The 144,179-nt window shown below is 36.2% G+C and overlaps 2 protein-coding genes across 6 annotated transcripts; both read right to left on the reverse strand.

The window, feature by feature from the left end:
* Window positions 1–13,563: 13,563 nt before the first annotated feature.
* On the reverse strand, window positions 13,564–70,246 carry SLC9B1 (solute carrier family 9 member B1). The gene is made up of 11 exons (XM_047091425.1): window positions 70,178–70,246; window positions 67,989–68,127; window positions 52,815–52,985; window positions 51,467–51,609; window positions 47,796–47,923; window positions 27,420–27,595; window positions 22,840–22,946; window positions 21,854–22,003; window positions 16,204–16,312; window positions 15,495–15,631; window positions 13,564–13,845 (listed from the first exon to the last, which is right to left on the reverse strand). Exons 1-11 carry the CDS (start codon window positions 70,244–70,246, stop codon window positions 13,633–13,635), a joined length of 1,542 nt encoding a protein of 513 aa, XP_046947381.1. The 3' UTR covers window positions 13,564–13,632.
* Window positions 70,247–103,665: 33,419 nt separating this feature from the next.
* On the reverse strand, window positions 103,666–139,688 carry SLC9B2 (solute carrier family 9 member B2). 5 transcript variants are annotated; one of them, XM_047092197.1, is made up of 11 exons: window positions 139,570–139,688; window positions 138,471–138,651; window positions 132,537–132,707; window positions 128,458–128,600; window positions 127,245–127,372; window positions 125,379–125,554; window positions 121,346–121,452; window positions 118,081–118,230; window positions 110,233–110,341; window positions 106,638–106,774; window positions 103,666–103,925 (listed from the first exon to the last, which is right to left on the reverse strand). In XM_047092197.1, the coding sequence occupies exons 1-11, from the start codon at window positions 139,657–139,659 to the stop codon at window positions 103,704–103,706; spliced, it is 1,614 nt and encodes a 537-aa protein (XP_046948153.1). In that variant the 5' UTR covers window positions 139,660–139,688; the 3' UTR covers window positions 103,666–103,703. The 5 variants fall into 5 exon arrangements, with proteins under 5 accessions (XP_046948153.1, XP_046948154.1, XP_046948155.1 ...); XM_047092198.1 differs by lacking the exon at window positions 132,537–132,707; XM_047092199.1 differs by lacking the exon at window positions 127,245–127,372 and having other exon boundaries at window positions 125,379–125,496.
* Between the last annotated feature and the right edge of the window lie 4,491 nt (window positions 139,689–144,179).

A 144,179-nucleotide genomic window follows, 5' to 3' on the forward strand; every position in this document is an offset into this window, starting at 1 on the left:
CAGGTGTGTAATACAGCTGAAGCAGTACTTTAAGGGAAATTTACCAGAAGCAATTCACATGCATGAGAAGGACGAGAACATACATTTACAGTCTTGCCTGAAGTCTATGGTTAGCTTTTCTACCCTCTGTCATAATACAATCCAAAAAGACCTGGGCTGTCTGGACATTCTGTAAGAATATCACATTTTTCCATTATATTGATCAGTTAAAACAGACTGGGGGGATAAGAAGTGGCAAGTATGCTGGACATCTGGGACACATGCATCCCTGAGAGTAAGAGAAAACCCTTTGAAGGTTAAGGGACCTACCACATCAATGGAGATTTTCAGGGCCCATTGGTCTGAGGTAGGTTTAAAATACAGGACAAACTATTGCATCTTATATTCCTACCATGAAGAAGGAAGCGCAATGCCTCATAGACCTCTTTGAGTTCTGGAGGTACCATATTCCAAACTTAGGAATACTGCTCTGACATATTTGCTGAGTGACACAGAAGGCTGCCAGCTTTGACAGGAACTTAGAATAGGTTCAAGCAGCCCTACCAGTTGGGTCATACAACCAGCAGATTCTGGCATTAAAGATATATGCAGTGATGGGGGAGGGCGCCTGGGTGGCTCAGTTGGTTGAGCATCTGATTTCGGCTGAGGTCATGATCTCACCGTTCATGAGTTCCAGCCCCGCATCAGGCTCTCTGCTGACAGCACAGAGCCTGCTTGGAATTCCACCTCGCCTCTTTCCCCTCCCCCTACTTGTGCTTCTCTCTCTCTCTCAAAAATAAATAAACATTAAAAAGATATATATGTATGCAGTGGGAAACAGGATCATATATGCTTAAAAAAAGATCACATGTCAAAAACTGGATAAAAGGAACATACGGTATTCTGACAGCTATTAGCCTCTTCATATCTCTTTACATAGTTCAGGTAAATGTTGTAGTATCTCAGAGAATAGCTATTTAGCCTTTTGTATTTAGATAGTTGCTTCTAGCCTGATCGTTCTTAGTAGCTTACTACTGGGTGATACAATTTTGAGTTTTGCCAAATTTCTAATTAAAGGGGCTGTAGTGCCACTATGTTCTTGGGAACCGATCTAGTTGTCTGCCACAAATAAAAAGCATTTAGTATCTCTAGTCTCTGAAGCTGAAAGAAAGGAACTCAGTCTTTGTTTAATCACAGCTATGAACAGAAACCAGTTATTTTTTTTTTTCTTGCTGTAAAATACAATTTTTATATACTGGCCTGATCAATTTCTTGGTAGATACATTACACAGCAATACCTTGTGTGCCTTATTTGTGCTCAATCTGTGTATGTTTACCAACTGTTTAATTATATATGTGCTACACTTGCAAGATAAGACTCTAAAATTTTGGTGATCAGTATGGGTAGGAACCACCTGTGTTACAGCAATGTTATTTTAATGAGGAAGAATATTAAAAGTGAAGAAAATGGGCTTTTGGCAACCCAGTATTAACCATATTTTATTATAGAATTGAGTTTAAATTCTCTACAATAGTGATGCTTAATATTTTACTGTATCTCAACACTATACAAACAACAGAGAAAAAAAGATATATACAGTGGGAAAGACACCATGTGAAGAAACCACAAGAAGAGGAATCACAACATAGTCCTATGGGGTTCTCTAGCAAGGCCATGCTGTCTGCTGATAATTATACATCATATTGAATAGCATAATTATACACCTTAATAATACTGGATTCACCTGGCAGTGGGTATTGAGTTACCATGTGACTAGAACTTCCCATTATGAACTTGGTTTTGTTAGACCTACCGAGTCATAAGGGCAACTTGGTCCAACAGTAGCCCATCACAAGATGGAAGTAGCACATTAAAGATCAGGCATAAGAAGCACTACAGGTCACAAATAAACAGTATAAGCAGGAGGTTCAGGTTCCCATGTCATCAAAAACTGTTCCACTAGTTTCTCTCCCTCAGCTTGCAACTATGGTTGTGTGGGCATTCCCATGTTGCTTGGGGAGGAAAAAGGTTAAATTTGGTTTATTGAAGGTTTAGCTCAAGATGTGGCTGGAAGCCAAAATTATATGGCTGCTTACTTTAGCTCTGGAAAGATAACAAAAAGACAAAATCCTCCCAGTAGTCAGAACTCTGGACTGGTTCATTCATTTCACATGTATAGAGAGGTGGCCCAAGGTAAGAATGTATTCAGATTCATGGCCAAATGGTTTGGTTGGTAGGTAAGGAGCTGGAGGAGAAGGCATGGAAGACTGAAGACAAAGAAATCTGAGAAAGAGGCATATGGATGAACCTATGGGAATAGATACAAGATATGAAGATCTTTATATCACAGTTAATTCTTACAGAGGGTATCTACCAACAACCAAGGTGACAAAATGATTCAACCAATTGATGTCAGCCAGCCTCTTCCATTGGCCACCTAAGTACTGCCACAATTGGTGCATAAATGTAGTGGCAGCTATAAAGAGGCCCAAACAGTAGAAGTTCTTACTGCTGCTGCTGAATGTCCAACTTGCTGGTAACAGCATAGAACAACACTGAGACCTCAATATGGCACCATCCTTCAATGAGACTGTATAGTAACATAGTGGCAAGTTGAAGACATTGAATCCCTCCCATTTAGGTAAGAGAACAATTAATCTTGATTGGAACTGAGACTTATTCTGAGTATCAGTCTGTCTTTCCTGCTCATATGGCCTCAACCAGCACCACTACCCAAGGGCTAACAGAATATTTGATAACAAACAAGGAATCCTGGTCATCATTACATTGGAGCAAGGAATACACTTTATAGCACAGTAGTTGGAGCAGTGGACACATGACAATGTGCATCAGTAATCCCATCAAAAATCATATAAGCACAGCAATCAGAACCTGCCAAACTGATGAGAATGATAGAAAAAGCTTTAGAAGACTTTTGAAGCTACAAGGATGGGGCGCCAGAATACACTCTAGATCAATGACCATTACATGGTCCCATGTCTCTAGCAGACAGAAGATCAAGGGTGGAGAAAGAGTAGCACATTTACCATCATTCACAGTGACCTGTTTGGGAAATTTTTGCTTCTAATCTCTCAGTGGTGTTACAAAATGGAAGGAGAGAGGAATGTGGTTGGCACATTCCAAGTGATCCACTGGGGGATCTGTATGTAACAGATATGTAATAAGGAAATCTCTTATTCAATTTTGATGGCTCAATTTAAGTAGACAAGTGTAGTACCATGGCTGAGCGTGGCATTCTATGTTCAGTAGAAGACAAATGATGACCTGGGCTCAAGCACCTCAGGATGATGATTTGGGTCACCTGCCAGGTAAGTGACAGAGACCAGTACAGGTACTAGTTGAGGGTGAGAGAAGTGTAGAACAGATAGTGTGTGGATAGTAGGTGAGAGCGATGATCAGTTGAGGGTGCAAGACCAGCTGCGGAGGTAAGGGGCTATAGTTCATTCCACTAATGTTCCTTTCATAAATTTCCCCAAGAAAAGAAACCAACCAGAATCCTGGAGGAGTTTTTTCCCAGATGGGAGTGAAATTATATGAAGCAATAGAGCCAAAGATCCAAATGGCACAAGGGGTGGTGATGTGTAGCCAATATCCCTCTTTCAGGACTGAGGCACTCATTCCCCTGCCTGCCTTGAGTGTTGTCTGTTGAGGGATCACAACTAAGACCCTCCTTAAGAATTGCCCTCATATAGGGGCGCCTGGGTGGCTCAATTGGTTAAATGTTCTAATTCTGCTCTGGTCATGATCTCATAGTTTGTTAGTTTGAGCTCCATGTTGGGCTCTATGCTGACAGCTCAGAGCCTGGAGCCTTCTTCAGATTCTGTGTCTTCCTCCCCTCTTTCTGTGCCTCCTTTGCTTGTGTGCGTGCTCTCTCTCTCAAAAATAAATAAACATCAAAAAAGAAGAGAGAGAGAATTGCCCTCAGACAAAAGGATCTATATAGCAGGGCGCCTAGTGGCTCAGTTGGTTAAGTGTCCGACTTTGGCTCCGCTCTTGATCTCACGGTTTGTGGGTTTGAGCCCACACAGGGCTCTCTGCTGTCAATGTAGAGCCTGCTTTGGATCCTCTGTTTCCGTCTCTCTCTGCCCCTCACCTGCATTGTCTTTCACTCTCTCTCAAAAAGAAATAAACATTAACAACAACACCAAAAAGGAACTACGTAGCCCAATTACACTACCTCCCTGGGGGCAGTACACATCCAATGACTACTTCATTACTTCATCAGAATCATATTAATTATTGCCAGCAATATTTTAAGTAATATGTTGTCAGTGAAAGAAAAAATAAAACTTGAGATGAGCTGAAATGGAGTGGAACTATTAGAAGACTGTTAGTAAGACCAGAGGAAATAATGACGATGTGGCCAGTGTGGGCCACTGATGTTCAGAGGTTTAGCTGAGCAGAAAGCAATGGAGAAAAGGGAGATTTGAGGCCCAGACTTGGACACTGAGCAGTAATAATAAATCTGGGTTTCAGTTTTCTCATCTAGAAGATGAGGAAGGTGGGGCGCCTGGGTGGTTCAGTTGGTTAAGCTTCTGACTTCACAGCTCAGGCATGATCTCATGGTTCATGAGTTCAAGCCCTGCATCAGGCTCTGGGCTGTTAGCGTGGAGCCCGCTTCACATCTCTCTCTCTCTCTCTCTCTCTGCTACTCCTTTGCTTGCTCTCTGTCTCTCAAAAATAAATTTAAAAATTTCTCTCAAAAATTTAATCTCTCAAAAATTTAAAAAATTTTTTAAAATAAAAGATGAGGGAGGTTAGATTAAATGATCACCAAGTGTCTTCCTGCTCCTGTATTCTGTAATTCTAAACTTCTCTGCCTGACATACAAACAAACAGCACTGGGGGACAATACTTTAAACCTATAACTATCTTACTAATAGAAGATTAATCTTTAATACAAATAACAAATGGTTATCGAAAACCTAGAGATTCCTACACCATGAAGTAATTCTTATGTGTACATTCCAATTGACAATAACTTCTATAAATTCCAATTGACAATAACTCCTATAAATAAGCACAACAAAAATATTGTTTTTATTAAAAAATAATATGGCATTAAGAATACTCTCACCAAGGGAGTATAATGTACAGTAGAAGTTAATGTAGTATCTAGGGCATTAAATACAACAGTCATTCCTTTCCTTAAACAAATGAAAACCACTTAGACATAGTCTATTCAGTTCTTTCATGAAAAGCATTTATGTTCTCTGATCCACACCCTCCTTCTATGTCTCTCCTTGTGCTGTGAATGTTGGATTGAAAACTTTACCACACATTGCTATACTGTTCTCGAGATGTAGGCAGAGTAATATGCAAGAATTATGTTCTGTATTTACATAGTCATCTTAAAGTTCATAAGGAAAATTTTTAAAAAAGCAAGGAAAGTCCTAGGGAAAAAGGAGCAATTAAGGGTAACTAGCTCTACCAGATATTAAAACATAATATAAAGCTTCTAAAATTAAAATATTCTGGTATTAGAAGGTGAATTGATAAATCAGTGGAATAGGATAAAACTCCAGAAATAGACTCAAATATATATGGAAAATTTTTTTTTCAACGTTTATTTATTTTTTTTGGGACAGAGAGAGACAGAGCATGAACGGGGGAGGGGCAGAGAGAGGGAGACACAGAATCGGAAACAGGCTCCAGGCTCTGAGCCATCAGCCCAGAGCCTGACGCGGGGCTTGAACTCCCGGACCGCGAGATAGTGACCTGGCTGAAGTCGGACGCTTAACCGACTGCGCCACCCAGGCGCCCCTGGAAATTTAATGTACAATAAAGACATCTTGAATCACAGAAGGAAAACGATAGTTATTTTAATAAATGGTACTTATTACGGGTTGTGTTCCCCCAAAAGATATGCTGAAGTCCTGAACCTTAGTACTTCAGAATTATTTGGAAATAGGGTCACTGCAGATGGAATTAGTTAAGGTGAGGTCATACTAGAGCAGGCTGAGCCCCTAATCCAATATGACTGACACCCTAAGAATAGGAAATTTGGACACAGAAACAGACATGCACAAAGGAAGGATGATGCAGAGACACATCAGGAAAATGCCATCTAAAGGCAGAGTAAGAGACTGGAGTGATGCATTTACAAGCCAAGGAACTACCACCAGCTGGAAGAGGCCAGGAAAAATCCTCCCTGGGAGGCTTTGGAGGGAACATGGCTCTGTTGACACCTTCATTTTGGACTTCTAGTCTTCAGAACTATGAGAAAATAAGTTTGTTGCTTAAAACTACTCAGTTTGTGGCAATTTGTTTTGGCAGCTCTAACAAACTAATTCAGGGTCAGATAACTGGAAAACCATTTGGCAAAAGATAACATTCAATCCATACCGCACACCATGTAACAGAATAAATTCCAAATGCATCAGAGAAGTAACAGTGAAAAATGAAACTATACAAGTGGTAAGGGAAAAATGAGTGAATTCCTTTCTAACTGTGTATCTAATAGCATAAAGAAAAAGATTCATATATTCAACTATATGAACAGAAAACTCTTTTACTTAAGGAAAGAAGTACCACTAGCAAAATCAAAAGAAAAATTGGAGAAAAGATCTGTAATTTACATCACAGACAATTGGCTAGTCTCTCCTATGTAAAGATCTTTTTAAAATAGAAAAGAGAAATACCAAAAATCTGATAGACAAAGGACATGAACAGATAGTTTGCAGAAAAAGGCAGGCAAATGGCCTTTATTATTTTTTTCTTTTTTTTATATATATATGAAATTTATTGACAAATTGGTTTCCATACAACACCCAGTGCTCATCCCAAAAGGTGCCCTCCTCAATACCCATCACCCACCCTCCCCTCCCTCCCACCCCACATCAACCCTCAGTTTGTTCTCAGTTTTTTTAAAAAAAAAATTTTTTTTTTCAACGTTTATTTATTTTGGGGACAGAGAGAGACAGAGCATGAACGGGGGGGGGGGGGCAGAGAGAGAGGGAGACACAGAATCGGAAGCAGGCTCCAGGCTCCGAGCCATCAGCCCAGAGCCTGACACGGGGCTCGAACTCACGGACTGCGAGATCGTGACCTGGCTGAAGTCGGACGCTTAACCGACTGCGCCACCCAGGCGCCCTGTTCTCAGTTTTTAACAGTCTCTTATGCTTTGGCTCTCTCCCACTCTAACCTCTCTTTTTTTTTTTTTTTTCCCTTCCCCTCCCCCATGGGTTCCTGTTAAGTTTCTCAGGATCCACATAAGAGTGAAACCATATGGTATCTGTCTTTCTCTGTATGGCTTATTTCACTTAGCATCACACTCTCCAGTTCCATCCACGTTGCTACAAAAGGCCATATTTCATTTTTTCTCATTGCCACGTAGTACTCCATTGTGTATATAAACCATAATTTCTTTATCCATTCATCAGTTGATGGACATTTAGGCTCTTTCCATAATTTGGCTATTGTTGAGAGTGCTGCTATGAACATTGGGGTACAAGTGCCCCTATGCATCAGTACTCCTGTATCCCTTGGATAAATTCCTAGCAGTGCTATTGCTGGGTCATAGGGTAGGTCTATTTTTAATTTTCTGAGGAACCTCCACACTGCTTTCCAGAGCGGCTGCACCAATTTGCATTCCCACCAACAGTGCAAGAGGGTTCCCGTTTCTCCACATCCTCTCCAGCATCTATAGTCTCCTGATTTTGTTCATTTTGGCCACTCTGACTGGCGTGAGGTGATACCTGAGTGTGGTTTTGATTTGTATTTCCCTGATAAGGAGTGACGCTGAACATCTTTTAAATGGCCTTTATTTTTTATTTATTTATTTTTTTTTTAATTTTTTTTCAACGTTTTTATTTATTTCTGGGACAGAGAGAGACAGAGCATGAACAGGGGAGGGGCAGAGAGAGAGGGAGACACAGAATCGGAAACAGGCTCCAGGCTCTGAGCCATCAGCCCAGAGCCTGACGCGAGGCTCGAACTCCCAGACCGCGAGATCGTGACCTGGCTGAAGTCGGACGCTTAACCGACTGCGCCACCCAGGCGCCCCTTAAATGGCCTTTAAATCAATGGAAAAGATGCCCACTCATTCATAATCAAAGAAACTTAAAATTACACTGAAATTCTATCTCTCATTTATCAGACTGGAATAATCCTGAGGTTTGAAAATATATGCTCTTGGTGGGATCCTAGAAAAGACTCTGCCCAAGCACACACACGTGCACACACACACACATAATCACACACAAAATACAACTCCATGTGTTCGTTCATTGTGGGATTATTTATAACATCAAAAGATTGGAAAGAACTTTCGTCAATAGAGGAATTCTCAAACTAATGGGACATGGCCATAATATAGTACTATTCAGTGGTTAACAGGAACAAGGACAATTTCTACGCACTGACACTGGACAAAAAAGTGTACAAATTATGCTCTATTTGTGTAATCGGAGAGGAATAATTTTCAACAATAAATATCCATTTGCTTATATTTACTAAAATATATTTTTTAAAAAAGGAGAAGCCAGAAATTAAATAAAAGAAAAAGAAAATGGGCTCAATTGTTAAGGGACAGGAAAAGAAGCAAGAGTTTCCAAAAATACCTTTTCATATAGTCTTGACTTTTAAACTATATAAATGTTTTATATATTCCAAAATTATATGTAAATCTTATTTAAAGGCAAATCTTGGAACTAAAAGAAAATAGAAGTAAATGAATCTGTATATCAAAGTATATATATTATATAACTATATATATAATTATATATATAATTTTAAGGATTATTTCAAGAAGCTGTAGAATTTAGTACTTTTAGTGGACGTCTTTGGTGAGACATAGTCTAAGGACAAAAGAACTGCAAAATATCTTAAACTTAGGGGCACATGGGTGGCTCAGTCAGTTGGGCAACTGGCTCTTGATTTGGGCTCAGGTCATGATCTCATGGTTCATGAGCCAAGTGTGGAGACTGCTTGGGATTCTCTCTCCCCCTTTCTCTGTCCTTGCCCCTCTTGCGTTCTCTCTCTCAAAATATATACATGGATGTTAAAGAAAAAATCTTAGGACTCAGTTAAGCCTCCAACTCTTGATTTTGGCTCAGGTCATGACTTCACAGTTCATGAGTTTGAGCACCACATTGGGCTCTGCGCTGAGAGTACGGAGCCTACTTGGGATTCTCTTTCTCACTCTCTTTTTCTCTCTCAAAAATAAATAAACATTAAAAAAAATCTTAAACTTAATTCAGTAGTTTCTTGTAAGTAATAATATTGGTATTGCTCTCTTGAAATTTTTGAATATTGGAAAATAAAGTTAATAAATACTATGCTAAATATTAAAAATAAATAATACGTTAATAATATTAGGAACCAAGATATTAAGTGTAAGTGAAAGAAGACAGAAGTTAGGTAAAATCCCTATAATAGTTATATTTGATTTAGAAATAGCAACTGATCTCATGTTTTTTATAGTTTTATTTTTTAAATGATTCAAAAACTGTGATAACTTAGGAAACTTTATTTCAAATATTTAGTTATCTTATAGAACTTATGTCCTATAATTACATTGTTTTATATAGCATTTACTTTTTCTCCTCATTAATCAGCACTGAAGCAATTTTGACTACATATAATCTATGCTATGAATTGTATTCTAAAATCACCAATAATAGTAAAAACAACACTGTTTTTACTTTAAAACATGTACTTCCTGATTTCTAAAACTTGTATTTTTTAGCAATGCTTACTGAAAAGGTCTAGAAGCAGTGATACTCCAGTTATAGTTAGCATTCCTAACCCTTCAGATTTTGGTTTTAATATGCCCATTTTCATGGAAAGATACCAGTGTCTTGTGGAGAATAGCTGCTTCCAGGTCTGGAGTAGGAAAAATGTATATTAATCTGGGACAGCTTGTTAGTCCTGCAAGGAAGAAAGCATTCAAACACTATGGCATCATGTCCAGAGAGTACAGAAACGATCGTGAAGGGTACCCAAGGGCCATATTTGGGACAATTTGAGAATCGAAAAACAAATTTAAAAAAACCCTAAATTGACATAAAAAGAACACAGGAGGCTTCTGGCTCTGGGGACAATACAACAGCTAGTATTGTACTTCATCACCAGCTGCAAACAACTACAGTACCTGGATCCACCTCCTTCAGGTCACTTCACGGCAGCTACCCTGTAGACTCAGAACCATGCTGCATACCATCCTCTTCACCAAATTGCTCGACTAAGACCAAGTCCTCACTGGACTGCTCAGGGTTCCAGACCTCATCCATTCCAAAATATGCCTGGTGCTATCTGCCCAGCTGTTCCTAGACTACCATTTAATATTGAGCCTAGCTCCTTTACAGGTTCCACAAGTCATGTCAATGGTGTGTTGGTAACAGCACAGACAGTGGGCCCAACAACCTCAGCAGCTGCTGCTCTAGCTATTCCTGCTGTCAGTACTCTTCCACAGTACAAATGTGCTGGGGAGTTTGCTATCCTCAACATCTTAATGTAAAGCCACAAGTTACCATGTAGCAGCCTGCTGTTAATGTACAAGGTCAGGAGCCTTTGACTACTTCCATGCTGGCATCTGCACCACCTCAAGTGCAAAAGCAAATTGGGTTGAATGGCTGATTCCTTTTATTCAAGCCATGCACCCTACTGTTGCTGATAAAAATCACTGATGTGTTGTTGGAGACTGATAATTCAGAACCTCTTCATAGCCTTGAATCTCCAGAGTCTCTCTGTTCTAAGGTTGGTAAAGTGTTGCTGTACCACAAGCCTACCAAGCTAAAAAGGCTGCCCAGGAAGCAATTAACAATGTCATTGTAGTCCCAACTCTTTAAAATTGATCAGGGACCATGAAGAGAAACTCATGTTTCACCAAAGAAAATTATCTAAGCACCAAAAAGCTTAACTATCATGGGGAAAAAACTGCTAAATGTAAAATAAATGCAAAAGAGGAAAAGAAACTATGAGCCTTATGTACTGATCAAATGCCAGGTGTAGCAAACATAATGCTGGTTCTAGATTACTTCCTGATTCAAACACACACACACACACATGCAATCTAAAAACTGGTGTTTTACAGATCCTGGGAAAAACAGTTTTCAGCAAAGTACAAAAATTTAAAGCATTTCTTTAATTTTATAATTCTTTACTTTGGAATAGCTCAGAATGTCATTTCAGTTTTAAATAAGAGAAATAATATCTGAACAAGGAAATGTACTTTGGATTACAAAACTCTTCCTTTAATAAAAATTTCTTGGGGCGCCTGGGTGGCGCAGTCGGTTAAGCGTCCGACTTCAGCCAGGTCACGATCTCGCGGTCCGTGAGTTCGAGCCCCGCGTCGGGCTCTGGGCTGATGGCTCAGAGCCTGGAGCCTGTTTCCGATTCTGTGTCTCCCTCTCTCTCTGCCCCTCCCCCGTTCATGCTCTGTCTCTCTCTGTCCCAAAAATAAATAAACGTTGAAAAAAAAAAAAATTAAAAAAAAAAAATAAAATGACATTAATGAAGTTAGTTTTTACACACAGAAACTTTTAAATTCAAATTAAGTCTGAATGCCTGCAATACTACCTTAAAATGTAGAATGTTTTGGTCTAATGGACATATAAATATTAAATTTAATACTTAAGAAAAAAAATCTATAAATCACAAAAATGATAGTTTTCTTAGTTAAAAAAACCCCATAGTTCCTCATTCTGAAAATTATTTATTGTACCTTTCTCTTTTATTAAGATCAACTTCCTATTTTAAAATCTAATTATCTTATAAATGTAAAATACTATCTTGTGAATATAAATATATTTTCATTTACTTACTAGTAAAATGATATGTCCTTATGATTTAAACATTAGTGATAACATTGCAGAAGTTTAGAATTTTAAATTTTTAGAATTTTAGTATTGGAATTTAGTTGAAAATGAGGCACAAAGTCTATGCTGAGTTGTAAAAATGTACAAGAAAATGCTACTAGAACAGTAGTTATTTTATCTCCTCCCAGAGTTATCTAGGTGTGTTTGAAATTTTGACAGTTTTAGTGTTCCATTTTGTGAAAGGTCCCAGTTTTTATTTTTTTTTTTAAGTAATTGCTACACTTCACGTTGGGCTGTACCTCATGTCCCTGAGATCAAGAGTTACATATTCCTCTTCCTTTCCGCACCCCAAAGGTCCCAGTCTTAATAGGAATAAATGCATAGTTTTGGTTGCCTTATAGTTGCTTCACTTTGCAAATTTATGTGTAAATTTCACATTCTGTGCTATTTTAATACCTTACTTATTATATAGAAGAGGGAAGAGAGAAACCAAGTAATGACTAGTTCCTGCATTTGGTTTTTGCCAAAGAAGTCTGAATGATTTCTAAGAAGGCTCCACTAAGGCTATTTGAGAAGATTTTATATGACCCTTCCAACTTTAAAATAAAGAAACTTGAAATAAACTGAAACTGCATTTTGCTTGTGATGGGTTCTATATAAGCATAGCTGACTTCATCAGACAGAATTGAAAGGAGATTCTGTATTACTAAGGAAAAGAAAATCTCACATGGACAAGTCTATCAGTCTTTCATTTCTGTAGGCTGACTTTAATCCTTATTTTATTCTAGTTGAAAAATCATGGTTTATCTCCATTTGTGATTTAATTTTATACCTGTAAATAAATACTACAATATTTCATTTAAAAACTATTAAGAGGTGCCTGGGTGGCTCAGTCGGTTAGGCGTCCGACTCCCGCTCAGGTCATGATCTCACAGTTTGTGGCTTGAGCCCCGCGTCGGGCTCTGTGCTGACAGCTTGGAGCCTGGAGCCTGCTTCGAATACTGTGTCTTCCTCTCTCTCTGCTCCTCCCCCACTCATGCTCTGTCTCTCTTTCTCCTTCAAAAATAAACAAAAACATTACAAAAATTTAAAACCAATTAAACTTGCAGGGCGCTTGGGTGGCTCAGTTAGTTAAGTGCCTGACTCTTGATTTCAGCTCAGGTCAGGATCTCACAGTTTGTGGGTTGCATGGGGCTCTGCCCTGACAGTGAAGAGGCTGCTTGAGATTCTCTCTCTTCTCTCTCTGCACCCCCTCTCTCAAAATAAATAAACTTAAAAAAAGAAAAAATATTAAAAAAAAACTATTAAACTTGTCATTTTAAGGATACTGCAGAAGTAATATAAATTTATTATTTTTTTTTTTACTTAATATATCACTTATTCAGATAGTCACTAAAAACAGAATATAGAATACATATTGTTGACCCACTTAAAGTTGGTAGATTTATTCCTGGCATTTTCCTTTTCTGGTGATCTTTTTAGTGAATGAATTACTAAACTGATGATAAGTTCTACTTCTGTTTGGAAGCTTAGATTCTTACCTTTCTGTCATTAGGTTCATTTAATTTTTTATTGTATTTAGTTTGTAATATAACAGCAGATTCAGCCTGATGGATTGCTTTAAATTTTCCTAGAGTATTTACAGATTTATTTTGTTCTTGAAATATATAAATACTAAGAGGTCATTCATTTACATTGCTTTTATTAAATTAATCTTGGAATAAAAAATCATAGGAAAGCTCTGTAATGAAATTACACATTTATTAAATCCTTGGTTCTATGTACAATCTCCACACACTTGTATGTTTTAACTTTTCTCTCATGTAAGATAATTTATTAAAAGAAGCAGGCAGGTGATGGCAAATAAACTTTTTAATGAAGATCTAATTTTGTCAATTTCACATTGATTTTGCTTGGATCATGGCGTGCAAGTACTTTGGGACCCAGTATGCCAATAATTAAAGCTCCATTTGGAGCTGTGATCAAGATGGCTAAAAATGCTATTGTCATCACATCCCTTGAATATGGTTCCAAGTGGGGTGCGCTGATGCTTGCTGTTTCTAGAGCCAGGGGACCTAATACAGCCTGCATTTAGAGGGCAAAAAGATGAGGCATAAAGAAAAATGTTAAAACAGTTATTATATGATAAAAGTTAATGGTTCTGTTAAGCAAAACCTAGTGGTAGGCTATCAGAAAAGAGATGAGCCTTAAAGTGCTGAGGAATTTTCATGAATTACTCATCAATTTTATGTTCTCCCTAGTAAATATATCTGGACGAAAAGTGAAATAGTGACAAATCAGCGTGCAGACATTTGGGGGCTGGTTTCGTATTCTTATTATCTCAGCTTTCCCATTTAAGTATCTTTTTTGAGTGCTCACATTACTCGCAGAACCTCAGGAGTTTTAAACGAAGCAGGGTTTTGTTTATTTGCCTTTATCATGGATGATTAGTTTCTTGGCTGTAACAAGACAACACAAAATACTAAAGTTTCTTATGGTTCTCTAGGATTTTGTTGCTTGTCTTCTTCTTGTTCTTCCTACTTGGGAGGCAGTGTGTATTGTAAAACTGACAAGAGGTGTGGAATCTACAAAGTGGGCACTGAGAGATTAGGAAGTAAATTGCCTAATGTTATAGACAAGTAACATGGTATTCAAAACAGCCAGTCTTGCCCCATGGACCTGCTTTTTTAATCATGACACAGAAAATTTTGTTGTATGAAAATTCACAACCTTCTGTGGTGGGGTAACAATGGAAAAAAGAATCTCTGGAAATCAAGACATTATGCTGTCACGTTAAAAAGTCTATGGGGCGCCTGGGTGGCGCAGTCGGTTAAGCGTCCGACTTCAGCCAGGTCACGATCTCGCGGTCCGTGAGTTCGAGCCCCGCGTCGGGCTCTGGGCTGATGGCTCAGAGCCTGGAGCCTGTTTCTGATTCTGTGTCTCCCTCTCTCTCTGCCCCTCCCCCGTTCATGCTCTGTCTCTCTCTGTCCCCCAAAAAAAAAAAAAAAAAAAAAAAAGGTCTAACAATAAGTAGCAACACCTTTGAGTAGGAACAGAATATCATTAAATCAGAGGGCAAAACTACAAGGTCTCCCTTTTCATTCATTCATTCACTCCTTCATTCATTCACTCACTCATCATTCATTCTTGTAGATAAGTAATGCTTACTGTATACCTCCTGCATGCCAGGCACTGTGTTAAGGGCTGGGGAAAATATAATGGAAGGAAACCAGACACTATTCCTTGTCTTTCCCAGATAGTCTGGTGGGGAGATTTAGTCATTAATTAAAACCATACAAATTAAATGCATAATTAAAAATAATATATGTGCATCCATGTATGGTGGAGTGGGTGGCAGGGGTAGGAAAGATATATTTTTAAAAGAATGTGTTTCTACTTTAAAGTTGTAACAGTTAGCTCTACAATATTCAGCAAAATGTAAACATTCCAGTATTCAGATATATTCTTAGTTTATATTTTGGGAACATAGGGACAAAATGTTTCAGAAGTTTAGGAAGTATTTGTCATTAAAAGTACACTTTTTAACTTCAGAAGAATTGCATTTAAAACAGATTTTAAAATATTACATCATTTTCAACAAGTAGTTGTGATCAATGAAGCTTTTTAAAAGTAAGGCTAGTAGCCCACATTTTGTGATTAAAGTAACATTATTCATTTAGGATTAAAAAGTCATAAACATTAAAAATTATTAAAATGGCTTAATATGTTCTTACCTGGACTGTAGCTTTGGGGATCCACGATAAAGCAATAAATATTTTCTCCTTAAAACTAAAACCAGCAAAACACATCAATAAAAAAGTACAAGAAATTCGAACCAATAATGCCAAACTCATGGTAACAACACAAATGCCTACAACAAATAAAAACAAACATAAATAATAAAATATTTGGGAAGAAATGGTTCTTTATACCTAGAGATGTGATTTGCAGAAGTACTGAAAGCATTTTAAGACTATTGCCTCTTTATGTCTTCATTTTATTAAGTTAAAATAATAATCATAAAAAATAAAAATATGATTGAAGCTTCTATGTAAAGTGCAAGAGATGATCTTGCACTTTAGAGGTACCATGAAAGATAAGATAGACTACATTTATTTAATTCTGAGTTAATAGACTTTGAACTTTCACTATAAAATAAAGTATTCAAAAGGTGCTGATGGTATATAATATTTTTTGTCAGAAATGAATTCCAGCCTGCATTTCCTCAGGTCACTCAGGAAAAGATATTCAGGGCTGTCTTTGGTAGCAAAGAGCACACAGGGTAACATAAGAGCAAATATATGTTATTAACTGTGTCAGTATGAGTTTCTGAAGAAGGTTCTCATAGCATTCAAAGACATATTGTAAACAAAATAAAAATCGTTCATAATTTTCTTAAATATTTTCAAATCTTATATTTTTTGTGCCTCTAATTATTCTTACCAATAGCATTTGATTTAAGAGATGTAACAGATACTTCTGATCCAACCAAACCAAAAAGAAGGGGTTGAAAAATACACCATACAGTTTTAATAACTCTTTGGACTCTAATCTGTAGAAAAGAACAATATATTTTTAGTTATTGTAACACATGAAAATGATTACATTTTAGAAATTAAAGTCTTAATATTTATTGAACTTAAGATATCTTATTTGTAGATGAAATGTTAAAGTTTAATAAAAATTGAGTAGGTGAATTGTTTTAGTCAAACACTTAAGTAGAATTTGGTTAAAAAATCTACAAAGCTGATAGCAACATTATTTACAATAGCCAAGTTATGGAAGCAGACCAAGTGTCCCATCGATTGATGAATGGATAAAGAAGATGTGGTACGTATACACACACGCACGCATGCACACGCGTGCGCGCGCACACACACACACACACACACACACTGGAATAGTATTCAGCCATAAAAAAGAATGAAATCTTGCCATTTGCAACGACATGGATGAAGCTAGAGAGCATAATGCTAAGTGAAATAAGTCAGAGAAAGACAAATACTGTATAATTTCACTTGTGTGGAATTTAAGAAACAAAGCAAATGAGCAAAGAGAAAAAAGAGAGAGAGAGAGAGACAAAGAAACAGACTCTGAATTATAGAGAACAAAGTGATGGTTATCAGAGGGGAGGGGAGTGGGGGGTGGGTGAAATAGGTAATGCGGATTGAGGAGTATACTTGTGATGAACGTTGAGTGATATATGGAGTTGTTGAAACAATATATTGTACAACCTGAAACTAATATAACAACTGTATGCTAACTAACTGGAATTAAAATAAAAACTTTAAAAAAAGAAGTAAAATAGAAATAAATGTTCCTTGAAACTGGAAAAAAAATCTACAAAGTTACTCAATAAAAATATTTGGTAATCTTGTCATGAAACAAATAAGGTTTTGGAGTTCCAGACATGTTCTGATGTTTCAGTAAGAACCCTAGCTTTTGTTTGTAAGGTAACGGAACAAATACAGAACTAGCACTACCTCATGCCTGGTAAGAACGTACTCAAGATTATGCAAACATTTCAGCTCTCAAAAGGGAGTTTATAAGGCCTCCACTAACAATTATCTTGGGACCCAGGCCCATGAAAGTGAATCTTGATATGTTCTAAGCTACTAGGCAAAAAATGTCAGTAATCTGTCAGGCCTGCTTCCAAAGGACACATGTTGAAAACTTCAAAGTTATTTTTTCCTGAAAACAAAACCAAACCCATATAATACAGACTCTTATTTGGTTGCCTGCCTGACTTTCCTTTCTGAGAATGAACCCTTCCCAGGGCTACTTCTCCAGTTATGTGGTTACAACAAAGTCCCCTACTGATGCAACAGTACCCTGGCTCGTTTCAAGGAATCTGGATGAAGAGATTTTAGTTTCAGTCTGGGCTTATCTTTTTTTAAAGACACATAAAACCTTCATATCCTTTGTATTGGGTATAAACTATATTCCTAACTATTCCCCTTATGACTGGGCTTTCTGATTTATAAAAGTAAAGTTTAAAAAAGGAAAAAAAGAAAAACAATTTTACTCTTTCTTTTTGGTGGCACATTATCCTAGTTGTTACTTTTAATTTTTAAAACATATTCTTTACTTTTTGATTTCTTTTATCATATAAAAAAGAATTTTAGTAATTTTCATTTTATTTATTTAATTGTAACTTATTATTAACCATTTAATTTATTTTACAGTTATGATACTATTGCAATACTAAACAAAATGTTAATATAATTTTGGGGTCAGGAACTTCTCAAGCTGATTCTAAAGTTTATCTAAGAAAGAATTTGTGTAAGAGCAGTCAAGAAATACTTTAATCCCATTTACAGTTGCACCAAAAACCATAAAATACCTAGGAATAAGTCTAACCAAAGAGGTGAAAAATCTATACGCTGAAAACTATAGAAAGCTTGTGAAAGAAATTGAAGAAGACACAAAAAAAATGGAAAAAATTTCCATGCTCCTGGATAAGAAAAAAAATATTATTAAAATCTCAATACTACCCAAAGTAATCTACATATTCAATGCAATCTCTATCAAAATAACACCAGCATTCTTTACAGAGCTAGAACAAATAATCCTAAAATTTCTATGGAACCAGAAAAGACCCCGAATAGCCAAAGCAATCTTAAAGTTTTAAGAAAACCAAAGTAGGAGGCATCACAATCCCAGACTTCAAGCTATACTACAAAGCTGTAATCATCAAGACAGTATGGTACTGGCACAAGAACAGACACTCAGATCAATGGAACAGAATAGAGAACCCAGAAATGGACCCTCAAACGTATGGCCAACTAATCTTTGACAAAACAGGAAAGAATATCCAATGGAATAAAGACAGTCTCTTCAGCAAGTGGTGCTGGGAAAACGGGACAGCGACATGCAGAAGAATGAATCCGAACCACTTTCTTTTTTTTAAATTTTTTTTTTTCAACGTTTATTTATTTTTCGGACAGGGAGAGACAGAGCATGAACGGGTGAGGGGCAGAGAGAGAGGGAGACACAGAATCGGAAACAGGCTCCAGGCTCCGAGCCATCAGCCCAGAGCCCGACGCGGGGCTCGAACTCACGGACCGCGAGATCGTGACCTGGCTGAAGTCGGACGCTTAACCGACTGCGCCACCCAGGCGCCCCCCGAACCACTTTCTTATACCATAAGCAAAAATAAACTCAAAATGCACGAAAGACCTAAATGTGAGACAGGAAGCCATCAAAATCCTCAAGAAGAAAGCAGGCAAAAACCTCTTTGATCTTGGCCCCATCAACTTCTTATTCAACATGTCTCCAGAGGCAAGGGAAACAAAAGCAAAAATGAACTACTGGGACCTCATCAAAATAAAAAGCTTCTGCACAGCGAAGGAAATAATCAGCAAAACTAAAAGGCAACTGACAGAATGGGAGAAGGTATTTGCAAATGACATATCAGATAAATGGTTAGTATCCAAAATCTATAAAGAACTTATCAAACTCAACACCTAAAAAACAAACAATCCAGTGAAGAAATGGGCCAAAGACATGAATAGACACTTCTCCAAAGAAGACATCCAGATGGCCAATCGACACATGAAAAAAATGCTCCACATCACTCATCATCTGGGAAATACAAATCAAAACCACAATGAGATACCACCTCACACCTGTCAGAATGGCTAACATTAATAACTCAGGCAACAACAGATGTTGGCGAGGATGTGGAGAAAGAGGATCTCTTTTGCATTGTTGGTGGCAATGCAAGCTGGTGCAGCCACTCTGGAAAACAGTATGGAGGTTCCTCAAAAAACTAAAAATAGAACTACCCTATGACCCAGCAATTGCACTACTAGTCATTTATCCAAGAGATACAGGTGTGCTGTTTCGAAGGGACACATGCACTCCCATGTTTATAGCAGCACTATCAACAATAGCCAAAGTATGGAAAGAGCCCAATGTCCATTGATGGAAGAATGGATAAAGAAGATGTGGTATATATATACAATGGAGTATTACTCAGCAATCAAAAAGAATGAAATCTTGCCATTTGCAACTACGTGGATGGAACTGGAGGGTATTATGCTAAGTGAAATTAGTCAGAGAAAGACAAAAATCAGATGACTTCACTCACATGAGGACTTTAAGAGACAAAGCAGATGAACATAGGGAAGGGAAACAAAAAATAATATAAAAACAGGGAGGGGGACAAAACAGAAGAGACTCATAAATATTTAGAACAAACTGAGGGTTACTGTAGGGGTTGTGGCAGGAGGGGATGGGTTAAATGGGTAAGGGGCACTAAGGAATCTACTCCTGAAATCATTGTTGCACTATATCCTAACTAATTTGGATGTTAATTTTAAAAAATAAAAAAATTTTTTAAAATTAAAAAAAAAAGAAATACTTTAAAAATAAGTACAATGGGGGCGCCTGGGTGGCTCAGTCGGTTAAGCGTCCAACTTCAGCTCAGGTCACGATCTCGCGGTTCGTGAGTTCGAGCCCCGCGTCGGGCTCTGGGCTGATGGCTTGGAGCCTGGAGCCTGCTTCCGATTCTGTGTCTCCCTCTCTCTCTGCCCCTCCCCCGTTCATGCTCTGTCTCTCTCTGTCTCAAAAATAAATAAACGTTAAAAAAGTTAAAAAAAAAAAGTACAATGAGAGGGAATCTTCCATATTAGATTTTGAGACATAAAACTATAGTGATTTAAAATAGAGTGGTACTGGCAGAGAACTAGATAAATAGGATTGAATAGATTCCAGAAATGAACTTGTATGTGTGTGTGTGTATAACGTGAGAGTTTAGCTCATGGTAAAAGAGGCACTTAAAAATTATTGAATAATTAATGGATCAGTCAGTACATAATTTAGCAAAAAATGCCTGTCCAGTTTGTGTGCATATATATGTGTCCGTAGATATATAGTATATGCATATGTATACATATTTATAAACACACACACATATATCCTTAACAGCATTTAAAAAAATAAATTCCAGATGAATTAAAGAACCAAATGCAAAAATAAAACAAATAAAAACTAACAAAATATTAGATGATAATATGGAAGATATTGTGTATACAATCTTATAATCTTGGGTGAAGATATCCTTCTTAAACAAGATATAGCATCCAAAACAAAAAAGAAAAATGGACAGGTCTGACTATACAAAAGACGTAACAAAGTTGAAAATAAGCAAAAATTATATGCAATATATGCGTAACAAAGGATTAGCAGCATTAAGATATAAAGAAACTATAAATTAGGAACAAAAGGCAAATAAATCAATTAAAAATGGTCAAAGAAGATGAATAGGTAGTTAAAAAAGAATATATAAAGAGAAGTTTACTGCACTACTAATGTGAAAAATGTAAACAAAGAATAAGAATGTTATATCATTTCTTACCCATCAGATTGTTTAAATTCTTTGAAGGAATATTTTGCACTACCCATCAAAATAGAAATGTTCCATTTCTAAATTCTGCAATTATGTTTCTAGGAATCTATTTTTATGGAAGTGCTTGCGTATTTGCAAAAGGACACATGAACAGGATTGTTTATGGCAGCACTGTTTATAATAACAAAATGGAAATGATCTAAATGTACAAATAGAGAACAGATTAAAGGAAATGATTAAATCTGGGAAGAGGAGTATGATATTTGGGAGTGGTAGGGGAAAAGGAGTCTTATATTTTATTATATGTGTGGGCCTTTTGCATTGTTTTAATCTTTTACAAGCATTTTTCATGTATTAACTGTATAAAATTTTAATGAATAAATAATAAAATAAAATAATTAAATACATAAATAAAATAATAACACTAAATTAAGTAATTTAAATAATTTAAATTTAATTAAAGAAAAGAAATTAAATAAATAAAAGTTATTTAATCATATCGCATAAAACTTGGGTAAAAGAAAGCAGCCTGATGTGATAGCTCAACTTATGACTTCATTTTACTGTATTTCCAGGTCCCTTTCCTAAATATTTTATTTCCTTGATTGATTTATACACTTTCTTGAAGACACAAACTTCTGGAACATCTTCCAACTAGAACAAAGAGATTTTCTAAATGTCTATTATGATGTAAAAAAAACCCAGTTAATTTATCTTAAAAAATGTGTTAAAAATATTCACCTTTTCCGTGGACCAATTTACCCCAGCAACAAAAGACAACGCTAGTGTGAATAATCCTCCAGCTGCATGTAAACCAATATGATGGCTGCCCAAGACAGCGGAAACACACATACTCAAAATAAGGAATGCTCTCTTCACTGAAAGTTTTGTCTAGAATTAGATATTTAGAAATTAATTTACATTTAATACATAATACAATATTTACATCTTCTATCATTGATTATTGATCTTTTGATATCATGTCTCTATATGTTATATTAAATAATATCTAAAATTTTTACATTCTTCACCACCAAATATTTTAGCAGATTTGGTACCAAGTGAAAAAATTTGTAATTATTACATTTTATCCTCTGCCACATCTCTGATACTAATGTCAGTAAAATGGCTATAATACTTCAGCTGTAAGTGAAGAAGAAAGGAAAGAGACCCTTATGTAGTTCTATATATTTTAATATCTCTTTAGCTAAGACAATTGTTAAGGGGAAATTAAGATGGAAGTTACAGAAATACAAGAGTAATGGCATATCCTTTGGCGGAGGAAAGGGTTGAGTTTAATAGAGTTGCCTTAGCCAAAGGAAGTGGGAGTGAATTTAAGTTAGAAAACATGCAGAGATAAATGGCAATCTATTTCCCCAAAAATGTTCAATGGAAAATTGGAGGGAAAAATCATTAGGGAAAATTGTCAGGGGTCAACAGGCAATTCAATGAATAAAGGGGTGGTGGAATTGAAAAGGTACTCTGGGTTAAGTACACTTTTCTGATATTCTTATTTGCCAAATTAGGAAGCAGAGACTCTAGTCAAGACCATTGACTTGTATCAATCACAGCTGTGCTCCATTTTAAGCAGAGAGTAGGCATTGGAGGCTATTTTGGGGAAAGGAGAATTAAATCTTACATTTAACTGTTTATGGCTCTTCCAAAAGTTCAAATTTTTAAAAGAAATATCTAATAGTATACTTCTAAAAAATAAACTTTTTATTTACCTGATCTTCACTTGGAAAATATCGAACAAAAATTCCCAAAATAGCTCCTGCCAGCACACCAATAAGTATGTCCCGGAAAGAGGCGAGGATATTTTTAAGTACACTGCCTGTAAGGACACACAATAAAGGAAACATTTCATACAGAAATATTTTCACATACTTCACATATCAGAGGATCAAATCTAGGTGGTTTCATAAAGAAAGGCACATATTTTCCAGAACAAATATACAAAAATGGTCCTTTAATATTCACATACTTGAAAATATATGATTTGTTTGATAAATTATATATTGTCAAATAATTTAATAAATACACACAATTCAGAAATGTTCATTGAAAATATAGGCCAGAAAACAAAGAAGTAATAAGCCATAATGTGGCTCACCTACACATACAACCTGAAAGACCAAGTGAAGTGGAAGAATGGACAGAAATGGACAAAGGAACACTTCTGGCACCTAGTACATGTTTCTTCTCCAATATACTATTATGACAAAGAAACAAATGACTTAAAAATGAGGGGCGCCTGGGTGGCGCAGTCGGTTAAGCGTCCGACTTCAGCCAGGTCACGATCTCGCGGTCCGGGAGTTCGAGCCCCACATCAGGCTCTGGGCTGATGGCTCGGAGCCTGGAGCCTGTTTCCGATTCTGTGTCTCCCTCTCTCTCTGCCCCTCCCCCGTTCATGCTCTGTCTCTCTCTGTCCCAAAAATAAATAAACGTTGAAAAAAAAAAAAGAAATCTAAAAATGAAAAGAAAAATTTAACAACAACAGAAGATTTATTACAGGATCAATCCTAGGAATATTCGAGTCAGGAGTCAATTGAGTTTCTAATATACTTTATGTACCCATATCTGCAGTTTAGAGTAATAAGTTTTAAAAAAGATCCTGAGTCACAAAAAAGTTGTTATGCTATGTGTATTTAGCTCAATAAGGTGTGTGTGTGTGTGTGTATATATATATGTGTGTGTGTGTGTGTGCATTTAGAAATGTTCTTTATTAAAAAATTATAGAAATGCAGGGTGACAACAATAAGATAGTAGATTGGGAAGCCCCAGAACCTTGTTCCCTCACAGAGGCATCAAGTTAACAACATACAGTCCAAAAGCCTTAATGGAACTCCACAGACCAATTAAGAAGTTGCAGTAAGAGAAAAGTGACTGATCATGTAGAAGGAAGCTCCTGGAAGATTATCAGAGGATTTCAGAGTGGAAACCTTAAAACGACCAGAAGAGGGTGGGATGATAAATTCAAAGTGCTGAAAGAAAAAAAAAAACTGCCAATCAAGAATATTATTCTACAAAATTACCTTTCAAAATGAATAAAAAATTAAGACTTAGATAAACAAAAGTTGAAGGAGTTCATCACCACTACACCTGACTTACAAGAAATGTTAGAGGGAATCTTCAAGTGGAAGTAAAAGGATTTATCAATACAAAAGCACACAAATATAAATCTTTGGTAAAGGTAAATACCATAGATGAATTCAGAATCCTGTAATACTGTAACAGTGGTGAGTTAATCACTTTCAGTTCTGTTACAGAATTTAAGATAAAGACATGAATATAACCGTAAGACTGTTAATGGATATACAACATAAAAAGATTTAATTTGTGACATGGATTACACAGTGAAGAGGGTGAGATGTAAAGGATTAGAATTTTCATATGTGATTGAAATTAAGTTATCACTTTGAGTTTTTATAAGGATAGAAAAAGATATTCCATGCAAATGGTAACCAAAAGACAGCAGGGTGGTTATACTTATATCAAACAAAATAAAATTTAAGTCAAATACAAAAAAGTCACAAGAGATAAAGAAGAACATTATATAATGATAAAAAGGCCAACTGACCCAGACCTAATAAGATGAGGTCTCCATATCTACGATATTCCAAAATATAGATGTATTGAAGATCTAACGTATAAATAAAATCCTGAAAGTCCTTAACATTTTAAGTGACAGTTTATACAGTCATGAGTCAAGAGAAGATTTTCTAAGCATGTAACTGCTTGGTTATTCACTTTTTCTGTCCTCCTCAAATTAGGTGTGATCTCCTGTAGCATGCTGTGTAGCACCGCATACTATCTACTATTTATCACATTTTGTAATTTTTTGTTTAACACAAACTCCTTGAGAACATGAGCCACATGGGCTTCTCTGCTGTGTCAAATAGTATAGAATAGTACTTAAAAGTGTGGGTATGGGGTTGCATCCCAGTGAAAACTGGGTTTCCAGTTTTGGGTCTGTGACTTTGACCAAGTTACTTAACCTCTGTTCCTTGGTTTCCTATTCTGTAAAATGAACATAGTACCATTGTGACTATTAAATGAGTGAAAATATCTATGGAACTTGGAGCAAGTATCAAAGCAATTACTCAACAAAAGTTAATATTGTCGTTCAGTGTTTATCCTCAGTATTTGGCACAGCTGTTGGCACAATGGAAGAGGAGCACAAAAAATATTTTTTGAAACAATTACTGATACTTGTCATGAAGGTAAAGATTTCCAGATTTGACAATAAAAATTTTAAAATTCTGAATTGCAAACAAAAAAAAGATAAAGTTTAAGTAAAATTACAAATGTCGATAACTATAGAGTATAGGTTATCATTCCTAATTTTATGCAGAATCTTGACAAATCAAAAACAACGAAAGATGAACACACCTGTAAGACAAAAGCAAAGGATTTCAAGAAAAGCAATTTATAAAACATTCCAAGATGCCAATGGCCAATAAACTTGAATATTTTAAAATACCACTAGTATTCAAAGCACTCCATTTAAAGAAGCCTCGCTTTTCACCTATCAAATTAACAAAGGTATAAAAAGCTAGTAATACCTAGTTTTGAAGAAGGTGAAGAGAAAGTAGCAAGGTTTTTTACCCTGCTAGGACATGACATTGTGGTAATATATGTCAGAAAGCTTATAACTATATATACTTTTATCTCAACAATTCCACTTTTGAGATTATGAAAATATTAAGATTAGGTACAACTATTTAGCTATAAGACATTCAACCATGCATTATTTTAACAGTAAATATTGGAGTCAACTTCAATTTTCAACAGGTTAAGTATGATACAGCCAAAAGAAAATTACACAACCATTTAAAAGGTCATGGAGGGGCGCCTGGGTGGCGCAGTCGGTTAGGCGTCCGACTTCAGCCAGGTCACGATCTCGCGGTCCGTGAGTTCGAGCCCCGCGTCAGGCTCTGGGCTGATGGCTCGGAGCCTGGAGCCTGTTTCCGATTCTGTGTCTCCCTCTCTCTCTGCCCCTCCCCCGTTCATGCTCTGTCTCTCTCTGTCCCAAAAATAAATAAACGTTGAAAAAAAAAAAAAAAAAGGTCATGGAAATATACTTACTGAAAAGAAACTTGTTAGTGATATACAGCAAAGGGCAAAACAACTCAGGTTACAAGAAAGTATGGCCAATTCTTATAATTTTATAGGAATATTGGGATGGAAGACAGAGAGAGAAAGAGATAGAGAAAGGGAGAAAGAGAAGTCTGGGTGGATTTATATCAAAAGAGTTATTGTAAGTCAGTCAGAGAAAGACAAATATATGATTTCACTCAGGTAGAATGTAAGAAACACAACAGATGAACATAGGGGAAAGGAAGGAAAAATGAGAGAAAAACAGAGACAGAGGCAAACCATACGAGACTCTTAAATACAGAGAACAAACAGGGTTGCTGGAGGGAAAGTGGGTGGGGGGGATGGACTAAATGGGTGATGGGCATTAAGGAGGGCACTAGTTGGGATGAACACTGGGTGTCATATGTAAGTAAGGAAATACTGGGTTCTCCTCCTGAAACCAATACTACACTGTATGTTAACTAACTTGAATTTAAATAAATTAATTTTTTAAAAAGAGTTATTATTCCTGAGGATATGCTGCAGAGTTTATCTTTTCCTTTTTTTCCCTTCTTATTTATTTAGGTCTTGATTTTAAGATAAACTGTACATATTACTTTTCAACTTAAATATTTTGGTGCTTCAATAAAACAGAAGACTGAATTTCAAACATTGCGAATAACTAAAGCATTACTAAACGTGGAAACATTTACTTTCACAATTTGTGCAGAGTGACATTCAAGATCAAATATTACCTTGGGATTCAGAGGTGCTGCAGATCTTGTCCTACCACTACCAAAAAGGCACACAGTTGTCCATACTCTATATATTTAAGATGTCTTAGTAATAGAGCAACCAGCTATTTATAATGATGGCCCAAAAGGTACACTTGAGAAATATATATTAAATATATTAGCAGTACTAATAATATTGCTGCTTAAAAATTTCTATTGAAAACTGATAAAATTTCCAAAGCAACATGAACGGAAATATGATAATATGGGTTGTCAGATTAATTTAAATCTATGGTTATTAAATAGTGTTTGTATTAAATAGTGGTTTCTCAGTCCATTGAAGTTTCTTCCCTGCTCTAGAATGAACTTTCTATGAAGAACAAAAAGACGATACATGTAAAAATAAATAAATTTTAATAAGGAGGAAAGCCAGAAGTCTTGTTTAAAAGAACCAGAAAAGGCTGTGAATGATGTGGCAGTTGTATTTTGTTTACCTGAGGAGAAGGCTATGCTCAAGCACGCACTGAATCCAGTGATTGCGATGATGTCATCCAAACTGCTAGCAGCTATTAGTAAGGTTGGAATGCCTTTCTTAATACCATATCCATTTTCTTGCAAAAGTAGCATGGAAGGGACAACAACAGCAGGAGAGACAGCGCCTACTACAAAACTAATAGAAAGACTTTGAAAATCAATTTTAAAACATCATTTTAACAAAAGTGGTTTATATTAAATTTTACAACAAATATATTAGCCTTTACAGATTTACAATAACTTCAAAAGTAAAAATTCTGCTTTTGGGGCAACGTCATTTAATAGTGGTAAAAATTTTTCACACATTTTTTAGTGCTGCCTAGAAGTTTATAGAGATTTCATTCAAGATGTTGGTTTGGGCACAAATTGTCTCTACCTTCATCCCTAAATCCTTTGAGATGAAGATGTAAAAATAATAGGAAAACTCATAACCTAACTAGAAAGAAAAAAAAAAAAAAAGGAGGAGAATCCTCAATGGACAAGGAAATACATATAGCCCAGGAAGATAAAAGACAGTTTAAGATTGAAGAAAGAAATTATAAGCCAAGTGTGTGTGAGTAAACATTGCTACAAAAGATATGGTATACTTGAAAAAATTGTTTTAATGCTTACTTATTTTTGAGACAGAGAGAGAGACAGAGCAGGAGCAAGGGAGGGGCAGAGAGAGAGGGAGACACAGAATCTGAAGCAGGCTCCAGGCTCTGAGCTGTCAGCACAGAGCCCGACACAGGGCTCAAACTCACAAACTGTGAGATCATGACCTGATCCGAAGTTGGATGCTTAACTGACTGAGCCACCCAGGCACCCCGATATGGTATACATCTAAAAATGCTCCAAGCCCAGAAACGGCAGATGCTAGGAGCAGGAGGGATCTCTGAAGAAATCCAACAGGTGATTATTTGGAATGGCACTGTAACAATGGCCAGACAAATGTACTCTCCATCCTACTTCTAATTCTTGAGCAAGTCAATAAAGAACAGAGATGCCTGCCCCAAAGAAGGAACAATGAGTGTGGATGATAACTTGCATGAGGAATGGGAAAACTCCTGCTCAGAACATCTTTGTTGGTATATCCTATTTAGTACTTTACCTCATCTCTGCCACATTAACTTTATAAGGACTGAAATATATACCTTGTGTAGAGATGTTCTTGGTGCCCCAGCAGAAACCGTTTACCAGGCCAGTGCACACATCCCCCAGCTGCTGCTGTTGGCTGCTAACCCCCAACACCTGCAGCTTTCTAGCAGCCTTCCCCTGCTTAGAAGAGCTTACTTGGGGGTGCTAAGGAGGTTTACCTCCCACTCCTTCTTCCAAACAGCTCCTGTCAATTACTGACTGATGTGAGGGTCTGACAGTTTAGTGCCTTTGCCTCTGACTGTACAGTCTTTCCGAATGAGAGAGCCTAGAATTCTCTGAAAACTTATTTGCCTAGTTCAGTTGTTTCTGAACTTTCCCGCACATTTGAATCACCTGGTATATTATTTATCTGTAGCTGCTCAACAAATTATCCCCAAGTTTCATTGCTTAAAACAACAAACACTTATTATCACACTTCTGTGGGTCAGGAATCTGGGTGTGGCTTAGCTGGATGCCTCTGCATCAAGGTCCTCATGAAATGTGTAGAAGATCTGCTTCCAATTTTACTCGCATGGCTGTTGGCAGGCTTTCAATCTTTTGTTATGGGAGCTTCTTAACAGGCCACTCACAGTACGGCAGCTGGTTTCCCCCACGATAAGCAATTAAAAGAGAATGGAAGAGAAAACATGCAAAGTAGAAGCCATGGTCTTCGCATGACCTAATTTTAGAATTGACATCCTATCATTTCCATTGTATTTTGTCCATTAGAAGCAAGTCAGGTAAGTCCAGCCCATATTCAAGAAGAGGGTATTACACAAAGGTGTAAAATGTTAGATAGCAGGGATTACTGGGAATAATCTTAGAAGTTGCCTACTATGTACTTGGGTACTTTTATTTATTTATTTTTTTTTAATTTTTTTTTTCAACGTTTATTTATTTTTGGGACAGAGAGAGACAGAGCATGAACGGGGGAGGGGCAGAGAGAGAGGGAGACACAGAATCAGAAACAGGCTCCAGGCTCTGAGCCATCAGCCCAGAGCCCGACGCGGGGCTCGAACTCACGGACCGCGAGATCGTGACCTGGCTGAAGTCGGACGCTTAACCGACTGCGCCACCCAGGCGCCCCTACTTGGGTACTTTTAGAAACACTGATGCCTGGCTCTCATTTTTTTTTCTTTGTTTATTTTGAGAGAGGTTGCACAGGTGAGCCGGCTGGGGGGCAGAGAGAGGAGAAAGAGAATTCGTGCTGTCTGCACAAGCCTGATGAAATGATTCACGTGGGGCTTGATCCCATGAACTGTGTGATCATGACCTGAGGCAAAATCAAGAAGTGGCAATTAACTGACTGAGCCACCCAGGTGCCCCTGCCTGGATCCCATTCTAAGACATACTGATCTAAGATCAGTCTTTGACCTAGTACTAGGATTAAAAAAATGTTTTTAATTGTGGCAAGAAACACATAAAATTTACCCTCTAAACTATTTTTAAGGCATAGTTCAGTACTGTTAACTATATTCACATTGTTGTATAACGGATCTCCAGAACTTTTTTGTCTTACAAAACTAAAACTTTATATCCATTAAATAACTCCCCTTCCTTTCTCCCTCACCCAAGCCCCCGGCAACCATCATACTACTATCTGTTACCAGGATTTTGACTACTCTAAACAGATCAGTGGAATCATACAGCATTTGTCCTGGCTTATTTATCTCAGCATAATGTCCTCAAGGTTCATCTATGATGTAGAATGTGACAGGATTTCTATCTATATTTTACAGGTAAATAATATTCCATTTTAGGTATATACCACATTTTCTTCATCCATTCATCTGTCAGTGTGGGCTGCTTCCACTTCTTGACTTTGTGAATAATGTTCCAATAAACATGGATGTGGAAATATCTCTAAGATCTTGCTTTCAATTCTTTTGTATATATACCCAAAAGTGGATTACTGGATTAGATGGTAATTCTATTTTTGTTTTTTTTTTTAAGGAACTTCCAACCTGTTTTCCACAGCAACTGCTTGTTTTATATTTCCAACAACAGAGCACAATGGTTCTCATTTTTCCACATCTGTGCCAATCTTTATTTTGTGTTATTTTCTGTTTTTTTTTTTTTTTAAGATTTTAAGTAATCTCTACACCCATTATGGGGTTCGAACTTACATCACCAAGATAAGGGTTGCATGCTCTTCTGACTGAGCCAGCCAGGTGCCCCTATTTTGTTTTTGTTTTTTGATAATGATCATCCTAATAGGTGTGAGCTTATATCTCATTGTGGTTTTGATTTGCATTTCTCTAATGATTACAGATATTGAGTACTTTCATATGCTTGTTGGCTATTTGTATATTTTCTTTGGAGAAATTTCTATTCAAGTCCATTGCCCACTATTAAGTCCATTATTATTGTTGAGTTGTAGGAGTTGTTTATATATTCTGAACATTGACCTTTTCAGATATAGTTTGCAATTATTTTCTCCCATTCCGTGTACTCTTTCCATTTTGTTTCCTTTGCTGTGTTGAAATTCTTAAGTTTCATGCAGTCTCATCTATTTTCATATTTGTTGCCTGTGCTTTTTGTGTCATATTCAGAAATAATTGCCAAATTTAATATCATAAAAGTTTTACATGTGGTTTGCTGAATATAGTATTCTTGATTGGCAGGTTTTTTCTTTCAGCATTTTGAATATATCATCTCATTCTCTTCTGGTATAAAAGGTTTCTGCTGAGAAATCTTATTTTATGGGTGATCTTGCTTTTCTCTTGACACTTTAAGATTCTCTGTCTTTTTTCCCCTTTATGTATTTTTTGACAGCTTGAGTATGTGTCTCAGTGTGGGTTTCTTTAGTCTTATTCTAGTGGAAATTCTTTGAGCTTCTTGAATTTGTATATCTATTTCCTTACTCAAATTTGGAAGTTTTGGCAATTATTTCTTTAAGTAGGTTTTCTGAACATCTCTCTCTCTCTTCTCCTGGAGCTCTCATAATGTGTAGATTAGTCCATTTAATAGTATCCCTTAAATCTCTTAGGATCTCTTCACTTCTCTTTTGCTTTTTGCTTCTCTGACTTGTAATTTCAAGTGACCAATCTTTTAGTTCACAGGCTCTTTCTTCTGCTTGATACAGTGTGATTTTGATCCTCTCTAGTAAAATTTTCAATTTAGTTATGTATTCTACAGCTCCAGAATTTTTATTTTTGTTTGCTTTTTACAGATTCTTCATCTTTGTTGGTATTCTCATTTTGTTTATGCATCATTTACCTGATTTATTTTAGATTTTCTGTGTTCTCTTTTAACTCATTAAGCATCTTTATGATGGTTATTTTGAATTATTTGTTGGGTAATTCATACATTTCCATTTGTTTAGGGTTGATTTCTGGAGTTTCATTTCATTCCTTTGTTGGAGCCATCATTTGGATACTTGAAAAAACAGTCACTTCTTCCTGTCTTTATGAACTGTTTTCACTAGAGAAAGTTCTTCACAAATCAGCTCGGCTAGAGATTCTAGGGGTCTCTCAAACATTTCTGGGATGCATCTTCTCAGGGTTGGGTACATTATTGCCAGCCTTTTTCTGCTCCAGAACACCCCTAATGTCTGTCTGCAGTACTGCAATATCTCAGGAGCTAGAGCAACCCACAGGACTCACCTTTGTTTTCAATGTGCCTCAGTATCCAAAGTGTGCCACTCTTTTTCTGCCAGCACTCTGAGTTAGGTGAGACAGAAACCTGTCCCTTGACTCAAAATGCCAGAATGTAGACACATGTCCCAGCTTCTTTCTTTCCTTCCTGATGGATAAGCCAGGGGTTGGGAGTTTTCTCTTGATTTCCTCTGCTGTGCAGGAGGGGATGAGGTATGGTGGGTAAATACAATGAAATGTCTTAACTACTCCAATGTGTCTCTTCTTGACCTTGCACTTGGACAGGATGGTGCAACCTCTCAAGTGGTTTCTGGAGTTCTCACAAAGGTAATTTGGTTCTTATGTTTTTAAGTCAATAAGTGGGAGAAGAAGAGCCTGGGGCTTCGTATTCTGCTATCTTGCTGACATTACTCTTCTGATTGTTGGGATTTTCAAAAGCTCCCAAGGTGATTTTAATGTACAGCAAAGTTCAGGAACCACTGATTTACCCCATAGTCTATCTGGCTTTCTTCACTCAGAAGTTTCAACTGAGACCTCCCTCAGTACATTACTGCATAAGAATCTTAATCTCAGCCTGAGCTTCTAGACACCTTGCTTGGTAACATTATTGGGCTATTCCCTGCAAGAAGGCAAAAGCCAATAGATAAAGCAATAACAAGTTAATAGGAAGTGTAAAACACAAAAATGAGCCCCCATTAAAGTATTACAAAATATTTGGGGAATCTATCACTTTGAATTGAGGAACCACGTTCATTAAGTGGAAAAAAAAATTATACCTGAGAAAAGAGATATACTAGGAAGAAAGCAACCAAAACATGATGTCAGAATAACTATAAATATCCTCTGAATCATGAAAGTATATTGCATCTATCCATAAAGTTTTGATGATAGTTCCTAGAAATTAACAATATATTCTCCAAATTAAAAAAACATAGGTATAAACATAGCTAAAGAGTGACTTAATAAGCTATAGAACTGTGCAGAGAAAAATTTTCCAGTGTGTACTGCAAAAAGGTAAGCATATAAAAAGTATAAAGAAGGCTTAATAGGTATGGAGGAGGGAGTTACAAAAGGACATAATACAAGAGAACTGAGGAAAGATAAAAGATACAATCAAGACCTGGAAAAAAATAGATACATATTCCTCTGATTGAAACATCACACCAAATATTGAGTAGAACATGTTAAGACTCATCTGATTACATTAAGGGATTGTTGTTAATTTAGTTAGAAAAATGCTGTTAACTTTTAGAAATGCATTCTATAGGATATAGGGGTGAAATACCATTATGCATGTAATTTACTTTAGGATTCCTTAGGGGCTATTAAGTTTAAATTAAGGATATTTGGACGTTTGTTATTTTGTTATTATTCTCTCTACTCTTGTACATATTTGAAAAATTTCACTAAGGAAAAAAGACTTATCTGAGACTGTTCTTTTAAAACTTTAATATGAAAACAAATAACATAAGAATCTCATTAAAATGCAGATTAATTTCAAAAGGCCTGGGATAAGGCCCAGGAGTCTACATTTCTAACAAGCTTTTAGGTGATACTAATGTTGCTGTCCAAGGAATGTACTTTGTATAGCAAGAAGATTTTAATTGGAAAAATTCAGGAAACCAAGCCTCCAAAGGAAAAAAAAAATGATTGGGTTAGATTACCTAGGAAAGAAATTAATAATTAGCTTGATAAAATATTCCTCATGGGCAAAACTAATACAAAGAGATAACACTGATCTCTTTAAAGTACTGAGGGAAAATAATTTTGAATCTAAAATTCAATACTGAGTCACACAGAAGTTATTTTCAGACATTCCAGGATTCAGTTTATCATCCACTGATCAGTTTGAAAAGAACTAGAAGATCAACTCATCAGGAAAAATATTTAGTACAAAATAAAGGGGTTTAAAAAAAATAAAAGAGTATAGGCAGCATAGTGTAGACATTAAGAATAAAGGCTCAAAAAAAAGACTCTTAATAAAAAAGGAGGGTACACCTGAGGTGGCTCAGTTTGGTTGAATGTCTAACTCTTGATTTTGGCTCAGGTCATGATCTCATGGCTCATGGGATCTAGCCTTGCATCAGGCTCTGGCCTGATTGCATGGAGCCTGCTTGGGATTCTCTCTCTCTCTCTCTCTCTCTCTCTCTCTCTCTCTCTCACTCTCTCTTTTTCTGCCCTTCCCCTGCTTATGCTCTCTCTCTCAAAATAAATAAAAATAAACATTTAGAAAAGTTGCTTAAAAAAATAAATTCTCTAGACATAGTAAAAGTTCTGGATCTATCTATTTAGTCATCTGATGTTAGGAAAACCATGTAACATCTCTTTGTCTCAGTTTGTATGCAAAACAAAAAAATGGTAATAATAATAATACCTATTTCCAGGACTATGTGAAGATTAAATTATTAATTATCAAATACTACACAAAGTGCCTGACACATGGCAAGCACTATATAAATGTTTGCTATTATAATTATATTAATTATTATTATTATATTATTATAATTATAATCACAAGACATAATGATGAGCAGTGAAAGTCATTGTTAAATCTATAGAAGTACTGATTGTAAAGAAAACTTATAAATAATCTTAGACGAAAATTCTAGATTATATCAACTGGTGGGGAAATATATGAGGGAGTGGAGAAAACTGAAAACATGCTACAATTTTAAGTATGCTTTTTACAAAATTATAGGTAATCACTAGGAGAATGAGTTTGTAATTTCTAAATATTAAAGGAATAAATGAAAGTGTAACAAAGAAAATGCTGGTAATCCAACAAAAAGTAGGAAAAGTGAAAAAAGAGTAAAACTTACAGGAATGTGTAATATTTTAAAAGGTGAAATAAAAGCAAGGTTAAGTCAAAATTGACCTACAAAGAATCGGTTGGACGGACCTGTTAAGACATAGCTTTTCTGACTGAATTTTAAAAATTTAGTTCTGGGATGCCTGGGTGGCTCAGTCAGTTAGGTGTCCAACTTCAGCTCAGGTCATGATCTCGCAGTTCACAAGTTTGGGTCCTGCATGGGGCTCTGTGCTGACAGCTCAGCCTGGAGCCTGCTTCTGATTCTGTCTCCCTCTCTCTCTGCCCCTCCCCCACTTGTGCTCTGTCTCTCTCTCAAAAATAAAGAAAAACATTTTTAAAAAAATTAAAAAAAAAATAAAAATTTATTTCTGAGTTGTTAGTAAGAAATATACCTAAGACAAATGGTACAAAAAAGTTGAAAATTATAAGTATGATGAATAAATTGAATCAATTTCATAAATGAAAATTTGGTTTACATTAGAAAATTAATCAACATAATTCACTAGAATAGAATTAACAATTCATAGTATTTCAATAGAAGCAAAACAATTATTTGATAAAATTTGACACCCAATTACAATAAAAACTTAGCAAACTAAGAATGTAGGGAAACTTCATTAATCTAATTAAGGGTAGCTACAAAACACTTATGACAAATACAGAATCAAGACAAAGATGTCTACTATCACCACTTCTAATCATCATTATATTGAACAGCCTAATAAATACCATAAAGAAAGAAAAATAAATGGTATACTTATTGGAAAGAAAGAAGTACAACTGTCATTATTCACAGATGACACAGCTGTACATGCAGAAAAACCAAGGCAACCTATAGATAAATTTGAATTGATGAGCACAGCAAGGTTGCTAGAGACAAAAGCAATATGGAAAATAAATAATATTTCTAAATATCAGTAACAAATATTATTAAAAATGTAAAAGTACTATTTATAATTATATCAAAAACCATCAAATGCCTAGGAATAAATCTAATTAAATATATACAGGACCTCTATGTAGGAAATAAAAACACCTTGATTAAGAAAAATCAGGGGTGCCTCAGTGACTCAGTTGGTTGGGCATCTGACTTCAGCTCAGGTCATGATCTCTCAGTTCGTGAGTTTGAGCCCCTGGCCGTGCTCTGTGCTGACAGCTCAGGATGTGGAGCCTGCTTCGAATTCTGTGTCTCCCTCTCTCTCTCTGCCCCTCCCCTGCTCACGCTCCTGAGAAACTTAACAGAAGACCATGCGGGAGGGGAAGGGGAAAAATAAAAAGTTAGAGAGGGAGGGAGGCAAACCATGAGACTCTTAAAAACTGAGAATAAACTGAGGGTTGATGGGGGGTGTGAGGGAGGGGAAAGTGGGTGATAGGCATTGAGGAGGGCACCTGTTGGGATGAGCACTGGGTATTGTATGGAAACCAATTTGACAATAAATTTCATATTAAAAAAATAAACATCAAAAAATTAAAAAGAAAAGTTAGAGAATACCTAAATAAATGGAGGGGAAGACCATGAGCATGAATCGAATAACTCAATATTATAAAGGTATCAGTCATCTCCTAATTGATAGAACAATACAATTTCAATCAGAATTTTTTGGTAAAAATTGACAAACTGGTTCTAAATTTGTATGGAAATATGAAGTGTTATGAATCATAAAAGTGATTTGGAGATCACAAAAGTGAGAGTTTTGTTCTACAAGATATAAAGACTTATTATAAAACCATAGTAATTAACACAGAAGATAGACCATTGGTTAAGAATAGAGAGTCCAGAAACAGAGCCATACTTATCTGGACACATTATTTATGACACAGGTTACACTATAGAGCAATGTGACTGGAAGAAGAGGCTTTTTAAATCCATTGTGCTGGGTCATTTGGATATCCCTAAGTTGACTGCAGACAAGCGGGGAGAAAGAAGAAACCTGACCCTATCTCATACTAGACATAAAAATCAATTTAAGGTAGATTATGGATTTAAATGTGAAAGGTAAAATAGTAAAATTACTAGAAAATAATATACAGAATATCTTTATGACTTTGAATATGGAATGACTTCTTAAACAAAAAGTACTAAGAATGAAGAAAAAGAATGACAGATTGGGCTACATTAAAATGAAGAATTTCTACCATTAAAAGAGAGAATGGGTAGTTGATGAATGAAAAAAAAATATTTGTAACATATTTAACACAGGACTAGTATCAGAATATGTTGAACTCTTACCAATAAATCAGAAAAAAACAACCACCAAAGACCCATTAGAAATATGGGAAATAACAGGTACTCTTCAGCCTTATTAGAAATCAGGGTAATAGAAATAAAAATCCCAATGAGATATCACAACATACCCATATGAATGCTTCAAATAAAAAAGACTGATGATTCCAAATGTTGGCAGGGTTTGGAATAAGAGGAACTCTTACATACTACTGGTAGAAATGTAAATTAGGAATTCTCAAAAAATATCTTGACATAATCCAAAGTTTTAAACATATAGTTACCCCATGAACCTACAATTCAACTCATAGTTAAGCACCTTTAGAAAACCGTGTACCAAGAGTTATTTACAAAAATGTAAGAGCATTAGTAATAATAACCCCAAGTAGGAACAATGCAAATTCCCACTGATAATAGAATGCACAAATAAACTAGTATATTCATACAATGATATACTATACAAAAAAGAAAGTAAACTATGTTCACACACAATAACATGGACGAATCTCAAATATAATGTTGAGTTAAAGAGCAGACACAAAAGAATATATACTATATGGTTTCATTTACATAAAGTACAACTACATGCAAATCAAATTATAGTGTAAGAAATTAGTATAGTGGTTATCTGTGGAGAGGATGGAGAGAAGTGATTAGGAGAGAGCATAAGGACACTTCTGGGGTATTGGCAGTGCTATACTTCTTTACTTGGGTGATGGTTACATGAATATTCACTTTTTAAGTATTCAAGGAACTGTACATTCATGTACTTTACACTTTCTGTATCTGAGTTAGACTTCAATAAAAAGTTTAACAATTCAAGGATGGAGAAATTCATTCCAAATAGGGTACCCACAACAAAGTAGGAAGAGAAATATTAATATCTGACAAAGTAGAATTCAAGATAGATAAGGATTACAATGAGTGAGAAGGATATGCTGAGTGTAGAGATTACTTAAAAATAAAATCTTAAAAAAAAGAATAGCACTAGATGTGCCATTATATAAATGATAAATATATGAAATTAGAAAAGATGGCATACTCAAAAAAATAATGAAAGTAAAGTTCCCTTAATTAAAGGCAAATGACCTTAAATCTAAATAAAAGGTCACACAAGAAACAGAATAACCCATATCTAAATAATTTATAGTAATATTTAAGAAAATTAAAACAGGAAATTCTAAAAACATCCAGCGAGAAAGGTTATCAACAAAAGAATAAGAATTAGTTTGACACCAGACTTTTCTTTTTTTTTTTTTTAATTTTTTTTTTTCAACGTTTATTTATTTTTGGGACAGAGAGAGACAGAGCATGAACGGGGGAGGGGCAGAGAGAGAGGGAGACACAGCATCGGAAACAGGCTCCAGGCTCTGAGCCATCAGCCCAGAGCCCGACGCGGGGCTCGAACTCACGGACCGCGAGATCGTGACCTGGCTGAAGTCGGACACTTAACCGACTGCGCCACCCAGGCGCCCCAACACCAGACTTTTCAATAGCAAGGTTAGATACAAGGAAAAAGCAGAACAGTTTTTTAAAGTTCAAGGAAAATAATTTTGAATATTTACTTATTTATTCATTCATTTATTTATTTAAGATTTTTTTTTTTAACAGTAATCTCTATGCCAAACATGGGGCCTGAACTCATGACACCAAGATCAAGAGTCACATGCTCTGCTAACTAAACTGACCAGCCAGTCCAGATGCCCCCATTTTGGACATTTTAAGATCAGTCCAATAGTCATTCAAATATGAAGGTTTTATAATACTGTGAAATATTCACAAGCATACAAAGCTTCAAAAGATTTGTCACACAAAGACCCACGTTCACAATCATTTTGGTGAAAGTACTCAAATGGGAGGAAAAATGAATCCAGAAGTTGTTGCAACAGAAATACAAATTAAGGATATTCACATATCTTAGTAACTTCTACACTTATCTTTATTTTAAAAGGAAAAAAAAAACTAAGATGAAAGAAAAGAAAATTTATAGTGATTATTTAACTTGCATTAAAATGCTAGGTATCAACATGAAGGGATTTGAGGCAGTCATAGCAAAATAATAACATGATCATAAATAAGGCAAAGATAGGTAGGGGTTGGGGGTAGAAAAAATAGAAATAAGGCAAAGATAGCATAAGAAAATAAGCCACAGTTCAGTTTCACTTATGATCCTAAATAGGAGCAAACTGAATACATCAGTTTATTAAAAGAATAAAAATGCTGACCAAGTCTGTAAATGTATGGATGGTTCTGCATTAAGAAACTCCACCAGTATAATTCATAACGTCAGATTGAAGGGAAAAAAAATGATAGTATTTTTTTTTTTATTAAGAGGCAACCTCTTGACAAGCAAGATTCAGGAAACTTTCCTTAACCTAATAAACCGCATCTACTAACACCCTACAGTAAACATCATATTAATAACAAAGCATTAGAATTCTCATTAAAATTATTTTAAAAATAGAAATATCTATTTTTTTCCGTTACTAATATTCACATTGATGGGATATTCAATTGAACACAGTAAAATAGAGATAACAGTATAAACACTGGTAAAGGAAGTGACAGAAGTTTAATTATTTGAAGACAGGAAGTTTATATAAGAACTAAAAGTACCGATATGAACATTCATCAGGATAGTCATATATAAAATCAACCTTTAAAAATCAGAAGAAAGACATCTGCTTACAGCTCTAAAAGAATATAGGTTCTGCAATTACCCTCCTGCTGAAAGCACCTGGAAAACCAGACAAAAAATTTCAGACACTGAACAACAGACAGTACAGAACTGTTACAAATGAGGGAAACAAATGAATTAAACTTCACCATTGCCCAGGTTTTCTGCTTGGGAACAATTTCAAGGCTATGGTGAAGAGAAACCAAACAAAGCCCAACAAATTTGCTGAGTTGAGGAGAAAAAAGTCTAGGGAAGCCAAGGCAGCTAAAATTTTCAGAGCAGAGTACCTGAGGGAAGGAAAGACATAAAGAAATTTCCAGAAATTGGCATGAAGGGTTCCCTGTCTTTGGTTGAATACTACTGAGAGCAGGCATAGAGTAAAACCCCACAAATGTGGACAAGTACAACTCATAAAGAAAGATTACTGACCATCAGTAAGATGAATAATTTCTAGAGCTCACAGAAGACTGGGAAAACCTTTGGGTTCCCACCAACTAGAGTGGAGATACCTCATCAAACACATAGGGCATTCAGTAGACTCAGAAGGGCCACATCTTAGAAGCCCTACAGTAAGGCTACTCTAGATAATCCCTAAAAGATCTTAAAAACAAGACTTGAAAGCATCAACTAACTCACAAATAATTTAATGCTGCCTTCTAGGACAAAGTCTAACACTCTAAAGAAAAATTACAAAATCCAGATTTCAACAATGTAAAACCTACAAAACCCAGCATCTGATCACTATGAATCAGATGAATAGGTAGGATCACATGAATAGGTAGGATAATGTAACCTACAACAGGGGGAAAAATCAGTTAATACATATAGATCCACAAATGACAGCAACGAGGGAACTGGTAGATTAATATATTGTCACAGTTGTTATAAATATGTTACATATGGAACGTATAAATATGTTCCTTAAGAATCTAAAGGAAAACATGAACATAATGGGCGGGGGGGGGGGGCGGGAAGCAGCAGACAGAATAAAGAACCAAATGGAACTTTTGGAAATAAAAAATGTAGTATCTGATGGAAACAACCTAAGTTTCTGTCAATGGATGCATGAATAAAGATGTGGTATGTATATGTGTGTGTGTATGTGTGTATGGTATATATATGTGTGCAATATATATCCAATGGACAAGTATTCAGCCATGAGAAAGAAAGAAATCCTGCCATTTACAATATGGATGGACCTTGAGGACATTATGCTGAGTGAAATAAGTCAGACAGAGAAAGACAAATACTGCATGATCTCACTTATGTGTGGAATTTAAAAAAGCTGAACTCATAGAAATAGAGTAAAATGGTGGTTACTAGGGTCTGGTACATGGGGGAAATGGGGAAATTTTGGTCAAAAGAGTATAAACTTGCAATTATAAGATAAGTAAGTTTTGGGGATCTAATGTACAGCATGGTGATTACAATTAATAATACTGTATTATATACTTGAAAGTTGCTAAGAGAGATGATCTTAAAAGTTCTCATCACACACACAGAAAAAGGCAAGTATGTGATAAGATGGAGGTGTTAACTAATGCTATGTTGGTAATCATTTTGCAATATATAAGTGTATCAAATCAACACGTTGTATACCTTAAACTTACAAAATGTTATATGTGAATCATTATCTCAATAAAGCTGGAAAGAAATGTAAGATGGCTTATGACCAAAGAAATGCAATATATGAAATATTAAAAAATTATTAAATTATTAAAAAAATTCACTGGATAGGATTGATAGAAGGTTAAACACTGCAGAAGAAAAGATCAATGAACTTGAAGACACAGCAGTGGAATATATCCAAAATGAAGTATAAGCAGTCCAAATGTCCATCATTAGATGAATGGAGAAAGATGTGATATATATACATATACACATAAATGTATATATGTGATATATATACATATATATGTGTATGTGTACATATACACATGAAATATTGTTCAGCCATAAAAAAAGAATGAAATCTTGCCATTTGGAACAACATGGATAGAGCTAGAGAGTACAGTGCTAAGCAAAATAACTCAGCCAGTGAAAGACAATACCATGTGATCTCACTCATATGTGGAATTTAAGAAACAAACAAACAAAAAATGAGCAAAGAAGAGAGAGAGAGAGAGAGACAAACCAAGAAACAGACTCTTAACAGAGAGCAAACTGATGGATTATCAGAGGGGAGGTGGGAAGGGGGGCTGGGTGAAATAGGTGATGGGGACTAAAGAATACACTTAACATGATGAAAACAAAACAACAAAAACAAACAGAAAAGGGCAAATATGGAAACAACAGACAGGGAGCAAAACATGAGTTAGGTCCAGGGTAATGCTCTTTCTCTTTTGGGGGGTGGTGGTGGCGGAGGGGTGATTTAGAATGGTAATTTTTAATGCTTTTTGATGATTCAACATTTGAAACCCCAAATTATATATACAAAAAAGCAAATCATCTATGGCACCATCATTGAAAAGCCATTAGGTACAAAAAAGAAAATGCAATATGCTCAAAATATACTTCCTAACAGGGACATAAAGCACTCTAGTAGTAACCTATTAAAAGCCACCTTCTCTTAAACAAATAGTGCTCTGATAAAATCAGATACTGTTATCTTATGTAATTTCATATGTTTGCCTATTTAAAGAATAAAAGAACTCATATTTTTATACAGAGTCCAATATACTTAGGTCTATAAACAAAATGCTAATAAAGATGTATTCTGAGGAAAAAGACGCAAAATTAAGTACAGAGAGTAACATGAGTAAAAAAAGTTAATAGAGTACCAGGGACCTACATAATAATATCAAGCAGTCTAACACATGTGTAGTTGTAGTTCTAGAATAAGAAAGAGGGGCAAAATACTTAAGAAATAACGGCTGAAAAATTCCAAATTTGATGAAAAACTATAAAACCACAACTTTATTGTTTTTCTCAAGTTTTTATTAAGATTCCAGTTGGTTAACATACAGTGAATATTAGTTTCAGGTGTAGAATTTAATAGTTCATGACTTACATACAGCGCTCTGTGCTTATCACTACCAGTACACCCTCCATAACCCATCATGCATTTAACCCACCCCCTTACCTACTCCCCCCTTCATCAATCCTCAGTTTGTTCTCTATAGTTAACAGTCTCTTTTATGGTTTGTCTCTTTTTTTCCCCCATGTTCACGTGTTTTGTTTTTTAAGTTCCACATGAGTGAAATCATATGGTATCTGTTTTTCTCTGACTTATTTTAATTAACATTAATACTCTCTAGCTCCATCCATGTCATTGCACATGGCAAGATTTCATTCTTTTTTTATGGCTCATATTCCATTGTATATGTGTATGTGTGTGTGTGCCCCATACTGTTTTCCACAGTAGTTGTACCAGTTTTCATTCCCACTAACAGTGCACGAGGATTCTTTTTTCTCTGTATCCTTGCCAACACCTATTGTTTCTTGTGTTGTTGATTTTAGCTATTCTGATGGGTGTGAGGTGATAACTCACTGTAGTTTTGATTTGTATTTCCCTGATGATGAGTGACAGTAAGCATCTTTTCATTGGTCTTTTAGCCATTTTTGGAAAAAGTCTATTCATGTCTTCTGCCCATTTTTTAACTGGATTATTTGTTTTTTGGGTGTTGAGTTTTATATGTTCTTTATATATTTTGGATACAAACCCTTTATCAGATATGTCATTTGCAAATATATTCTCCCATTCCAAAGGTTGCCTTTTAGTTTTGTTGATTGTTTCCTTTGCTGTGCAGAAGCTTTTTTATCTTGATGAAGTCCCAATTGTTTATTTTTGCTTCTGTTTCCCTTGCCTAAAACTATAACTTTGTACCACTACACATACAACTAAAAAATCTTCAATTAAGGAGACACTATGAAGTATTGGAGAGGATGTGGATGGCCTAGAATTTTATACATTATTGGTGGGAATGTAAAATACTACAATACTTAGGAAAATTTTTTGGCACTGTTTATTTATTTACTTATTTTTAAGTAATCTTTACACTCAACATGGGCTCAAATTCACAACCCTGAGATCAAGAGTAGCATGCTCTACTGACTGAGCCAGCTAGGCACCCCATTTCTTTTTTTTTTTTTTTTTAATTTTTTTTTTCAACGTTTTATTTATTTTTGGGACAGAGAGAGACAGAGCATGAACGGGGGAGGGTCAGAGAGAGAGGGAGACACAGAATGGGAAACAGGCTCCAGGCTCTGAGCCATCAGCCCAGAGCCCGACGCAGGGCTCGAACTCACGGACCGCGAGATCGTGACCTGGCTGAAGTCGGACGCTTAACCGACTGTGCCACCCAGGCGCCCCGGCACCCCATTTCTAAAATAAAATTAAATAATATCTTACCATATGATCTAGCAAATCTACTCTTAGGCATTTCTCTAACAAATGAAAACAAATGTCTTCATGAAGACTTGAATGCAAAAGTTCATAGCAGCTTTGTTTGTAACAACTAAATTGGAAATAATCTAAATATCCATCAAGTGAATGAATAAAATGGGTGGTATATTTCATACAATGAAATAATATTCTGCAATAAAATGGAATGAATAATATGGATGCATCTCAAAAACAACTTGCTGACCATATGAAACCAGAAATAAGAGAGTACATACTATATAATTATAAAACTCATTATAAAAAAACTCATTGAGATGTTCACTAAAAATGAGTGCTTATTCTATGTGAACTATACCTCAATAAAATGTATTTTTAAAAATCAGTAGTTTTCTTATACATCTGCAAAAACTAATTCGAAAATGTTATGAAAAATCTATTAATAACATCAATAAAAAACATAAAACACCTAAGAACAAAACTATGAAGATAGACCCAGATCTCTCTAAAAATTATAAACATAGAACTTAATATAACACCTAAATAATGGAGAGATATGGCATATTTATGGATAAAAACTCTTCAATATTATAAATGTGTCATCTCTCCTCCAAATTAATTTATTAATTTGTTGCTATGCCAATTAAAATATTCTCAGGATTCTTCATTGAACTCGACTAGCTGATTCTAAAATTCATTTGGGAGAATAAGAGCTTAGAATGAAAAACCAAGTCGATGTAAAAATGAAGATACTGTTTTAGTAAAGGCAAGATAGTTAAAACTATGTAATAATGACAAAGAAATAGACAAAATGGATTGGAAGAAAAACAGAACACAAGTATAAAAACAAATCTCTGTGGTGTCTGGGTGTCTCAGTCGGTTAAGTGTCCCACTTAGGCTTAGGTCACAATCTTGCAGTTCTGTGCTGTCAGCTCAGAGCCTGGAGCCTTCTTCAGATTCTGTGTCTCCCTCTCTCTCTGCCCCTCCCCAGCTCACACTCTTGTCCTCTCTCTCTCAAAAAAATAAACATTAAAAAAATTATAAAAAAACACAAATCTCTGGGGTTTGTTACATGACAAAATCAACATTTCTTTTTTTTTTTTATATATATGAAATTTATTGACAAATTGGTTTCCATACAACACCCAGTGCTCATCCCAAAAGGTGCCCTCCTCAATACCCATCACCCACCCTCCCCTCCCTCCCACCCCCCATCAACCCTCAGTTTGTTCTCAGTTTTTAACAGTCTCTTATGCTTTGGCAAAATCAACATTTCAAATCAAGGGGGAAAAGAAAGAACTTTTCCATAAATGGTGCTGAGGCAACAACCTATTTATGTGGAAAAAGAATGTAGCTAGATCCCCACACATAATAAACTCTACTGTTTTAAAAGAATTTTTTTAAATGCACTTAGAAGTAATAATAATAATATATAGAAGAATATATTTATGACCATAAATATATGGGTAAAAAGGATCTTTTGAATGACACATAGAAAGGCATTAAACAGAAACAGAAGTATTGATCAATTTGATTACATAAAAAAGCCCTTTGTTATAACAAAAGCACCTATATTCTTCCTCCCCATGCCCTGGTTTTTCATTTTGATTTTCAAGGTCAAGGAATGGTTTTATGTATTTGCTCTTCTATCTGTTGGAAATAATAAAATACCCTTTTTAGATTAAAAAAAAAGTCATCATAAGCAAAGTTAAATATCTAGTGGTATGTTAGAACATGTATTTGCAATACTTGTACCAAAGCATTGATATAATCAATAAGAAAGAAAAGAATAACTCAACAGAAAAATAGAAAAAGGTCTGAACAGGCTCATATAAAAATACTGAAGCTCATTAATAATCACATACATGCATATTAAAACAACAAAGAAATAATCAATTTTTGTTCACCAGATTGGAAGATATCATAAAGTTTGATAATATCAAGACTTGATATTATAATTTGCAAGGATTTGAAAGAATAACAGTCATTTTCATACCCTGCTGGTGATAGGGCAAATTGGTACGTGTTAAAGGCACTTTGATAGTATCCATCAAAACTGAAAATGCACATAACTTAGGTAACTATTCTAAGAAAACTCACATTTATGCAAAGTGAGACAAACAAAATGCTATTTGTTGGAACACTGTAAGTAAAAGCTGGTATTATCATACAATATAACACTATACAACAATTAAACAAATGAGCTACATATTTCTAAGTGTATAAATCTCAAGAATACTGTTGAGTAAAAAAGAGAAAATCGCAAACAAAGTGATACACTCTTTGATATTATTTATATATTATATATGTATACAGTAGATAAATCCTTGGAAAAACAATATTATTTTATCTATTTTCATATAAATATATATATAATATATATATTCTTTAGAAGTCTGGACTGTTATTTTTAAAGGTCTATGGAATAATAACATAAAACTCATAAAAATTGTTACTTTGGGTACGGGTATAGGCACTACGATTTGAAGGCATGGTTAAAAGACTTCTTAGTTTTATCTGTAAAGTTCTAATTTTTCAAAAGTAAAATGCATTTGGGTATTACTTTTATAATAAAAAAGAAATTTTAAAAAATCCATTGGATTTGGCAGTAAGTATATAATGGGTGAACTTTACATTCAAATGGAGGCAAAAGGTAAATTATATTGAAAAATGAAAAGGGGTTGAGCATCTAGAGAGAGTGATTATGGACTATTGTTTTGAGGAATTTGGACATGAAGAGAAAATGGATAGTGGGTAAAAATAGATGAGTCATTGGGTACAGGGAAAGAGTGTTTTTGTTATAATATCTATATATAAAATCTCATATATATGTATATAATATATACATACAATTTATAAGGAAGAGGCCACTGGATGGGTTAAAACATAGAAATGGAAAACGATATAGGAGAGAAGGAGTAAATTGATGAATTATCTTGCACTAAACATTCAGGGACTGCATGTTTGCTAAGGATATGGTAGATTTAGGATATGGCTCTGCTTCTGACCAACACATTTCCAAGGTTTTCTACCAGTGTGAAAAGAATTTTTTTAATGTTTATTTATATTTGAGAGAGACAGCACATGAGCAGGGGAGGGGCAGAGAGGAGGGTGGTAGAGGATCCCAAGGGGGCTCCATACTAATAGCAGAGAGCCCAATGTGGGGCTCGAATTCACAAACCATGAGATCATGACCTGAGCCAAAATCAAGAGTCGGACCCTTAACCAACTGAGCCATTGAGGTACCCCAAATGACTTTTTTTTAAAGTTTATTTATTCATTTATTTTGAGAGAGAGAGAGAGAACATGAGGTGGGAAAGGGCAGAGAGAGAATCCCAAGCAGACTCCATGCTGTGAGCAAGGTGCTCGACGTGGGGCTTGAACTCAAACCGTAAGATCATGACCTGAGCGAAAATCAAGAGTGGGATGCTAAACTGAGTCATCCAGGTACCCCCACTGTGAAAAGAAGTTTAATGAGAAGCTTGTCTATATAATATTCTGAATATTTTGATAATTTCAAACCAAGCATTCTTAACCGAATATTTTCATAGAGAAAAATGAGAAAAAGTTACCCCAAAAGAAATCCCCATTGCCAGGGAAAATTCATAAGGAAGTGGGAAATAACAGCAGTTGAACATGCCTCTATGAGGCATGGACCTAGAGCCAATCTTAAACAAACTCTCTTCAAATGCTTCAAAGCCTGAAATATAAAAATAGTCACATTTAGACAACTTACAATGGTGAACAAGAAAGTTATTTAAATAAATTTTGAGATAGTTTTTTTTTTTAAGTAATTAGCTTTTATTAAGCTAAATCTTCCAGATTGTCTCACTGGGCTTGAAATGCTAATACAGCGCATTTTATATGTCATCACAGATTGGGTTATATATAAAGTATTTCGCATTTTATAAAATACTGTTGTATCTAAATTGTTTCAAAACATCCATTTCTCTGTAATTAAATAACTATTTCTACCTTCCTTAATCTTTCTTATAAAGAGTATAATAAAAGTATGACCTATAGGTTTATTTCCATCAGTTAACTTTTAGAAATGACCTGTTTGGTTAATTTAATAATTATAATAGAAAATATCAATGTGCCAAAAGAGAAAAATCACTTAAAAACAGCATAATTCACTAAAAAGGAGAACTTTAGAATTTTCTCATTGGTTCAAATTTTCTACTGGAGCTTATAATAAATTGTCACTGTCTTTATGCTTTTGAGATATTTTCACTAAACTCATACATTTGTTGTTTCAGTAGCTGTTATATTTATTCATGAAGAGTCATCTTTTTGATAGAAGGAGCATACTTAACATTATAAAAGCCATTTATGAAAAGCCCACAGCTAACATCATCCTCAATGGGGAAAAACTGAGAGCTTTTTCCCTGAGATCAGGAACACGAAACGGATGCCCACTCTCACCGCTGTTGTTTAACATAGTGCTGGAAGTTCTAGCATCAGCAATCAGACAACAAAAGTAAATCAAAGGCATCAAAATTGGCAAAGATGAAGTCAAGCTTTCGCTTTTTGCAGATGACATGATATTGTACATGGAAAACCCGATAGACTCCACCAAAAGTCTGCTAGAACTGATACATGAATTCAGCAAAGTTTCAGGATACAAAATCAATGTATAGAAATCAGTTGCATTCTTATACACTAACAATGAAGCAACAGAAAGACAAATAAAGAAACTGATCCCATTCACAATTGCACCAAGAAGCATAAAATACCTAGGAATAAATCTAACCAAAGATGTAAAAGATCTGTATGCTGAAAACTATAGAAAGCTTATGAAGGTAATTGAAGAAGATATAAAGAAATGGAAAGACATTCCGTGCTCATGGATTGGAAGAATAAATATTGTCAAAATGTCAATACTACCCAAAGCTATCTACACATTCAATGCAATCCCAATCAAAATTGCACCAGCATTCTTCTCGAAATTAGAACAAGCAATCCTAAAATTCATATGGAACCACAAAAGGCTCCGAATAGCCGAAGTAATTTTGAAGAAGAAGACCAAAGCAGGAGGCATCACAATCCCAGACTTTAGCCTCTACTACAAAGCTGTCATCATCAAGACAGCATGGTATCAGCACAAAAACAGACACATAGACCAATGGAATAGAATAGAAACCCCAGAACTAGACCCACAAACGTATGGCCAACTAATCTTTGACAAAGCAGGAAAGAACATCCAATGGAAAAAAGACCGTCTCTTTAACAAATGGTGCTGGGAGAACTGGACAGCAACATGCAGAAGATTGAAACTAGACCACTTTCTCACACCATTCACAAAAATAAACTCAAAATGGATAAGGACCTGAATGTGAGACAGGAAACCATCAAAACCCTAGAGGAGAAAGCAGGAAAAGACCTCTCTGACCTCAGCCATAGCAATCTCTTACTCGACACATCCCCAAAGGCAAGGGAATTAAAAGCAAAAATGAACTACTGGGACCTTATGAAGATAAAAAGCTTCTGCACAGCAAAGGAAACAACCAACAAAACTAAAAGGCAACGAACGGAATGGGAAAAGATATTTGCAAATGACATATCGGACAAAGGGCTAGTATCCAAAATCTATAAAGAACTCACTAAACTCCACACCCGAAAAACAAATAACCCAGTGAAGAAATGGGCAGAAAACATGAATAGACACTTCTCTAAAGAAGACATCCGGATGGCCAACAGGCACATGAAAAGATGTTCAGCGTCGCTCCTCATCAGGGAAATACAAATCAAACCCACACTCAGATATCACCTCACGCCAGTCAGAGTGGCCAAAATGAACAAATCAGGAGACTATAGATGCTGGCGAGGATGTGGAGAAACGGGAACCCTCTTGCATTGTTGGTGGGAATGCAAATTGGTGCAGCCACTCTGGAAAACAGTGTGGAGGTTCCTCAGAAAATTAAAAATAGACCTACCCTTTGACCCAGCAATAGCACTGCTAGGAATTTACCCAAGGGATACAGGAGTACTGATGCACAGGGGCACTTGTACCCCAATGTTTATAGCAGCACTCTCAACAATAGCCAAATTATGGAAAGAGCCTAAATGTCCATCAACTGATGAATGGATAAAGAAATTGTGGTTTATATACACAATGGAGTACTACGTGGCAATGAGAAAGAACGAAATATGGCCCTTTGTAGCAACATGGATGGAACTGGAGAGTGTGATGCTAAGTGAAATAAGCCATACAGAGAAAGACAGATACCATATGTTTTCACTCTTATGTGGATCCTGAGAAACTTAACGGAAACCCATGGAGGAAGGGAAGGAAATAAAAAAAAAAAAAAAAGAGGTTAGAGTGGGAGAGAGCCAAAGCATAAGAGACTGTTAAAAAATGAGAACAAACTGAGGGTTGATGGGGGGTGGGAGGGAGGGGAGGGTGGGTGATGGGTATTGAGGAGGGCACCTTTTGGGATGAGCACTGGGTGTTGTATGGAAACCAGTTTGACAATAAATTTCATATATTGAAAAAAAAAAGAGTCACCTTTTTAAAACCCAAATAGATTTATGATTCCTAGATTGTGATATTTTAAAAGATTAGCTTCTACAATAATGCACAGATAATCAGGAACATACATCTGTGGGGGAAGAAAGTCATTAAATAAAAATGTTACTGAAATTCTTAATCTCTTTGAAAAACAAAACAAAAGTAAAAACCTTTTAGGAGTGGACCTTACCCTTTATTTATTTTTTAAAGTTTATTTATTTATTTTTGAGAGAGAGAGAACAGGGTAGGGGCAAGGAAAGAGGGAGAGTCAGAGAGGGAATCCCAAGCGGGTTCTGTGCCGATGTGGGGCTGAATCTCATGAACTGTGAGATCATGACCTGAGCCAAAATCAGGAGTCAGACACAACCAACTGAGCCACCCAAGCACCACAAGTTTACTATTAACTGAAAAATAAATAGTTATCCATAGAAAAGCCACAGGTCCCAAACAAAACAAATGCTGTACAAGGGACATTTATCTCTATGAAAATAACTAAAGATGATTTCTAATAGAGATCTTACATCACACTGATTTCTCTTCATATCAGTAATAATGATGGCCAGAAGTAGAAATTATAAGATGCCAATATTTCTGCAAAATCTTTGTTCTTTATCTTAGTTTTGCTTACAGACTTCACTTGGAGCAGCTATAACAAAAATGTTGCCTCTTTTTCTTTTCTACCAGCCTCTAATATTTAAAATATCTTTATTCAAGATATAGTTGCAAATCTACCTGTGGATCGAGTCCAAGCCCAGCTTGTATTAGGATAACGGTAAGGGCAGTGTTTCTTAAAGTTGAAGACCATGTGTTATTAATATGGATGTAATCGCTGAGGAATGGAACATTCCTGATGGTAAAACCTGCCAGTAACATCCCTTTAAAAAAAAAGAAAAGAAAACATGTCTGATTCAGTTCATTTTTCTAAGTTAGAAAAGAGAAATGTTTAATTTCCCTTCTCTAAACACACTACATCATTACTTTGGTGAAGGACAGATTACATACAAGTAGAGAAGGCAGCATAAGTAAAGGACTGGAGATAAGAAATGACATTATCTCAAAGGGCTAAAACAGGTAATTCAGTGTTGTTAAACAAAAAAAGGGCAAGGACTGAGTGAGAGAATGGGCAGGAGAGGCCAGATAATATAAAGCTAACCCCCCTGCAGCCTCCATTCCCACCGCTTGCTTTTCCAGAGTAATGTACCATAGGAAAAGTTTTAGGAGGGAGAGACATAGTGCATCTTGTATTTTCTATGTGATGGTTTTGATGAGTTAGATAGACATAAAACTAGAGGAGAGAACAATTAAAAGGTTCTGCCAAAGTCCATGGAAGACTTGGAAAACAAATAGCCTAAGCTAGGGTAAGAGTAGAAGTTTTGGAGAGAAAAAAAAAAGATTCAGTGAATACTTAGCAGGTGCTAAAAGGGTGTTGTGGACATAGAAGGATATTAGCAATAGGATGGAGCAATTATCTCTACTCACAGTGTACGGAATATTTGGGTGTATTGAATACTTAGAAGATATGAGACACCACTGATAGAAGTTCTTCCACTAATTTTCCTCTGTCCAAATGGAGAGTTATATAATAATGGTAATAAAGAAAGAGGATATAATACTGGTTAGGCAGATGACGCATCTATGAATATACATAGTGGAGATGCCCAAACAGCTTAAACCACAAAACTTTCTGGTGCCCTAGTCACTACAGTATTTGAATCTTATCATCGTATTTGAGTTAGGTTATCTACAGAAAAATTCAGTCTTTTCAAAATGTTTCATTTTCTATAATATATTTAAAATTAATTTTAAAATATCCTATTAAACAATAAAGCAACAGGAATCATATATTGAGTATATTTAAATTTTCAAAAATATTTCAGAAAAAAAATCTGTGTGCTTTTATACAAAGAGAATAAATACTTCTATAAATGAGCTATATCCACACATATATAGTAAATATAAAAAGAAGCTATAAAGATCATATTACATTGAAATATTTCTATATTATATGTATTCTGACTAGAGTATGTTCATAATTTGCATACAGCAAAAACAAAGACATAAGAGCTAACTGTACACTTACCAAGAAGAGGTGGAAGTTGAGGCACTGAAGGTATTCTAATGAGTTCCAAAATTTTCCCCCCAATCATGGCACTATAAAAAATAATTAATAGTCCAAATAAATTTCCACCAGGGAGAACTTCGGGGCCTGAGAATGACCAGGCTACACACCATAACATAAAAAGTGCAACTCCTGAAATATAAAAAAAGCATATATCTATATATCTACATAGACATGGATATATACATACAAAAGATGATTCTATCTTATCAAATATCATATTAATAGCCAGGCCCATATAATGATACATAACATAGACTAATGTTGCTTGCTAGTATGGCTGAAGAAATATCTGTTTAACATATATTCCAAAGTCCCTGTCAATTTATGGCACAAGTTTTTAACAAAGTATTATTATTTTAAAAAATATTTTAAGGGGTTCCTGGGTGGCTGAGTCAGTAGAGCATCTGACTCTTGATTTTGGCTCAGGTCATTATCCCAGGGTCATGGGATCAAGCCGTGCATCAGGCTCTACACTGAGGATGGAGCCTGCTTAAGGTTCTCTCTCTCTGTCTTTCTCTTTCTCTCTCTCTCCTTCTGGCCCTTTCCTGCTCACACACGCTCAGTCTCTCTTTCTTTCTAAAAATAAAAATTAAAAAAAAATTAGAAGTATATGTGAATCCTTTAAAGTGCTAAACAAACAAAAATAATAAAGTGCTAAACATTTCTCACAATATATGACATTTAAAAAATTCCATGGCAATATGATGAGCTTTACTTCATTTTACATTTTAGAGTAGCCTTTGCATCATGAATAAAAAGATAATTGGTTGTGATAAGAATTCTCAAATTTATAGTAGATCACAGTGGCAGAGTGCCAACTTTTTAAAACAGGACCAGAATAAGTCTTTGTGCTGGAAGGATACTTCAGTTGATATTTGGCATAAATTAATAAAGGGATTTAATGGCTAGGAAAAAAGTGAACTTGGTCTTTGGGAGAATATAATGTATCTTAGGTTATATGTAGGAAGTACAGGTAAATAGTGTGAGAAGGATAAGTTAGTAGATATCTTCTTCCTGGCAACTAGATTCTCAGGAAAGGCCCTATTCACCAGGGAATCCATAAGTTTCTGCAAAGGACAAATGATTACACTGTAAATTGCCACCTGCATATTAAACATTTAACATATTTTACTATAAATCATAATTCCTAATACTTTTTCAGGTTCTTAGAACAGCTTAAGTGTATTTTTTAGCTGTGACCCCTTTTTGGCTCCATAAAACTGGCAGGATAGAAGAGGAGGATTTTGATAAACTCAAGGCAAAAAGTTAGAACTAAGATTCTTGTTCCTCTGCTCTATTGCCATCCACAAAACTGGAACACTTGAAGGACTACACTCTTATTAAATGGACCAGAAGATACTATTCTACTGACAAAGGGAAAAGACAGGGCAGTTTGTTTGTCTTAGCTGGTCTCTAGTTGGCAAAATCACCTCTGGGAATTCATATATAAAACTAGGCCTCAAGTAACTTAAGGCTAAGTCTCAAATTTACATGATTTGCTTGGTTTGGGAACCCCAAATCCTAAACACAGCATAAAAATATCTTCCCATGGAACTAGGCCTTGAGCAATTAGTAGATTCTAGTTCAAAATATCCCCAATAGACATTCCTGATTCCAAACTGTATAAACCCCACTGAATCTGAATTTAAGATAAAAATTTATAAGATAAGAAGTAATTCCCAATGATTTGGACACAGGAAGCAAAATGAGTTCTCACCCAGGATTAAATTAAAATAGATACTTAGACATAATGTTGAGAAACCACAGACCACCAAAGACAAAAATAAGGTCTTAAAGACTCCAGAGAGAGAAAGATAATCATAAAAAAATAAACATTGGAGCAGATTCTCAATTCTCAATAGCAATAATGGAACATGGACAATGATAAAGTCTTCAAAGTGCAGAGATAAAATATTCAATGTTGAATTCTGTAGCCAGTTAAACTATCATTCAAACAAAAAACAAATTAAAGATACTGTCAAGTTAATATATAAGAACATACTCCATTTTCACTGAAAACAAAAACTATTGAAAGGTATGTTTTAGGAATAAGGACATAAGAACAAAAAGAAAGATGTACAAAGAAATTTGCAAACATGTAGGTTAGTCTAACCAATTTTAGAACACATTACTAATCAAAATGGCTAATCAGGGGATATAAAAGTAAGTGGGGAAGGGGTTGTCAATAATGATGACCTGAAGAGATAGGCAATTTATCTCAACAAAAAAATCCCTCCATGTAAAGCTATAAACAACAACAACAACAACAACAACAACAACAACAAACCAATAATTATAGGATCCTGAAAACTGACTAATGACAGTTACCAAATTGAGAAGCATTTATTAAAAAAAAAAAAGATGCTAGGGTTTTAGGTAGGACTGGTTAAAGTCTGAGGCCTTCCTGCCTGGGACTGCTATCATTCCTCCCCTCATTTCCCCACTTACTTCATTTAGGAAACACTGTAGTTTTACCATCATGGAGCTAGCTTAAAAACCAGCCACTTTGTTGTGAGAGGAGGTGGTATAGATATGCAGTGGAGGGAGAAAACCCATGACTTTGCTCGGTAGAAGTGGCAGATTGGTTTCAGAATAGGCAGAGGAAATATGCTGTGGTGCCAGTTTGAGGTTGCAGCTCAAGTTCAGGTGAGTGGCAGATATGGTAAAAATTTAACTGGGAGATGCTGGATATGACAGAATCATAGAAAGGTTGAGGTAAGTTCTCCACATATGCATGGCTGATTGGATGTATGTGTATGCAACCACAGAGAAGACTCCTGAGAGTATGGCAAAAAGTAAAAACTGATGTGAGATTTGACTACCAGCAGCAATTTTGAATGCATTTTTCAACCTACCTATAGGATCACTTGGCAGAGGGTGGAAGCCTAACTGGCTTGAACACAATGTCTCCCCCAAATCATTAGGTGACTCTTAAGCTATGCAGACAAATTAGAAACCCCTAGGAAGATAGGCTAAAAACAAATAAACAAAAAGTAAGACACCAGGTGCTGCAAAACCATGGCACAGAATGATTCCACATTTAAGTACATGCAAATTACCCAAACAACAACAATGAAAACCTTAAAAAAATAAAACTGGGGGCGCCTGGGTGGCGCAGTCGGTTAAGCGTCCGACTTCAGCCAGGTCACGATCTTGCGGTCCGTGAGTTCGAGCCCCGCGTCAGGCTCTGGGCTGATGGCTCAGAGCCTGGAGCCTGTTTCCGATTCTGTGTCTCCCTCTCTCTCTGCCCCTCCCCCGTTCATGCTCTGTCTCTCTCTGTCCCAAAAATAAATAAACGTTAAAAAAAAAAAATTAAAAAAAAAAATAAAAATAAAACTGAATTCAAAGTTGCCATATGTGCAACTAAAATGTATAATTTTCATCCCAAACTTACTAGATATGGAAAGAAATGGGAAAATACAACCCACATTCAGGACAAAAAAGCAGTCAATAGAGACTGAATGAATAAGTCCAGGTGCTAGATTTCCAAAGTTTTCAAAACAGCTATTATAAATATATTCAAATAATGAAAATAGGACAATGTGTCAATTAATAGGGAATATCAATAAAGAGAGAAAATTTATTTAAAAATGAAAATCTGGAAATGAAATGTACAAGACTTGAAATGAAAAGTTGACTAGAGAGGCTCAACAGCATATTTGATCTTGTGAAAGAAAATATCAGTGAACTTGAATATAGATCAATAGATATTAATCAATCTGACAAGCAAGGAAAAAAAGAATAAAGAAAAATGAACAGAGCCTCAGACACCTATAGGATACCACCAAGAGTACTAACATATGCATAAAAGAAGTCCCAGGAAGAGAAAGACATAAAGGGGCAGAAAAATACTTGAAAATATAATGTCTGAAAACCTCTCAAAGTTAATAAAAAACATTAACTTATAGATTAAGAAGCCCAACAAATCCCAAATAGAATAAGCACAAAAGAGCCATACCTAGAGACATCATCACCATCATCAAATTTCTGACAAAAAAATACAGAAGAAAATCTTGGAAGTTGTAAGAAAATGACTCATTATGTACAGGGCAACAATAATGCAATTAACAGCAGCATTTTCATCAGAAAAAATAAAGGCCCAAAGGCAGTGGGTGACATTTCAAAAATGTAGAAAAAAGCCTGTCAATTAAGAATTCAACATCTAGTAAAACCATTCTTCAGGAGTGCCTGCATGGCTCAGTTGGTTAAGTGTCTGACTCTTGATTTCAGCTCACAGTTGTGAGACTGAGCCCTGTGCTGGGCTCTGCATTGGGCATGGAGCCTGCTTGAGATCCTCTCTCTCTCTCTCTCTCTCTCTCCCACTCTCTCTTTCTCTCTCTCACCGCCCCCCCTTACCCCCAGCCTCTGTGTGTGCACTCTCTCTCTAAAAAACAAATAAACAAACACCTATTCTTCAAAGTAAAGTTGAAATAAAGACATTCTCAGACAGATGAAAATAGAAAAATTCACCCCTAATGAAATACTAAAGAAAATGCTTTAAGTTGAAAGGAAATGACACAAGATGGTAATTTGGACCAATAAGAAGCAATAAAGTGTACTGGATATGGTAAATAAATACCTAAGTATAAAAGATTATAAATATATTCTCATTTCACCTCTTCATTTAAAAAAACTAAGATTATTAAGAGCAGTAAGAATAACAAAATATTGTTGAGTTTATGGCATATAGAGGTCTATTGGCTCAAAGCTGCTATATAACACAGGAATTAAGTGTTGGAGATGATTATTAGAATTACCAGAGAAACCACTAAAACTAAAACCTCTAAAACACAGCTAAGAAGTCAATAGGGAAATTTAAATAGTGCCCTAACAAGACTTCATTAGCAAAAAAGAAGCATGAACAGAAAAACAAAAGACATGACACTTATAGAAAACAAGGAACAAAACGGCAGGCATAAACACAACCATATCGGTATTTATGTTAAACTTGAATGGTTTAAATTCAAAAGGAAGACTGTCATACTGGATTTTGTTTAAAAAAAAGCAAGATCCAACCATATGGTTTCTACAAGAAAGATACTTTGTATGAAACAGATAAGCTGAATATAAAAAGATGAAAAAGATATATCATGCAAATAGTAATCATGAATCAAAGAAGTAATAACAAGAGAAATATATCTAAATGAAAACAAAGCATTTCAGTATTAATGGGATGTGTTGTGCACAGACGGAAATGTATAAGCTTTAAAAAATATTAGAAAGAAAGAATTATCTAAAGTTAACAATAAAAACTTCCACATTAACAACTTAGAAAAACACAAATAAATCAAACCAAAAGTAAGTAGGATGTATGAAATAAAAAATAAGTAGAAAACAATTAAATAGAAAAGAGAAAAACATTAGAGAAAGTCAATAAAATGAAAAAATTGTCTTTAGCTAGACTGACAAAGGAAAAAGAGAGAAGGTACAAATTACCAAAATCAGGGATTCAAGAGGAAACATTACTTTAGACCTTACAAAAATTAAAATGATGCTAAAGAAATATTATAAATAATTTCAAGCTAAAAAATTAGGCAACTAGATAAAATACACAAATTCCTAGAAAGATACAAATTACCAAAACTTACTCAAGAAGAGAGGAAAATAGAAATTCCACTTCTGAGTAAAGAAAATAAAAACAGTAATTCAAAAGATACATGTACCCTCATATTTACTGTAGCATTATTTTCAATAGCATAATATAATATAATATAATATAATATAATATAATATAATATAATATAAAAACAGAATATTTTTCAGTCAGAAAATAGCCAGGGTGCCTGGCTGGTTCAGTCAGTGGAGCATGTGACTCCTGATTTTGGGGTTGTGACTCTGAGCCCCATGTTGGCTGTAGAGAGTACTTAAAAATAAACTCTTAAAAAAAAAAAAAAAGAAAAACTCTTGTCACTTGAGACAATGTGGATGGACCTTAAAGGTATCAATGTAAGTGAAATAAGTCAAAGTAAAACAAACACTGCATGCTCACTTATATATGACATCTAAAAATCAAACAAACCATAAAACCAAGCTTACATATACAGAGAACTGGTGGTTGCCAGAAGGGGGGTGGTTGGCAAAATGGGTAAAGGGGGTCAAAAGTTACAAACTCCCAGTTATAAAATAAATAAGTTGTTGGATATAATGTATAGTATGGTGACGATAGTTAAGGCTACTGCATTATATATTTGAAAGTTGCTAAGACAGTAGAACTTAAAATTTTCATTACAAGAAAAAAAGGTTTCTATGTATGATGATGGATATTCACTAGACTTATTGTGTTGATCTTGATCATTTTGCAATATACACAAATATAGAATCATTATATTGTGCACCTGAAACTAATATAAGGTTATATGTCTGTTACACCTCTATTAAAATTTCTTTTAAAAAGACAATTTCAGACAAATAAAAGCTAAAAAGAATGCTAGAAGACTTTTACTACAAAAACAAAACAAAACAACAACAACAACAAAAACTACAAGTTTTTTAGAGTGAAGGGAAAGAATTCCACATGGGAACCCAGAATGCCAAAAAGAAATGAAGAGAACCAAAGAATGTAAATATGTAGAGAAATGTGAGAATTTTTTTAATGAAAAAAAAAAAGACTTTTGGCTTTTTTTAAAGCAAATGTAGCAGTAAAAAAAAAAAAAAGAAAAAATATATATACATATAAAAGTAGAAGCAAAAATAAGAATGTAGAAGTAAAAATATATACAATTGCAGAAGTAAAATAAGAATGTAGAAGTAAAGAACATATATATAAATCTAGCACAGAGGGCAGAGGAGGAATAAATAAAGTCATACTGCTGCAAGACTCTTCTACATTATCTTGATGTAAGGGATGGTTACAGAGCTGTATACATTTGTCAAAATTCATTGAGCTGCACATTTAAGCCTTAATTAACATTGTGGTATGTTAACTATATTATAATTCAATAAGGCACAGTCAATAACAAAAAAAGTTTATAAGATGATGGAGAGGTTTGGGGGAAAAAAACCAGGGCAAGGGTTAACACAAAAATTGGCAATTATGAACAAAACTGCTATAAACACCTATGTGCAGGTTTTTGTGTGTATAAATTTTCACCTCATTTTGGTAAATACTGCCAAGGAGCATGGTTGCTGGAGCATACGGTAAGAGTATGTTTAGTTTTTTTTTTTTTTTTTAATTTTTTTTTCAACGTTTATTTATTTTTGGGACAGAGAGAGACAGAGCATGAACGGGGGAGGGGCAGAGAGAGAGGGAGACACAGAATCGGAAACAGGCTCCAGGCTCCGAGCCATCAGCCCAGAGCCCGACGCGGGGCTCGAACTCACGGACCGCGAGATCGTGACCTGGCTGAAGTCGGACGCTTAACCGACTGCGCCACCCAGGCGCCCCAAGAGTATGTTTAGTTTTGTAAGAAACTGTGGAACTGTTTATCCAAAGTGTCTGTACTATTGGCATTCTTACTAGCAATAAATGAGAGTTCCTGTTGCTTTACATCCTCACCAGCATCTGGTGTCAGTGTTTTGGAATTTGGGCATTCTAATAGGTATATAGTGGTTTCTTATTGTTGCCTTAATTTGCAATTTTCTAAAGACATATGATGCTGAGAATATTTTCATATGCTTATTCGTCATCTTCTTTGGTGAGGTGTCAAAGTCTTTTGCCCATTTTAAAATCAGAGTCTTTCTTCCATTGCATTGCCTTTTCTCCTTTATCAAAGATCAATTGGCTGTCTTTATGTGGGTCTATTTCTGGGCCCTCTATTCTGTTCCATTAGTATATGCGTCTGGTCTTGCACCAACATCACACACTCTTGTTTATTGTAGGTTTATAGTAAATCTTGTAATGTTTATTTATTTTTGACAGAGAGAGACAGAGAGAGAGAGACAGAGAGAATGAGGGGGGAGGGGCAGAGAGAAAGGGAGACACAGAATCTGAAGCAGGCTCCAGGCTCTGAGATGTCAGCACAGAGCCTGACGCGGGGCTTGAACTCACAGGACCATGAGATCATGACCTGAGCCGAAGTCGGATGCTCAACCAACTGAGCCACCCAAGTGCCCCTATAGTAAATTTTGTGCTTCGGTAGTATTAGCTCTCCAACTTTTAACTCAGTCTTTTGTCTCTCTATATAAACTTCAGAATGAGTTTATTGGTATTCACAAAGTAACTTGCTGGGATTTTGATTGAGGTTGTGTTGAATCTATGGATCAAGTTGGGAATGATGTTTCTTTGTCAAGTTGAGGAAGTTTCCCTCAATTCATAAATTGCTAAGAGTTTTTATTATGATGGATGTTGGATTTTATCAAATGTTTATGCTACATCTATTGTTATTATCATGTGATTTTTTCTTCTTTAGCCCACTGGTGTTATGGATTACAAGAATTTGTTTTCAAATATAAGTCAACCTTGCATATCTAGAGTAAATCCCACATGGTTGTGATATATAGTTCTTTTTATACATTGTTAAGTTTTATTTACTAATATTTTGTTGAGAATTTTTGCTTCTGTGTTTATCAGAGATATTGGTCTGTATTTTTCTTTCCTTGTAATGTCTTTGCTTTCGGTATGAGGCTAATGCTGACCTCATAGAATGAGTTGGGAACTATCCCTTTGCTTCTATCTTCAGGAAGAGAGTATAGAGAATTGGTATAATTTCTTCCTTAAATGTTTGATAAGATTCACCAGTGAAGCCATCTAGGTCTGGTGCTCTTTGTTATGGGAGGTGATTAAGTATTGACTCAGTTTATTTAATGGATATGCCTATTCAGATTGTCTATGTCTTCTTGTGCGTATTTTGGCATATTGTGTTTTTCAAGGAATTTCTTCTTGGCTTTCAAATTTGTGGGCAAAAACTTGTTCACAGTATTCCTTTAATATCTTTTTAATGGGATCTGTAGTGATGTCTCCTCTTTCATTTCTGATATTATTGATTTGTGTCTTTTTTTTTAATTAGCCTAGCTAGAGGCTTACTGATTTTACTGATCTTATCAAAGAACCAGCTTTTGATTTCATTGATTTTTCTCTGTCGTTTTCAGTTTCAATGATATCTGCTCTGATTTTTGTTATGTCTTTTCTTCTGCTTACTTTGGGTTTAATTTGCTCCTTTTTCAGGTTTCCTAATGTGGAAGTTTAGAAGATTGATTTAAGATCTTTATTCTTTTCTAAAATATTCATTCAATGTTATAAATTATCCTCTAATTTCACTACTTTCACTGCATCTCACAAATTTTGATAAGCTGTATTTTCATTTTTATTTAGTTCCAAACATTTAAAAATACTACTTGAGGTTCTTTCTTTGGCCCATGTGTTACTTAGAAGTATATTGTTTAATCTCCAAGTATTTCAGGATTTTCCAGCTACTTTTCTTTTGAATTGTAGTTTAAATCATTTGTGGTCTGAGGGCATCCATTGTGTGATTTTTATTTTTGTATGCTTATTAAAGTGTTTTTGTATGTGTATGATAGAATGTGGTCTATTTTAGTGAATGTTCCATGTCATCTTGAGAATAATGCGTGTTATGCTATTATTAGATGAAGTAGTCTATAATTGTTCATTACATCCTGTTGATTGATGATATTGTTGAGTTCATGTCCTTATTAATTTTCTGCCTGCTGTATCTGTCCATTTCTGAGAGATTGTTTAAGTTTCTAAGTATATTTGTGGATTCATTTATTTCTTCTTGCAGTTCTTCCAGTTTTTGCTTCATGTTAACTCCATGACACATGTCAACATGTCTGTTGTCAGACACATATACATTAAGGATTATCATATGATCTTGGGAATTGACCCCTTTATCATTATGTAATACCCTTCTTTATCTCTGATAATATTCCTTACTCTGAAGTCTGCTGTCTGAAATTAATATTTCATCTTTCTTTTGATTAGTATTTACATGGTATACCTTCTCCATCCCTTTATGTCTAATTTATGTGTGCCTTTATATTTAAAGGTGGCTTCTTATAGATCTTGGTCTTTTGATACACTCTGACAATCCGTCTTTTACTGGTGTATTTAGACCATTCACATTTAAAGCTATTATTAATATACTTAGATTAATATCCACCATGTTTGTACTGTTTGCTATTTATTGCCCCTGCTCTTTGTTTCTATTTTTGTCTTCCCTACTTTTTTTCCCTTTTGTGGCATTAACTAACCATTTTATTTTATTTTTTTTTAATTTTTTTTTAAACGTTCATTTATTTTTGAGACAGAGAGAGACAGAGCATGAACGGGGGAGGGGCAGAGAGAGGGAGACACAGAATGGGAAACAGGCTCCAGGCTCTGAGCTGTCAGCACAGAGCCCGACGCAGGGCTTGAACTCATGAACCGCGAGATCGTGACCTGAGCTGAAGTCGGACGCTTAACGGACTGAGCCACCCAGGCGCCCCCAACCATTTTATTATACACTTCTATTTTCTTTCCTTTATTAGTATATCAGTTATATTTATTTTTTTCATTTTCTTTTTAGTGGTTGCCCTAGAGTTTGCCACTAATCCAACTCCACTTTCAAATAATACTGTACCACTTCATGGATAGTGCAAGTACCTCATAAAAACACAATACTCCTGATTCTTTCCTCCTGTTCTTGTATCATTGCTTTCATTCATTTCACTTATACATTAGCTATCATTAGTGAATATATTTTTGCTATTACTGTGAACTGGTATCTGTTCAATAATTTAAGAATATTAAAAACATTTTTGTTTTACCTTCACTTATTCCTTCTCTGATGCCCTTCCTTCTTTATGTAGATCTGGGTTCCTGACCTATATCATTTTCTTCTGTCTGAATTTCTTTTAACATTTTGCAAGGCAGGTTTACTGACTCAATTTTTGTTGGTCTAAGAAAGTCTTTATTTATCCTTTACTTTTGATGATGATATTTTAGGATACAGAATTAGAGTCTGGTGTGTTCTTGTTGGTTTTTGTATTAACACTTTACTTCATTTCACTCTCTTTTTGCTTGCATTGTTTCTGAGGGTAAGTCAGACATAATTTTTATCTTTGCTCCTCAATAAGTAAGATGTTGTCTTCCCCTCTGGCTTCTTCAATATTTTTTTAATCTTTGATTTTCTGTAGTTTGAATATGATATACTTAGGTGTAGTTTGTGTGTGTGTGTATGTGTGTGTGTGTATGGTATTTATCCTGCTTGGAATTCTCTGAGCTTCCTGGATCTGTGGTTTTCTATCTGAAATTAGTTTGGGGGAAATTGTCAATCACTTGCTTCAAATATTTCTTCTGCTGCTTTTTATCTTCTCCTTTTGCTATTCCCATTTCTTTTTGTAGTTGTCCCACAGTTCTTGTATTTTCTTTTTTTCAATATTTTTCTCCTCTTTACTTTTCAGTTTTTGAAGTTCCTATTGACATATCCACAAGCTCAGAGATTCTTTCTTCAGCTATGTACAGTCTAGTAATGAATCCATCAAAGCCAGCATTTCCATTAGGGTTTTTAATTTCTAGCATTTCTTTTGGTTCTTAGAACTTCTATCTCTCTGCTTACATTACCCGTCTGTTCTTACACGTTTACCTTTCTATTGGAGCCCTGAGTATTTTGGTCATAGTTGTTTTAAAATCATAGTCTGATACTTCCAACATCCCTGTAATATCTGGGTCTAGTTCTGATGCTTTGTCTCTTCATGTTGTGTGGGGTTTTTTTTTTTTTTTTGTCCTATTTTTGCTTAAAAGTGAATACGATGTCCTAGGTAAAAAGGCCTTTAGTAATATAGTGGTAAGTTGTGAGGGGAGGAAAAGAGTTCTTTAGAATTCTTAACCAGTCTTTAGTGAGCCTGTGCTTCTGGGCTGTGAACCTCACAAGTGCCTCTCAGGTTTTTTTTCCCTACCCCATTAGGTTATATAGGATGGCTAGTGGAGGTTATATTAGAGGGGGAAGGAGTTGGTTCTCTTTTCCCAGATCAATTTGGCTCTGATAAAATCCTCATAAGTTAGGTTCTGACAAAAGTTTCTTTTGAGGGACAATACAAGAAGAACAGAAAACTGTTATACTGCACATGATTACTTTCCTCCTCCCCTTGCCAGATGGCTCCTGGAGGTAAAACTCATGAAAGTGTGTCTCCCACACCATGACTGGCCTCCCTCAGACTTATCCACACTGAGTTTCTAGCCAATTTGTCAATAACAATATTGGTTTTCCTATCCTAGCACTGGTTCCTGCTGACGTTTCTACTCTGATAAGCTATGATTCTCTGTATCCACATTCCTGTTTCCAATTTTAGGGACAGTTATTTGCCCTGTGACCTTACTTCTTTGATAGAGCTAAGAACAGTTGTCAATTTTTAAGTTTGCTTAGCTTTTTATACGTTGGTAAGATGGAGTGATGATGGTGGACCAGAAACTGGAAGTGTCTAGGATATTATTTTTGAGCTCTAAACTCTCAAGACTGCTTCCTTCAAAAAACTGATGATAAGATTTTAATGGAGAAATTCTGGCCCTAAGATTATTTGAAAATCACAGCTGGATGTATAATCAAGCTTTTCTTTCATTTATTTAAAAGGCAAAACAACTTCATAAAAATAGTTATAAAGTATCTATTATTGAAAATAAGGTATCTTTATTGAAAGTAAACCTAAAAGAAACAAAAATGGAGTAATAACCTAAAACCTAAACTATTTCCATACAATACCCATTTCTTTGGAACTAGGCAAGCTACCACCTGAGTAGAAGACATAAACTTGATTAAAAGTGATGAGGCTGATTTTTGCATGTGGTTGAGAGTTTAGATTTCTTACTTAATTTAACTTATATACACTATGGGATTGGTGAATTAAATATGATTTGTAGAGAAACTGTAGCTCCATCTCTATTATCTAGAATATATGCTATTATCTAAAATATTATCTAGAATATATATGTTTTAAGAGTTTCTTTAGTGAATGTTAGGGTGTGTGTGTGTGTGTGTGTGAGAGAGAGAGAGAGAGAGAGAGGGAGACAGTGAGAAAGAGACACACACACACATAAGACACAGACAGACAGACATGGAGACAGAGACAGAGACAGAGAGACAGGAAAAGAGAATATAAGAATATACACTCCCCAAGACAGAAACATGGAGGAAGATCCTTTTCCTATAAATTACTCTAAATTTGAAAACTCAAAAATTAAAGAAAACAAAGGGGAAAACTGGTTATAGATCTAAGTATGTATGTTTGCAGTCTCAATACTGGTGTTTATAAAACTCCTAAGTTAGTTCCTGAGCAAACTGCAGTCCTCAATCTCAATGGAAAATCTTTGGTGACCAATATGTTTTCCACTCCTCAGTGCCCCTGACCCTACTCCTAACAAGTGCTGTATAGACGCTGCTCACGATATAAGGTATAGGGCCATGGGAATGTGCATGTAAGATCTATGTGTAGAAATTATATTTACAGAGGAGTCCAATCACTTATACTATCAGATGTTCAAATTTAGATTCAGAACTTTAAAAATACTGAGGTTAATCTCAAACTTTAGCCTGTACTACAAAGCTATAATCATCAAGACAATATGGTATTGGCACAAAAACAGACACATACACCAATGGAACAGAATAGAGAACCTAGAATTGGACCCACAAATGTATGGCCAACTAATCTTTGACAAAGCTGGAATGAGTATACAATGGAAAAAAGTCTCTCTAGCAAAGGGTGCTAGGAGAACTGGATAGCAACATGCAAAAGAATGAAACTGGACCACTTTCTTACACCATACACAAAAATAAACTCAAAATGGATGAAAGACCTAAATGTGAAACAGGAAACCATCAAAATCCTAGAAGAGAAAACAGGCAACAACCTCTTTGACTTCAGCTGCGGCAATTTCTTACTTGACACATCCCCAAAGGTAAGGGAATTAAAAGCAAAAATGAACTATTGGGACCTCATCAAGATAAAAACCTTCTGCACAGCAAAGGAAATAATCAACAAAACTAAAAGACAACCCACAGAATGGAAGAATGGAAGTTCTATAAAGAACTTACCAACCTCAACACCTGAAAAACAAATAATCCAGTGAAGATATAGGTAGAAGACATGAATAGACACTTCTCCAAAGAAGACATCTAGGTGGCTAACAGACACATGAAAAGAAGCTCAACATTGCTATGTTACATAAACTTTTTATAATTCTTATATCATATAAAAATTATATGATAATGAGATGCTTTGAAATTTTAATGGGAAAGAAAGTTTTATACACTTCTTTACAAGGCAGTAGTTGTTTTAAAATTGGGGTCCTATGGGGCGCCTGGGTGGCGCAGTCGGTTAAGCGTCCGACTTCAGCCAGGTCACGATCTCGCGGTCCGGGAGTTCGAGCCCCGCGTCGGGCTCTGGGCTGATGGCTCAGAGCCTGGAGCCTGTTTCCGATTCTGTGTCTCCCTCTCTCTCTGCCCCTCCCCCGTTCATGCTCTGTCTCTCTCTGTCCCAAAAATAAATAAACGTTGAAAAAAAAAATTAAAAAAAAAAAATTGGGGTCCTAATTTTATTAAGAACCTTAATATTGCTAGGAGTATAATATTCCTTCCAGCTGACTTAAAATTAAATACCAAAAGTATGTTTTTTTTTTTAATATATGAAATTTATTGACAAATTGGTTTCCATACAACACCCAGTGCTCATCCCAAAAGGTGCCCTCCTCAATACCCATCACCCACCCTCCCCTCCCTCCCACCCCCCATCAACCCTCAGTTTGTTCTCAGTTTTTAACAGTCTCTTATGCTTTGGCTCTCTCCCACTCTAACCTCTTTTTTTTTTTTTTCCTTCCCCTCCCCCATGGGTTCCTGTTAAGTTTCTCAGGATCCACATAAGAGTGAAACCATATGGTATCTGTCTTTCTCTGTATGGCTTATTTCACAAAAGTATGTTTTAAATAAAAATCTTTAATCAATGCTGTTTCTAATCCTCAAGATTTAACATAAAAAGTCATGAAAAACATTAAAATATATACCTGTTAAGCAATTATTACTATTTTTTGACAGAGTTAAGGAAATATTTCCTCTTTGTCCACATATTGTTTGTAATAGAGCTGAAGTACACAGCCAATTTGATCTGGTTTATATAGATTAAGCAGTGGCTTTGTTGGTTTGTGTTTTAATATTTATCAAATATACCTCTCGTTTTCTCTCCACTTACATTTCTTATTTCACATACCGTTTGTAATAACTTTATTCAAATTTCCTTGTGGAGGACAAGAATACTTCTTTTCCTTCTGTGGTTTTGTTTCCTCTGTTTGTGACAAGACACTTTCCTTAGTTTCTTCATGTTCACGAATACTACTATCTTTGAGGATCTGAAGTAAAACAAGGAAATCTTTTAAGACATATACTTTCCATACTATTTTATGAATGTACAAAACCACCGAATCTCATAATTAAGTTCATATTATTACTGTCATCATGGAGAGTTACACATATAAAAGAATATTCATGCATTATATCATTAGGTATTTGGGGATGTCACAGGAGTGCACTTTGTAGAGCACTTTAATTTAGCTTTTATAGACTTGTCCCTGCCATTTTCATTTGTGGTTTATGCATACTGGATAAATGAGCCTATAGTATAAGCAGAATAATTAAAAGTGTCCCTCTTCAGTCTTACTTCCAAAGATTATTCCATAAAACTTTTGTAGAATGAAAATACAACTGAGTTGGAAAGAAGGTGAAATATAATTCTACTTGGACTCATTTCATTTGAAAAATTATATAACTGGAAAAAAATGAGAAAAACAGTTCAAGCTTTCAGAAATTCAAGGCTCATGCTTCCACTGTTAATTATAGATAACATCCTTAGGTAGTTCATGAGTTTAGACACATCTTCCAGGCTTTAAATGCTGGTTAGTCTAACTATGAAACTGCCGATTTAGAAAAAAAAAAAAAAAAAGGACACTGTAGTTTGTGAGAATATTAAGAGGCTTCTTCCAAGGTAGACAAAACAAGACAAACAAATAAACAAACAAACAAAACAGAATAGAGTTAACCCTAAAATAAAGATCTTCAAATTTGCTTTACTGTCATTATGGTGCGTGTGTGTGTGTGTGTGTGTGTGTGTGTGTGTGTGTATGCATGTATTCGCATGTGCACAAACAGGCCAACACTGTAAGTGTATTGATAATACTTTGAGTGCACTGGAGAGAGATGTGAGCCTATAGTGTAAGCAGACGTGTCTCTCTCCACTGCACTCAAATGAAGAGAGTGCACTGTCACAAGAAATGGTAACAAAGGCTAGAGGCATGGACAGATTAAGGAAGGGAAGAGGAAAGAAACATTTAGTAACTAGGGAGACAGAAGCACCACAGCCGCTGATGTAAATGAATTATGTGGTTCTTTAATAGCAAACTTCTTTAAAATTAATCATAATTAATCTGTTGGGAGTTCTGGTATAGAGACTTTTTGGAAAGTCTGTCACTATACAAAAGGGCCAAGAATAGACACAAAGGTGAATTTTGATTAGTTTGGGTGAAAGTGCATATACAGTAAGACTGTATTATTTTAAGTTTTATTATTTCAGAATGTATAATAAATTGATATAGACCAGGATGAAGTCTTTACAGATAAATAAAATAGAATCAATGACAAATGTTTTATATATTTAAAAGAAGACTTTTTGAGCCCTTAAGAACTATAGAAACCTCTTCCTATTTTAAAAAGTAAGCAATTTTTAAAAAGTAAATAATTTATAGTTCTAATTGTGAGCAATTATTATGTAGTAAAACTAGACCAACAAAACGTCTATTACTCTATACACTTGGGAAAATAAAAACTTGGTTCTCTTCAAATATACAGGACAGTGTTTTAGTTAATTTAGATTTGTCTTTACCTCTTGTAGTTTAAATTACTGAGTTTTTCCTAGACGTGGCAAAAAATAATAAACCATATTTCCATTATTCCTAAAGCGTGCCTTTTTTAGCCCCAAAATAATCTTTAGTCACCCCTTTCCATCTTTTTGTTCATTTTGCTCATTTCTTAGGACTTATTTAAATTAGTTATTTTCAAGGGTGCTTGGGTGGCTTTGTTGGTTAAGCGTCCAACTTCGTCTCAGGTCATGATCTCACGGTCCGTGAGTTCGAGCCCCACGTTGGGCTCTGTGCTGACAGCTCAGACCTTGGAGCCTGCTTCAGATTCTGTGTCTACCTCTCTCTCTGCCCCTCCTCCGCTTTCACTCTGTCTCTGTCTCTCCAAAATAAATAAAGATTAAAAAATCTTTTAAATTATTTTTAAATGACCACTTCTCATTTTTTAACCAGACATATAATAGAAACTTAATAAGTAAACTTTAAAAATAAAATCTAAGATCAGATTGATTTTTATGTCTTATATTACAAAATAGTTTTAGGTTTTCACCTGAGGAGTTGTAGATGATGGGGTATTTTTATCCTCCAAATGTTCATTTTGTGGTTCTGTGGTGTACATGCTAATATTTAAAAGAAAAATAATTTGAAAAAAAAGTACTATAAATCCATCTGAAACAAACATGGTTAAGTGGGATTAATACTTTAATGATTTTTTATCATAAAGTTGTATCACAGTCAAGTCAAATACCTTTATAGCTAAGACAGATCCAAATATTCATTGTAAAGTTATTAAGCAAAATCATGTGCATAAGTTTTAAAAACTTATTTATCACACAGAAATTTAAAACTTCTCAGTGGTTCATAATGTTGGGTCATATCTTAAGAGCAATACATCAGAAAACTCAGTTCTTTATTTTATGCACTGAAATAATTTCCACCATTGATTTACTCTATGTTCAGTTACATTCCTGTCAGAAGAGAGTACAAAAGTTTTTAAAATATGATCAACTACATTAATACTTACATCTATAAGTTACTGATACATACTGTCTTTATATGTGGTCCATTTGAAATATCATCCTTTACCCATTGCATTCCAGTGTCACCTTTGTTGTAAATCAGGTGACCACATATATGTGAATTTATTTTTGGATTCTGTTCTGTTCCACCAGTCTATTTCTCTATCCTTATGCCAACACTACACTAGTACTTGTATAATAGGAATTGTTATCTGGTGGTGTAAGCTCTCTAGCTTTGTTCTCCTTCAGAGTAGGACTGACTCTTTGTATCTTTGTGTTTCCACATAAATTTTATTTAATTTTTTTAAAAAAATTAATTTATGTATGTATGTATGTATGTATGTATGTATGTATGTATTTACTTTGGAGGAGCAGTGGAGAGAGAACCTTAAGCAGGCTTCATGCTCAGTGGAGAGCCCGATATGGGGCTGGATCCCACTGCCCTGGGATCAGGACCCGAGCTGAAATCAAAAGTTTGGTACTCAATCTACTGAGCCACCCAGGTGTCCCTCCACATAAATTTTAGAATGAAGTTGTACATTCATACACATACACATACACACTCTCTATATCTGGTGGAATTTTGACTAAAATTGCATTGATTCTGTAGATCAATTTGGGGAGAACTGACATCTTAACAATATTGAGTCTTGTAATACTTACACATTGCATACATCTCTCCATTTATTTAGATTTTCTTTAGTTTACCTTAATATTTGTAGTTTTCAGTGTATAGGTCTTACATATCTTTCATTAGACTTATTCCTACATAGGCTTATTTCTAGGTAATGATGTTTTTTGAGATGTACCAAAAACAGTACCATTAAAAGAAACCTGTTGCTTGTTTTTTGCTGGTATACAGAAATACAAGTAATTTTTATTTATTTACCTTGAACCTAGATCTTAATAAATTCACTTTATTCTAATAGTCTGTATATTCTTTTGGATTTTCTAACTATACAAGCATGTCGTCAGCAAATATCTTTTAATTTCTTCCTTTCTCAATTTTATACATTTTTTTAAAAGTTTATTTATTTATTTTGAGAGAGAGAAAGCACGAGCAGTGGAGGGGCAGAGAGAAGGGGAGAGAGAGAGAATCTTAAGCAGGCTCGGTACTATCAGCACAGAGGCTGAAGCGGGGCTTGATCTCACGAACCATGAGATCATGACTTGAGCTGAAATCAAGAGTCGGAGCCTTAACCAATTAAGCCTTTTTGTTTTTTTTGTTTTGAATATGAAATTTATTGCCAAATTGGTTTCCATACAACACCCAGTGCTCATCCCAACAGGTGCCCTCCTCAATGCCCATCACCCACTTTGCCCTCCCCCCATCAACCCTCAGTTTATTCTCAGTTTTTAAGAGTCTCTTATGGTTTGCCTCCCTCCCTCTTGAACTTTTTTCCCCCCTTCCGCTCCCCCATGGTCTTCTGTTAAGTTTCTCAGGATCCACGTAAGAGTGAAAACATGTGATATCTGTCTTTCTCTGTATGGCTTATTTCACTTAACATCACACTCTCCAGTTCCATCCACGTTGCTACAAAGGGCCATATTTCATTCTTTCTCATTGCCAAGTAGTATTCCATTGTATATATAAACCACAATTTCTTTATCCATTCATCAGTTGATGGACATTTAGGCTCTATCCATAATTTAGCTATTGTTGAAAGTGCTGCTATAAACATTGGGGTACAAGTCCCTATGCATCAGCAATCCTGTATCCCTTGGGTAAATTCCTAGCAGTACTAGGGCTAGTATCCAAAATCTATAAAGAACTCACCAATTTTTTTCTTTCTTTATTGCACTGGTTGTAACCTGTATTTACAGTTGTTTTATATCCTTGCTGACCTTGGCATTGTCTGTATTTGTTTTAACATAGATCTGTTGGTAATAAATTCCTTCATTATTTGTTTACCTTAAATGTATTTCACCTTCACTTTTGAAAGGGATTCTCACTGAATACAGAATTCCATATTAGAAGTTATTTTCTTTAAGAATTTTAAAGATGTTCCCCTGTATTCTGGCTCCCATAACTTCTGTTGAGAATTTAACTGTCATTCTTACTATGGTTCCTTTGAAGATGATATGTCTTTGGCTGATATTAATCATAGCTGTTAATTTTTTTTTCATTGTGGTAAAATATACATAACAAAACTTTACCATTTTAAAGTAGACAGTTCACTGGCATTAAGTACATTCACATTATTAAGCAACCATCACCACTATCCATCTCCAGAACTTTTTCATCATTCCAAACTGAAATTCTGCATCCAACTCCCCATTCTCTTTTCTCCTAATCCCCTGGCAACCACATTCTACTTTTCATCTCTATGAATTAGACTACCTCAAATACCTCCAATAAATGGATTCACAATATTTGTCCTTTTGCATCTGGTTTATTTCACTTAGCATAAGGTCTTCAAAATTCATCCATTTTGTATCATGTATCAGAATTTCCTTCCTCTTTATGGATGAAAAACATCCCATTGGATGTATATATCACATTTTGTTTATTCATTCATTCACTTATGGATATTTGTGTTGTTTCTACCCTTTGGCTATTGTGAACAATGCTAAGAACATGGGTGTGCAAATATCTGTTCAAGTCTCTGCCTGAAAGCTGCTAGATCATATGGTAATTGTTTCCTTTTTCGAGGAACTGCCATACTGTTTTCCATAGTGACTATGGCTATACCATCTTATATTCATACCAGCAATGCACAAAGGTTCCAATTTCTATATATATTTGTCAGCACCTGTTATGTTGTTTTTTGATAATAGCCATCTTAATGGGTTTGAAATGGTATCTCATTGTGGTTTTCATTTCCATTCTCCTAATGATTACTGAGCATCTTTCATGTGCTTATTGACCATTTATATATCTTCTTTGGAAAATATCTGTTCTAGTCTTTGCCCAGTTTTTAATTGGGTTATTTATTTTTTGTTTTCAAGTTGTAAGGGTTTTTTTTTATATATTCTGTGTATTAATCACTTACCTGATACATTATTTACAAATATTTTGTCACTGTGGGTTGCCTTTTCTCTCTGTTAATGGTGTTTTTCAATACACAAAAGTTTTTAATTTTGATGTAGTCCAATTTCTCTCTTTCTTTTATTGCCTGTGTTTTGGCTATCTTATCCAAGAAACCATTGCCAAATTCAATATCATGAAGTTTACTCCCATATTTTAAGAGTTTTATAGTTCTAGTTCTTGCAGTCATAGTCATTTTAACACCTTTGTTTGCTAACTGCTAACTAAAAATTCTGAGTCAACTTTGAATCTGTTCCTATTTTCAATTTTCTATCTTGGCTGGTAGTCATATAGTATTGTCTAATAGCTAGCATGGCTAATAATTTGTATTGAAAACTTGACATTGTGTATAAAAATTCAGTCTCTAGATAATATCTTCCTCCAGACAGAAATATGTGGAGTGGGGACAGTGTTAATCACTAAGCAAATCAGACACTGAGCTTGGTTGAGACAGCTTTGCAACTTTCAGTTTTTACCTCAATGTGTCCCAATTTCTGGGGAATAATTCTCTACGAATTTTGCCTTAGATGATGTACTCCCCAAATTATGGTAGCCTCACATATTTTCCACAGATCAGGATACCTTACCACTTCCCCTTTGGTTTACTCCTTTTGTTCTTGCTTTACTATGCCAGAATAGCTGAATAAACTTCTCCACGGTGACATAGCTATAAATAAGGAGTTAGGTGGGGCCAGAATCAGGCAGCTGGTTCCAGAGCCTACACTCTTTTTTTTAAAATATAATTTATTGTAAAATTGGTTTCCATACAATACCCAGTGCTCATTGTGACAGGTGCCCTCCTCAATGCCCATCACCCACCTTCCCCTCTCCCCCACCCCCCATCAACCCTCAGTTTATTCTCAGTATTTAAGAGTCTTTTATGGCTTGCCTCCCTCCCTGTCTGTAACTTTTTCCCCCTTTGCCCCTTCCCTTCCCCCTCCCCCATGGTCTTCTGTTAAGTTTCTCAAGATCCACACATGAGTGAAAACATATGGTATCTGTCTTTCTTTGGCCTGACTTATTTCACTTAGCATAATACCCTCCAGTTCCATCCATGTTGCTGCAAATGGCCAGATTTCATTCTTTCTCATTGCCAATTAGTATTCCATTGTGTATATAAACCACAATTTCTTTTTTTTTTTTTTTTTTTTTTTATATGAAGTTTATTGACAAATTGGTTTCCATACAACACCCAGTGCTCATCCCAAAAGGTGCCCTCCTCAATACCCATCACCCACCCGCCCCTCCCTCCCACCCCCCATCAACCCTCAGTTTGTTCTCAGTTTTTAACAGTCTCTTATGCTTTGGCTCTCTCCCACTCTAACCTCTCTCTTTTTTTTTTTTTTTTTCCTTCCCCTCCCTCATGGGTTCCTGTTAAGCTTCTCAGGCTCCACATAAGAGTGAAACCATATGGTATCTGTCTTTCTCTGTATGGCTTATTTCACTTAGCATCACAATTTCTTTATCCACTCATCAGTTGATGGCCATTTAGGCTCTTGCCATAATTCGGCTATTGTTGAAAGTGCTGCTATAAATATTCGGGTACATGTGCCCCTATGCATCAGCAATCCTGTATCCTTGGGTAAATTCCTAGCAGTGCTATTGCTGGGTCATAAGGTAGTTCTATTTTTAATTTTATGAGGAACCTCCACACTGTTTTCCAGAGTGGCTGCACAAGTTTGCATTCCCACCAATAGTGCAAGAGGGTTCCCATTTCTCCACATCTTCGCCAGCATCTATAGTCTCCTGATTTGTTCATTTTAGCCACTCTGACTGGTGTGAGGTGGTATCTCAGTGTAGCTTTGATTTGTATTTCCCTGATGATGAGTGTTGTTGAGCATCTTTTCACGTGTCTGTGGCCATCTGATGTCTTCTTTAGAGAAGTGTCTATTCATGTCTTCTGCCCATTTCTTCACTGGATTATTTGTTTTTTGGGTGTGGAGTTTGGTGAGTTCTTTACAGATTTTAGATACTAACGCTTTGTCCAATATGTCATTTGCAAATATCTTTTCCCATTCTGTCAGTTGCCTTTTAGTTTTGTTGATTGTTTCTTTTGCAGTGCAGAAGGTTTTTATCTTGATGAGGTCCCAATAGTTCATTTTTGCTTTTAATTCCCTTGCCTTTGGGGATGTGTCAAGTAAGAAACTGCTGTGGCTAAGGTCAAAGAGGTTTTTTCCTGCTTTCTCCTCTAGGGTTTTGATGGTTTCCTGTCTCACATTCAGGTCCTTTATCCATTTTGAGTTTATTTTTGTGTATGGTGTAAGAAAGGGGTCTAGTGTCATTCTTCTGCATGTTGCTGTCCAGTTCTCCCAGCACCATTTGTTAAAGAGGCTGTCTTTTTCCATTGGATACTCATTCCAGTTTTGTCAAAGATTAGTTGGCCATACATTTGTGGGCCCAATTCTAGGGTCTGTGTTCTATTCCATTGGTCTATGTGTCTGTTTTTATGCCAATACCATATTATATTGATGATCACAGCTTTGTAGTAGAGGCTAAGGTCTGGGATCGTGATGCCTCCCGCTTTGGTTTTCTTCTTCAGTATTACTTTGACTATTCAGGGTGTTTTGTGGTTCCATACAAATTTTAAGATTGTTTGTTCTAGCTTTGAGAAGAATGCTGGTGCAATTTTGAGTGGGATTGCATTGAATGTGTAGATCGCTTTGGGTAGTATTGACACTTTAACAATATTTATTCTTCCAATCCATGAGCATGGAATGTTTTTCCATTTCTTTGTATCTTCTTCAATTTCCTTCATAAGCTTTCTGTAGTTTTCAGCATACAGATCTTTTACATCTTTGGTTAGGTTTATTCCTAGGTATTTTATGGTTCTTGGTGCAACTGTAAATGAGATCAGTTTCTTTATTTCTCTTTTTATTGCTTCATTATTGGTGTGTAAAAATGCAACTGATGTCTGCACATTAATTTTGTACCCTGCAACTTTGTTGAATTCATGTATCAGTTCTAGCAGACTTTTGGTGGAGTCTGTTGGGTTTTCCATGTAGTGTAACATGTCGTTTGTGAAAAATGAAAGTTTGACTTTATCTTTGCCAATTTTGATGCCTTTGATTTCATTTTGTTATCTGATTGCTAATGCTAGGACTTCCAACACTATGTTAAACGACAGTGGTGAGAGTGGACATCCCTGTCGTGTTCCTGATCTCAGGGGGATAGCTCTCAGTGTTTCCCCATTAAGGATGATATTAGCTGTGGGCTTTTCATAAATGGCTTCTATAATGTTCAAGTATGTTCCTTCTATCCCAACTTTCTTGAGGTTTTTCATCAAGAAAGGATGATGTATTTTGTCAAATGCTTTTTCTGAATCTATTGACAGGATCATATGGTTCTTAATCTTTTCTTTTATTAAAGTGATGTATCACATTGATTGATTTGAGAATATTGAACCAACCCTGCAGCCCAGGAATGAATCCCACTTGATCATGGTGAATAATTCTTTTTATAGGCTGTTGAATTCGATTTGTTAGTATCTTGTTGAGAATTTTTGCATCCACATTCATCAGGGATATTAGCCTGTAGTTCTCTTTTTTTGCTGGGTCTCTGTGCGGTTTAGGAATCAAAGTAATACTGACTTCATAGAATGAGTCCAGAAGTTTTCCTTCCCTTTCTATTTTTTGCAACAGCTTGAGAAGAATAGGTATTAACTCTGCTTTAAATGTCTGGTAGAATTCCCCTGGGAATCCATCTGGTCCAGGACTCTTAATTGTTGGGAGATTTTTGATGACCGATTCAATTTCCTCACTAGTTATGGGTCTGTTCAAATTTTCTATTTCTTCCCGTTTGAGTTTTGGTAGCGTGTGGGTGTTTAGGAATTTGTCCATTTCTTCCAGGTTGTCCAGTTTGCTGGCATATAATTTTTCATAGTATTCCCTGATAATTGCTTGTATCTCTGAGGGATTGGTTGTAATAAATCCATTTTCATTTGTGATTTTATCTATTTACGTCCTCTCTCTTTTTTTTGAGAAGCCTGGCTAGAGGTTTATCAATTTTGTTTATTTTTTCAAAAAACCAACTCTTGGTTTCATTCATCTGTTCTACTGTGTTTTGTATTCTATGTTGTTTATTTCTGCAGAGCCTACACTTTTAAAAGTAAAGTTCCTATAATATGCCAGAAACTGTGCCAGACACAGATGAAAATTTTCACAAGGAAATGGCCACAATAAATCCATTTTCAAAAAGAGAGAAGAAAAATCTATCAAATATCTAACTTTTTGGCTTTTCCATTTTAGAAAAGAAACTATTAAAAATAAGGGCCCTAGAAAAACTTCAAAATAGAGCCTAATGAGTAGGTTATAGGGGCTCCTGGGTGGCTCAGTCAGTTAAGTTTCTGACTCCTGATTTTGACTCAGGTCATAATCTCACAGTTCATGAGATTGGATTCTGCGTGGGGCTCTGTACTGACAGTGCAGAACTTGCTTGGGATTCTCTCTCTTTCTCTCAAGTAAATAAATATTTAAAAGAATAGTAACAGAAGGCTAACATTATTTAGAAATAGCTCATAGGAAATCAATTTATAAAAGTGTTACAATCCCTAGCCATCATCTCATTGCCTGTCATCCTGCCCTCTACATGCCCCTCACCTCCTAAGCCCCTTCACTGAGTACTCTGGAACTTTTGCTAGACTATTATCAAACTCTCAGCCTCTTACATTTTCAACCTATTTTCAGAGCATTTTCTCAAATTCTGTGTTCTATCTGAAACCAAGCACTTCCCTTAAGGACACTTCTTCCCCTATGGTTCTCTTACATAATATGTTTATTTGCTACCATTCTTTCTGACACCCTACTGCTATTTCTAAACATTATTATTAAAAAAAATTTTTTAAATGTTTATTTATTTTTGAGAGAGAGACAGACAGACAGAGCATGAGCGGGGGAGGGGCAGAGAGAGAGGGAGACACAGAATCCGAAGCAGGCTCCAGGCTCCGAGCTGTCAGCACAGAGCCTGATGTGGGGCTCGAACTCATGAACTGAGAGATCACGACCTGAGCCGAAGTCGGACACTCAACTGACTGAGCCACTCAGGTGCCCCACTAAACATTAATTTTAAAAACCTTGCTGCTTTGAAGCTTGTGTAATTTGACAACACCACCTTCTCTCTCTTCTAATCTCTGTAATTTAGTGACCTCATCTTGGTCCCTTTCCATTATTCACCAAAAGCATGAGCACCTCAAATTTGTAATGCTTGTGAGTCTTAAACATACACTTGGATAATTCAGCTACTACCTTGGTTCCTCAGTTCTTTACTTCCTTTCCAATAAAGGAAAGGCCATACTAGACCCTTCCATAATCTGAAATGTTCTATAATCAATAATCACTAATTCAAACATCTACTTCTAAAAATATTACCTTATCTTCTTTCAGTTTGCTTGTTCAATTGCATTTGCTTCATCCCTACCAATTAATCTTTAACATCAGGATGTGTAGTGCAATGATACTTCTAGTTCAGACTTTAGCCCTTTCCCTCATTACTTCCTTTTGTATTTGATGTGTGATCTACCATCTCCAAAATATTACTAATATCCTAGTCTCCTGAAATATGGTTATTATTGCACCTTTTTAGAAAAACCTTGATCCTGCACCAACCCTATTATCTCATATTTTGATTCACTTATATGAGCAACTGAATACTGCCATAGAAAGTTACACTAGAGTAACCTGGCATCACTATAAATTCATAACCAACAGCCTCTAGTGGGCCTTTAAAATGTACCAAACCCAACACATACATTCTGTCAACTCATTTTCCCCAACGACTATTCCAAACCTTTTCCACTCTTCTCAAACCATAGATCCTCCACATATTCCCCTTAATTCTCAGTAGATAACCTTACCTCCAATTTCCATATATAAATCTAGCTTCCTCTCTTCTTAAAGGAAGTGTCCCTCCTCCTAAGGCAATCAGAGCATGTGCATTTTAGATTATATTCCTTCCTATATTCTCAAGAATTTTATACTATCAATGATCCTTCTCTGCCTGTACCAACGATCCCTCCCCTTGTACTTCCTTTTAACCAGATCCTTCCCAATGACTTTTAAATGAGTTCATCTTAATAAAAGTTTCCCAGAAACCCATCTGCCCATTTAGTTACTGCCCCATCTGTCTCTGTTCCTTTACCAATAAACTTTTTGGAGAGTCAGCAGTTCTCAGTCTTTTTTTTTCTCCATGAACTACTCACCCCTCATTGTTCTCTAGCTGAAGATTCTACTCCTTTCACTCCAAAAAAACAGTTCTAGCAAAAATCATTAGTAATCTCCAAGTGACCACATGACATGATAAAACACTCTTCTTTTGGTTCTTGTTAAACCACTCTCTCATATCCCCCCCTCCCCGCCCCCATACCTTTCTTCTTATTCCTTCCCTGTCTCCTTTCCAGGGTCATCCTTCTCAATTGCCAGAAGTTGGGAATCCTGAAGTTTCTGTCTCTTAATCCTCCACCAGTTCACTGGCTTTAGGATATAGACAAAAATATTTAACATGATTGTCTTAGTTCAGATTACCACAACAAAGCACCACAGACTGGGTGGCTTATAAATAACAGAAATTTATTCCTCACAATTCTGGAGGTTGCACATCCAAAATCAGGGTCTCAGCAAGTAGGGTGGAAAGTCTTCTTCCAGGTAACAGACTGCCAACTTCTGTTATATCCTCCCATGGCAAAACGTGAGGCAGAGAGCTCCCTGGGGTTGCTTTTACAAGGGTATTAATCCCTTTATAAGGAATCTACTTTCATGGAACTTCCAAAGGTCCCACCTCCTAATACTATCACATTGAGGGTTAAGATTTCAATATATGGGCACATCTGGCTGGCTCAGTTGGTTAAGCATCCAATTTTTGATTTTGGCTCAGGTCATGACCTCATGGTTCGTAAGATCAAGCCTTGATTAGGGCTCTGCGCTCACAGCAAGCAACCTGCTTGGGATTCTCCCTCTCCCTCTTTCTGTCCCTACCCTGCTTACATGCTCTCTCTCTCCAAAAATAAATAAACTTTAAAAAAGTTTCAATATATGAATTTGGGGAGAGACACATTCAGTCCATTGCAATGACCTATAGGATTCTGCACAATGTGGTCCCTGGCTCCCTCTCTAGCCTAATTCATACCATTGCCCATCCATTTTTCCCCCACTCTTAGCCACTCTGTTTTCTTCAGTTCCCTGAAATTGCTAGGTTCCTTCTGTAGGGCCTTAACACTTACTTTCTCTCTAATTTGAAACACTCTCTACCACCAATCTCCTTTTCATTTGGTTAACTCCTTTTCATCCTTCAGCTCAAGGAACATATCCTCAGAGAAATATTTATGACATCACCTCTGCCCCTAGCTAAGTCAGGTCCAGTTATTATATGCTCTTACAGTATCTTGATCATTTTCTTCAGAACATTTATCTCAGTTTGTAATTGTGTATCCATTAGTGATTGTTTAATGTGTTAGCCTCATTAGGCTATAGACTCCATAATAGTGCCCATTTTATTTTTCAATTTTCTGCTCATTTTATTTTTCAATCTCTTTATCCCATTCTGTTCCTCAGATAAGATAGTTTCTATTTATCTATCAAGTTCGCTGATTTTCCCTCATTCATTTCCATTCTGCTGTTGAATCTATCCAGTTAATTTTTATTTCAGATACTGTATTTTTTAGTTTGAAACTTTTTGTTTCTTTAGTTTCTATTTTTCTGCTATTAATGTGTATCTTCCCATTCATTACAATCATAGTTTACCACAACGAAACAGTTATAATAATAGCTGCTTTAACCTCTGTCTGATAATTCCAATATCTGTGTCATTTTGGATTGGCATCTATTGATTTTCTTTTCTCGTAAGACATTCATTTCCTAGTTCTTCATATGTCAAGTACTTTTGGAGTATATCCTTGACATTTTGCTGTGTAGACTCTGGGTCCTGTTAAAATCCTATGAAAAATATTTAAATTTGTTTGTCTCAGTAGGTAATCAACTTGTTTCGGTGCAGATCATAAGCTCTCTCTTACTTTCTGTGGGCACTGGTTCCAATTTCATTTGTTTTCAAAGCCTTTGCTTTGCGGTTTTTGGTGTGTTTCAGCATGAACCACTCAGGGGTTATTCTGTGACTTGGGCAGTGTTTTTTCCCTCCATATTTATTTTAAATTAAAAATTCTTTATCTTACTTTAGTTCTTAAAGCCCTTGCAATGCTGCTTTAGGCCTGTCTCCTGCATGCACAGCTGGAGGTGACCCAAGGCATCTTGTTGCGTTCATATACAGAACAAAGGAACCTCATTCTCCAGCTTTTCCCTCTCCTAAATCTGTACCCTGCTATATCTCTCAAAGTCTCTTTTTCTGGTTTCTCTGGTCAGAAGATGGGGTTTTTTCCTCTGAGTTACAGCTGCCCATAATGTCATAAATAGGGCCTGCCCTTGGGAAAAAAACCACAAAAGGAAAACAACAACAACAACAAGGATTCTTCACATTCTCTTCAAATGATAGAGTCCATTTTCCCAGATCTTCAGGCCATAAAAATAGGTTTCCTATTGTACTTTTAACCTTCTGTGCTGTCCTTGCATGGTTTTATCACTGAAGCCTGTCTTCAGGTCAAAGCTGCAAGAGCAAAAGAAATTCACTGTGTGGTTTTGACTCTCCACAATCCACCTCCTTTTGTTTACTTTTCGATCTCAGGTAGTTGCTCTTCACATTTTGTCCAGAGTTTTTTTATTGTGAGCAGTAAAAAAAAAGAGGTTGCAGTAGACCTATTACATCTTGGAGGGAACTGGAAGGCTATATGCTTCACAAGAGAGAGGGACAATATCTGGTTTTATCCTTGATCTACATAGTGCCTACCACATGGTAAGCCCTCAAGAAATATGGTGTGCAATAAATACTGAGTGAACTGAGAATTTTAAATGCCAGATATTCAAAATGACAACAAAACCAAAAATATTTCTGCATGTTAACAAAAAAAGGCATCTTTTGTAGAAGAGTAAGATGTCCAACACCAAGAACAGGCTTTACAAATACGTTATGAAAAAGGAAGCAAATTATAGAATGACGAAGATCCTTAATGATTATGCTGCAAAGACAGGCAGGAAATCAACAGGACAACTTACTAAAAGGTTCTGTTCCTATAGAAAAAGACTAAAGAGTAGAAGTTTTGAAGAACTAGGTAGGACCCTGGCTAGGATAGATTTTTGATACAAAAATGGAGGAAGGTAAGGAAGAAAATCCAGATACTGGAGTAATATAGGGATCAGAAGCAGGCTAGGCAGGGTATTTAACCCTTAGCTCTCTCCCTATTGCCCTCTTCTCTTTTTTTTTTTTTTTTTAACACTGTGCTTATCTCCTTTCCTCTTTGATCTAGATATCTCCTTCTATTTTCCTTTGGACTTCTTGCTTCCCCTAGGACCTCTTCATCTATTACATAATCAGATTTTCAAAAGTCGATTTCCTTAATATAATACAAATTTTATAATTTAAAATGTAGTTCTCCTAATAACATTCTTAGGAGTCAATTTCTTGACAGAAAAAATCTGGTCAACAGCTCTGTGCAATTATGTGAAATAAATTTGATATAAGCAAAAGCCTACCTGTATAAATCAGAAGTAATTGTGGTAATCCAGGTGTCTAAGGATTACAGTGACTGTATTCTGGTACGAGTCTTCTCATTATACGTCTGGATAGCTGGCATAATGGAAAGAATGAGGGCTTTGAAATCAGAAATACACTAGTTGTACGATCTTGGGGAAATTATAGTATCTTGTCATCTTTTAATGAGCATAGTACTATCTACTTTTCTTACTTTACACTTAGAGCTAGAGAAAGCAGAATAAAATTTGAGACAAGTCCATCAAATTTGATTTTACTAGACATCAGGGCATGCTTTTTGTACACTAACAAACAGAAGACTTCAAAGTGGTTTACATTTTAGTATCTTATATTTATGATCACCTCAATTTCTTTTTAAATTTTTAGGCTATTATTTATTTCAATAAGGTTCTTAAAAATCTCATTTGGAATAAGGCAGAAATAAATAAATATGTGCCACATATCTTGCTATCATGGGGATAAAGTAAGATATTTGTATAGTTCATAACAAAAGCTATGGTAATCAATTAATTATTTTTATTATAAATAGGAACTGTTGTCATATTGCTAAACTTTGCTTTTAAAGTAGTGGAAAATTTGGGGTGCTTGGGTTTCTCAGTTGGTTAAGTGTCTGACTCTTGATTTTGGCTCAGGTCATGATCTCACTTTGTGAGTTCAAGCCCTGCATTGGGTTCTGCACTGACAGTGCAGAGACTGCTTAGGATTCTCTCTCTCCTTCTCTTTCTGTCCCTTCCCACTCATGTGCTCTCTCTCTCTCTCTATCTCAAAGTAAATAAATAAACTTAAAAAACACACACTCACACAAATTTAAAAAAAATAGAGCAGTGGAAAATTTTGATGGATTTAGAGGTTCTAGTTTTATTAGAATGTTTCTTTGACTGTAAATATTAGTAACAGAAACAGTGTTGTATTATAGAATTGGGAATTCTAAGCTTCCTGCTTTTAATCTGCCACATAGCATTGAGTAAATTTCTTGTCACTTCATCTCCCTGTACCTCATTTTCAAATTTATAAAATGAGGTAGAGATGAAAGATGTTAGATGATCTAAGGTCTTTATCAGTTTTCTTTCTTGCTTTCTATTCTCTTATGGACCTACTAAGAAACGGCGTGAAAGAATACCAACACATGTTGGTTGGGAATTACACATCTTATATAAATATCATGTATGTATGTGTGTGTGTATGTATGTATATCACATAACAGAAATTAACTGTCTTTCTCTGGTGTGTGCTCTTGTTACTATACACTGTTCTTTGGGTTTATCATTTTGAAGCAATGTTGTGCAATGGCGACATCTAGTGAATATATCATATATCATTCAGCAAAATTTATGGCCAAAGAATAGTCCTTAAATATGGATAATTCACGTGGTGGTTTAGCTACATACTTTAATATCATTTCTCATCTCTCTCCCCAGAAGATTTAAGAAATAACAATTAAGTTTGATAGTAGCGTTAAAATTGGATACATAACTGGAATTTCTTTCAAAAATCAGAATACTTACAGAGGTAAGTATAAACTATTCTAAGTGAGATTGCAACTTGTTTCCTTCCATTGAAAGCAGAGCTGGGATTTGAATTCATGTGTGTTTCAATATGTAGTCCATGCTCCGAGCCACTATGCATTACTGACATATAATGGTCATTTAACGTGTATTTATTACATGAATGTTTGGTAAAACATATGCATCATTATCTGCTTATATGTATTGCTTTAGGATCTTTGGAACTCGTGTTGTCCTTCATACAAAGAAGTCTTTGTGACTGTACATCAAAGACCATTAAGTAAAAACTATAATATAAGCTTTTCCAAACAGATGAATTTGAAAGCTATATCCACAAGGAGAATATTCTTTATACAGAGCATTCAAATTAGATCAGGGTTTTTTTGCTTGGCTTTTTTTTTTTTTAAAGATAATGACTAGCTGGCATATTATTTAATCAGGACAATACAAAACTGGGCTAAACTAGTACTCCAATTCAAATTGACTTTGCCACTGTTAAAATTCCTATGGGAGTTAGTGTTTGTTCTCAGTAATCAGATGTTATCTTGAATTTTTATTCTTTTCAGATGCCTAGATCTTGTTTCCACAATAAAATAGTAAGGTATTCCAGGGTTCAGAGCATGATTTATATCCTTGACTTTTTGTTAGCCCCACTACAATGGTTTTTCTCACCAAATAATAAAGTTACCAACAACTTACCCAGAATCCATGGTTTTCCACAAAATGGCATCAAACCATCATGGCTTTCTCTCTAGTCCTCTTGACCCTACATTTCAGTCATACTGAACTACTAATTGTTCTCCCGTGCATTTTTGTTTTCTTTGCTTGGAATACCTTCCCACTGCATTTCTTCTTTGTAAATGATACCTATTGCTTAAGGGTCATTCCAATAGAACTTCCTGCAAGGTACAGCACAAAACTAGAAGTCATCTTCCCTTTTTGAATTCTTACATCACTTTGTCACTTGTTCTACCTTCATTCTCTCTCTCTGGTTGTCCTTGGTCTTCTTTTCATCTATCCATCCTTTGAAAGTTGGGGTTCCTCAGCATTCTTCCCTATGCCCTCTTCTCACTCTATATACATTTCTTAAGAGACTTCTTTTACTCTCATGGCTCCAATTATGACCAATATGCTGATGAGTCTGGCCTAGAGAAGCTCTGTTGAGATTCTAAGTAGTGTATTTAACAACTTATTGGATATCTCTACTTCATGGTCTTTACAAGCATCTTAAGCTCAATATATGTACAACTGAACTCAAGAGCTTCCCCCACTAAATCTATTCCTTCTTCAGAGAATTTCCTATGTCAGAGAATGAAACCACCATCCACCTACTTGCTGAAATTAGAAACTGAGGACTCATTCCTTCTCTTTCCCTACTGACATTCAGTGAGTTACTAAATGATGTTAATACAAGCTCCTAAATAATTGAAAATTTTGTCCACTTTCTCTCAGTATAAATTGCCACTGTGCCAGCCCAGGCCATAAGCACTTTTCCACATACGCCCTGTAACAGCCTTCCAACTGTTCTCCCCATGTCCAGTCTTGGTCCTCTGCTTGTAATCTCCACAATGCAGCATAAACTAAAATGTAGCATGATTACGGCAACTTCCTGCCTAACATTCCTCAATGGCTTCCCATAGAAGAAAAAAGTCCAAGCTCCTTAAACTCATATTACAGAGCTCCCTTTAATAAGGGCTAACCTTGTCCCTGTCTATCTCCTCATTTTTTAAACTTCAGCCATGCTATTTTAGTTCTTAAAACTTGCCAAGCCTCATATCTCTGAAACTATACATTCTGTATGCTGTCTTCCAACTCTAAACCCCTGTTTTTTGCACAACTAACTCTATATCAGTTTAGAAGTCCTTCATTTAGAAGTTCCTCTAGGATGCATCCTTATCATAGCATCCATCCCTTATCACAGCCTGTATCCCACTATTATAATTACTGGTTTAACTCTCATCATTTTTTATTTGACAAATATTCAGCAAGAGCCCACCATATAACTGGTACTGTATTCATTTTCCTTTGTATATAAAATTTAGTCGATACCGGGTATGTGGAAGCAATTATTAATTTAACTATTTTAATTATAATTATAAATACTGGTTTAACTATTGTAATTATATTATTATATTATATTTATAATTACTGGTTTAACTATCATCATGCTTTTATTTGACAAATATTCAGCAAGAGCCCACCATATAACTGGTACTGTATTCATTTTCCTTTGTATATAGAATTTAGTCAATATAGGGTATTGTGGAAGCATATATAGTATGTTGGAAAGGGCCCAAGAAATGCTACTTGGTGACTTGCATTTCCATCCATTTCCCTACTGGATTAAATCAGTGCTGATTTTGTAATCATTTCTGAGTTCTCTACCTAACACAGTAGATGGCAGGTAATTATCTAATCTCATTAACTGCTGAATTTTAAACACAAACAAAAAGTTTTTAAACTGTAAAAGGCCTCTAGCCAGCCATTACTTTCTACCTAGCAGAGTTTTTTGTTTTTTGGATATTACTTTGGATATAATAGAGGGTAAAAAGCAAAGAAACAAACCACTATAGTAAAAAAAAAAAAACAAAAACCCAAAAACCCAAAAAGCAAACAAAAAACAACCATGGGATTTTGTCAGAACACTGTGGTTAATAATTCTGCCACTTACTCGGTATGTGGCCTTGGTCAAGACCCTTAACCTCTTTGAGCCTCAGTTTCCTCATCTGAAAAAGGTAGTTATAAAATCAAATGAGATACGAGAAAATAAAAACATAGCACAAAATGTAAAAGGCTACCCCAATGCTATTATTATCATTATTATTATTATTATTAGCGTGAATACAGATCAGTCAGGTTTCCCTATTACTGGTCATCCCAGCTCTACAGGCAACAGGATTTCCAAATTTTATCCTTCATCTTTACTTTGCCACTTAAGAGGTAGGCTTTTGCAATTTAATAAACATATATTGATGGAAGTGGTTAAAAAAAAAACTCACAAAGAAAACAAGCCAAAAAAATTAAATATTAAAGGAATAAGAGAGACAAAAGCAGCAGCCTATCTAGAATTTGGATATATGGATCAAAAAATAAATCAGATCACAATTTTTTTTTAAAATTTTTTATGTCAACTGGAAGGATAGGTGGCACAAAAGAGTAATGCTATGAGCTATTTCTCAGGAAAACTGTAACCTACTGAGTGGGCAGTCAGGATATTTGGGTTGAAGATCTCACTTAGCCACTAGAATATCCAGGTAAGCCAACCCTTATGGTCTTATGGCTCCTTGATCTCCTTGGCTCCTATGATCTTTTCCTCCACCCTATCTCAGCTACCCACTTACAAGGCTACAAATCTCAAATGGGCACTTGATCCTGCCTAGCTATGCTACTATGCTTCTGTAGTATTGCTATAGATGAATATTTGTGTCCCCTCACAACTCACATGTTGAAATCCTATCCTCCAATGTGATGGTATGAGGAGGTAGGGGGTCTTTGGTAGATGATTATGTCATGAGAACAGAACCCTTAGGAATGGGATTAGTGCTCTTAATAAGAGTTCTTGGGAGCTCTCTAATCCCTTTTGGCTTTCTATGAATCAGAAATAGGGCTCTCACCAGACACTGAATCTTCCAGCACCTTGATCTCAGACTTCCCAGCCTCTACAACTATGAAAAATAAAATTGCTTATAAGCCACCTAGTCTATGCTATTTTGTTACAGCAGCCCAAACAGACTAAGACAAATGACTTCCTTCCATTCTCTAAAATGACTATTTTATGCCTTCTCTCCTACCCAAACATTCTTTCTTCTCTCTCCTTACTGATCTTGCCTCAGACTTTCTATTTTATTGAGAAAAAGAGAATCACTATCAGGCAGAAACTCTTTCCTGAGATCACTAGATCTACTCATTTATCTGCATCTCTACCTATACTCACTGCCTTTCTTCTTATTACTACAAATTTTATGTTCATGTTCCTGAGCCAACACTGCTACATATTCCCTGGATCCCATTCCCTCTTGTTTTCTCAAAGACTTCACTCCTAAAATATACACATTCTCTCTTACACTATAATTTTTTTCTTCTCTGCTGAATAATTCCCATTAGCCTAGAAACATACTTAAGTATCCTTATCTTTGGGAATTCTACTTTGACTCCACATACTCCTCTATTATCTACATTTCTCAGCTCTTCTTCCTGAAGTATCTTGAGATGTCTATAGTGGTGTATCTATTCTTCACATTACATTTTCTCTTCATTGTCCTTGTCAAGACACATAACCACTACATGTTGCCAAAATCCAATGATCAGATATCTTTACTTTATTTGACTTTTCAACGTGTTTCAATAGCACTGGCGTGCTTTGTTGTCTTGACTTTTAAGTCACCGCACTCTTTGGATTTTCTTCCTACTTCACTGGCTACTCCTTACCCAATTGCTTTGCTTGCTTCTTTTCTTCTGCTTTACCTCTAATCATTGGAATCCTCTCTATGAATACACTGTATCCAGATAGTTTTTTCTACATGCTGATGTTCCTCAATTTTGTATCGTTGGTTCCTTACACAGAACTCAAGACACCAGATTTACTTTAGATTTCTAATAAGCATAGATCAAATTTTAGGTGAACAAAATAAAAACAACCTCTTCCCAATGCACATCAACACACACACACACACGCACACACATGTACTTTTTCTTCTTTAGTCTTTTTCATTTGGTAAATGTCACAACCATCCACTCAAATTCAAGACAAAAACCTAGGAGAGTCTCTTTTTTTTCTCACCCCCTACATTCATAACATCACCAAATCTGTAGGTTCTGCCCCAAATATACCTTATATCCATCCACTTCTATACTACTTTAGCCCAAACTATTGTCATTCCTTCCTGGATCACAATCGTCTTCTGCTACTAATCTTGTCACCAACCCTATGATCGATTAACCACATAACAGGCAGAACACATCTGTTTTCAATGAAAATCAGATTATATTACTCCCTTCCAGGAGAACTTCCTGCTGGTTTATCATCATGCTTTAAATGAATTCCAAACTTATTCTATGGGTAGATCCTCATGACCTATTCAAAGCCCTGTATGATTTGGCCCCTACCTATCTCTTCAAGGTCAAGTTGTACCACTTAATCCACATTGAAGCTAGAGCAGTCTTTATGGTGTTCCTTGAAAGAGTCAAGCTCTTTCCTACTGTAGGATTTTGCATTTGGAATTCCATTTAACTGCAATGCTTTGATCCTACTATTTCTGTGGTTGTTTTTTTTTTTTTTTTAGATCACTGAGGTGTTAGCACACGTCAGGTCTTCAGAGAGCCCTTCCTTAACCAATCAATCTAAGACAACCTCTTCCCCAGTCTCTCTCACTTCATACTGTTTTACTTCTTTTTTTTTTTTTTTTTTTTTAAATTTTTTTTTTCAACGTTTATTTATTTTTGGGACAGAGAGAGACAGAGCATGAACGGGGGAGGGGCAGAGAGAGAGGCAGACACAGAATCGGAAACAGGCTCCAAGCTCCGAGCCATCAGCCCAGAGCCTGACGCGGGGCTCGAACTCACAGACCGTGAGATCGTGACCTGGCTGAAGTCGGACGCTTAACCGACTGCGCCACCCAGGCGCCCTATACTGTTTTACTTCTTGACTACACTTAACATTATCCAAAATTTCCTCATTCATATCTTGCTGCTTTGCTCACTAAATCTTAAGTTCCATGAGAATAGGAATCTTGCCAGTCTTTCTTCCCATTGTATTCAGAATAACTGGCAAAACAGATTTCCTAGAGATATTTAATGAATGCCTGTTCCTGAGTGAATCACTCACTCTGTCTGATCTCTCACATTTGCAGACTTGCTAGTGCTAGACTTAGCTCTGGGTCCAAGGAATACAAAAACGAATAAGACATGGCTCCTTGAGGATCTCATCCATTCGTCTCTTCAACAAATATTTACTGAATGTATATTATACTAAGCTCCAGGTACTATTAAATCTGTTTAGTGAAAATATGAAAATAATGTACAACATGAGATGTACCATAAACATGTTACTTTAGATGGTACTATTATTGCACTTGCCTCTTCCCTCTTGTTAGGTAACGGGCAGGAGCTCATGACAAGAGACAGCCAACTGATAAAAATGGCTAATATACATTTTGGTATTCACAGAAGGCAATAAATATGAATGTGCCCTTCATAGGCACATAGTGACTAAACCCTTTGGGGTCATGAATTCTTTAGCTGAGATAGTAACAAGTGTTAACTTTCCACACTGCTCTTGCACAAATTACAATTTTATTTACGCTTATGGAGAATTAGGGAATACCCACGTCAATTGCTCCTCTCGATCTAATTTTTCAGGGACCTGGTATGGGCCTGCAGAGCTCTTGTAACTCCTGAATGCTGTATACTGGACACATGGTACCTGTACAACAGTTGCTCTTAGTCTCTTCAAAAGCATTGAGCTAAAGGGCTTATCCAGTGTAAAATAAAGCCAACAGAAACAGGCCGGGGAGGGGGAACTGAGAGGTGGGTAGGTTAGGGAGGAAAGCCTTCCCAGGATAAGCTACCAATCCTGGAACACACGTCCGGTCACAGGAGCACGTTAAAGTTCATTTGCACATATTCACCCTTTGGACAACAGTCTACCCTTAATAAAACTAATTTTGCAGTCAGTCTTGACTGACAGATCTTTTTTCTTACTTGTGAGTTATCTGTAAAACGAGAGGAACAGAGAAGGAAGGGAGAGAATAAAGAAGACAGCGATGTGGGATGAGGGAGTAAAGAAACGAGGCAGGGGGAGGAGAGAAAAAAGGTCTGTTGCTGTTTCCCCAGTTTCTGACAAAGGAGCCCACGTCTGCTCCTGAAGCGGGAGGAAAGGAGCTCCACGGGCCTACAGGAAGGGAAGGACGGCGCGGGATGAGGGGCCAGTGCCCAAGGGCCTGGAAAGGGTGAGAGTTGAGAAAAATGGACCGTACCTACAATTCCTTCAGCATCCCTCGCTACCCCGGGTGCGGTCCTGGCGCCCAGCAACTGCCGCGTAGACCACGCGCCGCTCTGGGGGAAAAGCCGCCAAGGCCTGAACTCCGCGCGGGTGCTGGGGCCAGACTAATGGCCGCCGGCTCAGCCAAGGGCAGCGGGGCGGGGTCTGGGTGGGGGTCTGGGCAGGGCTGGCAGCAGCAGGGCGGGGCTAATGGAGGCCCTGCGTTTAAGCGGCCTGCCGGCTGCTCTGGCCTGCGGAGGCTCGGGTTTGGGGGTTCCCGGGGACGGCGTGGTGTGCTTTCAGTCTGTTCGACCCTTTCCTTCCCACGTCGCTTGTGAATGGTGACTTATTGCGTTGTCAAAGTCCAGGTACAGAGTTGACATCACAGGGTCCTTAAGCCAAAAAGCAGCGCCAGGGGCTGCACGTGTCAGAAATGACTTGTCAACTCACATCAGTGTCCCCTTAAGTCAACTTAAATATAGTACAGTTATAAAAGAGAATAGTCTCTGCGGTTAAGACTGGACTCAAATGTCAGCACTGCCACTTTATAGCTACGGAACTACAGGCAAATACATAGCTTCCCTGAGCTTCAGTTTTCTCTTCTGTAAAGGACATGGTTGGCGGTGGTGCGACTACATGACAAGTGTCTGGAACAGGGCTCGGTACAAATAAACACTCAAATGTCCTGTTATCAGCATAAAACCTTTGTGTTTTTGTCCACATGAGATCTTATGTGGAGACCTTCATATGAAACAAATAAAAGCAGTTGAGGGTGGGCCCCCAGAAGCTTTGGGTTCTTAGTTCTGAGGCTCCTCTAATGGACTCTGCAAGCTTCCTAAATAATAGACGAAAAACAACTCTTATTTCTCCAATAACAATTACAAACTTCTTATAGAGACAAACTGCCCTTTTCTAATTTTGCTCCCCATACCGCAAACAACTTTGGTCCCTGCGCACACCATATCCTTTTTTGCCTATGTGTTTTTTCTCAAGTTTTTGGTTAGGACTGTTTTCTTTCTCCTTTTCTTATTGCTCAGGATATGATTTAAATTACAACTCTTTCTTGGGTGATCAAATAAAAAAACTCTCCTTCACCTTTAGCATGATGTAGACATCTCAAAAAAGATTCAAAGTTATTTTCTCCCTTGTTTCAGGAGAGTAGATAAGATTTCTGTGATTGTAGGGTTAGGGAAATGCTTTGTTCTCATGGTGGGGAAGGGAAAAGCAGGATACTGGTGCAAAGCTCTACAAATGGTAGAGCTGGGAAGAAAGGCTTTTGAGAAGAGTCTGAACAAGGCACTGCTCTGTGCTCCAGATGCAGTGAAATACTGGAGTGTAGTGCTTTAGGGTCCATCTAAGGAGGATGGAGGACACACAAACAAGTTCTGTTCTAATTGGAACAGAAGGCTCAAGCCAGATTTAATTTGGCTTAGTCCACTAAACCTGTATTATTTGCTCCTAAAATGGCATGAAGCAATTCCTACCTGTTGGAAAGAACTACATAAGTTATTCATATAGAAATAAACGTTCTGAAACATTTCAAAAACTATGTCCTTCATTTATTTGAAGATAACATGATGAAAATTTAATAATGGTTTAAAAAACATCTAAAAAACACCAATGTCTTCTCTTGTAAAAACTTAATAGGAACTTAAAAAAATAAGTCAGTTATATTTGCAACCATGCCATTGAGAGCAAAACACTTTTGAGGAACAAGGATGACCTTATTAATGACAGCATTTTTCACTAAATTTGATATGACAAAAATAGCTGAAAAATATCTTCTATAAATCGCTCTGGGAGAAAAACAGGGAAGATGGCGGCGTAGGAGAACATTGGGCTCACCTCGTCCTGCTGATCACTTAGATTCCACCCACACCTGCCTAAATAACCCAGAAAACTGCCAGAAGATGAGCAGAATGGACTCTCCAGAGCAAAGCGTAGACAAGAGGCCCACGGAAGAGGGTAGGAAGCAGGGAGAGGCGGTGCACACTACATGGACTGGTGGGAGGGAGCCGGGGTGGTGGAGGGGCAGCCCGCCTGGCAAGGCAGAGCCCTTGAGTCTGATTTGCAAAAGCGGAGGGGCCCGACGCAGTGAGTGCTGACAGCCAGCAGGATTTAGCAAGCACTTGGAATGTTATAAGTCAACAGCTCTGCTCGGAGAGCGTGAGGGCAAGAGGACACCGGGAGGGAGAGGTGTTGAGCCCTGGAAGACAGAGCTCAGCTCAGCAGGGAACAAAGATGATGGCCAGTGCCATCTCCCTCTCCCATCCCCCAGCCAAAACCCTAAAGGGAACCAGTTCACCAAACTTGCTTGCATCGCGCAAACACCCAACGTTGTGCTTCTGTGGATCCATCCCTCAGACCAGGTCAGCCTCCCTCCCAGTGCTGCAGGGCCCCTCCAGCAGGGGACCACCAAGGGCAAAATGAGCTGAGCCTGCTCCTCTGCCCCTGTGTACTTTGTGGATCCACCCTGGCTAATATGCCAGATCCCATCAAAGCAGCACCACAAGCCTGGCAGTGTGCAAGTAACCCAGACAGGGGCCACACCACTCCACAGTGAGTCCTGACCCTGGGAGAGGGTGAGATAAGGTACACACCACTCTGACTGTGGCCCCAGCGGTGGGCTGGGGACAGACATCGGGTCTGACTGCGGCCCTGCCCACCAACACAAGTTACTCCAGACACCACAGGGGAAGTGCCCTGCAGTTCCGCGCCACCCCAGGGACTATCCAAAATGATGAAACGGAAGAATTCTCCTCAAAAGAAACTCCAGGAAGTAGCGACAGCTAGCGAATTGATCAAAAACGATTTAAGCAATATAATGGAACAAGAATTTAGAATAATAGTCATAAAATTAATCGCTGGGCTTGAAAAAAGTATAGAGGACAGCAGAGAATCTCTTACTACAGAGATCAAGGGACTAAGAAATAGTCATGAGAAGCTAAAAATTACTATAAATGAGGTGCAAAATAAAATGGAGGTGACCAGAGCTCGGATTGAAGAGGCAGAGGAGAGAATAGGTGAATTAGAAGATAAAACAATGGAAAAAAAGGAAGCTGAGAATAAGAGAGATAAAAAAAATCCAGGAGTATGAGGAGAGAATTAGAGACCTAAGTGATGCAATCAAATGGAACAATATCTGTATAATAGGAATTCCAGAGGAGGAAGAGAGAGAGAAAGGGGCTGAAGGTGTACTTGAACAAATCATAGCTGAGAACTTCCCTGATCTGGAGAAGGAAAAAGGCATTGAAATCCAAGAGGCAGAGAGAACTCCCTTCAGACGTAACTTGAATCGATCTTCTGCACGGCATATCATAGTGACACTGGCAAAATACAAGGATAAAGAGAAAATTCTGAAAGCAGCTAGGGATAAACCTACTCTAACATATAAAGGGAGACCCATAAGACTAGTGGCAGACTTATCTACTGAAACTTGGCAGGCCAGAAAGGAATGGCAGGAAATCTTCAATGTGATGAACAGAAAAAATATGCAGCCAAGAATCCTTTATCCAGCAAGTCTGTCATTCAGAATAGAAGGAAAGATAAAGGTCTTCCCAAACAAACAAAAACTGAAGGAATTTGTCACCACTGAACCAGCCCTACAAGAGATTCTAAGGGGGATTCTGTGAGTGAAATGTTGCAAGGACCACAAAGGACCAGAGACATCACTACAAGCATGAAACCTACAGACATCACAATGACTCCAAACCCATATCTTTCAATAATAACACTGAATGTAAATGGACTAAATGCTCCAACCAAAAGACATAGGGTATCAGAATGGATACAAAAACAAGACCCATCTATTTTCTGACTAAAAGAGACTCATTTTAGACCTGAGGACACCTTCAGATTGAAAGTGAGGGGATGGAGAACTATCTATCATGCTACTGGAAGTCAAAAGAAAGCTGGAGTAGCCATACTTATATCAGACACACTAGACTTTAAATTAAAGGTTGTAACAAGAGATGAAGAAGGGAATTGTATGATAATTACAGGGTCTATCCATCAGGAAGAGCTAACAATTATAAATGTCTATGTGTCAAATATGGGAGCCCCCAAATCTATAAAACAATCACAAACATAAGCAACCTTATTCATAAGAATGTGGTAATTGCAGGGGACTTTAACACTCCACTTACAACAATGGATAGATCATCTAGACACAGGATCAATAAAGAAACAAGGGCCCTGAATGGTACATTGGATCAGATGGACTTGACAGATATATTTAGAACTCTACATCCCAAAGCAACAGAATATACTTTCTTCTCGAGTGCACATGGAAACTTCTCCAAGATAGATCACATACTGGGTCACAAAACAGCCCTTCATAAGTATACAAGAATTGAGATCATACCATGCACACTTTTAGACCACAATGTTATGAAGCTTGAAATCAGCCACAGGAAAAAGTCTGGAAAACCTCTGAAAGCATGGAGGTTTAAGAACACCCTACTAAATAATGAATAGGTCAACCAGGCAATTAAAGAAGAAATTAAAAAATATATGGAAACAAATGAAAACGAAAATACAACAATCCAAACGCTCTGGGATGCAGCAAAGGCAGTCCTGAGAGGAAAATACATTGTAATCCAGGCCTATCTCAAGAAACAAGAAAAATCCCCAAAACAAAATCTAACAGCACATCTAAAGGAAATAGAAGCAGAACAGCAAAGACACCCCAAACCCAGAAGAAGAAGAGAAATAATAAAGATCAGAGCAGAAATAAACAATATAGAATCTAAAAAAACTGTAGAGCAGATCAACGAAACCAAGAGTTGGTTTTTTGAAAAGATAAACAAAATTGATAAACCTCTAGCCAGGTTTCTCAAAAAGAAAAGGAAGATGACCCAAATAGATAAAATCATGAATGAAAATGGAATGATTACAACCAATCCCTCAGAGATACAAGCAATTATCAGGGAATACTATGAAAAATTATATGCCAACAAACTGGACAACCTGGAAGAAATGGACAAATTCCTCAGCACCCACACACTTCGAAAACTCAAACGGGAAGAAATAGAAAACTTGAACAGACCCATAACAAGCAAAGAAATTGAATCGGTTATCAAAAATCTCCCAACAAATAAGAGTCCAGGACCAGATGGCTTCCCAGGGGAATTCTACCAGACATTTAAAGCAGAGATAATACCTATCCTTCTCAAGCTGTTCCAAAAAATTGAAAGGGAAAGAAAATTTGCAGACTCATTATATGAAGCCAGCGTTACTTTGATTCCTAAACCAGACAGAGACCCAGTAAAAAAAGAGAACTACAGGCCAATATCCCTGATGAATATGGATGCAAAAATTCTCAATAAGATACTAGCAAATCGAATTCAACAGCATATAAAAAGAATTATTCACCATGATCAAGTGGGATTCATTCCTGGGATGCAGGGCTGGTTCAACATTCGCAAATCAATCAACGTGATACATCACATTAATAAAAGAAAAGATAAGAACTATATGATCCTGTCAATGCAGAAAAAGCATTTGACAAAATTCAGCATCTTTCTTAATAAAAACCCTTGGGAAAGTAGGGATAGAAGGAACATACTTAAACATCATAGAAGCCATTTATGAAAAGCCCACAGCTAATATCATCCTCAATGGGGAAAAAAGTAAGAGCTATCCCCCTGAGATCAGGAACACGACAGGAATGTCCACTCTCACTGCTGTTGTTTAACATAGTGTTGGAAGTTCTAGCATCAGCAATCAGACAACAAAAGGAAATCAAAGGCATCAAAATTGACAAAGATGAAGTCAAGCTTTCACTTTTTGCAGATGACATGATATTATATATGGAAAACCCGATAAATTCCACCAAAAGTCTGCTGGAACTGATACATGAATTCAGCAAAGTCATAGGATAAAATATCAATGTACAGAAATCAGTTGCATTCTTATACACTAATAATGAAGCAACAGAAAGACAAATAAAGAAACTGATCCCATTCACAATTGCACCAAGAAGCATAAAATACCTAGGAATAAACCTAACCAAAGATGTAAAAGATCTGTATGCTGAAAACTATAGAAAGCTTATGAAGGAAATTGAAGAAGATACAAAGAAATGGAAAAACATTCCGTGCTCATGGATTGGAAGAATAAATATTGTTAAAATGTCATTACTACCCAAAGCTACTTACACATTCAATGCAATCCCACTCAAAATTGCACCAGCATTCTTCTCGAAACTAGAACAAGCAATCCTAAAATTTGTATGGAACCACAAAAGACCCCGAATAGCCAAAGTAATTTTGAAGAAGAAGACCAAAGCGGGAGGCATCACAATCCCAGACTTTAGCCTCTACTACAAAGCTATAATCATCAAGACAGCATGGTATTGGCACAAAAACAGACACATGGATCAATGGAATAGAATAGAAACCCCAGAATTAGACCCACAAAAGTATAGCCAACTAATCTTTGACAAAGCAGGAAAGAATATCCAATGGAAAAAAGACAGTCTCTTTAACAAATGGTGCTGGGAGAACTGGACAGCAACATGCAGAGGATTAAACTAGACCACTTTCTTACACCATTCACAAAAATAAACTCAAAATGGATAAAGGACCTGAATGTGAGACAGGAAACCATCAAAACCCTAGAGGAGAAAGCAGGAAAAAACCTCTTTGACCTTAGCCACAGCAATTTCCTACTCGACACATCTCCAAAGGCAAGGGAATTAAAAGCAAAAATGAACTATTGGGACCTCATCAAGATAAAAACTTCTGCACTGCCAAGGAAAAAATCAACAAAACTAAAAGCCAACCGACAGAATGGGAAAAGATATTTGCAAATGACATATCGGACAAAGGGCTAGTATCCAAAATCTGTAAGAGCTCACCAAACTCCACACCCAAAAAACAAATAATTCAGTGAAGAAATGGGCAGAAGACATGAATAGACACTTCTCTAAAGAAGACATCCAGATGACCAACAGGCACATGAAAAGATGCTCAATGTCGCTCTTCATCAGGGAAATACAGATCAAAATCACACTGAGATACCACCTCAGACCAGTCAGAGTGGCTAAAATGAACAAATCAGGAGACTATAGATGCTGGAGAGGATGTGGAGAAACGGGAACCCTCTTGCACTGTTGGTGGGAATGCAAACTGGTGCAGCTGCTCTGGAAAACAATGTGGAGGTTCCTCAAAGAATTAAAAATAGAGCTACCCTATGACCTAGCAATAGCTCTGCTAAGAATTTACCCAAGGGATACAGGAGTACTGATGCATAGGGGCACTTGTACCCCAATGTTTATAGCAGCACTTTCAACAATAGCCAAATTATGGAAAGAGCCTAAATGTCCATGAACTGACGAATGGATAAAGAAATTGTAGTTTATATACACAATGGAATACTATGTGGCAAGAGAAGGAATGAAATATGGCCTTTTGTAGCAATGTGGATAGAACTGGAGAGTGTTATGCTGAGTGAAATAAGTCAAATAGAGAAAGACAGATACCATATGTTTTCACTCTTATGTGGGTCCTGTGAAACTTAAAGGTTAGAGAGGGAGGGAGCCAAATCATAAGAGACTCTCAAAAACAGAACAAACTGAGGATTGATGGGGGGTGGGAGGGAGGGGAGGTGGGTGATGGGTATTGAAGAGGGTACCTGTTGGGATGAGCACTGGGTGTTTTATGGAAACCAATTTGACAATAAATTTCATATTAAAAAAAATCTCTCTGTAGTTCGGGGAGCAATAAATAGAAAGATGGTCAACTAATACAAATAGAAGTGTGGTCAGTGATCTATTTGGTATGATTTAATTGCCAATAAATTTTTTTTAATGTTTATTCATTTTTGAAAGACAGAGAGTGCAAGCAGGGGTGGGGCAGAGACAGAGGGGGACACAGAATCCAAAGCAGGCTCCAGGCTCTGAGTTGTCATCACAGAGCCCGATGAGGGGCTGAAACTCACAAGCTGTGAGATCATGACCTGAGTTGAAGTCAGACACTTAACCAACTGAACCACCCAGACTCCCCTAATTGCCAATTTTCTTTTCTAGTCCTACCTGTCACTAATTTTTTATCAACTCTAAGTGCCAAATGTTTACTGTATACCAGGCTTTACTGTTTCAAATTTTCCAATATGCTTGTCCTTTATCTAGTTGTTTCCTTCTTCACCTTACTCTAATATTAATCCATCAATTCAAATTGAAGGTCCAATTCGCGTTTATCCTCCTTTAATTTTCCCCACTGAGAACACTGTTGAATCATTCATTTGTATTACAGGTATTTGTACATATCTTATTTCCTTGTAAGATTCTTGAAGGCAAGTATGTGTTATTCGTATTTGTATTTTCCACAGTGTCAATTTCCCAGTAGAATTTGAGTTCCATTAAACAGGGCTCTCACACATCTTGGTCATCATTGTATCTCTTGGCATTGAGCATAATGCCTGGCACATAGCAAGCATATTATAAGTGTATTTTGAGTGAGTGTATGTAAGGATTTTAAAACATAATCTCCATCAAGGTTATCTCCATAATCTCCAAGGATTTGTCTGTTTTATTCATTGCAAAATGAATATGTTAATATTACCAGGTGAACACATGCTTATTTGGGAGTCTCAGTATTCATCATATACAACAAAAGTTCTTCAATCTCTATATCTTCACAGAAGTCAAATATAAAGTGTTTGTTCCTTTTCACCCAACGAATTCAGTGGATAATGTATCGTTCTGAAAATAAGACATCTCCCAGAAGTGCAAGAGTAAAATGTAAAAGAATCAAAATAAAATGGATGTTTATGTTAAGAGTAGTTTCGGTTTTGTTCCTTGTGCTTTTCTGTGTTCTAAATTTTCTGTAATGAAAAGGTCTTATTTTATAATAAGAAAAAAATAATATTTTTAAAGAGTGTAAAGGATGAGATCATTTGCAAATGTATGGTTGAGGAAACTTTGAGGACATCCAAGTTCAATCAAGGTTATCTGGAGTTAATATCAGAGAGAAAATATTGGAATGTGAAAATTACTTTGACCTGCAATGTAATAAGCCTCTCTTAAAAAACAATACCTCTCAGAGGAGAGATGGATGGCACCAACCTTAGGAAAAGAAAAAGACATCATAGAACAAGAACTTATAGTGATTTCTTAGCAGTGCCTTGGAAGTATGACACCTTTGCTGTGGACTGTTTTCCGCCCAGATTCATATGTTGAAGGCTTAACCCCCAATGTGATGCTATGTGGAGATGGGCTTTTGGAGGTAATTACATTTAAATGAGGTCATGAGGAAAGAAAAGACACCAGAGAGCTTACATACTCCCCCTCCCCCAACCCATTCTCATCTCTTTCCCTATCACATGATGACACAGCAAAAAGGAGGCCATAAATGAGGTAGGAAGAGAGCCCTCGGCAGAACCTTATCATGATAGCACCCTCATGTTGGAATTCCATCCTTCAGAACTATGAGAAAATAAATGTCTGTTGTTTAAGTCACTCAGTCTATGGTACTTTGTTATAGCCGCCCAAGCAGAATAAAATAGATCAAGAAGACTAAGATCGGAACTGTTATGTGGCAGGTAGTTTTCCTTTCTCTCTCTCTTTTTTTTTTTTTAGAGAGGGAGAGAGCATGATGGGGAGTAGAAAGGGAAAGGGGGAGAGAGAGAGAGAGAGAGAGAGAGAGAGAGAGAGAGAGAGAATCTTAAACAGGCTCCACGCTCAGCACTCAGCATGAAGCCTGGTGGGGGCTTGATCCCACAACCCTGGGATCATGACTGGAGCTGAATTCAAGAGTTGAAAGCTCAATTGAGCCACCCAGGCACCCCTGGCAGGTAGTTTTCTATATTGGAATAGGATCCCCTCAGTGATTCAGTCGATGAAAGTTTATTAAATGCTTACTGTGTTTCATGCCCTGTGCAAAGTACTGTGCATCCAAAGATGACCAAGACAAAGCTCCCACACTTAAGGAGCTCATGTAATAGGAAACAAGCATGTAAACAAACTGAAAAAAGATTATAAATGCTTTGACAGAAGTATGTATGGGGTACTTACATCCTTTTTTCAGGAACTCAGAGGTCAGGGTAATTGTTTCTATCTGTGTTGGGGTGGTGTAAGTTTGGTTGGCCTGAGTCAACACTCTGTATCTAGTTAACTCTGAGTTCAACCAAGTCAATAGCTGTGACTCATGATGTGGTGATAAGCCTGAGACTTCAGTTACAAACCCTGCATAGGCCCATACTGGACAGTTATAGGCACTTAGATAGTGGCTGCCCACCAAGGAGAGGGAGGACAGAACCTGTTTTCTGCCCTTCAAAATGGTATAGGCTATTGCTAGTGGCCAAATGGCCACTTGCACCATTTCTGTACTGTGAATTTCCACTTCCAATTCTTCTTTGGAGCCTTGAATATTTATAACAACATTCTCATTTACTTATACTAATTGTATTTTGTATACGTTAACAAGCATTCAAAGCTGTTACTGGAGAAAAACTACTGGAGAACATGGGACCTAGCACTAACTACAGCACCCTTTTGCCTCACATGCCTTTTGCTGTCTATGTTCTAAGCATCCCCCATATCCTAGCCCAGGCCTTACTTTGTCTGGGAGCTGTGCCTGAACTGTACCACCCCTGGATTGTGTGGGTGCTCCTGTTATGAGCCCCCCAGGACTCCTGTATTTTCTGCATCATAGCACATATCATATTGCTTTGAAATCTCTTATTTAATTGTCTACTAGACTGTCAGATCCTTAAGGACAGGAGCAATAATAGTTTTGATGACGTGCCTAGGTCATCAAACGCTTCCACTAAGTATTTATTGAAGGAATCCAGTTTCAGAGCCTGCAAAAGTAGAGGAACAGATGAGCATTAAGTTTATGTTGCTACCACCAAGGTGCATCTAACCAATGAAGTTCAGTTTGAAATATTTATCTGAATTTTGGCATAAATTAATCCAATCCAAATAAAGAGCAAAAACTAGAAGGAAACACAGTCCCATAAAGTAACCAAAGTCACCCTATATAAAAATTGAAGCTATTATGGCTTCATATTATGTTAGCTTAATAAAAATTAAGTTGGTTTTGAACAGAGGTGAAAGTCATGGAGAAAGGGTGTGGAACAGTAGTCTGAGGACAAGAGAGGAATGGATAGGCTTTATGCAGATCAGCTTGGTAGGATCAGAATATTTGTAATCTATTCATTTAACACAATCTATTCCTTTAATAAGAAAAGGCTGAATCAGGGCACTCCTTAAGGCAAACTCAGATGGGCCACTAAAATGGGAGACTCTGTGTTGCCACCTAGGAGACAGGATAAGGTCTGTCTAGGTGCATAGCTGCAAGAGGAAGAGCCAATGAAGATACTCTGCATACTTGAAATTTTGGTGGGACCAATCAGTTACAATACTATACAGAATGGTAGCAAGAGAGGTAGAAATGGAGTAGAGGCAGATTGGCACAGAAAGTGGGGGTAAAACTGATGGGGAATTGCATAAAGTGGGGGTAGAAATTAATGGGGGATTGCATTATGGTATTTAAAAATAAAAAAGAAAAGAGGAGCCAAAAATATGTCAAGGCATGAAAGGTTAGGTGACTATGAATCATGAAATTATGACAGTTACAGTAAGTTAGAACAAGCTGTTGGCTAATAGAATAGGATACTGCACTTGATGTTTTCCGTGTTAATCTTAAATTGTGGTAGTACATTTTAGTGTATATGTCCCTAAACAAATTAAGATATATGATGAAGACTTATTTTAAAAAAAAAAAAAAGGTCGAGAAATCAGGTTGGAGTTGTAGAATATTACCATACAAATGGAAAGGATAATGGCTGAAAATGCTCTTTAAAGAAATAGCCACACTTTTGTTTCTATTACATTTAAGGTTTAAACATTACATATCTCAATATCCATCTAGATAAAGTAGCCTCTGGTAGTTGATAAAATTAGCTTCTGGTAGCAGCTTTCTAATCATTATATTCAGCATTCTCTCTCTTCACCTCTAAACTTGTACAGAAGTCTCTTCCTGAACTTCTTCATTTTTCTTTTGATGTTCAGCTTTCTGGAGAAGCCTGGGGCCCAGCAAACCAATGAGCAGACTGCCAATTGGGGCTGTGATGAGGATGGACAAAAATGCCACTGTCAACACATCCATTCCATATTCTTCCAATTGTTTCTCTCCATGTGATCTTGCTGTGTCCAAAGCCACAGATCCTATGGCAGCCTATACAAGTTTAAAGGTAACATTGTAAACATAAGACAAGCACACAGAAAAAAGGTGAATTATTTTCTCATTTGCAAAAACAAATGGCTTATTCTCTTGCTCAACTAAGAAAGTTCTTAGTCTTCCTTCAAAGCATACTGCAGTTAGTTTTGTCTGAAAACTCTTCCTGTCCTTGCTTGGGGAAAGAATAGTGATTCATACGTACCTATTTGTATAAGGTAGGGTTACAAAAAGTATCAGGCAAATATATTTCAAAACAAAAGGCAAATGCAGACTCACAATATTAATTAACTATAACATGATCTTATATACTAACTTCCTCCTGAGTAAAGCTGAATGTTACTGGTCATCTCATTCTTTTATCTTTAGAATTCTGAATTAAAAAAAGCAAGATGAAAAAATGCAGTGATACTGGAAGATGGTGAAGTTTTAAATAACAACAATAATAATAAAAGCCCATATTGTATGTAAGCGATGAATCACGGAATCTACCCCCAAAACCAAGAGCACACTGTATACACTGTATGTTAGCCAATTTGACAATAAATTATATAAAAAATTTTAAACAACAAACAAAAGAATATGTTTTGCTTTAGAGCCTAATTATTAAACATCATGAAACTTGAAAATGTTAGGCACCTTCAAAACTTGAAATTAATGTTAGTCAGTATTTAGTTAATTTTTGCCTTGGGAGTTGGTATAATATCTTATTTAAGATTTGGCTTTTTAAAAGCCTTACACAATTTTTGTTTCCTTTTTCACAGGCAAAATGCAGTATTATCAGTGCACATGGCAAAATAATATATTAAACAATCTGGTTATTCCCTTATTCCACAGAACACAACAATGTTAGCCTGGAGGATAATCAAATAGAAGAGAAAATATCAGTGTGCATAAGACACATGGCAGAGACTACTAATTGCCCGCAAATATCTGAATGCCCCTTTATCCTTATATAATGAAACTCTTGAGTTTCAGCTGGTCAATTACCGTACAAATAGACTTTTTTCAGCCTTTTTTACAACTAGATGAAGCTATGTTTCTAAGTTCTGGCCACTCAGAGGCAAGCAGAAGTGATAAATGCTATTAGTAGACTGCTCTCTAGGTGGACTCACGGATGGAAGGCACACGCTGAGGGTAGTAGCCACCCTGCCAGCTCTGGAATGCCCAGATAATTTATTTGAAGGTTCTTGGTTATTGCAGTTTACCTTGTACCATAACTAATACAACATTTCAAGAATTCCTGAGAAGATTTGCACATACTACGATGTGTAGTTTTCAATTTTCTGTTGTGTGTGTGAGTATGCATGTGTGTTTTGGGGCTTGTACATATGCTGAGTTGTGATTTAAAATATATTTCTTATAGTATACATGAGCAAAAAAGTTTGAAAAACACTAATGTAGAAAAAACATACAAGACAGTTTTGTTTCTTGTGCAGTGGCAAGAGGAGAAAAAATTTTTTACACAATACGTACTTCACAGAACATACATTATTCAACAGGTTCTGGATAATGTTTCCTTATTTTAAAATTGGCTTTGAAAGCAGGAAAGTGTCATTTTCCAAATGTTAATGTTTAGAAACAAATCTTTCATACCAAAGCTACTAGAGTGATTATTTGATATTTACCCACTAAAGTTACCAAAGGTAGTGAGGAAGCTGAAGACACTCTGAGGGAGAAACTATTTCACTTACTGTACTATTAACAACACAGTATTCTTATCCATTATGTCTCAGACGTCTTTGAAAGTCTGATGGAAATGAAAACTCCTCTGGAATAATGCCGAAGCTCACAGCCACACAAAATCTGGCATAGTTATAGAGCATACATATCCCCAAAAGCTTCCTAAATTAAGAACATCTGATTTTCATTTCATGAAACAGAAATGTGCATATTTAAATAACTGCAAAATAATCAGAGAAGAGACAGTTAAATCTTGTGTGCTATGTTTAGTTTGAAAATATGGAACATAATCAGAAATATATTACATTTACAACAAATAATAATCTACACAGTTGTAATTTAATTAGTAAGTAAATTCTATCAAATACGTGGTCAGTAATTTCAAGCACCTATATTCATGCCTTGCTCATGAGAGTGCACAGTTTTGGGGTCATGTGATTGATACATTTGACAGGAGGTTCGGCTAGTTTGAAAATTTTAATATCAACCAATAATCTAGGAAGGCAATAAAGCATTTTCTTAATTATTTTTAATAAATCTTTCTCCTTTATATATAAAGACTGTGGTCAAGCATAACTGATCATTAGTCATATGGACACTGAAGTATTTCCAAATACTAAGATGGGCCATGCTATTTCTGTTTCACTCTCTTCTTGGAAGATATTGAAATGCAAAGTTGTCAAAAGATTGACAACTATCTTTCTGGGTGATTTAGAGAACTCTGACTGATAAAAATTCAAACACTTTCTTCCTGTGACTACTACTTTCTGCTTAGTGTAGGGATATATTGGATTTTTAGTTGATTTAAGTAAATCTGGTGATCTAGATAAATTTAAATGAGCCATCATATTTAGGAAATCAATATACTCAAAATAAAACTTTTAAACAGTAGATTAGTATAAACCCTTTTTATAAATCAGTCTTCAATTACATTTTTTCACCAAATTTGAATTAGCCCTCTTATTCAAAAGTTCAAGATACCATATATAAATAGGAGTTAAGATGCTAAGCCATCCTATCCATTATTACCTGGACTGTGGCCTTCGGAAGCCATGCAAAAGAAATAAATATCTTTTCCTTTATGTTAAAACCAGCAAAACACACCATCAGAAATGTAGTCAAAACTCGTATCAATACTGCAGTGCCGAGGATGGCAATACAAAGGCCTGTAAGAAATACTTAATTTTTAGATGTAATGAAATACTGAGGGAGAAAATGAAACTCATGGTTATTGATTCAAAATACTATCAACTGTAATTGTCTAAATATATTAAAAAATTAAAAAGACAAAGATGATTAGGCATAATTTATCAAAACATCAACATTAAGGATCAAACCACATGTTTGAAAGAAGTTATTTTTCCTAGATTAAACCAGAAATTAATTAAATATATTTGATATATGGATGAACTAGAGGGTATTATGCTAAACAAAATTAGTCAGTCAGAGAAAGACAAGTATCATATGACTTCATTCATATGAGGAATTTAAGATACAAAACAGATGAACATAAGGGAAGGGAAGCAAAAATAATATAAAAACCAGGAGGGGGACAAAACCTAAGAGACTCTTAAATACAGAGAACAAACCGAGGGTTGCTGGAGGGGTTGTGGGTGGAGGGATGGGCTAAATGGGTAAGGGGCATTAAGGAAGACACTTGTTGGGATGAGCATTGGGTGTTATACATAGGGGATGAATCACTGGTATCTACTCCTGAAATCATATAGTGCCCCTATTGCACTATATGCTAACTAACTTGGATGTAAATTAAAAAATAAATAAATTAAAAAAAATTAATAAAAGAAAGAGAAAGGTTGAGCACAAATTCTCCATAGCAAAAAAAAAAAAAAAAAAAAAAGAGAGAGAGATTTGATATCTATTACAAAGGAGATTTGAATGTTATTTCTTTTAAGCTGTATAGCAAGAACCACACTTTCTTCCATGTGTTTATTCAACAAGAATTCATTAAATGATAACTATGCATGACAGGATTTGGATTACGTATTGTGTATACAAAAATGCATAATGTGCAGACTTTGCCTCTACGATATTCAAAGTCAGAGGAGAACAGAAGCATAAACAGCTAATTAATATGCTATAAGGTAAGGGCAATATAAACATACTGGCAAGAGGTCATAGAGGAGGAAAACATTAATGTCTTCATCAAAATGGTTGAGAACTATTTACAGAGTATAAACCAGAGGTGACATTAAAGATACTTATCAGCCAGTATGGAAGCAATTAGCCAATCAGAACAGAGCTGGCTGGGCACTGACCTATCAGAATAGACATTGGCAGTCTACATCTGTTTCACCATATTGGTGTATACACTGACTGCCCATTAGCCCTGGTTAACGTGCACAGATACTTCATTCAGTCCTTTAGAATCCTTTGCTCAGAGATAAGTTCATCCTGATTTGCAAAAGAAGAACTGTGACTAGGGCTGCTACAGGCTACTGAACCTGAGAAAGGTGCTAACCTGAGCTAAGGTGACTGCTAAGAGGGTGATTTTCTAAAAAGTAACATTTGTTGAGTGTTTACTGTGTGCTAGGTTCTGCATTCAGCTTTAAGTGCACTCATTACTTAATCCTTACAACCTGTGGGGAAATGTTTCTTATTTTACAGTTGAAAAAAAAATGAAGTTTAGAAAGGATCAATGACTTTCTCAAGTTCAAAGGTTAGTAAAACACCACATAGACATCGCTGGAGGATCTACTGTGAATCTGCAATATGGCTTCTTTACAAAAAAGTGTTGTGGCTCTTTATAGAAGGACATTGCTCTTATCATCATTTGTTGCAAATCAGGTTGGTAGGGTTCAAAAGTACTTGTTGCCTGAAGTACAAGAAACCAAAGGGATGATTTGGTTCATTTCCAGGAGGAAACATTGAAGGTTTGGGGAAAAGATGATTTAGAAGTTTTGAACATATTGACTTGGAAGTTTTGTGAGATTTACAAGTGGTGATCTCCAATCAGCAATTAGATACACTGATATAGAGATAAAAATTTTGGAATTATATAGTTTGTAATCACAGCTACTGAATATAGATGAGCCCAGAAAAATGACATAGAGTGAGAAGCACAGAATGCTTTGGAAGAACTTGGATGAAGAGTAGAATTTAAGCCATATACAGTGTAAGTGAGGACTCAAAGGGCATTGAAAAATATGAAGTTTCAGAATTCAATGTAAAATGTATTTTAAAGAGGTCAATAGCATCAAATGCTGCTGAACGATCACGTAAAAAAAAAAAAAGACTGATAAGTATTCAGTATATTTAGCAATATAACCTTGGTGAGAGCAGGGATGGTTGTACGATGGGTGAAAGCTGGGCAGAGATGTTTTGAAGAACAGAGTGAGAGGTGAAATGGAAAAAGAAGATACAGTTGCCTCTTTGGAAAAGTTTGAAAAGAGGAATAAAGAAGAAGCATGGTAGATGGGGGGGGAAGTGAAATGAAGAAAGGAAATTTTATGTATTTACATATTTATATACAAATATAAATTGTGGTAAAATGCACGTAACAAATTTGCCATCATAACCATTTTTTTATTAAGATTTTTTTTTAATGTTTATTTTTGAGAGAGTAAGAGAGTGCGAGAGGGGGAGGGGCAGAGAGAGGGAGACACAGAATCTGAAGCAGGCTCCAGGCTCTGAGCTGTCAGCACAGAGTTGGAAGTGGGGCTCGAACTCAAGACCTGAGCTGAAGTCGGATGCTTAACTGACGGAACCACCCAAGAGCCCCCGCATCGTAACCATTTGGTAAGTAGCATTAAGTTAAACATTCACATTTTTGTGCAACAAATCTTCAGAATTTTTTCATCTTGCAAATTGACCTATTTAACACTTCATTTCTCCCTCCCCCAAGTCCTTGGCACCAGTCTACTTTCTGTTTCTGTAGTCTGACTACTGCGGATGCCTCATACAGGTGGAATCATACAGTATTTGTCCTCTGGGTTCATCCATGTTGTAGTATGTATTGGAATGGAAAGACACTGAGATAGGAGAGATTAGAGTTCATTTAAATTCTGAAGAGGAAAGAACTGTGACATGGATATTTGAAGATATATGAGAAAAGGGGAAGAATCGATGTGTGAGATCCAGAAGAAAGTAGCAGGGACATGGGATTCCTAGTAAAGATGAAAGAATATGGAATGAGCAGAAAGAAGAAATAGTGTGTACATGTGCACCAATAAATTTTTAAATGTGGTGTTATGAATAAAAAGTTTTAATATGATGGCTTTCGAATATATGAATAAATAAATGAATGAATGCTCGAATGGACATTTCTGTTCCATGGGTGTATATTATAGAACTGAGTAGTTATCTTTGCAATTCTGGCCCTTGATAAGAACAAGTCTAACTGAACATTTTTATCCTTAGAAAAAACTTTTAAGACCTGCATTTTCTAGATAGTAGTTAGCAGTGTTACTTTTCTTTACAAAGAATAATATTAAAGGTATAAAATTTATGCCTTAGATTGACAAAGATTACTTTCTAGCCAACTCCTGGAAGAGACTTAGATCATTATTAACTTTTTATATAATTGTGACAATAAATTTACCTAATAAAGGTATTCCACTGAATATAAAAGTTGATTGTAACAAAAGTACTACTTTGAAATTCTTACCTACAGTTTCTGGTCTGAGAGATGCAATAGATACTTCTGCTCCAATCAGTCCAAACAGAAGGGGCTGAAAGATGTACCAGGCAACTGCAATAATTTTTTCAACATCTGCCTAAAAGAAACACACCCACACACAGATTTTTATTACATGAAGTTACAAGTTCTAAGAATTTTACTAATTTGAAATTTGAGTCAATTTGACCTGAGATAGACTTTATTTCTGTGACATCTTTTTTTCTTTTAATGTTTATTTATTTTTGAGAGAGAGAGTGCAAGCAGGGGAGGGGTAGAGAGAGAGAGGGAGACACAGAATCCCAAGTAGGCTCAAGGCTCCAAGGTGTCAGCACAGATCCCGATGCGGGGCTCGAACCCACAAACTGTGCAATTGTGACCTGAGCCAAAGTCGGATGCTCACCGACTGAGCCACCCAGGTATCCCTATTTCTGTGATACCTATAAATAAGAGGTTAGCTAAAAAAAAACTGCATAAAGATATTTCTAACACAGTTATTATATGAGGTGCTTTAGAGTTGGTTTGCAAGTGGATGTTAATTATAAAAAGTCTAATAAAATAATCTTAGGGGGGTTTCTACTTCTGAATATATGATATGTGTGTATGTACAAATGTAATACCTAGTATTTTATAGTTAAAATTTTATGTTAATCTTCATTTGACAATATGATTTTGAGATCTTATAATAGTAGCACATATATCTAGATACACATCTCATTATTGTTATACAGTAATCTATAGTATCGTAGTACCATAGTTTATTCAATCATTTCTTTATTGATGGCCCCTTGTTTCCCATTTTATTTTATCTTTATAGAAAACATCATTTAAGGTTGTCTCAAATCATGCACAGAAATATAACTCAGGTCTAGTAAAATGCTGTGCTAGTTGTTAATTTTTTACCCCTTGGTTCCAAATCCACATTTCATTGTTGCTCTGCAGAAAATTAAGCTAAGCCTTTAAATATTTCTCTTTTGCCAGCTGGCATCATATTAAATTTTGTCAGTAGAGAGTGCTGAAGAGATATTGCAAGGAAGATACTCTCCTTCCTGATTTCTGGGGCTCCTCCCAGCAGGATCCTATAGCACACTTGGGTTTCTTCAGCATCCAGGTATCTTCTCCAGTGCTGGGCTTCTATAGTGCATGGCAGCCAGCAGCACCCAGTGGCCAGCAGCCACTCCTAGCTTACTGCAAGGGAGTTTCATAGCCTATTCCCTTGGGCAAAATACCTCCCCATGCACGCTAGAAGGTGAATTTGGAGTATAGATTTCCAGCAAATTGCCCAAGCAGGACACCATGGCTGCCTTCTCCACCATCCAGGGAATAAAGGCTTTCTAACATGATCTGGATTCTGAGCCCTGGGGGTGGGAGAAGGTGGGATGGAGTGGGGAGGTCTTAGGGGATGCTCAATCTGAGCGCTAGGGGTTTATAGCTTATTCCTATATTCTTCAGCGGTCCTTTACATCTTACAAGCCAATCTCTTGTTATCTGATCCCCTGGTATGGTTAATAATTAACTTTCCCTATTCCAGTTATCAGTGATTTCCCTTGCCTGATAAGATCCTAACTGATAAAAGCACTAACTTTATAACACATACTGCCAAAATCCTAAAAGAAGATGAGCACAACTGACTATACCAAGGCTAGAATGTTTTGTGGCAACAGAAACCACACACAAACAAAGAACAAAAAGATGACAAACCAGGAGAAAATATTTGTACTGTGCATAACAGAATAAGGAGCAAAATCTAAGCAATAAGAAAAAGAAAGTAAAAGAAAAAAATGGGCAATGTATATATACAAGTAATTCATAGCTGAAGAAACACAAATGGCCAAAAACATAAGATGTTAAAATTCAGTAATCAGTGAGACACAAATTAAAATGATATGTCACATTTGAGGAGGCATTACATTACAAAAACTACTAAAAAGTTTTAATAATGTCAAGTATCTGTGATTATAAGGAAACTCTCACTAATTGGTAGGAGAACAAATTGATAGTGCTTTTTTTTAGAGGGCAATTTAGCAGTACCCATCATAGTATCTAAAAATTTGTATTGAACAGATTTTTCCAGTCAACTAATAAGAATCTATTTTTAGACAACACTTTTACACTTATAACTACACACCTTTGAGGATCTGGTTTTCTATATCTGTATTCAGCAGTTTAACAAAGGAAGATTACATTGTGTCTCTGTTTTCTTTATTTTTAAACAAATTCTGGTATGTTTATTAGGGTGAAGATTCTGTTTCCTCTTGGCTTACAAAAGAGCTCATGTGTGAGGGGGCTGGTTGATTTACTTATACAGTTCTATTCCTACATCATGCAAAGAGTTATGTTTTCATATCATAAGGAATCAGATAATAACTTAGGGTCAAATACTGCCACCTGCTAAATGCAAGCCACTTGTCCCTCAGTGCCTTATTTTCTTCTCATCTGTAAAATGGGAAGTTTATATAACATCCAAGATCTTTTATCATTTAATGACAATTAAATTGTCCTACCAAAACTGGAGTCCAGTTGCCCACCTTTCTATGTATCTTTAAATTTTACTTTTTAATTTAGTTTTTAGAGTATATGTATAGCTCAGACTTTAGTTGCTATCCACATTAGTGCAGAACAAAAATCAACTCTATTAGCCTTAGGTTACTTAGCCTTTTGTTACCATGACTAATTATTTAAGGGAAGGCCTCAAAAATATTTAATGTACTCAGAACTCCAATGAAAGCAGATGGCCTAAAAAGCTTTCTCCATCCAATTATTTTCATTTCTAAACTGTAGACAAAGGCCACCGTTTGTTTTTTTGATTGTAATGCTTTAGACTAGTTGAACATCAGACATAGGTTTATATATTGTAAGACTTAAAAATGGGAGAAGAGTCAAAACGTACCCTCTTAATGCTTTCTCATAACTTCAAAATGAATGTGCTTATAAAGAAAACGGAGTCATCAAATAGGCTAAGTGTAAAAGAGAGCAGAGGAATGAAAACTACGTTGTCCACACTAAATGTTTAAGGCTACTTTATACATCTGTTTGTAGCAGTAGCAAGAATCTTCAAAAACATAAATCACTTTCAAGGATGGACAAAGGAAGAAAATGAGCAGAAATGGAAGTTTTACTATGACTTAAAAACCTACGTAAGCTGATACCTCCCTTCTCAGAAAGAGTATTTCAAGATTCAGAAGATTCAAAATATGTCAGAAAAACCATCCCACAGCTACAAAGGTCTTCAGAAGAAGCACTGGATTTGAAAATAGATGAAAAAAAATGACAGAGGCTGTAAAAAGGTGAGCGTATTTGAATACAATAAATGGCAAGATTAATGATATATGGAAAAACCAAGTAAAGAAGTATGAAATAATGTCAGAAAACTATAGCATAAACAAAGTTTTATAACATATTTTAGCTTTTCAAATTATAACTCAAAACCAGCCTTGATATAGCACTGTTGAGTTTACAATTGTTTCGTATCTGTTTTCCTACATAGTAGTCACTATTCTTTTGATATTATTATTATTTTCTTCCCATTACAGTTTGAGAAAACAGAGTAATAGAGAAGGCATGTAAGTTTGGGGGGATTATACAGCTACAGAGCAGTAGAATTGGGATTGGAATCCCAATTACTTTATCTTAAATTTTAAGCTCTTTTTATTATATTGTATTGCTCTACAAAGTAGTTACAAAATAATAAGGATTATATTATTATTTACTGAGTGTATTCTATGGCTAAGGATTTAGCTTTGTATAGAGTATAACGGTTAAAAAAAGTGTGTGTGTGTGTGTGTGTGTGTGTGTGTGTGTGTGTGTAAGGTAAAGAGATCCATATATGAGAGTTACCAGAGGTACATATGAAAAAAGTGTTCCTAGTTCTTCCACTGGGTTGTAGGATTACATGGATCTATGTTCAGCTGGGTTGAAGGCAAAATTATGACAAACGCAGACTAACAGATGCTGTGTTTTGGTTTATAATGATCTTTTCTCTATAATCCCCAGTTTTTGAGAAGAGTGGTATAACTGGAACTGGTCAAAATTTCCCTTGCCTTGCTGTGTCTTTCTGTGCCCATAGCTAATGCCCACTTGCAACAGGCACTAATCTCCCCTTTGATTTCCCTGTTGCTAAAACTACTCTTATATGTTCCATTCCAAATGATACGGCTCCTTTCATTGCTTATTTTTTATCCTATCACTTAGGGATTTAGAGACTTAACTTTGAAGTGCAAAGTGTAGAAATATAATGTTTCTAAGGTACTTGGTATGTGTTATTCAAATAGATGTCAAAAATATAAAAATGTGCCCTGAACAACAATGCTACAGTTGTATCACAGAGTAGTAACTCTGGTGTCAGGTAAACCTGAGCTTAAATCACAGTGCCATTTTCTAATTTTGTGATTTTGGACTTGTTATTTATGTCTTTCTGATTTATAGCCTCTATAAAATAGAAATGGTAATACTTTTTAAAGTTTATTTTGTGTGTGTGAAAATAAATGAGAACATCCACTTAGTGCCCAGCATACAGCCATACAGACTGGCCAAAAAAATTGACTAAAAAACAGGCAGAAGACATGAATAGACATTTCTCCAAAGAAGACATACAGATGGCCAACAGACACATGAAAGAATGTTCAGCATCACTCATCATCAGGGAAAAGCAAATCAAAACTACAATGAGATATCACTTCACATGTGTCAGAATGGCTAAAATCAATAATACAAGAAGTAACAGGGGTTGACGAAGATGTGGAGAAAGAGAAATCCTCTTACACTGTTGGTGGGAATGCAAGTTGGTATAGCCATTGTGGAAAACAGTTTGGAAGTTCCTTGAAAAGTTAGAAGTAGAACTACCTTATGATCCATCAACTGGACTAGTAAATATTTACCCAAAGAATACAAAAACACTAATTTGATGTTTATAGCAGCATTATATAAAATAGCCAAATTATGGAAACAGCTCCAGTGTCTGTTGATAGATGGCTGAATAAAGAAAATGTAGTATATATACAATGGAATATTACTCAGCCATAAAAAGAATGAAATCTTGCCATTTATAATGACATGGATGGAGCTAGAGTATTATGCTAAGCAAAATCAGTCAGAGAAAGACAAATACCATATGATTTCACTCATATATGAAACTGAAGAGACAAAACAAAAGGAAAAAGGGGGAAAAAAGGAGAGACAGAGACAAACCGAGAAGCAGACTCTTAACTATAGAGAACAAACTGATGGTTACCAGAGGGAGGTGGGTGGTGAGATGGGTAAAAGAAGTGATGGGATTAAGGAGTGCACTTGTGATGAGCACAGGGTGTTATATGGAAGTGTTGAATCACTGTATCATACCCTTGTAACTAATATTATACTGTATGTTAACTAACTTGAATTTAAATGAAAACTTAAAAACATGAAATAATCTAATTATCAAATTAAGATTATAAAAAGAAATATTAAAAAAGAACAAACTATTAGTTCCCTTTCCTCTTTTTACCTGTTACAGTATGAAATAATGAGTTGGCTGTCATTTTCGAAGATTTTTAAGGGGGGGACAACATAAAAACAGTTATCCATAAAGTTCAGTTTGAAAAAGCTTATTATGAGCATTTTTGAGAGTTTTCTTGTTGAATAAATGAAAGGAAATAAACTAAAATATTTAAATAGTTTACAGAGCTGTTGGCTTTAGATGGAGGAACTGCAAATGATTTCTTTCCTTTTCTTTCAGATTTTCCACCTCCAAAGTTAAAAAGTGAGCATATAGTACCTTCATAAAAGTTAAAATAAAGTTAATTTTATTTTAAAAATTACTGTCTTTGGTAATTTACGTTTTTAATGTTGAAAAAAAGATTACTATTAAGAAGTGAATGGACAATTTGTAAAATGCCAATGCAGGCAAACTTCCCAAGTGTTGGACAAAGAAAAGTGTTGTGCTACATTCACAACGTGAATGCAGCAGCATCTTTCACTAAAGTGAAACTGTGACCTCGGTCCTGGGGCACAGAATAGATCAGAGTGCTTCAAAGAGTAGGGCACATTTGTCAGCAGCCCTGGGGAGGACCCAAGACAGAGAGCAGTGAATCCACAGAGAGAAGCAAAGGAGGCAGTATAGCCCTCAAGTCCAGAGCTGAGATTAGATAGAAGACTGACCAGTGATAGGTGATAACTCTGCTTCAGCCCACAAGCAAAGTGAAGCCATGGAAAAACAAATGTTTTGATAAGAGCAAATGCTTATGGGAGACAAGGGATGATAAGAGTACCTGATTTATGCTAGGAAGTTTGTTTACTCTGTAGCTCTGCTCTGGTCAAATGTTAGGTTACTTGAAATCAGAAAGTAGAATTGAGTAATATAGGTGTTGCTAGGAAAGAAAAAAGTAGACCTGAAATAAACCTTGTAGCCAAGAGTCTTGCAAGGCAGCAAACCAAGGGGTGCATCTAGTGCATGGAGCAGTTTCAAAGGGACTCTCTACTTTCTTCGAAGCCCAATCCATCTCCATGTACTTTCTGGTGGCTTCAATACCGTTCTCTACACAATGCTCCAGGCTGTCCCTACCATTTGTCTCCTCTGAAGCAAGACAATTCAGTTATACTTGTCTTAACTTTGTAATCATAGATTACATAGTGAGAGCCTCCTATCTGAGTGTTCTTTACTCACAGGGAAATTCTGTCTCTATTCTACCTCTGCAGAGATTCACTCAATTGAATTTGATTATATACCTAACCTCCAGCTTTTTAACCCTCACATATTTTTCCATGTGGCATTATTTTAAGCTTAATTATTTTGAACAGTTGTTTCCAGGTTGTCCAAAATGATATAGCTGCATTTAGGTGGGTCACCTACATCTAATTTCTCCATTAAACAGAATAGCATATGCTGCTGTCAAGTTCAAATCTATAAGGATGTAACTTGAAATTAAAATTAGTAAATAACAACCAGCTAATTTCCATAGTACATATCAAAAAAATCAATAATCTTAATGATCATGAAAATCAATAAGAAAAACCAAAACAACCTTTTAAAAAAATAGGCACAGGCTTTTGAGCAAACCGGTTAGTAAGCACAGGAAAAGATGATTAGCTTCACTCATAAAGAAATGTAAGTCAGATCAATAATGAGATACATTTTTAACCTATCAGATTAGCAAAATATCTGAAGATTGAAAATACTCAGATCAGAAAGACAGATCTTCACATACTGTTGGTGAAAATATAAACAGGCGCAGTCTTTAAAAAGGGAAAATTGATATTATCAAAATATCAATGTATATACTCCTTCATAGAGCAATCCTGTTTCTGGAAATTTATCCTATAGATAAACTCAAACGTATGTCGTATTTTTTTGATTTTTTTTCACATTTTAAAATTTCTGAAATTAGGATGTCATGTCATAGTTTAATAGGTAGTATTCTTTTTTCTTTCTTGGTAGCATGTAAAATGGTGCTTCTTAGATTTGATAGCATCTTAGAGTTAATGAAATATGGCATAGGTATGATATTTTACCGAAATACTTTTTGTCTTAGTAGAAAACCAGAAACAATTTAAAATCTGTTATCAGGAGACTGGTTAAATATAGGACAGCTATACCATGCAATACTCTGTAGCCGTAGCCCTTACAAAGAATAGGGAGGCAGCATGGAAATATGACCATAATATATTTTTAAGTCATCAAATTACAGATTGGTATATAAGGGGGAAAAGGATGTCTGTGTGTACACTTGGGCATACATTTACATATGCATAGAAAATAGCTTTTGTGATTAAATAATTTTATTAATTTGATATTAGGAAACATCTGTAAAGAAAAAAATTTACTCTGATCAGAAAGAACTTAAATGAGAAGAACTTGAAATTCACCTTTTCGCCGGCCCATCTCAAACCTGCAAGGAAGGACATGACCAGTGTGCACAATCCTCCTGACCCAGGGAAACCAAAATACACGCTGCTGAACACAGCTAGTATGGACAGCCCCAAAACAATGAATGCTCTCTTCCACACAAGTTTGTCCTTGAGGAGAAAAAGAAAGGTTGATTAGCTCAATTATTTCCTATAACTGATTTTTAATGATTGCTTTTTCTATATTCAGGACTTAGTGGAAAATGAAAATGTCTGTCTAGGCAAATAAATGCATGCCATGACATTTACTTTCTTTTCCTTAATAAAAGTAGAGTCAGCACATGGACAAATGCAGCTTCCTCTTCCAAGAACACTAGTTGTATTCTCCTGCAGTTATCCAAGCAGAATTTCACAGGGCTGAATGTAATAGTAGAAAAAAGTGCGTGGGCTTTGGAGCCAGACAGACCAGAGTTAAAATTCTAGCTCTTTTACACTACTGGCATATGTAGTGGTCACATAACTTAGCTTCCTCAGGCTTTTTTTCTTCTCCTCCCTGAAAGCAGTTTTGTCACAGTGTTTTTGTGAAAGTTAAAGATGTGATATCTCTAGTATTTTTAGGCTGGTTACTCCTTAATGCCATGCTCTCCTCATTTTTTTTTCTAAACATGATTCTCCTTCCTGTTTATTTATTCATTTGTTTTGTTTTTAGATTCCACATGTGAGTGAAATCATATGCTCTTTGTCTTTTTCAGTTTGACTTATTTACTAGCATAATACCCTCTGGATCCATCCATGTTATTGCAAATGGCAAGATCACATTCTTTTTTATGGCTGTTCAATGTTCTATTGTATATATATCACACCTTCCTTAGCATTTATCTATTGATGGACACTTAGGTTGCTTCCATATCTTGGCTATTGTAAATAATACTGCAATAAATACAGGGGTTCATAATCTTCTCAAATTAGTGTTTTCTTTGAGTAGATACCCAGTAGTAGAATTACTGAGTCATATAGTAATTCTATTTTTTATTTTTTGAGGAACCGCCACACTGATTTCCACAGTGGCTGTACCAGTTTACCTTCCCACCAACCGTGCAGTGTTCCATTTTCTCTGTATCCAATACTTGTTATTTCTTATCTTTTTGATGTTAGCCATTCTGACAGGTGTAAAGTAATAACTCATTGTGGTTTTGATTTGCATTTTCCTAATGGTTAGTGATGTTGAACATCTTTTCATGTGTCTGTTGGCCATATATTATGTCTTCTTTGGAAAAATGTCCATTCTGGTACTCTGCCCATTTTTAATCGGAATATATATATATATATATATATATATGTATATACATACATATATACATGTATATACATATATATACACATACATATATACATGTATATACATATATATATATATACACATATATATATATATTCCGATTAAAAATGGGCAGAGTACCAGAATATATATATATATATATATATATATATATATATATATAGGTGTTGAGTTGTATAAGTTCTTTATATATTTTGGATACTAAGCCTTCTTGGATACATCATTTGCAAATATTTTCTCCCATTTAGTAGGTTTTAGTCTTTTAGTTTTGTTAATGGTTTCCTTTGTTGTGCAAAAGCTTTTTATTTTGATGTAGTTCCAATAGCTTATTTTTGCTTTTGTTTCCCTTGCCTTAGAAGACATATCTAGAAAAATGTTTGCCATGGCCTAAACTTCTTGATCACTTTAGAAGGCAAGTAGGTCTTTAGAAGTGCTTGACTTGGAAGCATCCAGGCTCAGGATTACTAGAGTTCACTCCCAGCTCTGCTGCTTTCTAGCTATATGAACTTGTTCAAGTTACTTCTTAAATCTCAATCTCCTCATCAGTAGAAAGGTACTGATGAATACTATTAATAGTATTCTCTTCATGGGTCTTATGTGGTTCACACTAGATTACGTGAGTTTATATGATTGTACTAGATCAGTGCTTCCCAAAAGAACATCCAGTGATGATGGAAATTTCTACATCTGCACCACTGAAATGTTCTCTATCTGCTATAGCCACATGTAGCTGGTGGCTGCCATATTGAATGTAGTGGCACTTTATTGTACTTACTATATCATTTTATATACAGTAAGCAACAAAATGTAAGCCATCACTCTTTTCTTTATTTTGTTGTGTAATTAGAAAATCCTATAATTTTCTTTTATGCATTCATAAAATTTTTTACAATTTTAGTTGGAGGGTTTTGGAGCATAGTAAAAATCCAACTCATCATACTTTCTTATAATGGAAATATTAATTTTTTTAAAGTTCTACTTTAGTTAAGTTTATATTTCCATTCAAAATTCTCTGAAATTTCAAAATAATGCCAGTTCTTATAGGAAAACAAAGACTCTTATACGTTTGTCTATCCCAAGAGACTTAGGAGGGTAAAGGAAAACAAAACAAAAAAACCCTCTGTGAATATTATGAAATTATTGTGATGAGTAAAGAACTTTGATCATCTTGGTGACAAATACTAGACTATATTACAATGAGATGTTAAGGTATAGGTAGTATTATAATCTAAGATATGCTGATACTAAAAAGAGGGCCCCAAAGCCATTTTACATCTTGACTTAGCTAATATTAATAATAATAATAAAATAAAAAATAAAAACAAAAAGAAAGGATTGCTTGCATATTCTGGAAATGATGTTATTTATTTTTCAGTAAAATGTAAGTTTATAGAATATACATTAGAGTAAAAATTTTAGGATTGCATTAAAACCTTATACAGTTGACCCTTAACACAGATTTGAGCTGCATGGTCCACTTACATGCAAATTTTTTTTTTTTTTTTGATAAATACAGTACACTACTATAAATGTATTTCCTTTACGATTTTCTTAATAATATCTTCTTTTCTCTAGCTTACTTTATTATAAGAATACAGTATATAGTACATACAACATATAAAATATGTGTTAATCAACTGTTTATGTTATCAGAAAGGATTCTAGTCAACAGCAGGCTATTAGTAATTAAGTTTTTGGGAGTCAAAAGTTATACATGGATTTCTGACTGTGCACAGGGTCAGTGCCCCTAATCCCTGCATTGTTCAGGGGTCAACTGCACATCTAGCCTTGTTCATGCATCTCATGGATAGCATTGATTTGGGAATAAGCAGTTTTACAATGGGGGGCCATTTTCTAAATCGTGTTCTTCACGTTCAGGGGACTGTTCCAGAATGTTTTTCCAATGACATTTTAGAGCATGACTTTCCCATAGATTATTTCTTTTACCTGGTCACTGCTTGGAAAGTACTGAATAAAAAATCCAAGAAGAGATCCAGTTGCCATACCAATTACCACCTCTAAAATTCCTCTGAGAACATTAAAAATTGTGGAGCCTTAAAAACACATAAAAAGAAAAACTTCAGGCAGAACTCTAAATCTGTAAATACTTAGACTTTACTTTAATTATCAACATAAAAAGCATCTAATTACATAGAAGGAAAGTTATACAGGTATTTCCTGCTCTCCACTTTCTTAAATATATGTGATGTAAAATGTCTAATAAGATGGGCCTATATTATAAGAAACCTATGCATATTATTGCAGATAAATTTCAAAATTGGTATAAACTATGATTTGCGCCCTTCTTTTATGCTTACATCAATAAAAGTTTACTTAAATGGCCTAAGAAAATATGAAAGATAAAATTCATGAACAGAGCTAATTTGTTCTACTATACTATAGGCACAGGCTGGGTGAGAAGGCATATCTAGTTTTCAAATTGCCAATTAAGAGCCTGATTTTTTACTAATAATTGATTATGGTAGCTCTGATATGTAAAGAATACAGTAACTTAAAAATTTGGCAGTTAAATCAAGAATCTTTTATTTTTTTAAGTTTTTAAAATGTATTTATTTATTTTTTTGTTTTTAGTAATCTCTATACCCAATGTGGGGCTCAAACTCATGACCCTCAAGGTCAGGAGTCACATGCCCTTCCAACTGAGCCAGCCAAGTACCCCAAGAATCTTTTCTTACTACAAGGAGTGTAGGGGACTTACTGTTTCTCAAAAGCTATTTCTAAAAGTAAATCTGAAAACAAATTACTAAAAAAAAAAATTTTTTTAATGTTTATTCATTTTTTAGAGACACAGTGCAAACAGGGGTGGGGCAGAGAGAGAGGGAGTCACAGAATCCAAAGCAGGCTCCAGGCTCTGAGCTGTCAGCACAGAGCCCTAGCAGGGCTCGAATTCACGAACCCCGAGATCATGACCTGAGCTGAAGTCAGACATTTAACTGACTGAACCACCCAGGCACCCCCAAAAACAAATTATTTTTGAAACTGCTCTTAGAAGAGCCTTTATTTGTTGGATTGCTTCTTTGAAGTATCATAATATATATATATATATATATAAGTAGACTTCTGTTTTCTTTCATAGCAAACAGAATTTAGAATACTTTAAAAAAATCTGTTAGCACATTGTACACAAAATCATAGTAAATTGCTCAACACATGAAGTCCTTCCTTCCACACTATTCAAAGAAAATAGGTACTGGGGCGCCTGGGTAGCTCAGTTGGTTAAGCGTCCAACTCTCGATTTAGGCGCAGGTCATGATCTCACAGTTCATGAGTTCGTGCCCTGCATAGGGCTCTCTGCTCTCAGCACAGAGCCCACTTTGGATCCCCTGTCCCCCTCTCTTTTTTGCCCCTCCCCCACTCATGTTCTCTCTCTCTCTCTCTCTCTCTCTCTCTCTCTCGGTCTGTCTCTGTCTCAAAAATAAACACAACATTTTAAAAAATGCAACTAGTATGTAGTTTCTTATTATTGTAGTTTAGGGTAACAATATGCCACACCAAGGTATGCCACTTTGGCATAAAGATGATTTTGAGCAGAAGGCAATTGAGAAGAAACAGAATCAAGAAAAGGTATCTATCTCCTCCTATTTGCCTACAAGGAGAGCATAAACTTTTAAGGGCATAAATTTTTCCTCTACCAGAAGGACAGAAGTTAACCACTGGGACAACTTCAGACTCTTATCATCCCAAAGACAGATTCTACTAAGAGCATCCCTAGATACCATTGGTTACCCTATTTGCCTTTCCACAATTTGCTGCCTCTAAAAGTTCTTTTCTTTTGTCTTGCATTTCACCAAAATTACTGTTTTTTGCTAAGATGTGATATATACATCACATACAGGTTTGAGTTGCATGGTTCACTTACATGCAAATTATATATATATTTATATACCAAATTCTAACCACCTCTTTGAGTTAGGCATCAGTGAGTAAGTACTCCCCTATGTAAGCAAGGTGCACATGCTAACAACATGCACAACAGGGTGCACATGCTTTTCTCTTGTTAATTTGTCTTTTGTCATTCTGATTTACAGGGCCCAGCCAATGGACTGAAGGTGGGTAGATGGGCAACAGTTTTTCCCTCCTTACAGTTTTAATCATCTCTCTTATTAAAAGAAAAAAAAAAAAGAATTACCTCTGTAGTAATTTTATTTAGCCAGAGCAGCTCTATGTTAGATAATGGTGTGACTGTCAGAAACATCTAGCTGTGACAGTAGCAAATGTCTCAAGCTATTACAATAAATAATTCACTATAAATGTATAAAAAGTAGCTAATTAGTTTCAGTCTCTAGTATGTAAGGAAAAAAAAAAGACTTCTTGGACCCACCTCTAAAAATTCTGATTCAGTAAGCCTGGCAGGGCTTGGGATCCATATTTTAAAGAGGCTCCTGGTAGTTCCCATCCAAAACGTCTAAGGACCACATTTAGTGGAGCAGGGCAGAGGGAACACAGCATTGTTGACTAGGAAAGTTCTTTAAACTATCCATAGCCCATACTCCCCAGATTATGAAACCCCAGTACACCCTCCCTCTTGCCCCCTCATCCCTCTTCTTCTCCTCCCGTGTGATTCTAATGCAAACTCTTGCATAAAGCCTGGTTTCTATTCCCAAAGGTTCTGATTTAATTGGTCTAAGGTAGTGCTCACTTACAAGTATTTTTAAAAATTCTCCAGGTAATTCTAGTATGCAGCTGAGGCTGAGAACCATGGTTTCAAAGGTGTATACCAGGAAGGCAGTGAGAACATAAGTTTGGATAGGTACAGTAAAATTAAAGACAAGGGTGTAGATTTGACCTAACAGGTAATAGAGAATCCTCACTGGTTCTTGTACCAAAAAGTAATACTATGAGAGTCATGTTTTGACAAGGTTAATTTACCAGTGATGCACAGCAGTGTATGGAGGGTGACCGGATATAAGGAACTTGGGGCAGTGGGCAGAGTTGAGGTTCTAGGTAATCAGCCTAAATCCTAAAATGTTATCCCTAGATAACTATGGGAGTAGAGATACTGAGAACATATGACTTCCCAAGAAAATGTGTTCCACAATAATTGGAAGCTAAACTCACTCTACAATTACATTTTGTCAATCGCATGGGATCGCAAATCTTATCTCTGAATCTTGGACATGGTTTAAAAATAAACTTGTGCTGTGCCAAAGGATAGTAAAAGTCTTAAATAATAGTGGGAGACAAAAAATGTTTTACACTCTTCTTTTATTACTGCTTAGCACAAAATACATCCATGTCAGACACTCAGTAAGGAAGTAAGATACCTGTGAAAAATCATTGCCATTATTACCCATAAAATGTTACAGAGAGCAGAAACTGTTCCTATTTTAGAAGAATGCTGTTCCTTTCACTTGGACTGCTCTGTGTCATTGTTGTCTTTGAAAAACCTACTCATCTCTGTGTGAAGTCTCCAAGATTGAGCTTTCTCAGAAGCCTCCATGCAAAAGCTATTCTTTTTTTTTTTTTTTAATTTTTTTTTTTCAACGTTTATTTATTTTTGGGACAGAGAGAGAGACAGAGCATGAACGGGGGAGGGCCAGAGAGAGAGGGAGACACAGAATGGGAAACAGGCTCCAGGCTCTGAGCCATCAGCCCAGAGCCCGACGCGGGGCTCGAACTCACGGACCGCGAGATCGTGACCTGGCTGAAGTCGGACGCTTAACCGACTGCGCCACCCAGGCGCCCCCATGCAAAAGCTATTCTAATCCTTTCTTAAACTTTGCTACTCTGGATCCCTGTCAATGCATTTACCAGACCATTGGAACAGTCCATGTCCAGAGGGTGAAGGGAGTAAAATAAGCTACTGGTCCCTCCTCAGGTATAGAACTAAACTGTGGAGTTGGTTTCTCCATTTTAATCTGCCGTATTCAGTTATCAAGCAAATATGCCCAGTTTGTAACATCATAATCTATGTCTCTGTAGCCCAAGGGAACAGCACATCGTGAACTGACCAGTTTACCTGTGGAAAAGGCCATGCCCAAGCATGTGTTGAAGCCAGTGATAGCCAGAATATCATCAAAGCTGCCAGCAGCCATAAGCAAGGTTGGGACGCCTTTTTCAACTCCATAGCCTCCTTCCTGCAAAAGGAGCATTGAAGGCACTACGACAGCTGGAGATACAGCACCTAAAACAAAACTAAGTAGGCAGCGCTTTAAACATTTGTGATAGCAGCTTACTCATTATTATTATTGTTGAAATTATAATAACATCTACTCTTTTAGAGGTTACACTTTAGACAACTACTGTCTTTCAAATAGCAGTGAAGCACCAAACTGGAAACACACACACACACACACACACACACACACACACACACACAAGTTCTACAGAACACTTTTTGAAAGTGTGGCTACAGACAGCCTATATTGGAACCACTTAGGTTGCCCTGAAATATATAGTTATGGGTGGCACAGAAGACCTAATGGGATTAGGTTGCAGGAATCTGCCTTAAAAAATAAATAAATAAATAAATAAATAAATAAATAAATAAATAAAGCAAGCCAGGGCGACTGCATGGCTCAGTTGGTTGAGTATCTGACTTTGGCTGAGGTCATGATCTCATAGTTCGTGGGTTCGAGCCACATATCAGGTTTGCTGCTATCAGCACAGAGCCCACTTTGGATCCTCTGTCCCCTCCCCCGTTTGCTCTCTCTCAAAAATAAATAAAACATTAAAAAAAATAAAGACGAAACATTTATGGTATGAGGTTTGAAGAACACAGCTGCAGGCTTTTTAAATTGGAACTGACTGATATTAGGTCTTCTGTTGGGACTTGGTAAGTAGAATAAGACCACAGATTAGAAGAAGCCCATAATGGCAGTGACAGTGATACTAACACTAGCAGCAGCAGTAACAGCAGAAAACATTTTACAGTGTTTACTATGTGCCAAACACCATTTTAAGTGCTCTACATAAATTAACTAATTTAATCCTCACAACAACTCTAAAAGGTAGCTACAATAATTATCTTCATTCTGCAAATGAGGAGACTTCATTCTTGCAAACGAGATGCAGAGAGATTAAATAACTTGCGAAGTTCACATATTGGAGTCACAGAGCTGGGATTTAAATCCAGGCAGTATAGCTCTACCGTCTTAACCAGAAGTAAGGATTTCTTGCTTCTTGCCTACTAATTAGTACTAAATTCTTACTAAGTACTTTCATAATTATTTACTTCTTTTTTTAATGTTTATTTATTTTTGAGAGACAGAGAGAGAGCATGAGTGAGTGAGGGAGGGGCAGAGAGAGAGGGAGACACAGAATCTGAAGCAGGCTCCAGGCTCTGAGCTGTCAGCAGAGAGCCCAACGTGGGGCTCGAACCCACGAACTGTGAGATCTTGACCTGAGCCGAAGTCAGACACTTAACCGATGAGCCGCCCAGGCTCCCCTTTATTTATTTACTTCTTATGGCTGTTAACCATTAGAAGAACTGGCAGTGGAAGGAAGAGACAACAGAACCACCCAATCATAACTGTCTGGTGACAAAAGAAGGAGAAAGAGTGTTAGGTGTTCATTACTGTTGATATGTTTATTACCCTTTGTATGGACTTTGAGGTGAGATATGGCATCTCTCTCACCAGCATGGAATAAGGTGTAGGTAAAACACCATTAATTCTTCAACTGTTTAAATCATAATGCCTGTAAAAGTTAGATGTATTCTATAAATAGTATATTTTGAAGTTATAATATTTAGATTACGCTGGAATATCCATGTTGTATTTTCTGATGTCCTTAAGAAAATGCTATTATGCATTCTCTGGTATGGAATCAGAGAAAGCCCCAAACATCCCTGCATTGTTTTCATACGAAAAAGAAAAACCATTACCCCAGGATAAATCCCCATTGCCATGGTAAGCCCATTAGAAAGTGGGCCAGAAGTGCAGATGTGCATGCCTCCACAAGACAAGGACCCATGGACAGTCTTATACAAACACCCTTCAACTTCTTCAGGGCCTGAAATATGCAAACAGAAATACAAAAATAATCATTTAAAGACAGAAAGAGATTATGACATTAGACACTTTTCTTCAGTATTCAGACCATGTTTGGATTATCATGAATTTGCCAGGTAATGAGTTTTATCTAACAAACATTTCAGGGTTTGAAGTGTTTTGGAGATAGCTTATTTAGTCCTCATAGCAACACTATGATATAGGTGAAATTACTATCCCCATTATATTTAGATGTCCTCATCTAAAAAGATACAAGTTAAAGTCATTTGTCCAAGATCATGAAATTGGTAAATTGTGCAGCTAGGTTTGAACTCAAGCAGGATGTTCTGTAGTCTGTGCTCATTAATCCCCAAAGTAGCTGATTTAACCCTCTCGGTGTTAGCTTTATTTATAACTTGTGGCCCCAGAATGAGGCCAGGATGAAAACCTTCATCCCCAAGAACACTCATTCTCTCATTCAAAAATATACATTAGTAAAAGCATTAAAAAAGGCATACTTGAGACTCGTCCTATGCATCAAGCAGTTTCTTGAGCTGTATAGTTAGCCCTAAGCACTTGCATAAGGCTTTGCATGCCATAAATGTGCTATCCTCTCTCTATCCTGTTATTTATAAGGATGACCTATATCTCTGTCAGAGAAAAGGGGAGCCTTTATTGTTAGTGCTGTCCCCAGACAGTAATTCCACCTTCCTCCAAGAACGAATATAGGGTCATCTTCTGGGAATAGTCAATCCTCCATGAAATAAACTCCATTCTTTTCTTTAAAAAAAATTTTTTTAACATTTATTCATTTTTGAGACACAGAGAGAGAGTGCAAGCGGGGATGGTGTACAGAGAGGGAGACACAGAATCCGAACCAGGATCCAGGCTCTGAGCTGTCAGCACAGAGCCTGATGTGGGGCTCAAACTCACGAACTGTGAGATCAAGACCTGAGCAGACACTTAACCAACTGAGCCACCCAGGCCCCCCCTCCATTCTCTTCTTTAGACTGTCACACAAAGTGCCTAAAGCACGGTGATTCTGAATAGTAGCAGTACTGGAAGAGTTCAATTCCTAGTCAACAATTAGAAATTTATACTTCATACCTTTGAATCAAGCCCAAGGCCAGCACGAACCAATATGATAGACAGGGCTATGCTTCTCAAAGAGGAAGACCACTTATGCTTGATCTGTACATTATCACTGATGACAGGGATATTTCTGACAAGAAACCCAGCAAGAAGCATGCCTAGAATGGAGAAGTCAAACAACTCCTTAGTTGGTTTTCAAATAGAGAAGATATTTTTGGCATTTTTACTTTTTGAGTTCATGTCTCTTTAATATTCTTTTGTTTAACATTTTTGTTTAAATGGATGAAAGACCTAAATGTGAGATAGGAAACCATCAAAATCCTAGAGGAGAACACAGATAGCAACCCGTTTGACTTTGGCTGTAGCAACTTCTTACTAGACACATTGCTGGAGGCAAAGGAAACAAAAGCACAAAAGAACTAATGGGACTTCATTAAGATAAAAAGCTTCTGCACAGCAACGGAAACAATCAACAAAGCAAAAAGGCAGCCTATGGAATGGGCGAAGATATTTGCAAGTGACATATCAGATAAAGGGTTAGTATTCAAAATCTATAAAGAACTCACCAAACTCAACACCCAAAAAACAATCCAGTGAAAAAATGAGAAGACATGAATCGATACTTTTCCATCATGCAGATGGCTAACAGATGCATGAAAAGATGCTCAATCTCACTCATCATCAGGGAAATGCAAACCAAACCATGATGGGATACCACCTCACACCTGTCAGAATGGTTAAAACTAACACAAGAAACAACAGATGTTGGTGAGGCTGTGGAGAAAGGAACTGTCTTATGCTGTTGGTGGGAATGCAAATTAGTGTGGCCACTCTGGGAAACACTTATGGAGGCTCCTCAAAAAGTTAAAAATAGAACTACCCTATGATGTAGCAATTGCACTGCTAGGTATTTACCCAAAGGATACAAAAATATAGATTCAAAGGGTACATGCCCTCTGATGTTTATAGCAGCATTATCAGTAATAGCAAACTACAGAAAGAGCCCAAGTGTCCACTGACTGATTAATAAATAAAGAAGATATGGTGTATATATACATATATATATATATATATATATGTATATATATATGCACACACACACACACACAATGGAATATTAGCCATCAAAAAGAATGAAGTCTTGCTATTTGCAACAATGTGGATGGATATTATATATCCATATCCATAATATTAGTATATTATATATCCATATCCATAATATTAGTATATTATGCTAAGTGTAATAAGTCAGAGAAAAGCAAATATCATATGATTTCACTCACATGTGGAATTTAGGAAACAAAACAGATGAACATATGTGAAGGGAAAAAAAGACAGGGAAGCAAACCATAAGATACTCTTTTTTTTCTTTGAATTTTATTTTTTTTCTTTTTCTTTTTTTATTATTTTAAAATATATATATATATATTTATTTATTTATTTATTTATTTATTTATTTATTTATATGTATCCTAGTTAGCATATAGTGCAATAATGATTTCAGGAGTAGATTCCAGTGATTCATCACCTATGTACAGCACCCAGTGCTCATCCCAACAAGTGTCTTCCTTAATGCCCCTTACTCATTTAGCCTATCTACCTGCTCATAATCCATAAGATACTCTAAATGATAGAGAACAAATTGACAGTTGATGGAGGGAGGTGGGTGGGGAGATGGGCTAGATGGGTGATGGGTATTAAGGAGGGCACTTGTTATGATGGGCACTGGGTGTTATATGCAAGATGAATCACTAAATTCTATTCCTGAAACCAATATTACATTATATGTTAACTAACTAGAATTTAAATAAAACTTTCAATAAAAAATTAAAATAATATACTATATTAGAGGAGCTAAGAAAAGCCTTTAATATGCAAATAAAAATCATTAGAATCAGTAATGGAGTATTCAGATAGAAATGTGATCAAATTATAAATATAAAATGTTTTAATACAATGCCTAATTCAGTCACTCTTTTATGTGCAAAGTAAACAGCTCCTGAAGTTATTTGCTATGTCAGATTACCTGAATTATCAACAAATACCTATGTGGATTCTATTTCACCCTCAAGCCAGGTAATTTAACAAAAAATACATAACTTGCGAGGCGCCTGGGTGGTTCAATCCATTGAGCATTCTGACTTTGGTTCAGGTCATGATCTCATGGTTCGTGAGTTTGAGCATCGCTTCTGGTTCTGTGCTGACAGCACGGAGCGTGGAGACTGCTTCAGATTCTGGGTCTCCCTCTCTCTCTGCCCCTCCCCTACCTGTGCTCTCTCTCTCAAAAAATAAACATTAAAAAAAAATTAAAAAAATAAACATAAAAAAACATTAAAAAAAATCCTTGCTTTCCAAAGGCTTGTGAGTTATGAAGAAATGGACATTGCTCTGTCAGGTCAGCTTCTGATTCTTCTTTCATTCAGCCATTTACTGTTTACCAAATGCCTTCAGTATTTTAGACAGTACAGTAGGTAGTAGAAGTATAATAATGAACAAAAACTTGGTACTACATCTCAACAAGTTTTCAGCCTCTAGGGGAGTGAGATAAACTGACAACCTCAATTTTATGGAAGCATAAAGAAGTGTTGTATGAGTGAGAGAAGAGTAGTAAGTCAGAGGGATCCAAACAAGGGGAAGAACCGGGTGGAGAGTCAAGAAGTTTCTGGATGGGTTAGCAGTTTCTTCCAAGGTATGAAGAGAAGTATGACACATTCTGGGAAGTGTCAGTAGTTGACAGTGACCGAGGGAGCTGAGGAGTTTGCGAGAGAATCCTGCCCTCGCTGATACCACATGCCCCTACAACAGGAAAGAGAGACTTCTCCACCAGACACTGGGCTTCCAGACTGTTCTTCTCTAGCAGTACCCTCTTCTCAGCATGACCTTACAAGCATTACACATTAAATCACTAAACAAACTTACTATTGTTGCAATGTTCTGTATGTAAGCTATGAGAATGGAGACTAATGACAAGCATAGCTTTTGTGACTTGCTCCAGACACCGCTAGGCCAGGAAGCATCACTGCCATTTAATCTAGAAGAAGGTCTCGTAAAGTTTTGAATTCTGCAGTTACGGTCTTTCAGAATTTTTGAAAGTGGGAACTAGCCAACCACAGTTGTTTTTTAAAGAGTAATAAGGATAACACATGCTCATGGTGAATTAAAACATCACCAACAAGTAGGAAGTGACAAGTACATGTTCTATTCCAACTGCAAACTTTCGATCTTCATTCTCCAAAGATTTTCACTCTTAAGGGTTTTCTTTGCCTTTCCAGAAAAGTTTGTATACCTATGTAAGCATGCCTCAGTATGTGTGTTCGTGTGCCTCATTTTCTAATAGTAGAAATAGTATCTCATTGTTTGGAAGTACTGTAATTTTTTGAACCAATTAATGGACTTTAAGGAACTTTTCAGATTTTTCATTACAAATAGTGCTGAAATGAGCAGAGTTCAAAAGAAATAATAATCTAACAAGGACTCAAAAATATGTTAAGAGTTTCTTTTGGAGTTTTGGGGGGGGGGCGCAAGAGGAAGCATTTTTTTGTTCTCCAAATGAATGTGACAACAACTTCGCTGGGACACTGTTTCTGGATGGTCTAGATTGATATGGCCACCTGATACTGATCTGGCAGACGACCCCTTCACTCCTTTGTCAGTGATGTGAGTGACTTACAATACATTGAGCCCTAGTTTTGTAGCATTTCTGTCTTACAGTTACTTCTACCATGGTTGATGTTAAGCTACCAACACGATGTCAATGAATGTGCAGTTGGGAAGACAGAGCCAGTGGCACACCACTATATATTGTTTCCATAATTTCAAGAGCCTAGATAAGGAGAAAATGCCGTAAGTGATTAGTTTTGAGTATCTACTGGTTTTATTTTTAATGCAAGTTATTTAATTGTAAATATATATAATTTAATTTTTAAAAAATTCTGTGTTTAACAACTGGCTTACCAAACTCAAAATTTAATAATTGGCTTTTGGCTCCAACACATCAAATACAGAAATATTTTATATTTATTTCCCAAAGCTTCCCAAACTACAGTTTTTAAAATATGATTTACTCTTGAAGTCAGAAAGTATTTAGCACTTACCTAGAAGAGGAGGCAGTGGAGGTAATGTAGGTAACTTGATGAGCCCCAAAAGTTTACCTCCAATGATGGCACAATAGAATAGGATTATAATTCCAAATAGATTTCCTCCAGGAAGACATTCGCTGGTAGTAATTGACCAAACTACAGCCCAGAGAAGAACAACCATGGTAACTGAAATAAACCAGGAAAACTAGTTTCTATCAGTAAGTTGTCATATGGTTTCAATATAATATAAAAATTTTAAAAATATCGAACATACATACAAGTATTTATAACCATGTGTAAATTTTAGAAAGCATCAGTAATATGAACAATTGGGTAATAATTACCAACCATCTTAAGAAATAGGATATTACTAGTGCCTTTGGATCCACCCATGTGCCCCTCTTAGTCCCATCTCCCATCTCCTTTCACACCGTCAGAAGGAACTACGATCTTGAATTTTTTTTTTATCATTCCTCCTTTTTCCTTTATAATTTTACCACAAATATTCACTCGTTAATAAAAAGGGAAACACTGGCTATCTTTACTCTCTTCATAGGAACATGAGAATACCTGAATAATCACATTCTAGTATTTTAGTTCTGTCTTGAATTAAACACTATTATTGTTTCTTTTCTATAGTCAATGTTGGTTTAGAATTATCCATATACTCACCTATTTCCCATTTTGATCATTATTCATTATGGCAACTCAAATTTTTTATCTGGGACAATTATTTTGTTGCCTAAAGTATTTCCTTTAATAGAGGTATTTCTATTAGAAGGTGAAACATGTTTCCTTGTTTGAAAACCTTGTGTTGTACTAAAGTTTACACTGAAACAACAAAGACTCATGGGAAAACAGTTGGGCAGACAACTCAAAGCTTAAATCCTGTGACCAAAGTATTGACAAAAACAGTAATGATCCTAATAAAAGTGCTAGTGCAGTTAAATCTCCACTGGCATTTGCATTTCACAGTCTCTTTTTGGCAGACCCAAACCCTTGGAACCACATGTATTATTTCAAGATGTAGAACCTTGAAAGCATTTGCTTTAAATAGTAAGCAGTTCTGTCCAAATCTGATCCAGATTATAGCTTTCTCCATCAATCAAATATTTGTTGTTGTTGTTTTAACTGAGGGAAAGTGTTGGCAGCTACTTTGTTTGTAATGTCAGCTTCTACATCCATATATGGTTTCATTAGATAGTTTAATGGTCTAGAAAGTTTAAAAAGCCTCTGAAACCCCTAAACCAGCAACTAACTGTCTGAAAAAAAAAAAAAAAGTACTTCTATAGGGAGGTAAGCTTTTTAAAAAGTCTTCATTTTAGTAAGGCTTTATCTTTAATTGTAAGGAATCATATATCTGACCTTTTTTATCTGTTCTTGTTTTTCAATGCGTTTTGCATTCACATGCCATTGTTTGGTGATGTAAAATATTAACATGGCAGGAGAAATTATGTACAAATGCAAATTTTCATGTTACACTAACACAATTCCTCATTTACCATCATATATGAACTAATTCATAGTTCAGAAACAGTGCACCAGAGCATGCTATATTTCTCATGAAGATCTGTTGGTAACAAATTCTTAGTTTTATTGATCTGGAATTATCTTTATTCTCATTCTTAAAAGATAGTTTTTCAGGGTATACAGTTCTAGGTTGAGAGTTACTATCTTCCAGTTTCTTTAAAATACTGTCCCTTGGTTTTCTGGCTTTTATTGCTGTTTTTAAGTGTCTTTTAGGAATTTTTTTTTTCCTTTGGCTATTTAAAAAAAATTTTTTTAATGTTTATTTATTTTTGAGACAGAGAGAGAGAGAGAGAGAGAGAGAACTAGTGGGGGAGGGAAATCTGAAGAGGGGAATCTGAAGCAGGCTCCAGGCTTTCAGCTGTCAGCACAGAGCCCGACATGGGGCTCGAACTCACAGACCGTGAGATCATGACCTGAGCCCAAGTCGGACGCTTAGCCGACTGAGCCACCCAGATGCCCCTCCTTTGGCTATTTTTAAGATCTTTCTTTTTCTTTGGTTTTCTGCAATTTCAGTGTGATCTGTTCAGTACTTATGTTAATTTCCATATGGCTTCCTTTTAGTTTGCTTAGGATTTATGTTTTCCATCCATTCTGGAACATTCTGTCTTTATTTGTTTAAATATTTCCTCTTCCCTATTCTTTTCCCTGTATTTTTCTGGAACTATGATTAAAACATTGAACAGTCACAGTCTCTTCTCCATTTGGGTAAGCCCAGTTTTCATATCGTCCATTTTTTTTTCTGTGTGTACTGCATTGTAATCTCTTCAGACCTATTTACTAGATTACCAATTTTCTTTTCACTTAATCTGCTGCCTAATCTACTGAGTTTGAAATTTCAATTACTTTATTATATCTTTCATTTCTAGAAGTTGGTGCTTATTGAAATGTGTTCATTTTTGTAAATAGTTTCTTGTTTTATACTTATATTTGTTACCTCCTCTTTAATTTCTTCATAGTTATTGAAAATATTTTATATTTTATTTTCTGATAATGCAAATTTTTGAAACGTGTTTCCTTGTGCATGTTGTGACTTTTGTTTTTGTTTTGTTGCTTTTGTTTTTGGCAACAGTGAGCTCTTCCCTGAAACTTAATCTTTGGGAATTGCTGAAGTTGAATGTCAGTTTTCCCAGATAGGATATGAATTTGCCCCTACCATGTGCTTACAATCTTAACAATCCGGGACTACTTTTAGATATATTTTCAGCTTGACGTTTTTTTCTGTGACTTTGGAACACAGATCAGCATGAAGTTACACATATTTAGTGGAGACTCTTTTCTTGCCCAGACAGCACTACAGTTCAGACAGTCAAGTTTAGCTGCGGGTCCCCTCTGCAGGGCAGGTTTACCTCAAATTCATCATTACATTGGGTTCCAGCTTTGTGTGGGTGAGAAGGAATGATTTCTCCTTTTTCTCCCAACCTGGGCAGGCCCACGCATAGCCTCTTATACTCTCATGGTTCTCAAAATGAATCTCAAGTTCACTGGTGTTTTGCAGAAGCCCCAGAGCAAAAGCCAGCTTGAGTGCTTATTTATCTCTCCTAGTCATACTGTTTTTAGTATCTGATGATTTCCTGTTTTCTTGACAGATAAAAGGTATATTTAAAGAGACTTAAAATATTGTTTTCAGATGTTTTCATTGACATAAGTGAGAGGGCTGTTCATTGAATGTCATCCACCCCATTGCTAGAGATCAAATCCATTGTCCCATTTTTTAACCCTCACAGAATTATTACAGATTTTGTAGGCTGTGATGCTATGAAATAACTAAAGCGCCTTCTGTATCTTCCAGTTGGGTAGAGAAGCTGAAATTTCTATATAGTATGGGAAGTGTAATGGGAAAGTAGGAATTGTAAACTACTAAATTTTACTTTATCATAGCACAAAATCAGTTTTGTACAAAATTCAGAAAGGTAGGATTAAGTTTTCCACTTCAAGACCACTTTTCTTTTAAACCTCTAACATTCCTTTCCTTTTTCATATTCAAAATGCAGTTCTAAATAAATAGTAAGTGTATATTTACAGGGTTTCTCTAAATCACATTTAATCCAGTTAGTAATTTACTTCTCATTTATGATTTTGGAAAATCAGATTTACTTAAGAAAAATATGTAAATATACTGAAGTGATACAGGAAGGAGTATAGGAAAAAAAAAAAAAAAAAAAAGAACAGTCCTGTAAGCCTAAGCAACAGAAGCACAGGAAAACAAGTGAAGAGGTGTTTATATATTATGAGTTCCCATTTCTCAGGCACCTTTATGGACAATGATCATAGAATTTTTAAAAAATGACTCTCTGGGATACCTGGGTGGCTTAGTCGGTTGTGCAACCAACTCTTGATTTTGGCTCAGGTCATTATCCCAGGGTCATAGGATCAAGCCCTGTGTCTGCCTCTGCACTGAGCACGGAACCTGCTTAAGATTCTCTCTCTTCTGGGGCACCTGGGTGGCTCAGTCAGTTAAACGTCCAACTTCGGCTCCGGTCATGATCTCACAGTCCCTGAGTTGGAGCCCCGCGTTGGGCTCTGTGCTGATAGCTCGGAGCCTGGAGCCTGCTTCAGATTCTGTGTCTCCCTCTGTCTTTGACCCTCCCCCCATTCATGCTCTGTCTCTGTCTCAAAAATAAATGTTAAAAAAAATTTTTTTTAAAAAGATTCTCTCTCTTCCTCTCCCAGTGCCTGTCCCCCACCCCCTTTCTCTCTAAAAATAAAAAAAAATTAAAAAATGAGTCTCCAAATCACATCATTCATTTACACCCTTTCCCTAATGCAATCACTATCTGTTTTACTGTAAATGTTTTAACTAGAAATGTGCCATGATTTGAATGGTGAAATTTCAAAAAAATAATAAATAGGACAGAAAAGGTATTAAATTATATGTTGTCTTATCAACTGGTATATATTTTGGAACCTGTTTTTCTCTACATTTTTTAAATAAAGTTTGAGATTTTTTTCTCATGCTAGTTTACAGACTTACCTAATTTTATTAAACACATATGTAGAGCCTAGAGTATAACTGGGCTTCAACTGTCCCAGTTGAGAATGGTAAAAATGTTTTTCAGAGCTCACAAATGAAGTATAACAATAACTGAGTCTGATTTTTTAGTAAACACAACTTTTAGATCAAATGTATTATATTCTTCAACATATTTACTTTGGGAAGATATATATTTACTCTAGTGGTGCTGTCGCTCCTCAATATCATTTTGAAATTGTCTTCAAATTCTCATTTATAGGGTGCCTGGGTGGCTCAGTCAGTTAAGTGTTCAACTCTCCGTTTTGGCTCAAGGTCATGATCTCATGGTTTCATGAGTTCGAGCCCTGTATCGGGCTCTGTGCTGGCAATGTAGTGCCTGCTTGGGATTCTCTCTCCCCCTCTCTCTCTACCCCTCCCCCACTCGCACTATCTCTATCTCTCTCAAAATAAATAAATAAACTTAAAAAATTAACAAAAAGTCAGCATTTATAGACAATTTTCAAAGCCCTTCTTTTTCCTACTACATTTCCTCCAATGTACAAAATACATACACTTCACTCTCTCTCTCTCTCTCTCTCTCTCTCTCTCTCTCACACACACACACACACACACACACACACACACACACACACAAAATTTCCTTTCTGAACAAAAAAACAGGATTACTGAATCTGAATATCCATCTATTCTTCAAATTGATATCATAATAATGTTTGGCTCCCTCCAAAAACCAAATCCGTTCCTCAAAGACAGTATGTGAAATAGTGCTGAGATAAACTCCCAAAGAAAAGTCCTCCAGGGGTGCCCGGGTGGCTCAGTTGGTTAAGTGTCCCACTTCAGTTCAGGTCATGATCTCATGGTTTGTTGATCTCATGGTTTGTGAGTTCGAGCTCCACAGTGGTCTCTCTGCTGTCAGCACAGAGCCTGCTTCAGATCCTCTATCTCCCTCTCTCTGTCCCTCCACTGCTCATGTGCTCTTTCTCTCTCAAAAATAAATAAAACATTAAAAAAAAGAAAAATCTCCCAAATATTTTAGGTAATAGTAGTTGTACTGGAGTAAGTTGGATTGGAAACCAAGATTCTTACAAAATGATGGATTCATTTGGAAGCATAAATTAAGCTGTTTGTTCAAACATTAGTTGCATTACTTAATAACGATTAAACCCAACATTTATGTAGTACCTTTCTGTTTACAGGTGATTTCTCATTTTTCTCATTGGAGGCCTAAGGTAATCCTGTGAAATTACTCACAGACAGAAAAGGAAAATGTCTTTGATCTCTGCTCTTTTCCTGCTAGCTGGAATGGTAGTAGCAATAGCACTCTAGTTTTTATGTATACAGAAGTAAACTTCTTTTTGTTCTTTAAACCATATTATTTTGGAATCTCTCATTAAAACAATTTCATCTTTTACCGTCTCTTTCTGAATTATTTTTTACCATTTACATACCATTTGTTATCCCTCTAGCCAGCAAGCCATGTGGAGGGCAAGCAAATGTTTGTCCTAGTCTTCGCAAATTATTTGATTCAGTTGGTATTTCTTGTAGCTTTTTTTCACTGCTATTCAGGAGGTTACTTCCTTCTGTTGGTTCTTTTGCATCTATTCCTTTAGAGTTCATAACTGCTTCCTCCTGTGTTTAAAACAATTTAATAATACTTAGAACGGTTATATCTGCTGTACATTTTTAAAAAAAATTTTTTTTCAACGTTTATTTATTTTTGGGACAGAGAGAGACAGAGCATGAACGGGGGAGGGGCAGAGAGAGAGGGAGACACAGAATCGGAAACAGGCTCCAGGCTCTGAGCCATCAGCCCAGAGCCTGACGCGGGGCTCGAACTCACAGACCACGAGATCGTGACCTGGCTGAAGTCGGACGCTTAACCGACTGCGCCACCCAGGCGCCCCTCTGCTGTACATTTTTATAGCTATCAAGTCATCAAATCACAAATCAAATTTTTACTGCTAGAATCAAGGCTAACACTTTATAGTGGAAATGCAGAGCTATACTAATAGCTAATCAGTGAATGCTTGGAACAAGAATTATGTTAGAGGAATATTTACCATTGAGTCACTATTTGTAGCATTATAAATCCTTGGGGTACACATACTATTTCATTTTGTTTTACAATACTGGGTTTAAAAATTAGCCTACTAAAGATATTTTTCAAGGCAATAGTTGGTTAATATATTAAAGTGGTTCAGAAAAAATAACTATTTGTGGTAAAAATGAATTCAAATTCATTCATCTACTTGAATTTAAGCAGTAAAAAGGGAGGGAAGTAATCACAACCATTCTAGGGGTGAGGCTGGGAACACAAAGCATTTCACAGGCTCTCTATTTTTCCAGCCTCACGTAGGGCCAGCTGCTAATGAATCTGGGAAAACTGGTAGTCACACCTACTGTACAAATTGGGGGATTAAAAATGGGAAGAACTGTTAATTGAGTGATAGAGCATGAAGAGAACACAACTGTATCAGAGATTTGGAAATATATAGTCCCTCTTTTAAGGAAATGGTTGGAATGCTCTATATTTGATCATAGGTTTACCTGTGTTTCTTGATATGTAGAGGCTGTGTGGTCCATTCCTGTGGATGGTGTAAAATCTTCATGTTCAATTGCTTTATCTTCATCTCCCATGATTTATAATTAAAAATAAGATGACACAAGGGAGAGGAACGGGAACTGTTTCGAAGGAGAAATAGTACAGATATGTGGCATCAACTTGAGATTTATATGAATGAATTAAGCAGCAATTTGAACAATTTAAATGAATGAATTGTACTTATTTTTTCCCTTGGAACTCTGAATGTCTAAAATATTTTAAATTAGACTATTCTTAACTTTCAATTGCTAACCTTTTCTTTGATTACAATATGTTATACTAATTCTTATTTACTTTCTACCTCTCCTGAAAAAGCCCTTGTTTATCATATTTTTATATGATGTCTTTCCCACCCTGTTTTCTGAGTTATATTTCAAATATTCCAAGCAATACTACTGTTAAATCGTTCTCTCTAATGGTCTGGCTTGATGAAACAGGAAATCTCCAGGCAATTTTTCTCTTCCTTCCTTCCTTCCTTCCTTCCTTCCTTCCTTCCTTAATATAATTTATTGTCAAATTGGCTTCCATACAACACCCAGTGCTCATCCCAACAAGTGCCCTCCTCAATGCCCACCACCCACTTTCCCCTCTCTTCCACCTCTATCAACCCTCAGTTTGTTCTCTGTATTTAAGAGTCTCTTATGGCTTGCCTCCCTCCCTCTCTGTAACTTTTTTCCCCTTCCCCTTCCCCTTCCCCAAGGTCTTCTGTTAAGTTTCTCAAGATCCACACATGAGTGAAAACATATGGTATCTGTCTGTCTCTGACTGACCTATTTCACTTAGCATAATACCCTCCAGTTCCATCCACGTTGCTGCAAATGGCCAGATTTCATCCTTTCTCATTGCCAAGTAGTATTCCATTGTGTATATAAACCACAATTTCTTTATCCACTCATCAGTTGATGGACATTTAGGCTCTTTCCATAATTTGGCTATTGTTGAAAGTGCTGCTATAAACATTGGGGTACAAGTGCCCCTAAGCATCAGCACTCCTGTATCCCTTGGGTAAATTCTTAGCAGAGCTATTGCTGGGTCATAGGGTAGTTCTATTTTTAATTTTTTGAGGAACCTCCACACTGTTTTCCAGAGCAGCTGCACCAGTTTGCATTCCCACCAACAGTGCAAGAGGGTTCCCGTTTCTCCACATCCTCGCCAGCATCTATAGTCTCCTGATTTGTTCATTTTAGCCACTCTGACTGGTCTGAGGTGGTATCTCAGTGTGATTTTGATCTGTATTTCCCTGATGAGGAGCGATGCTGAGCATCTTTTCATGTGCCTGTTGGCCATCTGGATGTCTTCTTTAGAGAAGTGTCTATTCATGTCTTCTGCCCATTTCTTCACTGGATTATTTGTTTTTTGGGTGTGGAGTTTGGTGAGCTCTTATAGATTTTGGATACTAGCCCTTTGTCTGATATGTCATTTGCAAATATCTTTTCCCATTCTGTCGGTTGCCTTTTAGTTTTGTTGATTGTTTCCTTGGCAGTGCAGAAGGTTTTTATCTTGATGAGGTCCCAATAGTTCATTTTTGCTTTTAATTCCCTTGCCTTTGGAGATGTGTCGAGTAGGAAATTGCTGTGGCTGAGGTCAAAGAGGTTGTTGCCTGTTTTTTTCTCTAGTGTTTTGATAGTTTCCTGTCTCACATTTAGGTCTTTCATCCATTTTGAGTTTATTTCTGTGTATGGTGTAAGAAAGTGGTCTAGTTTCATTCTTCTGAATGTTGCTGTCCAGTTCTCCCAGCACCATTTGCTAAAGAGACTTTTTTCCATTGGATATTCTTTCCTGCTTTGTCAAAGATTAGTTGGCCATACATTTGTGGGTCCAATTCTGGGTTCTCTATTCTATTCCATTTGTCCATGTGTCTGTTTTTGTGCCAATACCATGCTGTCTTGATGATTACAGCTTTGTAGTAGAGGCTAAAGTCTGGGATTGTGATGCCCCCCACTTTGGTTTTCTTCTTCAATATTACTTTGGCTATTCGGGGTCTTTTATGGTTTCATACAAATTTTAGAATTGTTTGTACTAGCTCTGAGAAGAATGCTGGTGCAATTTTGATTGGGATTGCATTGAATGTGTAGATTGCTTTGGGTAGTATTGACATTTTAACAATATTTATTCTTCCAATCCATTGCTTCTTGGCCTTTTGGCTAAGATCAAGTGTATTCTTCCAATCCATGAGCATGGAATGTTTTTCCATTTCTTTGTGTCTTCTTCAATTTCCTTCATAAGCGCTAGGCAATTTTTCAATGTTGAAATGAGCTACCAAAGAAACATCTATGGATTCCATCATTTTCAGAGAAATTAGAATCACTAATTCTTGTCTGGTTCATATTTCTAAATTAAAGTTAAAATAACAACATTGGTTGAGTAGCCACAATGTCTTAGACAACTGAGACATGTTGGTAGTCACTCTAGGTAATTCAAAGATTACAAAAACATATTTTTTGTTCTCTATAGGCTGACGATATACCAGGAAAAATAAACTTACATGAAGTAACTAAAAAACCTGTAGGACAGACCTATAGCTTGACTCTGTAAACTACTTCAATCTCCTCTCTCTTGGCTTCTCATGCTATATAGGCTGAACAACCAAATACTCCAATTCTTGACCACTTCTGTAGCTATAGATAGCCATGTGTCACAGTTCTGTGTAATGAGATATAAGTGAGAGTCCCTAGGGAGAACTTTCATTCCAAGACTATAAGGCAAGGCTTTTTGAAGATCATACTTTTATTCTTTGTCCTCTAATATTTCTCCTTCTTCTTCCTAGAATGTAGATACACTACCTGGAGGGCCAGTGACCATCTCTCAACCATGAGAAGAAAAAGCCCTATACTAAGGAGAGTAGAAAATTAAGATAGGAGGAGCTGGTTCCTTGACGATACCCTTTAATTGCTCCGTCAGTCTTGGATGCCAAGCTTCAAGTTAATTGTTGAAGCTACTGTTAGTCAAGTGTTATTTTCACTAGTAATCAAACTTACTTCTAATGCAACAAGTATAATGATATTATAATAGAAGCACGAACTACAAACCCTGGTATAAGCAAAGGGAAAATTATGTGAGAGAAGGGAAAATCTAAATCAATACATTTGAGTGTCTAATATGTGCCATACACTATGCTAGGCTATAAAGATAAGGATTAATTAGACAAGACCCCTGCCTCAAGGAATAATTTTCTGTTTAAAAAAGTGCCAAGAGGGGCACCTGGGTGGCTCAGTTGGTTGAGCATCCAACTTCGGCTCAGGTCATGATCTTGCGGTTCATGGGTTCAAGCCCCACATCGGGCTCTGTGCTGATGGCTCAGAGCCTGGAGCCTGCTTCCGATTCTGTGTCTCCCTCTCTCTCTGCCTCTCCCCCATTCGTGTTCTGTCTCTCTGACTTTCAAAAATGAATAAATGTTAAAAAAAGTGCCAAGATGTTTGCATTTAATATTCCCAAGAAAATTATATCCTTTCTACCACTACCACCCTCACCATCACCATCATCACCATTTTTCTTCCTTACAAAATACAATGTTGGCCAGGGTGGTATCTCAAAAAACCTTCAGTTTGGATTTTATATTACATATAATAAGTTCATGTACATATAATAATATATATGTGTGTATATATGTAGATATAATTTTTTAAGTTTATAAATTTATTCCAAAATTTAGACTCATAATGAGAAAGAATGGCATTTGATAGGAAAAATGTTGGGCTCAGAGAACCCTTGTCTTGAAGGTATGGGGGCATGGAATCCAGTGGGATGTCAGGGGAAACTTTGTTGGAGCATGAGGTGTAAGGCTGAAAGCAATGGCAAATGAAGTGGGAGAGCTTGGATATCATTTCCCAAACCATGGCACTTGCCCTTTACCCTATGTAGAGAATAACCCCCTCATATAGTAAATGATGATCTGCTGGGTCTGGAGTTAGACAAAGCTGGGTCTGTAGTCTAGTTCTATTATATACCAAATTTCTTAGCCTCTTTGTAACTAATTCCTTATTTATAAAACGGAGATAAGAGTGGTTCCAACCATGCACCTGGTAAACATTCAATAGTGTTGGTTATGAGCCACTCCTGTTCCTTCTCCCTACTTAACATAAATCTCTAAGATTCTTTTTGCCTTCCTCATTAAACAAGACAAGGTCCCGCCAGCCCCATGTTGAAGAATTTACTACTTAATCCCACTGATTTTCTTTGATAATGCCCTTTACCTCTTTCTTTCAAGGCCAACTTTTTTTTTTTTTTTTAATTTTTTTTTTTTTCAACGTTTATTTATTTTTGGGACAGAGAGAGACAGAGCATGAACGGGCGAGGGGCAGAGAGAGAGGGAGACACAGAATCGGAAACAGGCTCCAGGCTCTGAGCCATCAGCCCAGAGCCTGACGCGGGGCTCGAACTCACGGAACGCGAGATCATGACCTGGCTGAAGTCGGACGCTTAACCGACTGCGCCACCCAGGCGCCCCTCAAGGCCAACTTCTTGATAAGGTGGATGGAACACTCACCATTGTCAGTTCTTCACTTGCTCATTAGTAGAATCATATAGGAACTCTTGAGCAGTGTTACTAGAATCA

The sequence above is a fragment of the Lynx rufus genome, unplaced genomic scaffold, assembly GCF_022079265.1.
Source record: "Lynx rufus isolate CCGP_SWC_20201006 ecotype Redwood Valley unplaced genomic scaffold, mLynRuf1.p SCAF_3, whole genome shotgun sequence".
Lineage (NCBI taxonomy): Eukaryota > Metazoa > Chordata > Mammalia > Carnivora > Felidae > Lynx > Lynx rufus.

Excerpts from the sequence above, each read along its gene's own strand:
- SLC9B1 (XM_047091425.1), bottom strand. The coding sequence starts at position 70,246 with ATGTACACCACAGAACCACAAAATGAACATTTGGAGGATAAAAATACC. Across the intron at positions 22,004-22,839 it reads ATTTTCCAAGTGAAGATCAG|ACAAAACTTTCAGTGAAGAG; the intron begins GTAAATAAAAAG and ends ATCTAATTCTAG. Across the intron at positions 15,632-16,203 it reads TCTTAAATCAAATGCTATTG|GCATTTGTGTTGTTACCATG; the intron begins GTAAGAATAATT and ends TATTTGTTGTAG.
- SLC9B2 (XM_047092197.1), bottom strand. The coding sequence starts at position 139,659 with ATGGGAGATGAAGATAAAGCAATTGAACATGAAGATTTTACACCATCC. Across the intron at positions 138,652-139,569 it reads CTACATATCAAGAAACACAG|GAGGAAGCAGTTATGAACTC; the intron begins GTAAACCTATGA and ends TTTTAAACACAG. Across the intron at positions 128,601-132,536 it reads TCCACTGCCTCCTCTTCTAG|GCATGCTTCTTGCTGGGTTT; the intron begins GTAAGTGCTAAA and ends TCTCCATTCTAG.